The 144,179-nt window shown below is 43.8% G+C and overlaps 2 protein-coding genes, 1 long non-coding RNA gene and 1 other non-coding gene across 5 annotated transcripts in view; 2 read left to right on the top strand and 2 right to left on the bottom strand.

Moving 5' to 3' along the window:
- The first annotated feature begins 27,242 nt into the window (after nt 1–27,242).
- LOC134342220 (uncharacterized) lies at nt 27,243–85,426 on the top strand. Of its 2 annotated transcripts, none has more exons than XR_010016983.1 (6): nt 27,243–27,323; nt 29,040–29,190; nt 35,242–35,409; nt 59,197–59,893; nt 62,892–63,059; nt 82,801–85,426. It is a non-coding gene; the product is annotated as an uncharacterized LOC134342220 (long non-coding RNA). The 2 variants fall into 2 exon arrangements; XR_010016982.1 differs by lacking the exon at nt 82,801–85,426 and adding an exon at nt 80,106–80,613.
- On the bottom strand, nt 57,061–57,255 carry LOC134342224 (U2 spliceosomal RNA). Its single transcript, XR_010016985.1, has one exon. It is a non-coding gene; the product is annotated as a U2 spliceosomal RNA (small nuclear RNA).
- A 5,080-nt stretch (nt 85,427–90,506) lies between the features above and the next one.
- Nucleotides 90,507–104,057, bottom strand: LOC134342218 (oocyte zinc finger protein XlCOF6-like). The gene is made up of 3 exons (XM_063040190.1): nt 104,011–104,057; nt 93,159–95,514; nt 90,507–91,121 (listed from the first exon to the last, which is right to left on the bottom strand). The coding sequence occupies exons 2-3, from the start codon at nt 95,187–95,189 to the stop codon at nt 90,531–90,533; spliced, it is 2,622 nt and encodes an 873-aa protein (XP_062896260.1). The 5' UTR covers nt 95,190–95,514; nt 104,011–104,057; the 3' UTR covers nt 90,507–90,530.
- A 38,142-nt stretch (nt 104,058–142,199) lies between these two features.
- Nucleotides 142,200–144,179, top strand: part of LOC134342214 (probable G-protein coupled receptor 139) — a 4,238-nt gene continuing 2,258 nt past the window's right edge. Inside the window, exon 1 of the mRNA XM_063040185.1 lies at nt 142,200–142,314. Coding sequence (XP_062896255.1) covers nt 142,200–142,314 — 115 coding nt within the window. The remainder of the gene's footprint in view (nt 142,315–144,179) is intronic.

A 144,179-nucleotide genomic window follows, 5' to 3' on the forward strand; every position in this document is an offset into this window, starting at 1 on the left:
GTTGGTCTCAAGAGGAGGAATTCCTAGAATGCCTACAAGATGCTTTTTTAGAGCAGCTTGTGGTTGAGACCACTAAATAATTAAATGTCAATAAATAACGAGAGCAACGGTTGTAACTCTGGGGAACCCCTACTGGGCCGGGCCTTGAGTCCAATAAACAGCCTCCCACCATCACTCTCTGCTTCCTACCATCAAGACAACTGTGCATCCAGTTAGCCAGCTCTCCCTGGATCCCATGTGATCTAACTTTCCACAGCAACTTACCATGCTGAACCTTGTCAAAGGCCTCACTGATGCCCATATTGGCCCCGATCCTGGGACAGAGGTGTCACTGATCAGAGGGCATAGATCTAAACAGAGGACGAAGAGGTTTAGAAGGATCTGAGGAAGAGATTTTTCACTCAGAGGGTAGCTGAAATCTGGAACACACTGTCCGAGGTGGTGGTGGAGGCAGGTTCCCTCACAACATTTACGAAGTGCGTGAGCATTGAAACTGCCGAGATACAGTTGGCTATGAACCGAGTGCTGATAAGTGGGACCAGTGTAGACAGTGAGTGGATGGTCAGAACAGGTACGGCTGGCCAAAGGCCTGTTTCCGTGCTGTGTGATCCACCACTCCGGACATGACACATTAACGATGGTGGCACCACAAGGCATGGATTTCAAAACTCCACACCCCTCTCCAACCTGAAATAACCCAGACTGATCACCTTTGTCACCACTGTGAATATGTTTCTGTCAAGGTAATATACAAATTGGTCACTTCTGCTAAACAACTGGCAATTGATGAAGTTCCTGTGTCGTCTTCCATTAATGTTGCTTCCTTACTGCAAAAGTAACCCTCTCACTGTGTCAGAATCAGTGATAAAATCAGGCCCCAAACACTGTGCTTTCATCGCTGCACATTGTAACTTGAACCATCTCACTGAGGGTCTGATGGAGACACAACCCCTGCCCTCTGCACATGTGATCACATCTCCCCTGCTTCTGACATTTCAAATACCCTCAGAATGGTTTTCTGATTCAGTCTGAAGGTTATGGTACATTCAGCCCATCGTCAGACCTGACAAACCATGTCTTCCCACAGCTGGTTCCACCTGTTGGTGTGCCCTCTTTCCTCCACCTCCAGGGAAGCTGCATCTCCACACAAACTCCTCACTTGAGACGACTGTCTGTACCCGTGACACAGGAAATCACATCACTGTCACTCTCCTGATACCATCCGGGAAGCGGTACCACAACATAAAAGCCAGGACCAACAGGCTCCGGGACAGCTTCTTCCACCAGGCCGTCAGACTGATGAACTCACGCTGATCTGAGTGTGCTCTATATTACATTGTCTGTTTTATTTATTATAAACTATTATAAATTACTATGATTGCACGTTGCACATTTAGTTGGAGATGTAACATAACGATTTTTACTCCTGATGGATGTAAGAAATAAAGTCAGTTCAATTCAATTCCTGATTCCGTGTCTGAGCTGCTCGCCTCCGGGTATCCTCCGTCAACAAGCTTCTTCCTCAGTCACCATCTGTCAGATTATAAAAAACAATTAAAACGATCTATCAGACAGCTCCTGTACCCCTCCACCCCTGAACAGGTTCCCCTGTTAAAACTCTCTGCTCAGCCCCTTCCCTATTCCCTTTCCCTTTCAGACTCCCGATGTGCCAGCAGATCTGAATTCACCATGTGGACATTTCTACCCCACAGGAGGCTGTACAAACCCGTGTCCTTCTCTGATGCACAGCTCAGTGACCCCAATCCCTGTCTGCACTCGCAGCCCATGACGGTGACAGCTGTCCTACTTTATTGAAGGCTTGAAGTTTTTGGACGGACTCAAGAGTTGGCTGTGGTCGGGTGCTTCCAGGGTGCTGCATCGGCAAGTTTGCGGTGCTGGAGGTTCATGGCAGGGAGAGTTTCTCCCGTCTACCTTCTGCGTGAGGTGATGGGCTATCGGGACTTTGAGACTTTTTTTTACCGTGCCCATGGTCTGCTCTTTATCAAATTAGGGTATTGCTTTGCACTGTTGTAAAATGTTATAATTATGTGGGTTTTGTCAGTTTTAGTCTTGGTTTGTCCTGTATTTCTGTGGTATCTTTCTGGAGGTACATTGTATCATTTCTTAATGCATGCATTTCTAAATGACAATAACCGAGGACTGAGTGTCCTCATAATCTAATCTAATCTAATCTAATCTAATCCTAGACCCTGGGGCTCTGTAATTCACAATCTTGTAACACATAATCTTGTTCTCAGCAAGTTTAGACAGTCATTAATATGAAGAGAGAATTGTTGTTTCCTGAAAGGACACGCGAGCAAAGCTGTCTGATCCAATTCACCAGATGGTCCCGTGTTTACAAGTTAATTTGTCCCGGGACCCACACCCACACCCACTCATAACCCCGACCCACACAGACAGACAGACTGTCCCTTCGCCCCAAACCCCCTGCAAAACCACAAGGAATTGATCCACGGCCTGGGCTCGGTCGCAAAGTGAAAGCCGGGGCTGAGGAGAGCCCGGAACCTCCAGTCGAGACAAAAACCCCGCTGCCCACTCCACCAACAATACGGCACAGCCGGACACATCTCACAACACCGGATCCGGTCCCGATGAAACCCATATCGTTGTGGCAAATAGAGTCCGCAGAAGGCTTCGGCACAGTAGCGACAATCAGAAAGACGCCGGGGTGGAAAACCGCAGAAAATCGATGATTTTGTTGTTTTCTATATCAGCTAATTTCATATTATTTTGGATGCCCTATGTAGTCCATTCCCTGAAATGGCAAGTGCAAAACTATTTTTACCAGGACAGATATTTGAGTTCCCCGGTATTTGTCCTCCAACAATGTGAGCGCATGTTGCAATCTCTCAGCATGTGCACCACTGACACAATTGAAATTCAGAGAAAAGCTGAGGGATGGAATAACGTATGTGTTTACATTAAATGGCCATCTGTGTAGATAACGCCCGCGTCTAATGACAATACAGCGGAGTTTTCAAATAAAGCCGTTTTACATTGAACAGGGTGGACAAATACGTCTTGATTTCAAACAATCATATGCCTGGTCATCCGGAAAATGCAGAATTGGCGGAAGATTGCTGACTTCATACTGTTCAGGTAGGTAGCAATGCAAACGCTCAATGCTACTGGCGTGATTGTTACATTGTTTGAAGTATGTTCCAAACTATCACAGACACTAGACTGTCACAAGGGCAGGAATGGCTTCAGGACTCCCCATGCTTTAGATGTTGAGAAATGGACAGGGTCCGGTAACAGAGTGTAAAGGGAGTGCGATGGCAAATCAGGGATAGTATCGCAGATGCAGAACGGGAGGAAAACGTGGAGCGTTCGTTTAGTAATCGACCGTGAGGCGAACACAGAAACATAAAGGGCGTGTTGACACCACTTGGAGTATTATGTACAGACGCCCACCAGATTAACGAACAAAGCGGCAACGGGAATAGAGAGAAACCGATCGGGAAGTGGATTTTGGACATGTACCATGTTATTGGCACGGGTAACTGAAATTTCCACAATATTATTTGGCACCTCCCCAGGGTAAAAGGTTCAGCTATGGCATATTTTTTCTGTTGTGTCCGGAAAGGATTCATGTCACTTTAAGAAGAAATGCGGACTAGCAAACAGTCCGTACCGGATCTAATATTAGAAAAGGAAACAGGTCAGGTGACAGATCTCTCCGCGGGTCAGCATTTCAGATCTCCCCTCCATTTACCTTGCACAGAGGTTGGACCAGGGATCGTGGGACCTATTTAATTAGTGGACAGCGACTTATGGTGCCACCTGGCTGGAACTTGGGAAGGTAAATTGGGAAATAGTGTACTCAGGGAAATGCGCAACAGATATGTGGAGATTGTTTAGGGTGCACATACCTGGGGTTCAGTATTGGCCTGTATCAGTGAGGCAGGGAAAGGAAGATGGCGTAAAGTAACCCTGGGAGACAAGAAAGTTGGAACAACTCGTCAAGAGGAAGAAAGAATGATACTTAAAGATCAGGAAGAAAGGATCAGGCAAGGCTGTAGCGCGTCACAATGTGAACAGGAAATAATTTAACAATAGACTTAGAAGAGTTAGAAAGAGACTTGAGAAGGCCTTGGCGAGTTGCACTGTGAAGAACAGGAGGAAATTGGAGAGAGTGTGGGCAGATCAGAGGGAAAAGATGAAAACTTGTGTCTGAAGTCTAAGGAGGCGGTGAAGCTCCTTACTAAATACATTGATGAACGTGAACACAGCGTAAAAAGGTAGATACGCCACAACATGCTAACGGTCAGACAGAGGATTCACGGGAAACTTGGAAAACATTTTGATAGACGATTCCCCGGTGCCGGAAGGGATATAGTCCAGGTAATTTGGGAAAGCGAGCAAAGATATTGCTGAGATTTTGGACAGGATATTTCTGTCTTTTCTGGCCATGGAAGTAAAACTAGATGGCTGGGGGTGGAAAATATTATTCATTTGTTGACGAAAGATAATAGGGATACTTCTTGGAATAATAGACCCGGGAGTCTTACATCAGTAGTGGGTAAACTACTGGAGAAAATTATTGAGGAAGGAATTAATGAGTATTTGGGGAAACGTAGTCTGACTACGGAGAAACAACATGGCATGCTGTCCTTTATGAGTTGAATTATTTGAAAAAGTGAAAATAAAACAAACAGAAGAATCATAAGAGTCCATGGTGGGTACATTAATTTTGGTCAGGCGCTTGATCAGTTACCCACATGTAGACTCATTCAGAAAGTCAGGAGGCATGGGATCCAGGGAACCCTGGCTGCGTTGATTCAGAATTGGCTTCCTAACAGAAGGCAGATTATATAGTTGATAGAGTGAATTCTGGCTGGAAGACAGCGGGCAGCCCTGTTCTGCAAGGAGGGTTGAACTTCTGGTACACTTTACAACTCTATTTGGACCCTGCAGTTACAGTGCTTCAAGAAATAGGGCTGAGGGAAATGACCGATTTAATCCGACCACCCAGCAGCAGCTGAATAATTTATAGAATTAGGTCTGATGACGTAACAAATCGCTGAGCTATTGGCTGCACCGCCACGTTATCTAAACTGACCTTCCGTTTACATATTACAGGGCAGATGCTACAATGACTCCAAAGCAATCTTTTCAAATGCAGAACTAGAACTTAAAACCAGTATTTCAAAGTGTTCAGCAGCAGCTTTTGCTGCTCATTAAAATAACCAGCCTTCCAAAATGCCAATTCCAAATTCCCAATTCAAGTACGCACCAATTAATGTTAATGCCAATTTACCTCTGAATCGTGGTTTTATCGTGTCGGGTGTAGATACGCTCATATTTCGATCCCTTTAACCCTGAATCCACATGACCGATGCGGAATCCGTGTCTCCCTCTGAAATCAATAATAAATGAAACATACAGAACTACACAAGCTAAAAATGCAGCGAGGGCAAAGCAAATATCTGGGCTCACACTTGTCTTCCTTCAAAACCACCGCAGGCAATTGGAGAATACAGAATAAATAATTTCCAAAGCTCTCATCTTCTCATGCTATAACCATCCATTTTACTCAGTCTCCATGCTTCAGTGTGTACAAGGACAGAGGGATAGAATAGTATCAACGACTTTCTAGATTGGTCGGTCAGGTGAGACACTAAACTTCTAAACCAGACATACAGTCAGACCGCCATCGGAAACTACGGCACAAAAGCAGCGACTTCAGCCCGTCGGGTCAGTGAGGAAATATTTAAACTGCCTACTCGCATCGACTGCACCCGGACCCGGACCATGGCCATCCATCTCCCAGTACTTCTCCAATCATCTCTTAAACGTTGAAATCGGAATCTCAATTACCATTTGCGTTGGCACATCTTTCCCTCCCCACCTCTCTCTGCTTTCCGCAGGGATCGCTCCCTACGCGGCTCCCTTGTCCATTCGCCACCCCCCCCCCATCCTTCCCCACTGATCTCCCTCCTGCCACTTATCATTGTAAGCGGAACAAGTGCTACACATGCCCTTACACTTCCTCCCTTACCACCATTCAGGGCCCCAGACAGTCCTTCCAGGTGAGGCGACACTTCACCTGTGAGTTGACTAGGATGATATACGGCGTCCGGTGCTCCCGATGTGGCCTTCTATATATTGGTGAAACCCGACGCAGACCGGGAGACCGCTTTGCTGAACACCTACGCTCTGTCCGCCAGAGAAAGCAGGATCTCCCAGTGGCCACACATTTTAATTCCACATCCCATTCCCATTCTGACATGTCTATCCACGGCCTCCTCTACTGTAAAGATGAAGCCACACTCAGGTTGGAGGAACAACATCTTATATTCCGTCTGGGTAGCCTCCAACCTGATGGCATGAACATCGACTTCTCTAACTTCCGCTAGGCCCCACCTCCCCCTCGTACCCCATCCATTATTTATTTTTATACACACATTCTTTCTCTCACTATCCTTTTTCTCCCTCTGTCCCTCCGACTATACCCCTTGCCCATTCTCTGGGTCCCCCCCCCCCCCTTGTCTTTCTCCCCGGACCTCCTGTCCCATGATCCTCTCATATCCCCTTTGCCAATCACCTGTCCAGTTCTTGGCTCCATCCCTCCCCCTCCTGTCTTCTCCTATTATTTCGGATCTCCCCCTCCCCCTCCCACTTTCAAATCTCTTACTAGCTCTTCCTTCAGTTAGTCCTGATGAAGGGTCTCGGCCTGAAACGTCGACTGTACCTCTTCCTAGAGATGCTGTCTGGCCTGCTGCGTTCACCAGCAACTTTGATGTGTGTCGCCCGTATTGTATCGGGGTGTTTTGCTAATAATATTCGTGCAACACTATACTGAGTGAACCTGAGACTGTAGACTGCAGTTCCAACACTGTATTTCATCTGGCACTTCATTATCCGTTCTTCAAACCTGTCCGAGTCCTTCATTAGACACCCGCTTTACTCTCATCCACCTGCACGGCACCTACCTTCGTATCAACTACAAAGTTTGTTCACAAGGCCATCAATTCTGTCATCCAGATCATTGATATCTAACATGAAAAGAAACGGTCTCAATACTGACCCCAGCGGAATGCCATTATTTACTGGCAGCAAACAGAATATGCTCGCATTGTTCTGACTCTTTGTCTGCTGCCAGTAAACCAGTCTTCGATCGATGGTCGTATCTTTCCTGTAATACCATGAGCTGTGATCTTGTTAAGCATGCTCATGGGTGCAAGACCTTGTTAAAGACCATCTGGAAAGCCAAGCAAACAACATCCACTGTTTCTCCTCTGCCAGTTATTTCATCAAAGAATTCCAACAGATTTCCGAGACAAGATTTTCCCTCCAGGAAACCATGATGACTTTGGCCTATTGTATCATATGCCAAGTACCCCGAAAAATCATCCTTAATGGACTCCACCCTCTGAGGTCAGAAACTGCCGTATAATTTCCTTTCTTCTGCTTCCCTCCCTTCTTAAAGAATGGAGTGACCGCCAGAACCATTCCCAAGTCTGGTGATGCTTGAATGGTCATGATCCATTCTTTAAGATAAAGACGAGGGGGATCTCTTCCCTCAGAGGTGGTGATAATATGGAATGGGCTGCCAGAGTAAGGGGCAGGGGCGATTTCAACATTTAAGCGAAGTTTGGATGGGTGCATGGATGGAAGGGAATGGAGGTTGCTGGAACTAGGCAGATGAATAACTTGGCACAGACTAGATTGTAGTGTTCAATGATTTTAATGCCTTTGCAATCTGTTCAGTTGCAATTTTCTGAACCCTGGGGTGTACACTATCTGGTCAAGGAGTTTTACCTACCTTCAGACCTTTCAGCTTCCAAAGCAAATTTTCTCCTTAGTTATAGTATCTATACCCACTTCTACCCCGATACTCTTGAAGTATTGACATTTTTGGGGGAAAAAGATGAGATATGAGAGAAAGAAATGTAAGCGTGGGGGGGGGGGGGTTGAATGAAGTAAAGTATCTCCTAAGAATATGTTTTCCTTAACAAAACGGATTCTTTCAGAAAAATATCTTGGTTCCATTCCGAAATGGAACTTTACAAAGAAAAATAACAACTGAAATAACAAATTTAGAAAACAGTATCTACACTGAAACAGAGTTAGAGCAACACTACCTAGGACAGAAGGAGGACGAGGAATTACAGACATTAAAGACTTACACAACAGTCAGATAAAACTCCTAAATATATACTTGCTTCAAAAATAAGCAGGATTCATCACTCCATGCAAGCATATGCAATTGTGATATGAAGTACACACCAGAAAACTTAAACGAGCAGCCAACTCAGAAAAATGAATAATCTGTATTGAAGAAAATGTTAACCAGTGGAATGATTATGACCCTCCATGGAAGACACCCCAATGATCTGAGCAGACTAGCTGCTCGTCAAGGAAGCATCGAACGCCCAACTCAAAGTGGGAGATGTCTTCGCAGAAACAAAGGTTCCTTACAGGAATACAGGACAAGGTGGTGAACATAAAAATTAACAAAAATACATAAAAGACTAACAAACAAGGTGATGAATGCAGAAAATGCCAAGAGAAATCAGACAATATCCGACACTTTCCGGGATCCTGCAGCAGTTTAACTCAATCTGATCATTTACAAAGGTACAATCAAGTGGCAAATATCATTCACCAAACTCTTGCTTTAAGCTCATGAACTACAACCATAACTTCATAAAGGCACCATAAATTGAAGCTGCTGATTCCCTTCTCCTCATCATACGTTCTTACCCTGAACATCGTCTAGAACCTCAAACTCTGCCCTGTGCAGACCCGCCTCTGATTTCTGACCCTGCTTCGTTCAACATCCAACTGGTGGTTTCCCATTCTGCCTTCAGTCTTTAAAGGACAGTAGTGTTTTCTAACAACCCTTTAGAAGCAGGAAAAATGACCCATAACGTGGAAATAAGTAGTGATTAAGGAAGTTAACTACCAATGTCATTCTTCCTCAGCCCAGAGATTTGACGGAGGATGAAAATGTCAGACAAAACTGCAGTCAGCTCGACTTCTTCAGTCTGCAGGAAATTTAAGGGAAACCTCTTCACCCACAGAGTGGTGACTGTTTGGAACCCATCACCACAGGGAGAGCGAGAGATGAACAACAGGGGAGGATTGAAAAGGACTGTCATGGAACAGAATCACTGGCAGGGTCCAGCCGGCCTGAGTTGACTCTCTACTGCACACTAGGTGTATTACAAATTCACTAAGTACCGGAAACAGAGTTTAAAATAAACTGATTTATTTGTCTCAGATCCAGAATATTATTAACTCCAGTCCCATTAAAGGTGAATATGTAGCTGATGAAACTCCTCTCATGCCAAGTGACCAGGGTGCAGAACTGGGTGTGGTGAGCAGCAGCAATAATTGCAGAGTTCAGCACCAACAGTCACTCTCGAAATTGCATCAGCAACGGGATGAACAAATATCCAGCATGCAGCTCATTGAAACTTTCTCCCCAGTGTGAACCCGGTAGTGTGTCATAAGTGTAACATACTGTAAGGTTCACTGCTCATGTAATGGCCTCTGTGCAGTGTTTCACTGCTGAGGTAATGGTTTCTCTGAGGCAGCAATGTTTAGGTTACGACTAGAGATAACAGGGTTTTGGAGTGCGGTGCTATCCAAAGACAGAAATGTTCTTCCTTGTGAGTCTGGATGAGAGATTTTCATAGTCTTTTGCTGGGGAGAACTGAGAAGACGCAAATAAAGAGAGTGGGCCCTTTTTCTTCTTTATTCTTTTTGTTGAATTCACTAATCACATAGTCAAAGTAAGAATTATAAATCTCAATTGTTTAATCGCATATTGTGTACTGTTTCTTATTCTGGGGTACTGATTTGTAACAGGAGACACATCACCAAGCATCCACCCAAACGGGATTTCTTAAGTTTGGCGGGCTGGGCGGCTATCACCCCCTATATTAAGCCTCCAGCCGAAGCGAGAGTTATATAGGGTTAGATGACTGAGTGAATCGTTTCCCACATTCAGAGCACATGAACACTCACTCCCCGGTGTGAACCTGGTAGTGTGTCACAAGGATAGATAACTGAATGAATCTTTCACCACATTCACAACAGAGGAACAGCCTCTCCCCAGTGTAAACTCAATGATGCACATTTGATTGATTTGGCTGAGAGAATTTCTTCCCAAAGTCTGAGCAGGTCATCGGCCTCTCCCCTGTGTGAACGCGCTGATGTACCTTAAGTTGAGATGACGAAGTGAATCCCTTCCCACAGTCTGAGCAGGTGAATGGCCTCTCCCCTGTGTGAACTGACTGGTGTCTCCGTAGTTGAGATGACAATGTAAATCCCTTCCCACAGTCTGAGCAGGTAAACGGCCTCTCCCCTGTGTGAATTCGCTGATGTACCTTCAGATCGGATGACTGAGTGAATCCCTTCCCACATTCTGAGCAGGTGAACGGCCTCTCCCCAGTGTGAACTGACTGGTGTCTCCGTAGTTGAGATGACAAAGTGAATCCCTTCCCACAGACTGAGCAGGTTAATGGCCACTCCCCGGTATGAACTGACTGGTGTCTCAGTAGTTGAGATGACAAACTGAATCCCTTCCCACAGTCTGAGCAGGTGAATGGCCTCTCCCCAGTGTGAACTCGGTGATGTACCTTAAGATGAGATGACGAAGTGAATCTTTTCCCACAGTCTGAGCAGGTGAACGGCCTTTCCCCTGTGTGAACTCGCTGATGTACCTTCAGTTGAGATGATGAACTGAATCCCTTCCCACAGTCTGAGCAGGTGAATGGCCATTCCCCTGTGTGAACTGACTGGTGTCTCAGTAGTTGAGATGACAAAGTGAATCTCTTCCCACAGTCTGAGCAGGTGAATGGCCTCTCCCCTGTGTGAACTTGCTGATGTACCTTCAGAACGGATGACTGAGTGAATCCCTTCCCACAGTCTGAGCAGGTGAACGGCCTCTCCCCAGTGTGAACTCGCTGATGTATCTTCAGTTGAGATGACAATGTGAATCCCTTCCCACATTCTGAGCAGGTGAACGGCCTCTCCCCAGTGTGAACTCGCTGATGTACCTTCAGATCGGATGACTGAGTGAATCCTTTCCCACATTCTGAGCAGGTGAACGGCCTCTCCCCAGTGTGAACTCGCTGATGTACCTTCAGATCGGATGACTGAGTGAATCCTTTCCCACAGTCTGAGCAGGTGAATGGCCTCTCTCCCGTGTGAACTCGCTGATGTACCTTAAGATGAGATGACAATGTGAATCCCTTCCCACAGTCTGAGCAGGTGAACGGTCTCTCCTCTGTGTGAATTCGCTGATGTACCTTCAGATCGGATGACTGAATGAATCCCTTCCCACAGTCTGAGCAGGTGAACGGCCTCTCCCTAGTGTGAACTCGCTGATGTATCTTCAGTTGAGATGACAAAGTGAATCCCTTCCCACATTCTGAGCAGGTGAACGGCCTCTCCCCAGTGTGAACTCGCTGATGTACCTTCAGATCGGATGACTGAGTGAATCCTTTCCCACAGTCTGAGCAGGTGAACGGCCTCTCCCCAGTGTGAACTCGCTGATGTACCTTCACTTGAGATGACAATGTGAATCCCTTCCCACAGTCCCAGCAGGTGAACGGCCACTCCCTGGTGTGAACTCGCTGGTGAGCCATTAGGTCAGATGACTGAATGAATCCTTCCCCACAAATTCAACAGATGACCAGCCTCTGCCCAGTGTGAACAGACTGGTGTGTCCACAGGTGGGAAGACCGACTGAATCCCTTCTCACCCACAGAACAGGTGAATGACCTTGTCCCAGTGTGAACTTGCTGATGTACCTGCATAAGACGACCTTCAATCCCCACAGTCTGAAAAGGTGAACGGCCTCTCCCCTGCGTAAACTGACAGGCCTGCCAGTCGGTCAGATGATCGAGTGAATCCCTCCTCACAGTCTGAGCAGGAAGGATGATCGAGTGAATCCCTTGCTCCACTTCTTATACAAGTGGACAGAGACAGAAAACTAGCGTGCTGTGCTCGAGATTCTCGCAGATAAATTCCTTGTCATTTTTAACCTGAAAAAAGGAGTTATAAAATCCATCAATGCATGAAGGACAACATTTCAGATGAGATCACTTGATTTGCCAAGATGTGATCTGGCCTCACACTGTTACAGTGAGGTTCAACACAAGGTGGAGAGAAAAATTATTTTCTAAATGGGCACAGCACTAGTATCTGGAATGACCATCAAACTGTCTGATGCGCTTCCTGTCTCTATGAGAATGGGGCATTTCTGCCGTCTCCAATCTGTGACCTGGCTCAGTTTGACTCTCTCCATTGGTATTATCCCCTGCTCCCACTGAGCTGCATGGGTTTCTGGCCCCACAGTAACCGAAACACTCTCACGCAAATAGCCTTTGTTGACATTTTTTTTTATCTACTGTCAACTTAAAGTGCCACAGTTTTAAAGCCATGTAAACATTTCCTGCCCAGATGAATGGTTGGCCCGCACAGCTGTTAAAAGGAATTAAATGTATTAGTTCAGGTTCTTGTCACAGAGTCATAGTAAAGTACAAAACAGAAACATCTAGTTTGTGTTGAACTATTTAACCTGTCTACTCCCGTACCCCTACCATCCAGGTACCTATACAAACCTCTTCAATGTTGAACTGGAGCTCGCATGCACTAGTTGGGCTCTCTGCTCATTCCACACCTGGATGACCGTTTGTGTGAAGAAGTTTCCCCTCATGTTCTCCTTAATGTTTCATCTTTCACCCTTAATCCAGGGCCTCTGGTTGTATTCCTACCAAATCTCAGTGGAAAAAGCCAGCCTGCATTTACCCCATCTACGTATACCCCTCATAATTTTGGTACCCCTCAATCTTCTACATTCCAAGGAAGGAAGCCCAGACCTGTTCAATCTCTTCTTATAACCCAAGTCCTCCAGACCTGGCAACATCCTTGCGAATTTTCTCTGAACTCTTTCAACTTTCCTTTCCAGTCTTTTTATTAATTTTCAAAAGTTTAAACATAAAAATAATATTGATAAACAGAGAATGGGATTACCTATATTGATAGCTAACATTTGCAAATATAAAATTGCTGATAGTACAAGTATGTTAGATCTCCCCAACTCTAAATATAATTGAACATGGTAAAAGATGAATGGAAAAAAAACTAAAAAAAAACAAACTGGAAAAGAAATAAAAAACACACTAAATTAACCTAAGCAAATCTAGACTAAACTAAACAAAGCTAAAACAAAGTCGGGCGAACATATTACATTAGGTACAACCATTAATGTCGTTAACTCCACTCTTCTATCTTTATATTTTTACTTAAAAAAGGGATTCGAAAAAGGTGAAACTACATCATATAAAATGTTGAATAAATGATCTCCAAGTTTCTTCAAATTTAACCAAGTCAATTTAGTAATAATAGTTTATTACTAACATCCTCAATTGAAAATCAATTAATTAAAACTAGGAGTCAGTTCTATATACATGGTGATAAATCTGGTAAATTGCTGGCCAATCGATTGGTCAAACTGCTTTGGTCAAACGTCAGGTTCTTGAGATTTGTAAATGAGATGGTACCTTGACCGTTGACCATGATGAGATAAATAAATCCTTTCAAGAATTTTACACTTCACTATACCAATCAGAATTTTCTGATGATTCTACTAAAATGCATGAATTTTTAAGGAAACTGAATTTCCCAAAATTATCATTCAATGAATGTTTAGTATTAGAAGCTCCCATTACTGAAGATGAAATTAGAAATGCTATTTCTTCGATGAATTCAGGTAAAGCACCTGGTTCGGATGGTTATAGAAACATAGAAACATAGAAACATAGAAACATAGAAAATAGGTGCAGGAGTAGGCCATTCGGCCCTTCGAGCCTGCACCGCCATTTATTATGATCATGGCTGATCATCCAACTCAGAACCCAGCCTTCCCTCCATACCCCCTGACCCCTGTAGCCACAAGGGCCATATATAACTTCCTTTTAAACATAGCTAATGAACTGGCCTCAACAGTTTGCTGTGGCAGAGAATTCCACAGATTCACCACTCTCTGTGTGAAGAAGTTTTTCCTAACCTCGGTCCTAAAAGGCTTCCCCTCTATCCTCAAACTGTGACCCCTCGTTCTAGACCTCCCCAACATCGGGAACAATCTTCCCGCATCTAGCCTGTCCAATCCCTTTAGGATCTTATACGTTTCAATCAGATCCCCCCTCAATCTTCTAAATTCCAACGAGTACAAGCCCAGTTCATCCAGTCTTTCTTCATATGAAAGACCTGCCATCCCAGGAATCAATCTGGTGAACCTTCTTTGTACTCCCTCTATGGCAAAGATGTCTTTCCTCAGATTAGGGGACCAAAACTGCACACAATACTCCAGGTGTGGTCTCACCAAGGCCTTGTACAACTGCAGTAGTACCTCCCTGCTCCTGTACTCGAATCCTCTCGCTATAAATGCCAGCATACCGTTCGCCTTTTTCACCGCCTGCTGTACCTGCATGCCCACTTTCAATGACTGGTGTATAATGACACCCAGGTCTCGTTGCACCTCCCCTTTTCCTAATCGGCCACCATTCAGATAATAATCTGTTTTCCTATTTTTGCCACCAAAGTGGATAACTTCACATTTATCCACATTAAATTGCATCTGCCATGAGTTTGCCCACTCACCCAACCTATCCAAGTCACCCTGCATCCTCTTAGCATCCTCCTCACTGCTAACACTGCCACCCAGCTTTGTGTCATCTGCAAACTTGGAGATGCTGCATTTAATTCCCTCATCCAAGTCATTAATATATATTGTAAACAACTGGGGTCCCAGCACTGAGCCTTGCGGTACCCCACTAGTCACCGCCTGCCATTCTGAAAAGGTCCCGTTTATTCCCACTCTTTGCTTCCTGTCTGCTAACCAATTCTCCACCCACACCAATACCTTACCCCCAATACCGTGTGCTTTAAGTTTGCACACTAATCTCCTGTGTGGGACCTTGTCAAAAGCCTTTTGAAAATCCAAATATACCACATCCACTGGTTCTCCCCTATCCACTCTACTATAGAAAATTTTAAATCCTTTTCTAATATTCTCTCACCTTGACTATATAGAATTTTTAAGGATGCATTATCTAAAGGTAAATTACAACAATCCTCTTATGGCGCTACTATTTCTTTAATTCTTGAAAAAGATAAAGACCTTACTGAGTGTTTATCATATAGACCTATATCCCTGTTGAATGTGGATTCCAAGATTTTTTCTAAAATCTTAGCAATTAGATTGGAGAAGGTATTGCCTCGAATTATTTCTGTTGATCAGACTGGATTCATTAAAAATCGTTATTCATTTTTTAATATGAGGAGATTAATGAATATTGCTTATACCCCTTCATCTAGAATTCCAGAATGTGTCATTTCACCAGAAGCTGTGAAAGCATTTGACAGAGTTGAATGGACATATTGATTTACTACGCTTGAGAAATTTAATTTAGTCCGATATTTATATCTTGGATTAAATTAATATGTCTTACCCCTTTGGCATCGGTATTTACCAATAATCAAAGATCTCCCCTTTCTCAGTTGTTTCGCGGCACCAGGCAAGGTTGTCCTCTTAGTCCACTGGTATTTGATATTGCTTTGGAAACTTTGGCCACTGCTGTTCGTGAATCATCTAATGTATTTGGTATCACTTGGGGAATGAAACACATGTTATTTATACATATTTTATAATACATATTATACATATGCTGATGATTTATTACTATATATCTCTAACCCCGAAAATTCTATTCCGGCAGTAATATCCTTGCTTGATCAGTTTAGTAATTTTTCTGGCTACAAATTGAACCTGAATAAAAGTGAACTCTTCCCTTTAAATATGCAGGTTCCAATTTATAGATGTTCACCATTCAGACTTGTTACTGATTATTTTACTCATCTGGATGTTAAAATTACTAAGAAACATAACGATTTATTTAAGCTTTTTTTTATCTTTAATCCAACAGGTTAAACAATTCTTTATTAAATTATCCCCATTGTTTCTATGAATGCTTGGTCGAATTAACGCTATTAAGATGATTGTCCTACCTAAATTTTTATACTTGTTTCAAGCATTACCAATTTTCATTTCTAAATCCTTTTTTTGATACTTTAGATTCTAAAATTTCTTCATATATATGGCAAAATAAAAATCCTAGATTAAGTAAAAAATATTTAGAGAAGTCTAAAAAGCATGGTGGGTTAGCATTGCCGAATTTTAGATTTTACTACTGGGCAATTAATATTCGATATTTAATATTTTGGACACAAGATTTGGATATCACTTTGACCCCACAATGGGTAAACCTGGAATGTAAATCCGTACAAGGGTTTTCTCTGACTTCCATTTTAGGGACTTCTCTTCCATTTGTTCTTTCCAAATTAAATAAACAAATAGTTAATCCAATAATTAAGCATACGCCACGAATATGGTTTCAATTTCGTAATTTTTTTGGTTTGAACCAATTAATTTTATCAAACCCTATTATATTTAAATTTTTCTTTCAACCATCTGTTATAGATCAAGCTTTTTTGGTGTGGAAAATGAAGGGTAGATTAAGCTTCGTGATTTATTTTTGAATAGCTGTTTCATGTCTTTTGAACAGTTATCTAATAAATATAATTTGCCTAGATCTCATTTTTTCAGATATTTACAAATTAGAAACTTTTAAAATACCAAGCTACCTACATTTCCAACTTCATATCTATTTGATATCACGGAAAAATAGATTTATATCCTTATCAGAAGGCTTTAATAGCAAGCATTTATGATTTGATTATGAAAATAAATTCAGGTATATCTGATAAAATTAAGACAGAATGGGACAGGGAACTTCAACTTGATTTACATAGAGAAAAATAGGAAAAAATTTCAATTAGTTAACCTGTCCTCTCTATGTGCTAAACATACATTGATACAATTTCAGGTGGTACATAGGACTCATATGTCTAAAGATAAATTAGCTCGTTTTTATTCTCATATAAGCCCTATTTGTGATACATGTCATTCTGAAGTTGCTTCCTGGATTCATATGTTCTGGTCTTGCCCTTTTTTGGATGAATATTGGAAAGATATCTTTGATATTATTTCCACAGTTTTGTGTATTGATTTACAACCTCACCCCATTACTGCAATTTTTATGTTACTTATCCCCTTCAGCCTGTCGGATGATTGCATTCCTTACATTAATGGCTAGAAGATATATCTTATTGAATTGGAAAGAGGTCAATCTTCCTACTACATTTCAATGGTTTTCTCAAACTATATGTTATTTAAATTTTGAGAAAATCAGAAGTAGCACCTCTGATCCTTCGGTTAAAATTTCTTCTACATCTTCCTGTATGTTGGTGACCAAAACTGCACACAATACTCCAATTTAGGCCTCACAAATGTCTTCTACAAGGTCAACATAACATCCATCTTCAGTACTTGGTACTTCAGTTTATGAAGACCAATGTGCCAAAATCTTTCTTTCCATCCCTATCGAACTGTGACACCACTTTCAGTGAAATATAAAACTGTATACCTGATAGAGGTATACAAGATATTAAGAGGAATAGATAGAGTGGACAGCCAGCGCCTCTTCCCCAGGGCACCACTGCTCAATACAAGAGGAGATGGCTTTAAGGTAAGGGGTGGGAAGTTCAAGGGGGATATTAGAGGAAGGTTTTTTACTCAGAGAGTGGTTGGTGCGTGGAATGCACTGCCTGAGTCAGTGGTGGAGGCAGATACACTAGTGAAATTTAAGAGACTACTAGACAGGTATATGGAAGAATTTAAGATGGGGGGTTATATTGGAAGAAGGGTTTAAGAGTCGGCACAACATTGTGGGCTGAAGGGCCTGTACTGTGCTATACTATTCTACGTTCTATGTATTCCCAGATTCATTTCTTTTACAACACATCTCAGTGCCCTACCAGTCACTGTGTAAGACCTACCCTAGTAGGTTCTACCAATGCACAACACCTCGCACTTGTCTGCATTAACTTCCATTTTTCCATTCCTCAACCCATTTTTCCAGTGGGTCCAGATCGCATTGCAAGCCATGTAGTCTTCCTCGCTGTCCACTACACCACCAGTGTTGGTGTCCTCCACAACTTTGCTGATCCAGTTAACCACACTATCATCCAGATTACTGATATAGATGACAAACAACAACAGATCCAACACTGATCCCTATTGCACACCACTAGTCACAGGCCTCCAGTCAGAGAGGCAACCATCTGCTACCACAGTCTGGCTTCTCCCAAAGACAGTGTCTCATTCAATTTACTATCTCATCTTGAATGTTGAATGACTGAACCTTCTTGACCAACCTCCCATATGAGACTCTCTCAAGTGCCTTGATAAAGTCCATGTAGACAACATCCACTGCCATGCCTTCATCCACTTTCCTGATAACTTCCTCGAGAGACTCTCGTTGGTTAGACATTTGTTAGACATGAACTATCATGCACAAAGCCAAGTTGCCTATCCTTCATCAGTCAACATCTATCCAAATACTTACACATCCGGTTCCTGCATATAAACTTTCAATAACCTTTCCCCTACTGATGTCAAGCTCACCAACGTACAATTTCTTAGTTTACTTTCAGAGCCTTTCTTGAACAGCGGAACAACATTGGCTGTCCTACAATCCTCCAGTAGCTCACCTGTCACTAAGGATGATTTATATATCTGTGCTTGGGCCCTGACAATTTCTGCACTTGTGTTCCGCAGAGTCCCAGGGAACAACTTGTCAGGCCCTGGGGATTTATCCACGCTAATGTGCTTTAAGACAACAAACACCTCCACCTCTGTAATCTGTACAGGGTCTATGAAGATGATGCTGCTTTGCCTCACTTCTACAGACCCTGTGACCATCTCCTGAGTAAATACAGGTGCAAAAATAATATTTAAAATCTCCCCATATATTTTGTCTCCTCATATGGATTAACATCCTGATCTTGAAGAGGATTAATTTTTTCCCTTGCAATCTTTTTGCTCTTAACATATCTGCAGGATCCCTGAGGATTCTCCTTCACCTTGTCTGTTGGGGCAACCTCTGCCTTCTTTTATTTCTTTCATAAGTGTTGACTTGAATTTCCTGTATTTCAATTTGTTCCTATCTGCCTGTACCTGGTGTTGTTGCGTACCCCGTAACTGGGTTGCCAAACCAGCAGAAATGGATCACTCAGTTGGAGTCTGGAGTACTAGGACTAAGAAAGTTTTATTAAAGAAACAAGCAACACATTAATCGAAAGGATAATAAATGCAACAGTTCAGCGATGATAAACGCACATGTGCACAGCATTAAGATAACCGCATCAATCAAGCTCTATGTTGTCTAGGGGTAAATGACCAATTTCAAAATGACTCAAAGTTCAGTCCAGTTTGTAGTTCAGTTCGCAGTAATCGTTGTCATGGCGATGGACAAGGTGGGGAAGAGAGACAGAATAGGAACAACTCATCATTCAGCACAGCTTCACTCACAGACCAGCGAGATGGCTCACAGACCAGCGAGATGGCTCACAAACAGCATTTGGGCGGGTCCTTGGTGATGTCACCTGAGGTCACCGACTGTGACCCCTCCTCCAGATGCGGTCGACCCTCTGCAGTGAACCCGGCACCCAGGCAAGGGCGGACACACACCGGGTTCCCGCTGATCGTACCTTTCCACCCTGGTCGTTGTCTGGCACTTCTCACCCACTCGTGAGAAGCGCACCGCTTCCAGGGTCTCGTTACCTCGGGTGGCGTGTGTGTCTGTCTTAGCGAACCTGTCCCTTTCTATCCCCCTGCTGGGGTATCGCCCGTCCATCACTTCAAACAGTTCAGGGTTCAAAGGGGGGAGCCGCTCCAGACAGCTCTCCCTCCCACATCCCTTCATTACACATCTCCAGACGCTGCTCCATTGTTCCCCATCCCTCCCTCCCCTGAGGGCAGGCGGCAGACCAACCGCCGATGCCACTGATGCTAGCCCAGGCCAGCAAACATCTCAATTTCATGTGTATTCTCGTAACAGTGTGCACCTCCTTTTAATTGACCAGGGAGATGAAGCACAAAGGGGTGATAGAGCTGCATGCTGGGAGGTGGGGGAAGGGGGAGTTAAACTAAAGTTGCAGGGGGAATGAAGGCGTGAATAACAGAACAGATAGTGGAGGTGTTGTGGAGACAGATGTTTGTTCAGTCCTCAGACAAAGTCAGGAATGAAAAAGTTGAGCATGGTACAGTGAATATGCTCAATCCTGTATATTTCAATACAGGGAACACTGTAGGAAAGGCGGATGTGTTCACGGCATGGAACAACACTGGAATTATGACACTAGGATCTGGCAACTGTGGATTGGGACAGGCTGCTTTATGGCAAAGGTGTGCTTGGTTGATGGGAGGCCTTCAAAGCGAAATTTTGAGAGTACAATGCGGGTATGTGCTTGTCAGAATAAAAGGTAAAGTTAGAAACTGTATCTCTTGGTTTTCAAGAGATATTGAGACCCTGGTGAAGCACAAAATGGAGTTGCATAACAGAGATAGGCAGGTAGATTCTTATGGAGTATAAGAAATGCAAGAGAACAAGTAAGAAATAAATCAGGATGGCTAAAAGAAGGCATGAGTTGCCCTCGCAGAAAAGATGAAGGATAACCCTCAGGAATTCTACAAGTAGATTGAGAGCAAAAGGATTGCAAGGCACACAGTTGGTCCTCTGGAAGACCAGAATGGCAATCCACGTGTGGAAGCAAAGCAGATGGGGTAGATCTTAAATATTATTTTCATCTCCATTTACTCAGGAGATGGGTCTATGGGAGTGTGGAAAAGCGGCAATAAAATCGTGGACCATGTACAGATTAGATAAGAGGAGATGTTTGCCATCCTGAGGCAGATTAGGGTGGATAAATCTCCAGGGCACGACAAGGTGCTCCCTCGGACCCTAGGGAGGCAAGTGCAGAAAATATTGGGGCCCTAGCATAGATAATTAAATCATCCTTTGTGATGGGGGAGTTATCAGAGGATTGTAGAAGAGCCAAAGTTATTTCGCTGTTCAACATAAAACATAGAAACCTACAGCATATTCCAGGCCATTCAGCCCACAATGTTGTGCCAACCACATAACTTACTCGAGAAGCTGCCTAGAATTTCCCTAGCGCATAGCCCTCTATTTTTCTAAGCTCCATGTACCTATCAAAAAGACTGTTAAAAGACCCTATTGTATCTGCCTCGACAACCACTGCTGGCAGTGCATTCCGCACACCCACCACTCTCTGTAATAAAACATACCCATGACATCGCCTCGGTATCTATTTCCAAGCACCTTAAAACCGTGCCCTCTCCTGTTAGCCTTTGAACCCTGGGAAAAAAAACCTCTGGCTATCCACATGATCAATGCCCCTCATTATGTTATACACCTAAAAAAAGGCTGTAAACATAAACAATGAAATTATACATTGCTTTGAAGATTTGTCAGACGTACACAACAGTATGAGTGTATAGATAGGGTAAATGCAAGCAGCTTTCTCCACTGGGGTTGGGTGGGACTACAACCATAGGTCATGGGGAAGTGGGGATGGTGAAAATTTAAGGGAACATGTGGAGAAGCTCTTTACTGAACTGGTCCAGAGAGTATGCAATGAGATGTCAGCACAAGTGGTGAACATGAGCTCGATTTCACCATTAAAAGAAGTTTCATAGGTACCTGGATGCTAGGGGTATGGAGGGCGATGGTCCCAGTGCAAGTGGTTGCATTAGACAGCTTAAATGTTTTTTTGGCATTGACTAGATGGGTCAAATAGCCTGTTTCTGTACTGAACTTGCCCCATGTTTCCATGACAGAGAAGCTGGGCAAACTTGTTTGGAAGGGATACGGTAGGCGTGACAACGGAGCAGCAATGGTTGGAGTTTCTGGGAGCAATTCGGGAACTGAGTGATAGATACATCCCAAAGAAGTGGAAGCAGTGGAAAGGCAGGAGGACACAACCGTGGCTGAAATGAGAAGCCAAAGCCAACATCAAAGTAAAAGAGAGGGCAAATAATGAGCAAAAACTATTGGGAAGCTTTTAGAAACCAACAGAAGACGACCAAAAAAAAGTCAGATGAGCTCAGGGCGTGAAATGATGATATTATAGTCATTAATGAGTCTTGGTAGCACCTAACAGTGTGAGGCATTTAAAGGAAAAAAATAATTGGGGCCTCGACATCGCTTGAAAATCAAGTTTCCTTGCACCAGTAACCTTTCAACTTTTATTTTGACAGGCACATACAAACTGTACATCCTCAAAATTTCACTTCTGAAGGCCTCCCACTTACAAAGTACTCATTTGCCAGAAAACAGCCTGTCCCAATCCACACTTGTCAGATCCTTCCTGATACCATCAAAATTGACCTTTCTCCAATTTAGAAACTCAACCCGTGGTCCAGACCTATCTTCTCCCATATTTACTTTGATTCTCATGGCATTATGGTCACTAATTTCTGCCACCAGCCCTGGATCATTTCCTAACAGCTTACTGCACATTTCTACATCGGGAATTCTACAAACTGATTAAGGGCACATTTGACAAACTCAAACCCATCTCGTCCTTTTACAATATGGGAGTCCCAGTCAATATATGGAAAGTTAAATCACTTACTGAATCAACCTTTGTTTCTTGGCATTGTCTGCAATCTCTCTACAAATTTGTTCCTCTAAATCCCTCAGACTGTTGGATGCAACCAAGTCCCAATAATGGCTACAATATGATAATTCCCTGTCCTGACCTCATCTGGCTTTCCTACGATGCTTCTTGCATTGTGATATACACAGCTCAGCACTTTCATCGCACAATGCTCAACCATTTGATTGCTATCTGAGGTCTGAACAACATTTGACTGGTGTCAAGAAAATAAACTCTCCCTCATTGTTACAAAAACAAAGGAGCTGATTGTGGATGACAGGAGGAATGGAGACAGGCGGAACCCTATTGACATCAGTGGCTCTGGGGTTGAGAGGGTGAATAGCTTTAAATTCCTCGGCATAAACATCACCAAGGATCTCACATGGTCTCTACATACCGTCTGTGTTGTGAAAAGAGCACAACACCTCCTCTTTCACCTCCGATGGTTGAAGAAGTTTGGGATGGGGCCCCAAATCCTCAGAACTTTCTACAGGGACACAATTGAGAGCATCCTGACTGGCTGCATCACTGCGTGGAATAGGAACTGCAGATGTGAACTTCCCAATATTCAGGGCATTTACAGAGACAGGTGTGTAAAAGGGGCCCAAAGGATATTGGGGACCCGAATCACCACAACCACGAACGGTACCACAGCAAAAAGACCAACAGGTTCCGGGACATCATCCTCTACCAGGCCATCAGACTGATTAATTCATGCCAATACAATTGCATTTCTATGTTATATTGACCGTCCTATGTACAAACTATTTATTATAAATGACTATAAATTACACTTTGCACATTTAGACAGAGACATGATGTAAAGATTTCTACTCCTCATGTATAGGAAGGATGTATGTGATAAAGTCAATTCAATTCAATTCACCCTCTCCAATATCTGTTCTCTCATTCTGGCTCCCATTCCCCCAAGAACTTATTTTAACCACATCACCCCCTCCCCCCACGCGAGCACAAGCAAGCCTTACCACTGGGATATTAGTCCCCTCTTGTTCTGTTCCCCTAACTAACGAATCCCCTATCACCACCTTGACTTTCCTCTGCCAGGTAATCCCCCCCCCCGCCACAGTTTCTGAAGTGGTCCACTTGTTCTTGTGTGGGATAGCAACAAGAGTACTCTGCAATGGCTATTTAAACTCATTCCGCTTCCTGACTCTCACCCAGTTTCCTGTGCCCTGCACCTTGGATGTAACTCACCTCTCTTCATGTCATATCTATCACCCCCTCCAACTCCTGGATGATCCAGAATTCATCCATTTCAAGTTCCAACTCCTTAAAGTGCAGGGTTACAAGCTGCAGCTGGATGCACATCTTGTAGGTGAGGGCATCAGGGACACTGGAGGTCTCACCACCAATGTCCCCTCTAATTTGTAATTACCAGTGTGCACATAAAACTTATAATGTGTATTTTTTTACCCAGTGACAACATGTGCCCAGTGAATTTTATATAAAGAGGTATTCGTTTTAATAGCTAGCAAATCACTATCAATAAGAACTTTGATCTCCTCTGGGTTTGATCAAGTTCATCTGCACTCTCACACAAACCCTGTAACAGGCCTATAGAGGGTATTGAAGGATTTTCTCACCAGAACTTTTGCACATGTTCCATATGTGATTTGCTTGCCAAATGACGCTTAAAAAATCATATTTCCAAATATCACTCCACCTATTCCCACTTGCAAATTCTCCAGCAACTTTTGCATCACCACAATCAACACAGGTAACACCAGTTTCTGTATTGTACGAGTGGTGATTGATAAGTTCGTGGTCTAAGGTACAGCTCTCATTACATGCACAACTCTTTGAGTGATTATGCAGAAAGTTTGAAGTTAATAACTCATCTCCTGCTACCTTAGGCCACGAACTTATCACTCACCCCTGCTGTCGACTACTTCTGCAGGTCCAAGACGCCGATTTCTACAAAGAAGGGATCGTATCCTCCACGACTGCTGGACTAAGTGTGTAAATGTAGGATGGGACTATGTAGAAAAATATATGTGCTAGGTTTTCTAAGGTTGACTCCTTCTAGGTCACAAACATATCAATCACCCCTCGGATGTAAATATTTCCCCTGAACCCTCCCCCAAGTGCCTGACGGTGGTGAACTCATTGATCGTAATACCAAAGAATATGAAGGGAAGGGCACATTTGTGATATGAAAGCTATTTTTCCCCCACGGTAAAGATGTTTGATATCATTATCTTCCCAGAGAGAATGAGTCAAAACTTGTCACTTTGCCCGGACCATTGGCCCCGCTTGCAGGGCAACAGTCTGCCGGTGTTTGCCCCCCAATGTGGTGAATCGCCACCACCGTGGGCTCAGACATTTCCACAGATGAGCCCCTCCTGTCCCCACCGGGACAAACATCCTGTCCGCCCCCTCTCTCACCGTCTTCATCCTTTCAATAAAATCCCCCTCTCCCTCCCCGGGGAACCGGCATCAAACCGACGGGCCGAGCGGTCTCCTCCTACCTCTCAGCGACACATCAGACTCCGGCCGCAGGAGACGCTTCACAAACGCCCCAACTTCCCTCGGAGGGAAATGGAAATAAATCAGAAAGCGGACATTTACTTTGGGATTTGTTCCGCTCTGATGAGGAGTTTGTCTTTTGGGCGGCGAACGGAGTCAGCGGGGTAACGCCCTCTCTGCTGGTCCGCCTCTGCGATTGGTTGTAACCAGTGATTGACATCGCTTCGCACCAATGGGAGTAGCGCAGTGCCTGAATCCTCTGTTGACAGCGGTGGGGGAGGAGGCTGGTCACGTGATTAGTAGCCCAGCCGTTAAACCGATGAAGCTCGAGCTCACCAGCGCGTAGGTGACGTGAGACACAGCGCACGTGAGGTCAGATCCCGGAGTGGGGAACCCATGTGTGACGTCAGGCGCGTGGGTGCGCCTGTGTGACGTCACCTGTGGGGGAGCGCTGGTATTTAAAAACACCTTAATGGACATTTCTTCTGATTTCAGTGGGACAACAACATTAATCACGGGTTTCATCACTGAATCCAGTGTTGTGAGATGTAAAGTCCCCTGTTATGTGTCCGGCTGTGCCGTGTTGTTGGTGGAGTGGGCAGCGTGGTGTTTGTCTCGATTCGGGTCACAACAACAGAATTGCCAGCGGGGTCCACACACAGTGTATTAGTGAACAGAAAACCTCTCGTCCCTGCAGTCTCTGTCTCCTGGTAAACTCAACACCCTGACAATGTGGATCATAGATACCCCTTCCTCTCAGAGTCAGGGGATCACTCAGACAGCTGATCAAAGAGAGGAATTATATTTATTGGTCATTAAAGTTCACCCAGATTCGTTTGGACGGATTTGATGTGGAGTTCGGGGGTCACAGTGAAAGGGCCGGACGGCCGAACTCTCCCCGTTGTCCAAACATCCTTCCAGGTGAGGCGACCCTTCACCTGTGAATCTTCCGGGGTCGCCCGTTGTGTCCGCTGCTCCCGATGCGGCTCCTCTGCACCGGTGACACCGGCTCCTCCGCAGTTGTGCGGGGTCGGGTTGTTTTTTCGGGGGGATCGATGTTATTGTTCCCTTTTGTGGGAGGGGTGGGTTTTGGGGGCTGATGATCGAGATGCCGTTCTTTTTTATACGGGGTTGGGGTGGGAGTTTGATTTTTTTTTCTCTGAACGACTTTCATGTTCTTTGTTTCGTGGCTCACTGGAGAAGAAAAAAAAGTCAGAGTTGTTTATGGATATCTGCTTTGATAATAAATTAACCTTTGAACTATCTGCTCCGAGCGGGACTGCCCGGTGTGTAAACATTTTCATTCCGATTCCCATTCCGGTTGCGACGTGTCAACCCATCGCCTCCTCTTGTGCCAAGATGAGGCCACCCTCGGGGTCCAGGCTCAGCACCTCATATTCCGTCTGGGTACCCTCCAACCTGATGGCATGAATATCGATTTCTCCTTCTGATGAACAAATCTCCCCCTCACCTCTCCCTCCCACTCCCTCTCTTCCTCTTTGACTTTTCACGTCCTCTCACCTGCTGAACACTTCTCTCTGGATCCACTGCTCCATCCCTTTCTCCTATTCTCCACTCTCCTCTCCTATCAGATTCTATTTTCTTCTGCTCTTGAGTTTTCCCACCTACCTGGCTTCACCTATCACCTTCCAGCTCGGCATTTCCTCGCCCGCCCCGATTTTATTCAGATATTTCCCTCATTCCATCTCAGTCCTCAGTTCAACTGGAAACGTCGACTGTTGCTTCTTTCCGATAGATGCTGCCCGGCCTGCTGAGTTCCGCCAGCATTTTGTTTGTGTTGCTCTGGATTTCCAGCATCTGCAGACTTTGTCGTGTTTGTGATTTACCTCCCCGTTGTCACTCCCGCCTCCGGCCACTGGTGGCGCTGCATGGACCTCCGGCCACTGGTGGCGCTGCGTGGACCTCCGGCCGCTGGTGGCGCTGCGTGGACCTCCGGCCACTGGTGGCGCTGCGTGGACCTCCGCCCGCTGGTGGCGCTCGTGGACCTCCGGCCACCAACGGCGATGTGCAGACCTCCGGCCACCGGCGGCGATGTGCAGACCTCCGGCCACCGGCGGCGATGTGCAGACCTCCGGCCACCGGCGGCGATGTGCAGACCTCCTGCCACGGGCGGTGCTGCGGCGAATATCCTGCTGACCGTCGGCCCGGTGCCCATCACAGTTGTCGCCGGCGGTTCTGCTGTCGGGGAGGTGAGTAATGGGGGTTTGTGTAAATCGGGGGTTTGCTGCAGTTGGAAAGGGCCGGGACCGAGTTCTGCCGGACGGCTGCAGACTCCGGGCTCTCCGGTCCCGCAGCCCCGGTTTTAGCTTTGCGCCCGAGCCCGGGCTGTGGGATCAGTTAGTTGTGGTTCCCAGGCTGGGAGGGGGTTTGGGGTGAAGGGGATCTGTCTGTGTGTGTGGGTAGAGGTTACGGGTGGACTGTGGGTGTGGGGTGAGTGGTCGGAAAGATGTGGGACCCCAGGCCTGAAAGGGGACGGTTGTTAGAAAGTGGGATGTCCTTTCAGCAGGGGTGCAGTGCTAATGTTTTTAGGTGCCGGAGCTGACAAAATGCTTGTCATTTCCTATATCCCCTCTATCTATATATATGTCTCACCCAGTTTGTGTACCTGCTGATTTCATGTACTGGGCAACCTCCTTGCCCCATTCGAGTAATGAACAGGTAAACAAATTGAGTGTGGTGTATATATTATATAACAATAATTATTATTATTATTATTATACATTATATATATTATAGGGCTTCTTATAATGTCAGAATCAGGTTTATTATCACAGGCAATTGACGTGAAACAGCAGTTCAATGCAATACATATTCTGATAGATAATAAATTATAATAAATAAAAGGTAAATCATTATGCGTAATGAGTAGATTGTTAAAAATGTGTAAAAACAGAAATGATGTATATTAAAAAGTGAGGTACTGTCCAAAGCTTTCAAAGTCCATTCAGGAGTTGGATGGCAGAGGGGAAGAATCTGTTCCTGAATCGCTGAGTGTGTGCCTTCAGGCTTCTGTACCTCCTGCCTGATGGTAACAGTGAGAAAAGGGCATGCCCTGGGTGCTGAAGGTCCTTAATAATGGATGCTGCCTTTCTGAGACACCGCTCCCTAAAGATGTCCTGGATACTTTGTAGGCTAGTACCTAAGATGGAGCTGACTAGATTTACAACGTTCTGCAGCTTGTCACAGTCCTGTGCAGTAGCCCCTCCGTACCAGACAGTGATGCAGCCTGTCAGAATGCTCCCCACGGTGCAACTATAGAAGATTTTGAGCTTGTTTGTTGTCATGCCAAATCGCTTCAAACTCCTAGTAAAGTATAGCTGCTGTCTTACCTTCTTTATGACTACGTCAATATGCTGGGACCAGGTTAGATCCTCAGGGATCTTGATGCCTAGGAATTTAAAGCTACTCATTCTCTCTACTTATGATCACTCTATGATGATCGGTACGTGTTCCCCCGTCTTACTCTTCCTGAAGTCCACAATCAGCTCTTTCGTCTTACTGACATTGAGTGCCAGGTTGTTGCTGTGGCACCATTCCACTAGCTGGCATATCTCACTCCTGTACGCCCCCTCGTCACCACCTGAGATTCGACCAACAATGGTTGTATTGTCGGTAAATTTGTAAATGGTATTTGAGCTGTGTCTAGCCACACAGTCATGTGTATACAGAGAGTAGAGCAGTGGGCTAAGCACACACCCCTGAGGTGCGCCAGTGTTGATCGTCAGCGAAGAGGATATGTTATTACCAATCTGCACAGACTGTGTTCTTCTGGTTAGGAAGATGAGAAATCAATTACAGAGGCCCAGGTTCTGCAACTTCTCAATTAGGATAGTGGGAATGATGGTGTTAAATGCGGAGCTGTAGTCGATGAACAGCAGCCTGACATAGGTGCCTGTGTTGTCCAGGTGGTCTAAAGCCGTGTGAAGAGCCATGGAGATTGCGTCTGCCGTTGACCTATTGTGACGACAGGCAAATTGCAGTGGGTCCAGGTCCTTGCAGAGGCGGGAGTTCATTTCAGTCATAACCAACCTCCCAAAGCATTTCCTCACTGTCGATGTAAGTGCGACTGGGTAATCGTCCTTAAGGCAGCCCACATTCTTCTTCTTTAGCACTGGTATAATGGTAAACCAAGATGAAAGAAATATATCAATTCCAGAGCTCCACAGAAATATAGGGATAGTTAAAACATTCACAGGATTTTAGCCTATCAGTACATTTCAGTGTATAACTGGTACAATAAAACATATAATACTTAATTTAATAATATGACAAAGTATTACACACTTGCACTCACTAATTTATTGTAAAATATAATTATCAAGCGAGTAAAGAAAAGAACGGTAATCATGTATTTTACCAATTTAAAAGTAATTACCTACTTACCAAATGCCACCAATGAGAAGTTTCACAATAATTTCCACAAAGGGTCAGGCGTAATATGTGTTCGGGGGTCTGAAGCAACTCTTGTCCTGGTGTCATCTGCTGATCTGTGGTACTGCAGCCATGTTGTGACGTACGGCTCAGGATTCCACTGAACTAGAGGAGGTCTGTGTAGTTTAACAAACATAAGTGCTGATACATGATCTATGAGAATCCTTGAGCGTGTTGTTGTTATTATCAAGTTCATGTGACTGAATCCTCTCTCACACTCAGCAGTACTAATAGGAATAACTTGTGAACAGCTGAGTAATGGGCGTAAATCTTGGGGGATGCGGTGTCCATGATCCTCCACATAATCCCTGAAGGCATTTATTACAGAGGAAGAAGAAAGCTTAAACCTCTTACAGAGAGATGATATTGCAGCTTCTCCATAATTCTCCATCAGACAGAAGGTACCGAAGCATCCGAGCTCACACGACAAGACTGCGTAACAGTTTCTTCCCCCAAGCCATCAGACTCCTCAATACCCAGAGTCTAGACTGACATTCACATCATTTATTATTATATTGTAATTTGTCCGCTACTGTGCCTATTGTCTTGTTTATAAATTATTGTACTGCCCTGCACTGGTTTTGCACACTTTATGTAGTCCTGTGCAGGTCTGTAGTCAAGTGCAGTTTTTTAATGTTGTTTTTACGTAGTCTAGGGTAGCCTTGTGCTGTCTCACATAGTCTAGTGCAGTTTTGTGTTGTTTTATGTAGCACCAGGGTCCGGGAGAAACGTCGTCTTGTTTTTACTGTGTACTTTACCAGCAGTTTATGGTCGAAATGACAATAAAATACGACTTGACTTGAAAAAAAAATTAAGCAGTATTTCAGCCGGCCAGTTATCTTTATCAAGGACACACATTTCAATTAGCAGGGAATTAATACATACTTTGAGGTTTAGAAGTTTGAGAACCATTCAGGGATGTTGCCGTGAACATAAGATGCTGCAAGTCGTGTATAAGACGAGCAAGAAATTGTCGATAGTTAATGGAGACAATTTTGTTGTTGCTTGTTAAGGTAATTTCTCCAAATTTTCCCTTTTCAACTGCCTCTTGAGTTTCTAGAGTTTTTGTACCAGGTTGGTCTTTCAGTCCATGCAATGATCAGTTTGTCTGCATAAACAGTCGTAGTAGTGCGTTTCTGTAAACACTCTGACAGTAAACCAAGTTCATGCAACGTGTCATACGTTAGAGCTCAGTCCAATAGAAACTGTTCTGAAGAATCTTTTCAACAGTCCTTCATAGGTTTTTCTGTCACTCCCAGATCTTGTTTCATTCTTCATTGCTTTTTCAAAATGAAAACACAGTGCTTCATAATTTTGTCACACTGCTGAAACTGTTCAAAACAAGCTAGCCACACACCTGGTGCCCAGAACACGGCCTATTTTGCAAATTTGTTGTTCTAGTTGACAGGCACATTCAGACAATTCCTTTTGATTTAGAGGTGATCCACTGTAAACAGAGTACAATTTATCCATAAATGATTGAAAATGGTTTATTCTATGAACTTCTGTCACTGAATCACCTACTGCAAGTTCTAATCTGTGGCTAAGACCGTGCCAATTTGTCACATCAGGGTAATGTTCCTTGAGAATTGTAGCAACCCCAGATTTGACAGCAGGCATTATGTTCGCCCGATCACTAGCAAATGCTACAAGGTTCTGTTTCAAGTAAGAGTCATCAAACCCATGGTTCATGAGACAATTCAAAAGATGCTTAACAATAGTTGCAGCTTTCTGATCAGGCAGTTCAATTAGATCTAAAAACATAAAATGCGGATCACCTTCCTTATCACATTTCAAATAAACTATTTGGGCGGTCTTAATGCTCAGACTTGTGGATTCATCAATGAGAACAGAAAATTTGCCATTTTTTCTGCTTGATATGCTAGCAAATTTTCTTTTTCATATTAATGGCTACTGTTGCAGTCAGAAGTTTACAAACACCATAGCCAAATACTCAGTTTTACACAATTCCTGACATTTAATCCAAGAAAACATTCCCTGTCTTAGGTCAGTTAGGATCAGTACTTTATTTTAAGAATGTGAAATGTCAGAATAATAGTAGAGGGTGTAAAAGAGGTTTAGAAACATAGAAACATAGAAACATAGAAAATAGGTGCAGGAGTAGGCCATTCGGCCCTTCGAGCCTGCACCGCCATTTATTATGATCATGGCTGATCATCCAACTCAGAACCCAGCCTTCCCTCCATACCCCCTGACCCCTGTAGCCACAAGGGCCATATCTAACTTCCTTTTAAACATAGCTAATGAACTGGCCTCAACAGTTTGCTGTGGCAGAGAATTCCACAGATTCACCACTCTCTGTGTGAAGAAGTTTTTCCTAATCTCGGTCCTAAAAGGCTTCCCCTCTATCCTCAAACTGTGACCCCTCGTTCTGAACCTCCCCAACATCGGGAACAATCTTCCCGCATCTAGCCTGTCCAATCCCTTTAAGATCTTATACGTTTCAATCAGATCCCCCCTCAATCTTCTAAATTCCAACGAGTACAAGCCCAGTTCATCCAGTCTTTCTTCATATGAAAGACCTGCCATCCCAGGAATCAATCTGGTGAACCTTCTTTGTACTCCCTCTATGGCAAAGATGTCTTTCCTCAGATTAGGGGACCAAAACTGCACACAATACTCCAGGTGTGGTCTCACCAAGGCCTTGTACAACTGCAGTAGTACCTCCCTGCTCCTGTACTCGAATCCTCTCGCTATAAATGCCAGCATACCGTTCGCCTTTTTCACCGCCTGCTGTACCTGCATGCCCACGTTTACCAGGATATTGTCTACATTAGAGGACATGAGCTATAACGAGAGGTTGGACAAACTTGTGTTGTTTTCTCCAGAGCGGCGCAGGCTGAGGTGAGACTGGATGAATGTTTATAAGATTACGAGAGGAATAGATAGAGTGCACAGACGATATATTTCTCCTGGGCGTTGAACTGTCTAACACATTTAAGGTGAGAGGAGATGTGAGCGGCAAGTTTGTTTCTTTCTACATGAGTGGTGGGTAGCTGGAGTGCTCTGCGTGGGGTGATGGGAGACCCCACCAGTCACGTGATCCCATTTGCCCCTCGCACTCAACCGCAGATATAACAAGTTCTTCGCGCATGCTCACAGTCTCCGGATGGGTTGTGCTGAAGTGGATCTGATGTTGGCCGTGAGCCCTGAACTGAGGGTCATTTTGTACCAAGTTATCTGGGCTCGTCAAAAATGTGTAGACTTCACTGAACCTGCATTGAATGATCCAAACCAGGAGCCCAGGCTGTCTATTTCCGCAGAATTGAAATGGGAGTCCTGCCCACAGCTCACGTGAGGCTGTTTCCCGCAGATCTGCCCTGCCTTCCGCTTTGTGACGCAAGATCGTGTGGTGTGTGGTGTGTGATGTGTGCTATAGTCCCCGGATGGGTTGTAATGCTTCCTTCATGTTGTGTTGCGGAAATCTGATGTTGGCCCCGAGACCCATTAACTTCCCCCAACTTGCCTGGCTTCCTGAGGCTCCCCGCATTTGTCCTTGAGCTTTATGGCTGTTGTGCCTTCTCCCCGATTAGGGTGGGTGAGAAAGGAGAACGTCCCAGGTTTTGGGGTTCTTTGATTTCACTGTCGGCTTTACCGAGGGACTGGGAAGACTAGGGGGGAGAATGGTTTCTGTGATGTGCTGATCTGTAGCCAAAGTTCTCTGCCGTTCCTCGCAGTCACGAGCAAAGTAGTTACCATACAAAAGCGTGAAGTCTCCAGATGGGAAACTTTCTATGGTGTGTTGATAAAAATTTGGTGAGGGTCAAAGGGTATATGCCAAAGTTCTTATTGTTCTAACTTGGTCATTTTAGGAACTTTTATACAGTAGTATTTGAGATTAATTCAGTATTTGTGTATTGCTGGAGGACCAACAGTGATTGTCCTTGATCCCTTCTCCCACCTGGTTCCATCCGCTCATTCCTGTCCATCCTGTTCAACCTCTGTCCACTTTCCTAACCCCACTTCGGTGATGTATACCAACCATCTAGGTCAACCTCGGTCCACCCTGTATCCCACCACCTCAATGTTATATGTCAACAATCTTTCTTCTAACCTTGTCTTCATTGTGAAGTGTTCTTTTACACCTTTGGCCTCGCTGAGTTATTTCCAGAATCAGTTTTTGTTAGCTGGAATGCCAGAGGGTCATCAGGTACCAGTTCTGTTGTGCATTGGTGTGGACGTGTTAGTTTTTAAGCTGCGACTGTCTGACACACTGCAGCATTTTACTGGCAGCAAAGAGTACTGGGAGAGTTGGTGCTTGGGCTACAATCCTGTGATCTACATTCCAGGCATATGGAACTGTTGGTGTTTTGGCTTTGACTTTGGTTAGTGCTTCTACAGATGGGGCTGGATGGTCGTCCTTTTACAATGAAGCAGAAATTTCGAGCAGCTGGACATTGGTTGTGGGAAAATCCCAGATTGCACTACCCAGTGTGAGATGCGGGGACAATGTGTGAGACTGTCAGGGTCGGTGAGTGGCAGATTCAGCTGTGTGACTCTGTGAGGTTGGGTCCTGGGATATCACAGTTTTTGATCCAGGTAAAATGGACCCGGGGAATGAGCTGCTTGGGCTTATGAGGTGTTGAGCGAGTATTTCTGGTCTGGGATCAGATGTTTGTTTCTAGAGTTCTTTTGGAAGCAATGACTGCTAATCTGAGGAGAGGATGAGTTCCCATTCCATCCTCACAGGGAGAGGCTATGAGTAAATGGGCTGGTCCGTGTTTACAACAGTGGAAATAGACCCGTGAGTCTGGTGTTCAAACTGTGCTTGGAAACCCCCCCTCACTGTCACCTGTCTGTCACTCGGTGAAAATCAAGCAGAATCTCAAGTTGCTGGAGATCTGCACTAAAAACAGAAAATGTTTGACGTCATTCTGACAAAAAGGTTTTAACCTGAATTGTAAAATTTGTTCTTCTCTCAATAGCTGTTCCTTACTTGCTGAGCATTTCTGGAAATTCCGGTTTCTTTTTATTACATTCACCCTGGACTGGTTTATATTTCCTGAAATGGACCTGTTTTAACCCAGGAAAGGAAATGGCTCGTTCTGTGACAGTGGAACAGTAAAGAAAGCACAACTTTTCCCTGTAAATTATCCTGGTACCAATCTGTCTGTTATTGGAAATGTGTTTCGTACAGTTGTTGCTAACGAGGTTTACAAGAATAATCTCAGGAATGATCGGCGTTATGTCTGAGGAGCATTTGATGGTTCTGGACCTGTGCTCAATGGAGTTCAGAGGGATGGTGGGGGTGGTGGAGGGATGTATGGTTAAGTTGGTTGAAGCTGCCATTTGGGTATATTTATGACAGAAATTAATATGTTCATGATTGCTAAGTAGCTTCAGGGTTACAGGAGGAAGGCAGGGATATGGTGTTGGAATAAAACTCAGCCATGGTTGAGTGATGGGGCAGACCAGATGGATCGAATCACCTAATTCTGTTCCTGTGTCCTATGTCTCACCATGACTGAATGATGGCTCCTTCTTATCCCATATCGTTTTGTGACGTGTGAGGGACAATAAAAGATTGTTGACAGAGATCATTATATTTGCCTTCAACGTTTAAATTTCAGTGAGTTTTGTTCTTTGTAACATTAAGCAGAAATATTTGGTTCTCCTTTTTATTGTTAATATGCTTCATTATCTTTCATGTTAAAGTTAGACCTGTGGTGAGAGATTTATTGGAAGAAAAACCCCAACTGGAAGCAAACCACGACTGAAGACGAGGGAACAGCAACAAGTGAACCAGCCCGAGGATTGAGAGCATCAACTGGAGAGGACCCATCTGACTCGGAGAATCCAGTGATTCCGTCAGGAGAAAGTTTGGTGAGTCTCATTTACTCAAACTCTGGTCCTTTAGACATTACATACCTGTACAAAGGAAGGTAGGAAATAGTTGGAGTGAGACTGAATGTGCCCAGAGGAACCAGTTATTCCTCTGTCAGACCCAGTCGCAATCATTCCAGGTCTGGTAATGTGCTTCCAGCAGCCCAGCCCTTTAAAACCACTCCCATTCTGTGGAAGTCGAATCCCGATAAAGTCACTCAGAGACCGTGCAAGTACAAACTCTTTATTCCAAGCACCCGGGGCTTACTCAGTCTCGGACTTTTCCTGCCCAAACCACTAACTGACTAACAATTCCCCTTACACCACAGGTATATCCATCCAGATACCCCCCACACAAGACAGGCTGGAGACAAAGTTATTTACTACAGGACAGCCCCTAAAGACAAATTACAAAATAGTCATCATGGCGTTCACACACAGAACAGACTGAAGCTGTCCTATCTCTACGCATGAGTGCACAAGGAGATAAGCATCCTGAAACCCCAGCTAGCGACCCTCAAGAAGAAATATGACTCAGCGTGGCTTAACACATCTGTTGATCATCAGCAGTTTCTTTCAGAAAAACAGGCTGCTATTGTTTAACAAAGTGTTAACCCTTTCACATACTTTATCATTCCCTCCTTTTGATCATTACATGATCACAAAGCAGTAATTTTTTTACAGAGAAAGCCACTGAGTACAGCATTGACTTATCAGTGGGTAAAAACAGCGTACAACAGTAATTATAACAATGATATGTACAACTATTAGGCCATAATGAAATATCATGCCCCACATATTACCGAACAGACTTTCGAAGACCACCATTTCGACCCTTCGGTGAACCCGTGTAAATCCTGCCCTACTCTCTTGATGCTGTCATTCTCCTTGGCAGTGTGCTCGGAGAGGGATGTAATGTTAGTAGACTCATCAGGGATGTAGGTGCAGCATTCTGTGTCAATAATAGCACAGGTTCGCCCTTTATCAACTGGGATAAAATCTAAAGCCATACGATTCTGTAGGGCTGTTTGCTGGATTGCAATCATTTCAGTGGATATTTCTGTTACTTGGGCCTGTGTTTCTGTCAGGGCCCCTGCAGTATTGTGGCCAGCTCCTCAAGTGTTGTAGCCAAATTGATTATCTCTCGTGAATTCCTGGCTACTCCATAGGAGAGAAAAGCGATCATCCAAAATTGCTCAGTCTCATCTCCGCTGCTGGGCACCTGCAAGTATGGCCAGGATGCATGTTTCCCAGCATAGGAAGTTCTGTTTGACAGATACCATCCCTCAAAACACTGACAGCCACAGTCATCTCTGCCTGGACCACAGTTTCTCACCTGACTTCCCTGGGTGTTATTTGAGAAAGCCCAGGCTGAGAGTTCCTCACTCTGGTTCAGTGGGATTACTGTTGCATAACCTGCAACAATGAATATTTACCGAGACAGGTTTTATAAAAACAACCAAACATTTATTAAACACATATAAACGATAAGGAAGAAAAAACAAAGGAAAACTTTAACTGGAGGTTAGCAGGTACGCAGTTGTTCACCAGCTCGCCACTCGGCTCTGGTTCTGAAAGTGTTAAATGCTGAAAACAGTTCTTAAAGCGATAACTTCGAAAGTCCAACAGTTTTACACATTCAATTGGGAGAGACTTCTCTGGAGAACGATTTCTTCACTGACGCACCTTTACTGCTGGTTCCATCCACAGGATTCCCGATGCCAAAAATAAACAGTTTAAATCGACTGACCTTAAATTCCTTTTAGAGAGAGAGAGAGCCTTTGTACATGAACTCATTGTGCTTTTACAAGAGTTATCTCGATGCAGCTTCTCTTCAACGAAGACTCAATTAGGTCGATCCTTTATTAAACTGCCAACCGATGCCGACTTCTCTCGATCCTTCACTTCGATGAATTCTTCACTCTCCCTTCAAAACTGTCCAAATTGAGTAAATTGGCACTTCCAGCCACAAATTCCCAGCTCAAATACAATATCTTGTAAGAGAATGCACCGTCCGTTTTAAAAATGAAACTACGTCACGAAAACAACCACGCAATGGAAGTGGAGGCACAACACGTCCTACCTGGAAATCTACAAACTCAAAAACCCACTGCATCACCTGAGTCAACCCTTATATAGTCACGGGTCACATGTCATCACGTGACCTCACAACGGCGGGAAAATCACATCAGGTGACCATTACATCATTCTCACAAAAACCACAGATCTCCTTGAGCATGTAATACCTCCCTCCAAAAAAAAAAATTTTGGTCTCTTGAAGAACAAAAATTTAACAATTTATACAAAAAAAATACTAAGGTATAAAATTTACAAAATGCACGATATACGATATATATAATCTTATCTTTCAGCCCTTTACAAACTAATGTACAGTAGGGGTGTTACAAATGATAAAATATCACTCCAAAAAAAAACAAATTTTCATTGTACATTTAACATCTAGACAAACAGTCAGCAATCACATTGTCTTTACCCTTGATATGAGTGATCAAAATATTGTACTCCTGTAACATTAAACTGGATTATTAAATTGGAGTTTAATTTCCTTAACAGTCACAGTGGCAAATTCTCTTTCATAATACGGCTCACCAGATACAGGAATTGGCTGCAGTGGAGCCACTGGAGGAACCTGATTAGGTTTACCAACAATTTGACATGTTTGACACGTTCTGCAAAATGTTGCCACATCTTGTCTTAAACTGGGCCAATAAAAATGTTTAGAAACTTTGTTCATAGTTTTCTTTACCCCTAAATGACCACCCAAAGGAATACTATGAGCCATAGTCCAAATCTCATTTCGGTAAATTTTAGGAACAACAACCTGATGATTAACTTCCCATTCCTTACTAGCGGGAATTGTAGGCGATCTCCACTTTCTCATTAATACCCCTTTTTCAAAATAATATCCAACTGGTACTTTTCCAATTTCACTATCTGGAAGAGCTTGTTCTTTTAATTTAACTATCTCAGGATCCCTACCCTGCTCTGCTATCATCTCCTTCCGAGATAGAGACAAATCTTCCTGATCAGACTTACCACCAAAATCCTGATCAAATAAGGTAGGTAAGGAAGTTTCTGATACATCCTCAAAATTCAAATCTTGATTTGAACTGTCATGGGTAACAACCACATCCTTTACATCAGTCTTTTTAGCCATAGCTCTTGTTACAACACAGGAAGAATCTGTGTTAGAATCCCTCTGTGGTTCCTCAGACTTTGAATTTATTGTCAAATGCACTTCAGGAAAAACTTGTCCACCTGCTAAATCATTCCCTAACAAAAAAGAAACATCATTCACAGGTAAACTGGATTGTAGTCCTACTTTAACAACCCCTGTAACTAATCCTGACCTTAAATTTACTCTATGTAAATGTACTGGCATAAGGGCACTCCCTACTCCTCTTAGATAATTTTCCTCACCAGTGTCAGACTCATCATTAAACCTTAACACACTGTGTAATATTAGTGATTGTGAAGCTCCAGTATCTCTAAGTATCCTTATCGGTTCTGCATTGGAACCTTCTTTCAAAGATACGAATCCTTCTGTTATAAAAGCCTCATATCCCTTCTTAACTTTGTCAGACTCTGACGCATCTTCATTAATATTTTCTAAACCCTGTGGTTTTGCATGTTTTACAATATGCTGCACACAAGCATCTGGGGCCACTTCTTTCTCTTTCCGTTTCAATCAGAAGCAGTTAGCCACTACATGTCCAGGTTTCTTACAATAATTACAAATAATACCAAAATGTCTTTCCTTCACGTCTCCCTTCATCCTTATTTTTCTCACCAACTTCAAATTTAAATTCTGATTTACCTTGACTCTCTGTACTAGTTTTCTTTTTAAAAAATTTACCTGGAGAAAATTTATTCTTGGGAATTAAAACATACTCATCAGCCAATTTAGCAATCTCCTGCAATATAGCAGTGTCCTGTTCATTTAAGTATGTTCTCACTTCAACAGGAATGCTTCTTTTAAATTCCTCCTGCAAAATCAGCTCTTTCAATTTATTATACTCCCCATTCACATTTTTAGAGGAAACCCATCTCTCAAAACACACAGATTTCTCATAGGCAAATTCCACATCAAGTTTTTTCCACCGATTTCTTTAAACTTCTAAATCTTTCTCTATACGCTTCCAGAACCATCTCGTATGCTTTTAATATATTCTCTTTAACAATATCATAATCCAGTGCTTGCTCAGCATTTAAAGCTGTATAAACTTGTTGTGCCTTCCCTTTAATTACACTTTGTAACATCACTGGCCATTGGTCTTTCGGCCACTTTAAACTCAGAGCAACAGTTTCGAAATGCTGAAAATATGCATCCACATCAGCTTCATTCAATGGAGGAGCCAAAACAACCTCACGACTAGCAATAAATTGATTTGTAGAACCAGAAGACTGATTCCCAGACCTTATTTTCTCCATCTCTAGCTCAAATTTCCTCTGGTTTTCAGCTTCTTTCATTTCCATTTTAAATCTTACTCATTGGAAACTTATCTAACACCTCCTCCTCAAAACATTTCAAATTAATATAATGTTCAGCAATTTTTCTTTGTATGAAAGCCTTGGTAGAATTTCTCGTAATCCCTTTAATATCCAACTTCTTAGCAATCTCCAATACCACAGGTTTTCTCGCAGTCTCAAAAAATCCTGAGTCAGGCGTCTTCAAAAACTCGTCAATATCCATTGTTGCCGAATACAACACACACACACACACACACCAATCAAACCCCCCAAAAAAAAAAGTCGGGTATTCCCTTTCCAAATCAAAATGGCAATTACCAGCACTTAAACTCAAAATCGGAACATATCCCGGATGAGCCCCCACAAAATTATGTTACGTAACCGGCAACAATGAATATTAACCGAGACAAGTTTTATAAAAACAACCGAACATTTATTAAACATGTATAAATGATAAGGAAGAGAAAACAAAGGAAAACTTTAACTGGAGGTTAACAGGTACACAGTTGTTCACCAACTCGCCACTCGGCTCTGGTTCTTAAAGTGTTAAATGCTGAAAACAGTTCTGAAAGCGATACAGTCAGATACAGTTCTTAAAGCGATAACTTCGAAAGTCCAACAGTTTTACACATTCAATTGGGAGAGACTTCTCTGGAGAACGATTTCTTCACCGACGCACCTTTACTGCCGGTTCTGTCCACAGGATTCCCGATGCCAAAAATAAACAGTTTAAATCGACTGACCTTAAATTCCTATTAGAGAGAGAGAGAGCCTTTGTGCATGAACTCATTGCGCTATTGCAAGAGTTATCTCAATGCAGCTTCTCTTCAACGAAGACTCAATAAGGTCGATCCTTTATTAAACTGCCAAACGATGCCGACTTCTCTCGCTCCTTCACTTCGATGAATTCTTCACTCTCCCTTCAAAACTGTCCGAATTGAGTAAATTGGCCCTTCCAGCCACAAATTCCCAGCTCAAATACAATATCTTGTAAGAGAACGCACCTTCCATTTTAAAAATGAGACTGCGTCACGAAAACAACCACGCAACAGAAACGGAGGCACAACACGTTCTACCTGGAAATCTACAAACTCAAAAACCCACTGCATCACCTGAGTCGACCTTTATATAGTCACGGGGCACATGTCATCACGTGACCTCACATCGGCGGGAAAATCACATCATGTGACCTCCAAAAGACCATTACAGCATTCTCACAAAAACCACAGATCTCCTTGAGCATGTAACATTACTGACATTGGAACCATAGTTTTACCATGCTGCGGAATTTCGGCACAAACCCAGCAGGCCCCTAGTTCTACCTGTGTGACAGAAAGGTGTTAACATGGGGCCCCCGGATGCTGGGGTGAGCCCTCTCAAAGACAGAATCACAAACACCACTACCAACCAAAACATTTTCCTTTAGTCTGAGAGAGTCCTTCTTCTCAGTTCCTTCAGTAACACGTTTGCAGTCTGTTCGATGTATCCACCGAGATTGCCCCTTCAGTTTCACAGCTGTGGGAGTGGTCAGTAATACCTGATATGGTCCTCTCCACCGAGGTCTGAGATTCCCTCGATCCCAGTTCTTGATCAGGACAAAATTTCCAGGTTCTGTGGTGGGATAGTCACTCCTCTCTGCTGGGTAGTTCTCTTCCTTGTAAGCCTGTCATACCTGTGAATGTAATGCTTGGAGAATTTTGGTTAGTTGGCATATATAATTCCCCATTTCTTCCCTTAGGGTATGCATATCAAATTTTGTTGGTAGACTTTCTGGGAGCAATGGTACACAAGGTCTTGGTCCCCAGGGTGTCCTCATGGGCCGTCCATAAATGATTTAGGCTGGTGACAACCCTGTTTTCCCCTGTGGGGTAACCCTCATGTGGATTAGGGTCAGCTTCAACCAAGTGAGTTCAGTCTCCACTGTTACTTTGGCCAATTTACTCTTCAGAGTGCCATTGGCTCTCTCCACTATGCCAGCAGCCCGTGGGTGGTGTACACAGTGGAACTGGTGCTTGATAGCTAGTTCGTTACATACTCCTTTGTTTACTTTTCCCACAAAGTGTGGTCCATTGTCAGAGCTCAGCATCTCTGGCAGGCCGTACCTTGGAATTATTTCCCGTAATATACCTTCACAACAGTCATAGCAATACAATGGTAGTTGGAACAGCTTCAATCCATCTACTAAACACATCTATAATAACTATGCAGTATCTATAGCAATGCACTCTAGGCAATTCAATGAAATCAACCTGTAGACGTGAAAAAGATTCACCTGTCAAGGGAGTCGTACCCGGTATACAGGGTACAGGTTACCAACCATTCCCTCCTTTCCCAGGTGTGTACAATATTGGTAAAAACTGTGCAGGAACACAAACCGGTCCCACTGGGGTGATACAAAAACCTAGGTCGGGGTCTCTCTGGCACCCCGTCTGGGACCACAGTTTGTGCTCCTCCTCAGAGACGTCCCCCTGAAAAGTACGTACCTCCTGCATGTCTGGCAAACCCCTTCTGCTTCAGTCACAGAAGGTTGCTTGAAGGAAACCCGAGGGAACTACAACTACCAAGGGTTCGACCGCACTTTTCCCTGTCTTATCCGCTGAAGCATTGCCTGTAGTGACCCGGTCGGACATGCGGATGTGGGCCGCACATTTAATAATAGACAAAACTCGAGGTAGCTGTAGAACGGTGAGTAAGTTGTTTACAAAGGTGGCATTACTAATGGGGTGGCCAGAGGCAGTCAGGAATCCCCATGTGCCCAGAGAACCCCGTAGTCATAAAAACATAGAAACATAAAAAATAGATGCAGGAGTAGGCCATTCGGCCCTTCAAGCCTGCACCACCATTCAGTATGATCATAGCTGATCATCCATCTCAGAAAAGGGAATGGAAGGAAAAGGAAGATGTAAAGTGGAACAGTATATCATTAGCATGTTGGAGGAATAATGCATCTGACAAAGGGATCGTGGTTGCAGAAGGAACACCAAAGGTTGGGAGACGCTAAAAGCGGAGCGTGAATGGGTGGATCGGCACCGAAAACGAGAGCAGGAAAAACAACGTAAGCAAACCAAGGCCGGCCTAGATAGGAGAGAAGGGCAGGAATGTCACACTAAACTTCGAACTGATAGGGAAACGAGAGATCCCGAACCCATGTCTGGCAGACTGACCCTGTTTAAGGGCAGTCACCATGATGAGGAGTGGGCACCCATCTTACACCCCCACCTTACCAGGGGCCAAGTGCACCCTGTGCCCCTGAACCCCTGAACCCCAATCCTCAGGGTACTCAGATATAGTGGCCACTCAGGTAAAACAGCAGTGGCAGGGAAGGGGAGACTCTCGATACCCTGAGATCCAGAAAGGAAATACCAAGGATTATTCTGAGACAGGGAGGGAAGAATCCAATAAAACCCCAGAGTTAATGGCTCCACAAGGACAATTGCCCACCCAAATGCTGCCCAATCCACGAGCAGGAGGAGGAACCTCAGTGATTCCTGTGTCTGCACCCTAGAAGCCTCAGGAAATGATAATGATCATGAATCAGGCCCCAGATAGAAAAGAAAAACCAGCACAGTTTGCTCAGTATGTCCGCAGTACTACACAAATGTTCAATGCAACCCGGGAAGATTTATTCTGTCTCTGCTGCATGATTCTCTCAGCTGATGAGGGGCTGAAATGGAAGGCAGAATTGAGATACCAAACCTATCAGGAGTTACAGGGAGGAAACAATAATGAGAATGAACAGACAGACCAGATTATTCAAGCCTTGGAAAGGGCTCTCCAGCAATCTGTAAACATCACTAAAATACTTGAATGTAAACCTAAGCCTGAGGAATCGGGACCAGACTATTGGGAGCGATTTGTGGCCTGCTACGGCACTTTCGCAGGAGACAAAGCCTTTAATGATGGGAATCAGTCCCCCAGTTTAATGCCTTACTGTTCCAATGCTTACCAACTAAGTTAGCCAACACGATTAAAACAAATAATATGAATTGGCCTGACAGTGAACGAAATCGAATGCGACGAGCTTTGACATACTATTGCGAGCCGACTTTCGAATCCTGATCAGCCCCGAAGGGCACTAATATTAAAGGTAAATATGTTCACTGGGAAGGATGCGAGCGGACTATAGCTGGGGATCAGAAATTGGAACAAAAACCTACCAAAGGACAGGTGGGACAACCATCCGTTTAAAAATTGACAAGCAAGGATGCTTCCTACCGTGAGTACCACCCCTCGGGAAGAGCCCAACGTAATATTGCAATTTGCTGGAATTCCAATTCTGTTCATGATTGATATGGGGGCAACCACAACCACTCTCGATCAGGAAATAGAATCAGAAAATGGATTCCAGCTATCAGACGCTACAATCACTCTGTCTGGGTTCGAAGGCACAGAACGTACGTATTCACGTACCCAGCCACTGCAGGTGGAATTCCAGGGGAACCAGTGTGAGGTTTCATTTACACTCACCACCAGTCCAGGGTGTAATCTAGCAGGGAGAGACTTGCTCTGTCCGTTGGAAGTCGAGATTCTATGCACAGACAAGGGTATCACCCTGGGACTAGCCAACAACCGAAAGATTCCTCAGTTTCCAACCCCCCAGTGGTGGGCAATTAATCTGGACTCCACTGCCTTTGAACCCCTTCTGCCAGTGGTTGACCCCCATGTGACTCTGTGCTATGTCCCTACGGGGTGCTCAGCTGAGGAAAGCCAACATTATGCATCCCTCGAGGGACAGAAGTTCCCAGTCACGGTGATTGGAGAGGCTATAGGAAGAGAGGGCAGTGCATTACTGGCCGAAGTTCTGGATTTCCTTTGGCGACAGACAGGACTGGTGGTTCCCCATATCACCATTAGGGTTTACCCTGGGTCAAGCCAAAAAGCCTGGGTTCCTTGCCTACACCTTAATGAAACAAGCCTCCAGCACCAAGGGAGACTGGCAAGAATTGGTCGTGGGCCAACTCCGATACTGGAAGGAGTCGGAGGTGAAGGCGTGACATCTAGTAAGACACTCTTTTAATATTGACCAAACCCAAGACGTTCTACCCCATCTCTGGGCAATTTCAGGCCATGAAGTCGGCAGCATCAACTGCCCCCCTGTCCAGATCACCGTGAAAGAAGGACAGACTCTCCCATCCCTTCCGCGATACCCCCTCAGGCCCGAGGCAACATTTTATGAGGATGAAAGCTCTTCTGTGGATCCAGCAGGAAAACGATATTCTGGCTATGTGATAGTGACGGACAGTGAAATAGTTGAGCAGGCCTCTTTTGAGGCAGCTGTCTCCGCCCAGAAGGCTGAGCTCTTTGCTCTGACTTGTGCCTGTATCCTAGCAACAGACAAAAGTGCGAATGTTTACACAGATTCCCGTTATGCATTTGGAGTTGTACATAAATAATCTTCCGGAAATAGTAGGGGACAGAGGGTCCAGTGAGATGGAGGAACCGAGGGAAATACATGTTAGTAGGGAAGTGGTGTTAGGTCAATTGAAGGGATTAAAGGCAGATAAATTCCCAGGGCCAGATGGTCTGCATCCCAGAATGCTAAAGGAAGTAACCCAAGAAATAGTGGATGAAATAGTGATAATTTTTCAAAACTCTTTAGATTCTGGACTAGTTCCTGAGGATTGGAGAGTGGCTAATGTAACCCTGCTTTTTAAAAAAGGAGGAAGAGAGAAACCGGGGAATTATAGACCGGTTAGCCTGACATCAGTGGTGGGGAAAATGCTAGAGTCAGTTATCAAAGATGTGATAACAGCACATTTGGAAAGCGGAGAAATCATCGGACAAAGTCAGCATGGATTTGTGAAAGGAAAATCATGTCTGACGAATCTCATAGAATTTTTTGAGGATGTAACTGGTAGAGTGGATAGGGGAGAACCAGTGGATGTGGTATATTTGGATTTTCAAAAGGCTTTTGACAAGGTCCCACACAGGAGATTAGTGTGCAAACTTAAAGTACACGGTATTGGGGGTAAGGTATTGATGTGGATAGAGAATTGGTTGGCAGACAGGAAGCAAAGAGTGGGAATAAACGGGACCTTTTCAGAATGGCAGGCAGTGACTAGTGGGGTACCACAAGTCTCTGTGCTGGGACCCCAGTTGTTTACAATATATATTAATGACTTAGATGAGGGAATTAAATGCAGCATCTCCAAGTTCGCGGATGACACGAAGCTGGGTGGCAGTGTTAGCTGTGAGGAGGATGCTAAGAGGATGCAGGGTGACTTGGATAGGTTAGATGAGTGGGCAAATTCATGGCAGATACAATTTAATGTGGATAAATGTGAGGATATCCAGTTTGGTGGCAAAAACAGGAAAACAGATTATTATCTGAATGGTGGCCGATTAGGAAAAGGGGAGGTGCAACGAGACCTGGGTGTCATTATACACCAGTCATTGAAAGTGGGCATGCAGGTACAGCAGGCAGTGAAAAAGGCGAATGGTATGCTGGCATTTATAGCGAGATGATTCGAGTACAGGAGCAGGCAGGTACTACTGCAGTTGTACAAGGCCTTGGTGAGACCACACCTGGAGTATTGTGTGCAGTTTTGGTCCCCTAATCTGAGGAAAGACATTCTTGCCATACTGGGAGTACAAAGAAGGTTCACCAGATTGATTCCTGGGATGGCAGGACTTTCATATGATATAAGACTGGATCGGCTAGGCTTATGCTCGTTGGAATTTAGAAGATTGAGGGGGGATCTTATTGAAACGTATAAAATCTTAAAGGGATTGGACAGGCTAGATGCAGGACGATTGTTCCCGATGTTGGGGAAGTCCAGAACGAGGGGTCACAGTTTGAGGATAAAGGGGAAGCCTTTTAGGACCGAGATTAGGAAAAACTTCTTCACACAGAGAGTGGTGAATCTGTGGAATTCTCTGTCACAGGAAACAGTTGAGGCCGGTTCGTTGGCTATATTTAAGAGGAAGTTAGATATGGCCCTTGTGGCTAAAGGGATCAGCGAGTATGGAGGGAAGGCTGGGGCGGGGTTCTGAGTTGGATGATCAGCCATGATCATACTGAATGGCGGTGCAGGCTCGAAGGGCCGAATGGCCTACTCCTGCACCTATTTTCTATGTTTCTATGTATCGCTGAGAGGTAGGAGGAGACCGCTCGGCCCGTCGGTTTGATGCCGGTTCCCCTGGGAGGGAGAGGGGGATTTTATTGAAAGGATGAAGACGGTGAGAGAGGGGGTGGACAGGATGTTTGTCCCGGTGGGGACAGGAGGGGCTCATCTGTGGAAATGTCTGAGCCCACGGTAGTGGCGATTCACCACATTGGGGGGCAAACACCGGCAGACTGTTGCCCTGCAAGCGGGGCCAATGGTCCGGACAAAGTGACAATTATTTGTGTTTTGTTGAGATTGCACCGGGAATATGGTGTAAAATCCCACTCCCCACACTAACACGGGTTATACAGACCAAAGAACAAACTGCCGGAGGAACTCAGTGGGTCGGGCAGCATCTGTGGTGGGAAATGGACCGTCAACATTTTGGGCCGAGACCCTCCCTCTGGACTGAGAGTGGACGGGAAATAGTCAGAGAAAAGAGGTGAGGGGTGGGGATGGGGCAAGAGCTGGGGAGTGAGAGGTGGATCCAGGTGAGGGGGAGGTGGGAAGGTGGAAATAGTGACGGGTGGGAGGTGAGTGGTTGGGGCAACACGGGGCTGCAGAAGATGGAAATTAATTCCATAGAGGGTTAACAAAGAGGTTAGAGAGTATTTGTTACAGAGAGTGCAATGAAGATTCACCAGACTGATCCCTGGAGTGGTGGGGTCATCATATGAAGGAAGATCAAATGTGATAACCCTTTCATTTAGAGCAGGGGTAACCTTTTTAGCAGCGCAGACCGGCAGACCGGTTTATTATTGACAATATTCTTGCGGACCGGCCAACCGGAGGGGTGGGGGGGGGGAGTAGGGTTGCCAACGGACAAGAGTAGCAGTCAAATACATGGTGTTTACCCTGAGAAAGACTACAATGACCTTGAAGCCTTGAGCAGGCACCAGTGCGCATGCGTGCACGTGCCGATTTTTTTTCTACAAATCGTTTTTGGCAATTCTGCTCCGGGGGGGGGGCGGGAGGTGTTAATCACGACCGGAATATAGGTGATAAGCGGCTAATACACTCAATTTCGTTTCTAAAAGGGTTTATCTAATGAATTTAATATTAAACACACAGCACATATTTTCCTTGCATGAATATAGAAACATAGAAACATAGAAAATAGGTGCAGGAGTAGGCCATTCGGCCCCTCGAGCCTGCACCGCCATTTATTATGATCATGGCTGATCATCCAACTCAGAACCCAGCCTTCCCTCCATACCCCCTGACCCCTGTAGCCACAAGGGCCATATCTAACTCCCTCTTAAATATAACAAATGAACTGGCCTCAACAGTTTGCTGTGGCAGAGAATTCCACAGATTCACCACTCTCTGTGTGAAGAAGTTTTTCCTAATCTCGGTCCTAAAAGGCTTCCCCTCTATCCTCAAACTGTGACCCCTCGTTCTGGACCTCCCCAACATCGGGAACAATCTTCCTGCATCTAGCCTGTCCAATCCCTTTAGGATCTTATACGTTTCAATCAGATCCCCCCTCAATCTTCTAAATTCCAACGAGTACAAGCCCAGTTCATCCAGTCTTTCTTCATATGAAAGACCTGCCATCCCAGGAATCAATCTGGTGAACCTTCTTTGTACTCCCTCTATGGCAAAGATGTCTTTCCTCAGATTAGGGGACCAAAACTGCACACAATACTCCAGGTGTGCTCTCACCAAGGCCTTGTACAACTGCAGTAGTACCTCCCTGCTCCTGTACTCGAATCCTCTCGCTATAAATGCCAGCATACCGTTCGCCTTTTTCACCGCCTGCTGTACCTGCATGCCCACTTTCAATGACTGGTGTATAATGACACCCAGGTCTCGTTGCACCTCCCCTTTTCCTAATCGGCCACCATTCAGATAATAATCTGTTTTCCTATTTTTGCCACCAAAGTGGATAACTTCACATTTATCCACATTAAATTGCATCTGCCATGAGTTTGCCCACTCACCCAACCTATCCAAGTCACCCTGCATCCTCTTAGCATCCTCCTCACTGCTAACACTGCCACCCAGCTTCGTGTCATCCGCAAACTTGGAGATGCTTCATTTAATTCCCTCATCCAAGTCATTAATATAGTGATAAGTCAATTATCAGGGGAGTACAGGGGAGCTTGAAGTAAGTGTTGAACGAACTTTCAGTAGAAGTGGTAGAGGCAGGTTTGATAATTATCATTTAAAGAACAATTGGATAGGTAAATGGACAGGAAAGGAATGGAGGGTTATGGGCTGAGTGCAGGTCGGTGGGACAAGGTGAGAGTAGCATTCGGCACGGACTATAAGGGCAGAGATCACCTGTTTCTGTGCTGTAATTGTTATATGGTTATATAAGTCACTTATAACTCAATAGCATCATAACATTTTAAGTAACGTTTGGATATTAAGCACACCCCGCATATTAGTCAGAGTCATACTTTATTAATTCCGGGGGAAATTGGTTTTCGTTACAGTTGCTCCATAAATAATAAATAGTAATAGAACCATAAATAGTTAAATAGTAATATGTAAATTATGCCAGTAAATTATGAAATAAGTCCAGGACCAGCCTATCGGCTCAGGGTGTCTGACCTTCCAAGGGAGGAGTTGTAAAGTTTGATGGCCACAGGCAGGAATGACTTCCTATGACGCTCTGTGTTGCATCTCGGTGGAATGAGTCTCTGGCGGAATGTACTCCTGTGCCCAACCAGTACATTATGTAGTGGATGGGAGACATTGACCAAGATGGCATGCAACTTAGACAGCATCCCCTTTTCAGACACCACCGTCAGAGAGTCCAGTTCCATTCCCACAACATCACTGGCCTTACGAATGAGTTTGTTGATTCTGTTGGTGTCTGCTACCCTCAGCCTGCTGCCCCAGCACACAACAGCAACCATGATAGCACTGGCCACCACAGACTCATAGAACATCCTCAGTATTGTCCGGCAGATGTTAAAGGACCTCAGTCTCCTCAGGAAATAGAGACGGCTCTGACCCTTCTTGTAGACAGCCTCAGTGTTCTTTGACCAGTCCAGTTTATTGTTAGTTCGTATCCCCAGGTATTTGTAATCCTCCACCATGTCCACACTGACCCCCTGGATGGAAACAGGGGTCGCTGGTACCTTAGTTCTCCTCAGGTCTACCACCAGCTCCTTAGTCTTTTTCACATCAAGCTGCAGATAATTCTGCTCACACCATGTGACAAAGTTTCCTGCCATAGCCCTGTACTCAGCCTCATCTCCCTTGCTGATGCATCCAACTATGGCAGAGTCATCCAAAAACTTCTGAAGATGACAAGACTCTGTGCAGTAGTTGAAGTCCGAGGTGTAAGTGTTGAAGAGAAAAGGAGACAAGACAGTCCCCCGTGGAGCCCCAGTGCTGCTGATCACTCTGTTGGACACACGGTGTTGTAAGCACACTTACTGTGGTCTGCCAGTCAGGTAATCAAGAATCCATGACACCAGGAAAGCATCCACCTGCATCGCTGTCAGCTTCTCCCCCAGCAGAGCAGGGCGGATGGTGTTGAACGCACTGGAGAAGTCAAAAAACATGACCCTCACAGTGCTCGCTGGCTTGTCCAGGTGGGCGCAGACATGGTTCAGCAGGAAGACGATGGCATCCTCAACTCCTAGTCGGGGCTGGTAGGCGAACTGGAGGGGATCTAAGTGTGGCCTGACCATAGGCTGGAGCAGCTCCAGAACAAGTCTCTCCAGGGTCTTCATGATGTGGGAGGTCAATACCACCGGTCTGTAGTCATTGAGACCGCTGGGGTGCGGCGTCTTCGGCACAGGGACGAGGCAAGACGTCCTCCACAGTACAGGAACCCTCCAGAGCCTCAGGCTCATGTTGAATACATGACGAAGTACTCCACATAGCTGAGGGGCACAGGCTTTGAGCACCCTGGTACTGACACCATCAGGTCCTGCAGCCTTGCTTGGGTTGAGACGTTTCAGCTGTCTTCTCACCTGTTCAGCTGTGAAGCCCACCGTAGTGGTTTTGTGTGGGGAAGGGGTATAGTCATGAGAACAGGGTGGGGGACTGTGAGGAGGGGTAGGAGGGGAGAGTGGAATATGTGTTGGTTGGGGGCCGACAACAGATGGCTCATGTTGGGGATGGGCAGGGGTCACAATGTCAAATCTGTTAAAGAACAGGTTAAGTTCGTTGGCCCTGTCCACACTGCCTTCCGCTCCTCTGTTGCTGGTTTGCCGGAACCCAGTGATGGTCCTCATCCCCCTCCAGACCTCTCTCATGTTGTTCCTCTTATGAATATATAAAATCATTGCAACACACCAATATTACTGAATCAGTGGGAGCCCTGGGCTTGTTTCCCTGCAACAAGACGGTGCCATCGAGGGGTGATGGGAGACAGTGATACTCAAAGGAGGTTCCTTATGTCCAGTCTATTCTGCAATTTAGTTTTCATTGCATTCATTGCAGAGATATGTTGCAAATGGAATCAATGTTTTCAGTGCTTTCTTGGCTATTAGGATATTCAGCCTTGACTTTGATCCAGAATGCTGGCAGAGGTGTTATGTCAAACATACTTTTCAGCTCGCCGTCATTTGCAAGCTCGAAGAGTTGATCTCCTTCCCGCGCTGACATGGTTGACGTGAGGGTAATATCCTCACGTGCATTCAAGTTCAACAGTGGGCGTGACAGGGAATGCAGCTGACTCATATTTCCAAATCATGTTGTTTCCTCGCAGCCCGGTAGCGCATGCTTTGCGGCCCAGTACTGGTCCGCGGCCCGGTGGTTGGGGACCGCTGATTAGAGAATGGAGGACTGAGAGGTGAACACATTGAAATGCACAGCATCATTACAGACATCCCACCTCTCCTGGAAGTTCCGGGAGTCTCCCGCATATTGATCGTGGCTCCTTGACGCCCAGAAATTATATACAATATCCCGGAAATTGATTTTATTGAGAGGGGGAGCGAGCATCCTGATTGGTCTCTCTTCATGCTAAGAGTGGTGGAAACAATATGATTAGGCGGTATGAGTCCGCTGCACCTTTCCTCATTTCCTGTCACGCCCACTGTTGAACTCGAACGCACGCGAGGTCATTACCCGCGCGTCATCCATGTCAGCGGGGGAAGATCAACTCCTCGAGCTTGCAAATGATGGCGGGCTGAAAAGTATGTTTGATGTAACATCTTTGCTGGCATTCTGGATCAAAGTCAGGGCTGAATATCCTGAGATAGTCACGAAAGCACTGAAAACATTGCTTCCATTTCCAAAATATATCTCTGTGAAGCAGGGTTTTCTGTAATGAAAACTAAATTGTGGAATACACTGGACATAAGGAACCCCCTTCGAGTATCACGCTCTCCCATCACCCCTCCATGGGACCGTCTTGTTGCAGGGAAACAAGCCCAGGGCTCCCACTGATTCAGCGATATTGGTGTGTTGCAATGATTTTATATGTTCACACGAGGAAAATAAGCGCTGTTTAATATCCAAACGTTACTTAAAATGTTATGATGCTATTGACTTATAATTGATTTATCACTCTATTAATGCGAGGAAAATATGCTCTGTGTATTTAATATTAAATTCGTTAGATAACCCCTTTTAGTAACGAAATTGAGTGTATTAGCCACTTATAAGTGACTTATGGTTGACTTATCACCTATATTCTGGTGGTGATTAACACCACATCCCCTCCCCAGTCGGCCGGTCCACAAGAATATTGTCAATATTAAACCAGTCCGTGGTACAGAAAAGGTTGGGGACCCCTGCTAAGTCGACCTATCAGTTTTCTCCGTGGGTGGGCTTCACAGTCGACCTCAAAAATAATGACAATGTTGCTCACTGCACTGTTTGCAACAGTGACTTTTCTATTGCCCATGGTGGGCCAAAATGTGAAAGACATGTTGAGGTGAGTTTAACAGGTGTCATTTGTTCATTAGCATAGCCAACGTTATTTAAACTACACAAACACGAGGAAATCTGCAGATGCTGGAATTTCAAGCAACACACACAGGCTGGCTCCTGAGGAGCTACACTATTGATGTCCTACGTGATGAGGCCGAACTCCTTGTAGACTTGCTTAAAGTTGTAATAGAATAAACATAATAATATAATATAAGTACATATTTTAATGTCACATTTTCTGCATATACCCAACTTGGTTTACAGATTAGACAAGATGATTAAACAAAGTATTACATACACCCTTGGAGATCGACAGGGGGCAGGGGGGGGGGACGGAGTAGATATTGGGTTGCAGGGGGCGGGGATGCTACCTCCCTGAAATGAGTTTTGCAGGGTGGGATGTCTGCCGTTATCGGTTGAACCAGGGATCCTAGTCTCTGAGAAAGGGGGTGGACTGTCCGGGACTGAGATGAGGGGAAATGTCTCCACTCTGAGGGTGGTGAATGTCTGTAAATCCCCACCACAGAGGGCGGTGAAGACTCAGTGATCATCCTCACATAAAACAGAGGCCGGCAGATGTGTGGAGACCGGAGGGATCGAGGAAATGAGGATCGGGCAGAAACATGTGGCTGAGAGGGGAGAGCAGTCACCATCTTGTTGATAGTTAGAGGGGCTGAATGAGCTGTTTCTCACTTGGTGTTTCAGTGTTCCAGTCCAGTGAGGCCGGAGGAATGTAAATAGAAATGAGTGTTTATAAACACAGACTGATTTGAATGAAACCTGCACATTTCCTGTTTGGGTCTGAATTGAGTGATTAGATCAGACGAGACGCAACTTTATTGTCATTGTGCCGACTCCAGATACAAAGCCAATGAAACGCAGTTGGCGTCTGTCCTGGGGTCAGGACTGTCACGTGACGGCTCTGCCCATTTACCTGGTCGGAAGACACGTCACCTGCCAATCAAGATCTGACCCCACCCCGCCCATCAATGCTCACCTCACCATTGGCCCCTTTAATTAGCCTTGTACTTGGCCTCGGGCAATTGGTCTTTGTAATCAGCTTAACCCTGCTGGCACCGAGCCATTGGCTTCCCTGTGAATCACCTGGGCTGGACCTTCCAGTCCTATAAAGGAGCCCACGGGTGCGTGACCCTCTCTCTTTTTTGCTACCTCCGAGGGACCACCCTGCTGTCTGTGAGTTGTGCTTTCAATAGGGTTGGGAGTGTGGATATTGTCCATAAGCAGAAGAGGTGTGCCTGCATAGAGTGAAGGGGGGTTGTATATGTCTGTGTGTACTTTGTCCCCACGCGATTTAATGTGATTTATTGCTGATCCGACTACTGTAAATGGTGCGCGTGTTGCTTCTGTTGCCATTTTCCCCTGTTTGCCTCCTGTAAATAAAATCCTTCACTACCCAGACTGTGAGCCCAGAGCCCTTGACTTTGAGACCTGCAGAATCTGTTTCCTGACTTACAATAATTGGCGCTAGTGGGGAAAGTGTTCTGGAACAGGGACAGAAAAGCCAGTACAGGCACCGAGCATAGGATTCCCGGGTGGACCGACGAGAGAGGGATTTGAGCGCTGGCGGACCACGGTAAACCGGTGGTCTGGTCCGAGCAGTTGGACCCACGTGGCGAGCACCTGGCCGCGGGGCTGCTCCGGCTGTGGGATGAGCGGCCCCCAACATGAACCTCTCTCTTCAAGACGCGAGCGCCCCGGGGAGCCTCTCTGACCAACAAAGCATCAACAACGCCCCACGGGCGCCGGAGCCGGAGATTAGGGAAGGCTCTACCCTGTGGGATCGGTTGGTGACCGCCGTGAGGGTCCGGTACCCCACCCTCCTGGAGTGGGATCTACACCGGCGCCCGCAATGGGGTACGGTCAGTGAGGGCCCCCGGACTGTTAGAGAGTGGGCGCTGGTCAGCGGCATCTACCAGGGAGCCTGCGACCGTAATTTTTTAGCAAACACCCGGGTGACCGGTGCCCTAACAGGATACCCGGTCACCACCGCGCACCCCGATCCTGCCTCTCATGGCACCAGCTAACGGGAGGACCGTGCGGGATGCCATCACCGTCCTGGAAGGGCTTGAATAGATGCAGCGGGGGGCACCCACCCTGATCCGTAGGGCAGAGGCAAGGGCTGGAGACGCAACCCCTGCCCGTTTTACGCGCAGGCAGCTGTACATGGACATGGATCCCCAACCCTGACCTCTACACCCTGTGGAAGGAGCTTTGTAGCGGTGGGGTGGTGGGCAACTGGTCGATTGCACCCATTCGTTATCATCGCTGTGTGTGTTATGTTGTGTCTGCCCAATTATTAAGAGCACGTCTGCCTATCTTTAGTCACAAAAAGCGTTAACCTTAGAAATAGTTAGTGTAAGACTTCCATTAAGATGTATTCCTTTCCTTTTCACTGTTAACGCTTGGCGAGTGGCGTGGCTACCGAGGGTGGACTGTACTGGAGGGGTCGTGACTGTCACGTGACAACATTGCCCACTCCTGGTCAGAAGACACGCCCCCTGCCAATCAAGGATTGACCCCTCCTCGCCCATCACTGCACACCGAACCACTGGCCTCTTTAATTAGCCTTGGATATGGCCTCGGGTAATTGGCCTTTGTAATCAGCTTTACGGTACGTCCACACTACGCCGGATAATTTTGAAAACGAAGCTTTTTCTCTTCGTTTTTTCCCCCGTCCACACTGAGCCGGCGTTTTCAGCCCCCGAAAACGGAGATTTTCGAAAACACTCTCCAGAGTGAATAAATCTGATAAACGCTTAATATCCGGCGTAGTGTGTACGGGGTAAACGGAGAGATTTAAAAACGTTGTCGTGACAACACCACAACAACAATGTTTTTTTCTGCTTCTGCTTGGTACTGCGCAAGCTGTTATAACGCGCAGCCGGTGTGAACGGCGTGGGAGCTAAATTGTAAAGTGAGCGTTTTTGACTATTTAAAAACGCTGTCATGACGAGCCGGAACAGATGTTCGTTGTTTTCTTGAACGCCACCACCTAACAATTTCAGAACAGACGGACGAGACTGAAGCCATACGGGTTAGAAATGTACTCACCAAATACTTTGACCCATAGCTTACTGAATAAATAAGTATTCTCACTTCGCCCTGTTTTCTGTCCTTGCTTGTATGAAGGTAGTTTACCTATTTATGCAAGTACTTCTCTGACAATAAATGTGTAACATTGTATGGAAATAACGCTGATGCAGACGTTTTATACATTTAACAAGGTGCTTTATTAATGCAACAGCGTTAGTCAGTTTTTCAATGTTCGTCGTCAGCTGGGTCATACTGTCCGTGAACTCCCCGTTGGTTGTCTTCATACGCTCCAGTATTTGTTTTTTTTATACAAGTTTTAAGTCCTGCGCGAGAGCCAAGAGCAATTCCTTTCAAGTTTCTCTAGTCTGTAACTGGACAAACGCGCACAAAGTTCACCGTTTCCTCTTCGCTTGTTTTCTGTGTGTCCTGCGCATGCCCAGTAGGAGGAGATTCACCCAAATATCCGTCTCATGTGGACGGAGATATTTTGAAAAACGCTTAGTGTGGACGCCTGTTGTTTTTACTCGAAACCGGCGTTTTCAAAATTATCCGGCGTAGTGTAGACGTAGCCTCAGTCTGCCGGCACCGAGCCGTTAGCGTTCCTGTGAATTACCTGGGCCGGGCACTTCAGCTTTCCTGCATTAAAAGGGCGCTCCGTGTGCTGAACGCTCTCTTTGCCATTTCTGAGGGACCACTCTGCTTCATTTTAGGCTGAGAACCGTGGAACATCGCTGGAGAAAATTGTTGGTAAGGTGTGCATTGAATAGGGTGTTAGTGATTGTCCCTGATAGCATTGAGCCGTGCCTGTACAGTGAAGGGGCTCGAGCATCGTATTGACTTTTCCCTTGGATGTGTGTGTACTTTATTCCCACGTTCGTTATTAATTGTCTGCGTGTGATTTACTGCCGATCCGACTGCTGTAAATTGTGTGCGTGTTGTTTCTGTTGCCTTTGAGACCTGAAGAATCCGTTTCCTCGCTTGTTTCTTCCATGTGGTGGTCAAGAGGCTCCTAAATATTCTGTAAATAAACTGCTTTACCCACGCAAGCCTATGTGTGTAGCCTGCAAAAAGTACGAGGCAGAAACAGGAAATACGCCCGATAGACCGCATGCGGATAACACAATTCTACTGTTTATTTGTTGTTAGTCTCCCCGAGGGGAGGTGCACCGTTCCCGGAGGCACTGCAATACCGGGTCGATGCGCGGAGTGGACGGAGCAAGCCCCTATTCCATCTCCCTGTTCCAAAAATCAATTTAATATATGGTCCCCAGATAGGGGACGTATCAGATATTAAACTGATAAGAACAGATTTTTTTTTTTATTTCAAAATATACTTTATTCAAAAATAAATATATACAATAAACCATTCAATAACTTTTCATCCTTTACATACGTTTGCATTATACACAGTACATATCCGTATTTATACCACATCATTTCATTGTTGAGGGGTATACTCCCCGCCCTCCGACCCCTCCCACTCCCACGGGTGGAGAAACCTATACTGTGGTCCTTCCCCACCGGGCCCTTGCGGTGGCTGCACCAAGTTTCAGTGCATCCCTCAGCACGTACTCCTGCAGTCGAGAATGTGCCAGTCGGCAGCATTCTCCCACGGACATCTCCATGTGCTGGTAGATCATCAAGTTACGGGCCGACCAAATAGCATCTTTCACCGAGTTGATGATCTGCCAGCAGCACCGGACGTTGGTCTCCGTGTGTGTCCCCGGGAACAGCCCGTAGATCAGAGAGTCCTCTGTTACGCAGCTGCTGGGGATAAACCGTGACACTAGCCCATCCATCCTCCTCCACACCCTCTTTGCGAACTGGCAGTGTGCAAAGAGGTGGGTCACAGACTCCTCCTCACTGCAGTCCTCCCGTGGGCAGTGAGGTGCGGAGACGACGTTCCGGGCGTACAGGAGGGCTCTGACTGGGAGGGCCCCTCTCACCGCCAGCCAGGCGAGGTCTTGGTAAGAACAGATTTTTTTTTTTTTTATTTCAAAATATACTTTATTCAAAAATAAATATATACAATAAACCATTCAATAACTTTTCATCCTTTACATACGTTTGCATTATACACAGTACATATCCGTATTTATACCACATCATTTCATTGTTGAGGGGTATACTCCCCGCCCTCCGACCCCTCCCACTCTGATCTTAGCCAAAAGGCCGAGAAGCGATACCCACAATTGTCCGGACCCTTTCGGATCCTGCTGGTCTTCCCTCTATTAAGTTGGACCGACTGTCTACAGGACACCGATTTATCCTACTTCTCTCCAACGTTTGAAGTAGGTTTGGTGTAATTTCTCTCAATCTTTGACATACATCGTATTTTACCCCCTTGTCGCGAAATCCCTCTCGGAATACAGCTGATTATGTAAAATAGCTGATATTGCACCAACCAAATGAGAGAGGCGGCCCCGGTTTGTATGCAAACTCCTCTCGGCTGATAGTCCTGTCGAACTGTTCCGCCCGCCCTCTCTAGCGTCTGATGTCATTGCAAGCGTGATGACGTTTACGGAAGTGTTGCAGCGAGAGAAGCAAAGTTTGGGCCGGGTCGTTCGGCGGGCCTGACGGGGCAGGTGATTGGGGAGGGGGGACCTCTGGAAACGGGAGGAGTGTGGCTAGGAACATCGGATGGAAGCGATGGCTGGGGACTGCGAAGAAGGGGAGGGTTGTAAATAGGGGGAGTGAGGCCGTGTGATGAGGGATGATGGGTGGGTGGAGAGGGACGGGGTAGAGTCGGACGAAAGGGAGGGGGTAGGGTTGCAACTCGCACAATATTTAAATGTGAGCTGGCATGTGGCAAATAACGGCACAGCAGTCAATGGATTATTTCCACAGAGAAAGCGTCCGGCTGGACTTCAGCTTTTTGACCAGAGCTGGTTCCGTTAAGAAATCGGTGATAATCGGGGGAGAATGTGGGTACACTGCAGTGACCTCTACTTCCCTGACCTCCCGAGGCTTTTCTGCCAAATGTCACTAGCCAAATACTGGAAGTAATTATGAATATTCCGTATTTGCCTAAATTTGTGCGGCTCCATACAGCATTTAACAGCATACCCCAACCTATGGCTTGTATCACTTACTGCATCTCCAGGGAGAAAAAAAAGATGGAAATCTGGGGAAAAGAGGCATAAAATACCGAAAAGGATTCGGTGGTAATGCAGCATTCTGTAGAGAATGAAGCAGTTAATGATTCAGATGTGATGTGATTCTTAATCAGAGATCTTTCATCAATTCTAAGGAAGAGCCATTAACCTGACACATTTGCTCTGTTTCTCTGCAGAATGCTGAATGAAGTGACAAGTATCCCCGGCACTTATTTTCATTGAAAAGTTATTGCCATTCCGTCGTTGTGGTGGCTGGGTCGAAATCCTGGAACGCCAACGCCATCCCCATCAGGAGTGCAGAGATCCTTAACCAGAAGAAGTGCAGTTGTTCCGGATGCATTCACTGTCACTTCCTTTGCGGCAATGGTGGATGTGCCGTAAAATCTGGCATTGGTAATGAAGTGTGGATTCTGAAAAGTCAATAACTGAAGACAGCATTATAGACTGCTACAGCACAGTGCAGGTCGTTCGGGCTAACCACTCCCTCCTAAATCACCCTCTACTTTTCTAAAATCTATGTGCCTATCTAAAAATCCCTTTCATGTCCCCAATGTATCTGCCTTTACCACCACCCTGGCAGTCAGTGTGTTCCACGCACCACTCTCTGTGCTTAAAAACAATCTTACACCTGATGTCCCCCTGTACTTTTCTCCGGTCACCTTAAAGTGATGCCCTCTCGTATCAGCCATTTCTGCACTGGGAGGAAAGGTCTCTGGCTGTCCTTCTTGCGAGCCTTCAAGTGTAACTGAAGATGACTTCAGCTTGTGATGATGCGTTCCCCTTTTCAGCATCATGCGTGATTGTGCAGGATGATGGCAGTTCCATTTATGCAAGATTGGGATCTGCTGCAGACTTTGGGTGAAGGAGCATATGGTGAGTAAGTCATGCACTTCAAAAAATAATTCTTAAAAACTAATTTGGTAGATTAGCAATAGCACTCATTTAAGGAGGTATTTCTTAACTGGCAACCAAAGTCTGGAGAAAGAAATGCCCCACGAGAAGGGTGCACCATCTGTGGAGAATTCCCAAGGAAGTTAGGGTGATATAACTTTGAAATAACATGCGTTATAATGAGGATTAATTAATTGATGGTAGGCAAGAGGACTGGGAAAGTTTAAAACTACAAGGTATGCCACAAAAATTGTAAAGAATGTGGGACATAATGCTTTATGTATTATGAACCAGCAGCAATAGATATGAAAATGAGTCAGGCTTTATAAACAAACAACAAAATTTATGAATCTCTGCTCAAAAACATAGAAAAGTAAACAAACGATGAACATAACTGGAAGTTAACAGTTAGGTGGCAATATCTAACAAACAGTCAAACTTAGAAACAGTCCTCATTCAAGCACAGTCTTAAAGCGGTAAATTCAAAAGTCCAAGTGATTTATATTACCATTAAGGACAGACTACCCCGAAACAACAATTCCTTCGAAGAAATGACAAATCTGTCAATCACAGCGGAGAGATGCCTTGTCAGATGAAATCACAAAGAAATAAAGTCTCCTAAAGTAACTGACCTTTTGGCTGGAGGGTGGTCACTGCACAAACCTTCCCGACCTTGCAGGGGTTTAACTCGAACGTGCATGCCACAATTTCCCGAAAGAAGATACAAAAAGTTCGATCACTCCCAAATCGCTGAACAACATTAACTTTACCCAATCCTTTGGGTTCGGATAACACTGGTAATGTCTTCACTCTCCGATACCAGACTGTGAGGGAAAATAAACATGTAACAAACAAAACCGGTGACGTCCAGCACAACAGCCGACCGGCAACAGTGTGGTTGAACCATTAAATAACAACAAGAACTGTGTCACAGTGACGGCTTTTCTTTTATACCATGCCATCACGTGACATTACATCACTCCACTGTCACAAGACCATTCCGTCATCCCACTCACAAGACCATTCCGTCATCCCACTCACAAGACCATTCCGTCCTCCCACTCACAAGACCATTCCATCATCCCACTCACAAGACCATTCCGTCATCCCACTCACAAGACCATTCCATCCTCCCACTCACAAGACCATTCCATCCTCCCACTGTCACAAGACCATTCCATCCTCCCACTGTCACAAGACCATTCCGTCATCCCACTCACAAGACCATTCCGTCATCCCACTCACAAGACCATTCCGTCATCCCACTCACAAGACCATTCCGTCATCCCACTCACAAGACCATTCCGTCATCCCACTCACAAGACCATTCCGTCATCCCACTCACAAGACCATTCCGTCCTCCCACTCACAAGACCATTCCATCCTCCCACTGTCACAAGACCATTCCATCATCCCACTCACAAGACCATTCCGTCATCCCACTGTCACAAGACCATTCCGTCCTCCCACTCACAAGACCATTCCGTCCTCCCACTCACAAGACCATTCCATCATCCCACTCACAAGACCATTCCATCATCCCACTGTCACAAGACCATTCCGTCCTCCCACTGTCACAAGACCATTCCGTCCTCCCACTCACAAGACCATTCCGTCCTCCCACTCACAAGACCATTCCATCATCCCACTGTCACAAGACCATTCCGTCCTCCCACTGTCACAAGACCATTCCGTCCTCCCACTCACAAGACCATTCCGTCCTCCCACTCACAAGACCATTCCATCATCCCACTCACAAGACCATTCCATCATCCCACTGTCACAAGACCATTCCGTCCTCCCACTGTCACAAGACCATTCCGTCCTCCCACTCACAAGACCATTCCGTCCTCCCACTCACAAGACCATTCCGTCATCCCACTCACAAGACCATTCCATCATCCCACTGTCACAAGACCATTCCGTCCTCCCACTGTCACAAGACCATTCCGTCCTCCCACTCACAAGACCATTCCGTCCTCCCACTCACAAGACCATTCCATCATCCCACTGTCACAAGACCATTCCGTCCTCCCACTGTCACAAGACCATTCCGTCCTCCCACTCACAAGACCATTCCGTCCTCCCACTCACAAGACCATTCCATCATCCCACTCACAAGACCATTCCATCATCCCACTGTCACAAGACCATTCCGTCCTCCCACTGTCACAAGACCATTCCGTCCTCCCACTGTCACAAGACCATTCCGTCCTCCCACTGTCACAAGACCATTCCATCATCCCACTGTCACAAGACCATTCCGTCCTCCCACTGTCACAAGACCATTCCGTCATCCCACTGTCACAAGACCATTCCATCATCCCACTCACAAGACCTTACTGTGGCGTGTAACAGTAGGAGTATTTGATGGGTCTGGAGCTGTGCTCAGTGGAGTTCAGGGGGACGGTGGGGGTGGTGGGGGGATGTATGGTTAAGTAAACCTACCGAATGCTGAAAAGCCTGGATACAGAGGACGTGGAGAGGATGTTTCCATTAGATGGAAAGTCTGTGATCTGACAGCACAGTCTCAGAATGAAGATGCTTACCTTTGAACCTGAGAAAATTATTTTGGGTGGAATTTGTTGCCGCAGAGGTTGGTTGAGGCTGCCATTTTGGTAATTTTATGCCAGCGATAAATATAATCATGATTGCTAAGTAGCTTCAGGGTTACAAGAGGAAGGCAGGAATATGGTGTTGGAATAAAAATCAGTCATGCTTGAGTGGTGGGGCAGACCAGATGGATCGAATCACCTAATTCTGTTCCTGTGTCTTATGTCTTACCATGACTGAATGATGGCTCCTTCTTATCCCATATCGTTTTGTGACGTGTGAGGGACAATAAAAGATTGTTCACTGAAATCATTATATTTGCGTTCAATGTTTAAATTTCAGTGAGTTTTGTTCTTAGTAACATTAAGCAGAAATGTTTGGTTCTCAATTTTATTGTTAATGTGCTTCATTATCTTTCATGTTAAAGTTAGACCTGCGGTGAGAGATTTATTGGAAGAAAAACCCCAACTGGAAGCAAACCACGACTGAAGACGAGGGAACAGCAACAAGTGAACCAGCCCGAGGATTGAGAGCATCAACTGGAGAGAACCCATCTGACTCGGAGAATCCAGTGATTCAGTCAGGAGAAAGTTTGGTGAGTCTCATTTACTCAAACACTGGTCCTTTAGACATTACATACCTGTACAAAGGAAGGTAGGAAATAGTTGGAGTGAGACTGAATGTGCCCAGAAGAAGTTATGCCTCTGTCAGACCCAGTTGCAATCATTCCAGGTCTGATATTGTGCTTCCAGCAGCCCAGCCCTTTAAAACCACTCCCATTCTGTGGAAGTGGAATCTGGATAAAGTCACTCAGAGACCGTATAAGTACAAACTCTTTATTCCAAGCACCCAGGGCTTACTCAGTTAGTCGCTCAAACAGGAACAGTCTATGACTGTTCCGACCCAATCCACTAACTGACTAACAATTCCCCTTACACCACAGATATATCCGTCCAGATACCCCCCACACAAGACAGGCTGGAGCCAAAGTTATTTACTACATGACAGCCCCGAAAGACAAATTACAAAATAGTCATAATAGCTTTCACACACAAAACAGACTGAAGTTGTCCTATCTCTACGCATGAGTGCACAAGGAGATAAGCATCCTGAAACCCCAGCTAGTGACCCTCAAGAAGAAATATGGCTCAGCTTTGTGCAGTTTTGGTCCCCTAATCTGAGGAAAGACATCCTTGCCATAGAGGGAGTACAAAGAAGGTTCACCAGATTGATTCCTGGGATGGCAGGACTTTCATATGAAGAAAGACTGGATGAACTGGGCTTGTACTCATTGGAATTTAGAAGATTGAGGGGGGATCTGATTGAAACGTATAAGATCCTAAAGGGATTGGACAGGCTAGATGCAGGAAGATTGTTCCCGATGTTGGGGAAGTCCAGAACGAGGGGTCACAGTTTGAGGATAGAGGGGAAGCCTTTTAGAACCGAGATTAGGAAAAACTTCTTCACACAGAGAGTGGTGAATCTGTGGAATTTTCTGCCACAGCAAACTGTTGAGGCCAGTTCATTGGCTATATTTAAGAGGGAGTTAGATATGGCCCTTGTGGCTACGGGGGTCAGGGGGTATGGAGGGAAGGCTGGGGCGGGGTTCTGAGTTGGATGATCAGCCATGATCATACTGAATGGCAGTGCAGGCATGAAGGGCCGAATGGCCTACTCCTGCACCTATTTTCTATGTTTCTATGTTTCTAGCATGTCTCAGCACATCTAGAAACACAGAAACATAGAAAATAGGTGCAGGTGTAGGCCATTCGGCCCTTCATGCCTGCACTGCCATTCAGTATGATCATGGCTGATCATCCAACTCAGAACCCTGCCCCAGCCTTCCCTCCATACCCCCTGACCCCTGTAGCCACAAGGGCCATATCTAACTCCCTCTTAAATATAGCCAATGAACTGGCCTCAACTGTTTCCTGTGGCAGAGAATTCCACAGGTTCACCACTCTCTGTGTGAAGAAGTTTTTCCTAATCTCGGTCCTAAAAGGCTTCCCCTCTATCCTCAAACTGTGACCCCCTCGTTCTGGACTTCCCCAACATCGGGAACAATCTTCCTGCATCTAGCCTGTCCAATCCCTTTAGGATCTTATACGTTTCAATCAGATCCCCCCTCAATCTTCTAAATTCCAACCAGTACAAGCCCAGTTCATCCAGTCTTTCTTCATATGAAAGTCCTGCCATCCCAGGAATCAATCTGGTGAACCTTCTTTGTACTCCTTCAATGGCAAGGATGTCTTTCCTCAGATTAGGGGACCAAAACTGCACAAAATACTCCAGGTGTGGTCTCACCAAGGCCTTGTACAACTGCAGTAGTACCTCCCTGCTCCTGTAATCGAATCTTCTTGCTATAAATGCCAGCATACCATTCGCCTTTTTCACCGCCTGCTGTACCTGCATGCCCACTTTCAATGACTGGTGTATAATGACACCCAGGTCTCGTTGGACCTCCCCTTTTCCTAATCAGCCACCATTCAGATAATAATCTGTTTTCCTGTTCTTGCCACCAAACTGGATAACCTCACATTTATCCACATTAAATTGCATCTGCCATGAATTTGCCCACTCACCTAACCTATCGAAGTCACCCTGCATCCTCTTAGCATCCTCCTCACAGCTAACACTGCCGCCCAGCTTCGTGTCATCTGCAAACTTGGAGATGCTGCATTTAATTCCCTCAGCCAAGTCATTAATATATATTGTAAAGAACTGGGGTCCCAGCATTGAGCCTTGCGGTACCCCACTAGTCACTGCCTGCCATTCTGAAAAAGTCCCGTTTATTCCCACTCTTTGCTTCCTGTCTGTCAACTAATTCTCTATCCACATCAATACCGTACCCCCAATACCGTGTGCTTTAAGTTTGCACACTAATCTTCTGTGTGGGACCTTGTCAAAAGCCTTTTGAAAATCCAAATATACCACATCCACTGGTTCTCTCCTATCCACTCTACTAGTTACATCCTCAAAAAAATTATGAGATTCATCAGACATGATTTTCCTTTCACAAATCCATGCTGACTTTGTCCGATGATTTCACCACTTTCCAAATGTGCTGTTATCACATCTTTGATTACTGACTCCAGCAGTTTTCCCACCACTGATTTCAGGCTAACCGGTCTATAATTCCCTGGTTTCTCTCTCGCTCCTTTTTTAAAAAGCAGAGTTACATTAGACACCCTTCAATCCTCAGGAACTAGTCCAGAAACTAAAGAGTTTTGAAAAATTATCACTATTTCTTCCAGTATTTCTTGGGCTACTTCCTTTAGCACTCTGGGATGCAGACCATCTGGCCCTGGGGATTTATCTGCCTTTAATCCCTTCAATTTACCTAACACCTCTTCCCTACTAACCTGTATTTCCCTCAGATCCTCCATCTCCCTGGACCCTCGGTCCCCTACTATTTCCGGAAGATTATTTATGTCCTCCTTAGTGAAGACAGAACCAAAGTAGTTATTCAATTGGTCTGTCATGTTCATCATCAGCAGTTTCTTTCATGAAAACAGGCTGCTATTGTTAACCCTTTTACATACTTTATCATTCCCTCCGTTTGATCATTACATGATTGACTCATCAGTGGGTAAAAACAGCATACATCAGTAACTATAACAATGATATGTACAACTATTAGGCCATAATGCAATATCATGCCCCACATATTACCGAACAGGCCTTCGAAGACCACCATTTTGACCCTTCGTTGAACCCATGTAAATCCTGCCCTACTTTCTTGATGCTGTCAATCTCCTTGGCAGTGTGATCGGAGAGGGATGTAATGTTAGTAGACTCATCAGGGATATAGGTGCAGCATTCTGTGTCAATAATAGCACAGGTTCACCCTTTATCAGCTGGAATAAAATCTAAAGCCATACGATTCTGTAGGGCTGTTTGCCGGATTGCAATCATTTCAGTGGATATTTCTGTTACTTGGGCCTGTGTTTCTGTCAGGGCCCCTGCAGTATTGTGACCAGCTTCTCAAGTGCTGTAGCCAAATTGATTATCTCTCGTGAATTCCTGGCTACTCCATAGGAGAGAAAAGTGATCATCCAAAATCGCTCAGTCTCAGTTATTCCTCTCCGCTGCTGGGCACCTGCAAGTATGGCCAGGATGCATGTTTCCCAGTATAGGAAGTTCTGTTTGGTGGGGGCCTGAGATACCGTCCCTCAAAACACTGACAGCCACAGTCATCTCTGACTGGACACAGTTCCTCACCTCACTTCCCTGGGTGTTATTTGAGAAAGCCCAGGCTGAGAGTTCCTCACTCTGGTTCAGCGGGATTACTGACATTGGAATCATAGTTTTACCATGCTGGGGAATTTCGGTACAAACCCAGCCGGCCCGCAGTTTAATCCCTTACTCACTCTTCCTTCAGTTAGTCCTGACAAAGGGTCTCGGCCTGAAACGTCGACTGCACCTCTTCCTAGAGATGCTGCCTGGCCTGCTGCGTTCACCAGCAACTTTTGTGTGTGTTGCTTGAATTTCCAGCATCTGCAGAATTCCTGTTGTAGGCCCCCAGTTCTACCTGTTTGGCATAGGTGTGACAGAGAGACAGAAAGGTGTTAACATGGGATCCCCCGGATGCTGGAGTGAGCCCTCTCAAAGTCATAAACATAAACACCACTATCAACCAATACATTTTCCTTTAGTCCGAGAGAGTCCTTCTACTCAGTTCCTTCAGTAACATGTTTGTTGTCTGTTTGATGTATCCACCGAGATTGCCCCTTCAGTTTCACAGCCGTGGGAGTGGTCAGTAACACCTGATATGGTCCTCTCCACCGAGGTCTGAGTTTCCCTCAATCCCAGTTCTTGATCAGGACAAAATTCCCAGGTTCTATGGTGGGATAGTCACTCCTCTCTGTGGGGTAGTTCTCTTCCTTGTAAGCCTGTTGTACCTGTGAATGTAATGCTTGGAGAATTTTGGTTAGTTGGCATATATATTTCCCCATCTCTTCTCCTGGCGTATGCATATCCAATTTTGTTGGTAGACTTTCTGAGAGCAATGGTACACAAAGTCTTGCTCCCCAGGGTGTCCTCATGGGCCGTCCATAAATGATTTCAGCTGGTGACAACCCTGTTTTCCCCCTGTGGGGTAACCCTCATGTGGAATAGGGCTAACGGTAGGATCTTCAACCAAGTGAGTCCAGTCTTTGCTGTTAATTCGGCCAATTTCCTTGCCTTTGGTTCTCTCCACTATGCCAGCAGCCTGTGGGTGGTGTACACACTGGAACTGGTGCTTGATAACTAGTTCATTACATACCTCTTTGTTTATTTTCACCACAAAGTGTGGTCCATTGTCAGAACGCAGCATCTCTGGCAGGCCATACCTGGGAATTATTTCCTGTAATATACCTTCACAACAGTCATAGCAGCATTACTGGTAGTTGGAATAGCTTCAATCCATCCACTAAACACCTCGATAATAACTAAGCAGTATCTATAGCAATGTACTCTGGGCAATTCAATAAAATCAACTTGTAGACATGAAAAATGTTCACCTGGCAAGGGAGTAGTACCCAGTGTCCAGGGTGAAATCCTGGCCACTGGGAGATCCTGCTTTCTCTGGCGGACAGAGCGTAGGTGTTCAGCAAAACGATCACACTTTCAGCCACACATTTTAATTCCACATTCCATTCCCATTCTGATATGTCTATCCACGGTCTCCTCTACTGTAAAGATGAAGCCGCACTCAGGTTAGAGGAACAAGACCTTATATTCCGTCTGGGTAGCCTCCAACCTGATGGCATGAATATTGACTTCTCAAACTTACGCTAATGCCCCACCTCCCCCTCGTACCCCATCCGTTATTTATTTATATACACACATTCTTTCTCTCACTCTCCTTTTTCTCCCTCTGTCCCTCTGACTATACCCCTTGTCCATCCTCTGGGTTTCCCCCCCCCACCTTGTCTTTCTCCCTGTGCCTCCTGTTCCATGATCGTCTCACATCCCTTTTGCCAAACACCTGTCCAGCTCTTGGCTCCATCCCTCCCCCTCCTGTCTTCTCCTGTCATTTTGTATCTCCCCCTCCCCCTCCCACTTTCAAATCTCTTACTAACTCTTCCTTCAGTTAGTCCTGACGAAGGGTCTCGGCCTGAAACGTCGACTGTACCTCTTCCTTGAGATGCTGCCTGGCCTGCTGCGTTCACCAGCAACTTTGATGTGTGTTGCTTGAATTTCCAGCATCTATAGAATTCCTCATGTTTACAATATATAATGTTATCGTCTAACAAGGGTACAATGTATAATGTTATCAGCTCTCAGTGTATCTGTCTACAAGCCGCAGAGAAATGCTAATGAGCCTGCCTTAGCTAACCGCTGAAGACAGAGATTACTTCAATTCAAAAAATCCTATTCAGTCCCAATTATTCTTTTAGCCAGTGGTTAAAACATAGGTTCAAAATTAATTTTTTATATATCCTCAATTCCTCTGGAGGGTTCAGGGGAAATATTTACGTCTAATATAGAAACTGGTGTTACCTGTGTGTATTGTGGCGATGCAAAAGTTGCTGGAGAATTTATAAGTGGGAAGAAGTGGAGTGATATTTGGAAATCTGACTTGTTAAAGCATAATTTAGCAAGCAAACCACATATGGACAATGTGCAAAAGGTCTGGTGAGAAAATCCTTCATTACTCATTACAGGCCTGCTGCATAGGTTGTGTGAGAGTGCAGCTGAACTTGATCGAATACAGAGATCAAAGTTCTTATCGACAGTGATTTGCCAGCTGTTCAAATGAATACCTCTCTATATAAAATTCACTGTGTACATGTCGTCACTGGGTTAAAAAATGCACAGTACAAGATTTATGTGCACACTGGTAATTACAAATTAGAGGGGACATTGGTGGGAAGGTGGGGAGACCTCCAGTGTCCCTGTCGCCCCCACCTACAAGATGTGCATCCAACTGCAGCTTGTAACCCTGCACTTTAAGGAGTTGAACTTGAAATGGATGAATTCCTGATCATCCAGGAGTTGGAGGGTGTGATAGATATGACATGACGAGAGGTGAGTTACACCCAAGGTGCAGGACACAGGAAACTGGGTGAGAGTCAGGAAGGGGAATGAGGTTAAATAGCCATCGCAGAGTACTCTTGATGCTATCCTGCACAACAACAGGTGGACCACTTTAGAAAATGTTGGGGGGGATTACCTGGCAGAGGAAAGTCAAAGGGGTAACAGGGGATTCATTAGTTAGGGGAACAGAACAAGAGGGGACTAATATCCTAGTGCAGGGGTAAGACTTGCTCGTGCTATTTTGGGGGGAGAGGTGACGTGGTTGAAATAAGTTGTAGGGGGAATGGGAGCCCAAATGACTGAACAGATACTGGAGAAGGTGATTTGAATTGAATTGACATTATTACATACATCCTTCATATACATGAGGAGTAGAAATCTTTACGTCACGTCTCTGTCTAAATGTGCAATGTGTAATTTATAGTCATTTATAATGAATAGTTTGTACATAGGGCAGTCAATATAACACAGAAATGCAATTGTATCAGCATGAATTAATCAGTCTGATGGCCTGGTGGAAGATGATGTCCCCGGAGCCTGTTGGTCCTTTTGCTGTGGTACCGTTTCCTGGATGGGAGCAGCAGGAACAGTTTGTGTTTGTGGTGAATTGGGTCCCCAATATCCTTTGGGCCCTTTTTACACAACTCTCTCTGTAAATGTGCTGAATAGTGGGAAGTTCACATCTACAGATGTGCTGGGCTGTCCGCACCACTCTCTGCAGGGTCTTGTGATTAAGGGAAGTACAGTTCCCATACCAGGCAGTGATGCAGCCAGTCAGGATGCTCTCAGTTGTGTCTCTGTAGAAAGTTCTGAGGATTTGGGGCCCCATCTCAAACTTCTTCAACCATCTGAGGTGAAAGAGGTACTGTTGTGCTTTCTTCACAACACAGCCAGTATGTACAGAGCATGTGAGATCCTTGGTGATATTTATGCCTAGTAGCTTAAAGCTGTTCACCCTCTCAACCCCAGATCGATTGACGTCAATAGGGGTTAGCCTGTCTCCATTCCTCCTGTGGCCACAATCAGCTCCTTTGTTTTTGTGACAATGAGGGAGAGGTTGTTTTCTTGACACCAGTCAGATGTTGTTCAGACCTCAGATGGAGTCAGCAATCAAATGATTGAGCATGGTGCGATGAATGTGCTGAGCTGAGTATATCACAATGCAAGAAGCTTCGTAGAAAAGCCAGATGAGCTCAGGACAGGGAATTTTGATATTGTAGCCATTATTGGGACTTGGTTGCACCCAACAGTCTGACGGATTTAGAGGAACAAATTTGTAGAGAGATCGCAGACCATGCCATGAACCAAAAGTTGATTCAGTAACTGATTTTAACTTTCCATATATTGACTGGGACTCATGTTCTGTAAAAGGACTAGATGGGGTAGAGTTTGTCAAGTGTGCCCTTAATCAGTACATAGAATTCCCGACGTAGAAGTGTACAATAAGCTGTTAGGAAATGATCCAGGGCTGGAGACAAAAATCAGTGATCATAATGCCATAAGATTCAAAGTAAATATGGAAAAAGAGAGGTCTGGACCATGGGTTGAGATTCTAAATTGGACAAAGGTCAATTTTGATGGTATCAGAAAGGATCTGACAAGTGTGGTTTGGGACAGGCTGTTTTCTGGCAAAGGAGTACTTGGTAAGTGGGAGGCCTTCAGAAGTGAAAGTTTGAGGGTGTAGAGTTTGTATGAGCCTACAAAAATAAAAGTTGAAAGGTAACTGGTGCAGGGAACCTTGGTTTTCAAGAGATATTGAGACTCCGGATATTTTGTTCCTCTAAATGCCTCAGACTGTTGGGTGCTACCAAGACTCATTAATGACTACAATATCATAATTCCACCCCTGAGCTCATCTGACTTTTTTTTAGTTGTCTTCAGTAGGTTTCTGAAAGTTTCCCAATAGTTTTTGTTCTTTTGTTTGCCCTCTCTTTGGCTTTTATGTTGGCTTTGGTTTCCTCATTTCAGACACGGTTGTGTCCTCCTGCCTTTCCAATGCTTCCACTTCTTTGGGATGTATCAATCATTCAGCTCCTGAATTGCTCCCAGAAACTCCAGCCATTGCTGCTCCGTTGTCACTCCTACCTTTTCCCTTCCGAACAAGTTTGGCCAACTTCTCTGTCATAGAACCATGGAGAAGTTCAGTAAGGAAACAGGCTATTTGGCCCATCTAGTCAATGCCAAAAAAAAAAACCATTTAAGCTGTCTAATGCACCAATCTGCACCGGGACCATCACCCTCCATACTCCTACCATCCAGACCCCCATCTGAACTTCTTTGAAATGGTGAAGCTGAGCTCATATTCACTACTTGTGCTGGCATCTCATTCCACACTCTCATGACCATTTCAGTAAACAGCTTTTCCACATGTTCCCGTTAAATTTTCACCTTCCCCACTTACCCATGACCTCTGGTTGTCATCCCACCCAACCTCCGTGGAAAAAGCTGCTTGCATTTACCCTATCTATACCCTCATAATTTTGTATACTTCGAACAAATCCTCAAAGCCATGTATAATTTCATTGTTTATGTTTGGAGCCTTTTTTAGGTGTATAAGATGATGAGGGGCATTGATCATGTGGATAGTCAGAGTTTTTTTTCCCAGGACTGAAATGGCTAACACGAGGGGGCATGGTTTTAAGGTGCTTGGAAACAGATACCGAGGGGATGTCAGGGGTAAGTTTTTTACACAGAGAGTGGTGGGTGTGTGGAATGCATTGCCGGCTATTTGTGTGAGAGTGTTTCAGTTACTGTGGGGCCAGGAACCCATGCAGCTCAGTGAAAACAGGGAATGATACCAATGGAGAGAGTCAGACTGAGCCAGGTCACAGATTGGAGATGGCAGAAATGCCCCATTCATTCAGGAAGAGCATCAGAATTTGATGGTCATTCCAGATGACCAGCACTGTGCCCATTTAGAAGATGATTTCTCTCCCTAACTTGGGTTGAACCTCTCAGTAACAGTGTGATGTCAGTTCACACCTTGACAAATCAAGTGATCTCATCTGAAATGTTGTCCTATACCCATTGATTGGTTTTGTAAATCTTTTTTGCAGGTTAAAAATGATAAGGGATTTGTTTCTGGGAATCTCGAACACAACACACCAGTTTTGCTGTCTCTGTCCAGATATTTAATAAGTGGAGCAAGGGATTCACTTGATCATCCTTCCTGCTCAGACTGTGGGGAGGGATTCACTCGATCATCTGACCTGCTGGCACGCCTGTCATTTTACACAGGGGGGAGCCCATTCATCTGCTCAGACAGTAGGAATGGATCAGTCGGTCATCTCAACTGAAGGTACATCAGCAAGTTCACACTGGGACAAGGACATTCACCTGTTTTGTGTGTGAGAAGGGATTCAGTCGGTCTTCCCACCTGTGGACACACCAGTCAGTTCACACTGGGCAGACGCTGGTTATATGCTGAATTTTTGGGGAAGGATTCACTCAGTCGTCTGACCTAATGGCACACCAGCGAGTCCAAACTGGGGAGCGGCCGTTCACCTGCTCGAACTGTGGGAAGGGATTCACTTGCTTATCTAAACTGAAGGAACACCAGTCAGTTCACACTGGGGAGAGGACATTCACCTGCTCAGACTGTGGGAAGGGATTCACTCAGTCATCCCACCTACTGAGACACCGACCGGTCAGTTCACACAGGGGAGAGGACGTTCACCTGCTCTGACTGCGGGAAGGGATTCACGGAATCATCTCAACTGAAGGTACATCAGCGAGCTCATACTGGGGAGAGGCCATTCACCTGCTCAGACTGTGGGAAGAGATTCTCTTTGTCATCTCAGTTACTGAGACACCAGTCAGTTCACACCGGAGAGTGGCCATTCACCTGCTCGGACTGTGGGAAGAGATTCACTGAATCTTCTCGCCTACTGAGACGCTGGTCAGTTCACACTGGGGAGAGGCCATTCACCTGCCCAGACTGTGTTAAGGGATTCACTGAATCATCTCAACTGAAGGTACATCAGCGAGTTCACACTGAGGAGAGGCCATTCACCTGCTCAGAGTGTGGGAAGGGGTTCACACCAGGGAGAAGCCGTTCACTTGCTCAGACTGTGGGAAGGGATTCACTCGGTCATCTCGCCTACTGACACACCAGTCAGTTCACACAGGGGAGAGGCCATTCGCCTGCTCAGTGTGTGGGAAGAGATTCACTCGATCATCAGTTCACACTGGGTAGAGGCCGATCACTTGCTGTGTGATGTGTCCTCTGTTACAAATCAGTACCCCGAAATAACAAACAGTACACAATATGTGATTAAATGAATGAGATTTAAAATTCTAACTTTGACTGTAGGGTTAGTAAAGAAAACAAAAAAACAGAAGATGGGCCCACTCTCTCCATTCACGTCTTCTCATCTCTCCCCAGCAAAAGACCATGAAATCTCTCTTCCAGACTCACAAGAAAGAACATTTCTGTCATTGGATAGCCCCGCACTCCAAAACCCTGTTATCTCTAGTCGTAACCTAAACATCGCTGCTTCAGAGAAACCATTACCTCAGCAGTGAAACATTGCTGAGTGGCCGTTACATTAGCAGTGAAACCTACAGCATGTTACACTTGTGACACACTGCCGGGTTCACACTGGGGAGAACGTTTCAATAAGCTGCTTGCTGGATATTTGTCCATCACCATTGCTGAATATAATTTTGAGAGTGACTGTCAGTGCTGGACTCTGCAATTATTGCTGCTGCTCACCACACACAGTTCTGCACCCTGGACACTGGGCATGGGAGGAGTTTCTTCTGCTGCATATTCACTTTTAATGGGACTGGAGTTTAAAATTCTGGATCTGAGACAAATAAGTCATTTCTATTTTAAACTCTGTCTCTGGTACTTAGTGAATTTATAACACACCTAGTGTACAGTAGAGAATCAGCTCAGGCCTGCTGGACCCTGCCAGTGATTCTGTTCCACAACAGTCCTTTTAAATCCTCCCCTGTTGTTCATCTCTCGCTCTTCCTGCGATGATGGGTTCCAAACAGTCACCACTCTGTGGGTGAAGAGGTTTCCCTTGAATTTTCTGCAGGCTGAAGAAGTGGAGCTGACTGCAGTTCTGTCTGAGATGTTCTTCGCCCCTCTAATTTCTGGGCTGAGGAAGAATAACATTGGTAGTTAACCTCCTTATTCAGGGCTCATTTTCACGTTATGGGTCATTTTCCCTGCTTCTGAAGGGTTGTAAGGAAACACCACTGTCCTCTAAAGACTGAAATCAGAATGGGAAACCACCAGTTGGATGTTCAGTGGAGCAGGGTCAGAAACCAGAGGCGGGTCTGCACGGGGCAGAGTTTGGGGCTCTGGACGATGGTCGGGGTAAGAACGTATGATGAGGAGAAGGGAATCAGCAGCGGGGTGTGGCAACGAATGACAGAGTAGCAACATCTGGAAGCTGATTGACAGGGAAAATAATTCGGTTAATACCCGTGGTGAGGGTGTGTTGGGAATGGTTTTATCTATTGAGGGAGTTGTTCCTGCTTGTTTATCCTGTAATATTATATCCGGATGGTTATTATGGATTGTCCTATATGTAATAATGTATTGATTATCATATCATTCGTCAGATTTTCTGGGTCTGGCTTGAATTTATGGTACCTTTACAAATTGATGGAGGGCATTCATGAGTTTGTATTTTAAAGCAAGATTTTGATGAATGATATTTGCCACTTGATTGTACCTTTGTAAGTAATCAGATTGAGTTAAACTGCTGCAGGATCCCGAAATGTGTTGGATTGTGTCTGGTTTCTCTTGGCATTTTCTGCACTTGCTGCCTTGTTTGTTTATTTTTCATGTGTTTTTGATTTTTTTTTTTCCCTTTTTTTGAACCACCTTGTCCTGTATTTCTGGAAGGACCCCCTCTGTTTCTGGGAAGAGTTCTCCAACTCTCAGTCAGGTGCTCGATGCTTCCTTGTCACCATCCCGTCTGCTCAGATCGTTGGGATGTCTCCCATGGAAGGTCATACTCATTCCACTGGTTAATGTTTTCTTCCATAGTGATGATTCATTTTTCTGATTTGACCTCTCATTTATGTTTTCTGGTCTGTATTTCTTACCACGATTGCATATACACACAGGGAGTGCTGAATCCTGTTCATTTTTGATGAAAATATATACGAGGGGTGATTGATATGTTCGTGGCCTCGGGTAGGAGTCAGTTTTAGAAAACCTAGCACATTTATTTTTCAACATAGTCCTCTCCTACATTTACACACTTAGTCCAGCAGTCGTGGAGCATACGGATCTTGGACCTCCAGAAAGTGTCCACAGATGGGCGATTGATAAGTTCATGGCCTAAGTTAGAAGGAGATGAGTTATAAAGCTCTCGTTATATGCACATGCAGGTCAGCTCTTTGAGTGATTATGCGGAAAGTTTGAAGTTAATAACTCATTTCCTTCTACCTTAGGCCACAAACCTATCAATTACCCCTGATGAGTTCTTAACTTCAGACTTTCTGCATAATCACTCAGAGTTGAACTGCATGTGCATGTAACGAGGGCTGTATAACTCATCTCCTCCTACCTTAGGCCGTGAATTTATCAATCACCCCTCGTACTTAGAAGTTTTATCTGACTGTTGTGTGATTTTGTTTTAATGTGTGTTATTTCACTTCCTCCTTCTGTCCAAGGTAGTGTTAATCTAAGTGGGTTTGAGTATAAATAGTCTTTTCTAAAGTTTTCCAAAGTTCTTATTTATCTTTATAAATTTTACTGATTGAAATGGGACCAAGATACTTTCATTTTAAAAATGCCAATGTTGGTATTGATGAAAGTGTTTATTGCCTTTGTTGTGTTTGTTAACTATTGAGCTCTGTTTGGCAGGTTTTTTTAAGCCTTGAACTAAATATTGTCAAAGGTTTTCCCTATTTCACACTACTTTCTATTTTCTTTCCTTGTTGTTATTCTAGATACATTGGGATCAAGAGCCCCGATGAAGGGTCTTGGCCTGAAATGTTGATTCCCATCTATAGATGCTGCCTGACATGCTGAGATCCTCCAGCACTTAGTGTGTCGTTCTCTAGATTTCTAGCATCTGCAGGTCCACTTGTTTCCCAGATACTTATATGTTTCTTGAAAGAACAAGCCAAGAACAAGCTGGTATTGGGGTTGTGTGGCTGTGTTTGTAAAATATTAAATAAAATCATTAGAAAGACCTGGCATAGGATTGGAAGGTGTAGAATCTGTGAGTCGAATTAAGGAACAGCAAATGTAAAAAAAAAATCCCTGATGGGAATTGTATAGAGACCCCCAAACAGTAGTAAGTATCTGGTCCACAAATTACAATGGGAGATAGAAAATGTGTGCGAAAAGGGCAATATTACAATAGTCATGGGGGATTGTCATGCAGGTGACTAGGAAAATTAGCATGGTGTTGGTCTCAAGAGAAGGAATTCCTGGAATGCCAACAAGATGCTTTTTTAGTGCAGCTCGTGGTTGAGACCACTTGGGGATCAGCTATTCTGGATTGGGTGTTGTAATGAAGCAGAATTAATTAGGTCACTTAAATTCAAAGAACCCTTAGGGGCAAGGGATCTTTATATGATCAAATTCACCCTGATATTAGAGAAGGAGAAGCTAAAGTCAGATGTGGAATAAACATAGAAACATAGAAAATAGGTGCAGGAGTTGGCCATTCGACCCTTCATTTATTATGATCATGGCTGATCATTCAACTCAGAACCCCGCCCCAGCCTTCCCTCCATACCCCCTGATCCCCGTAGCCACAAGGGCCATATCTAACTCCCTCTTAAATATAGCCAATGAACTGGCCTCAACAGTTTCCTGTGGCAGAGAATTCCACAGATTCACCACTCTCTGTGTGAAGAAGTTTTTCCTAATCTCGGTCCTAAAAGGCTTCCCCTCTATCCTCAAACTGTGACCCCCTCGTTCTGGACTTCCCCAACATCGGGAACAATCTTCCTGCATCTAGCCTGTCCAATCCCTTTAGGATCTTATACGTTTCAATCAGATCCCCCTCAATCTTCTAAATTCCAACGAGTACAAGCCCAATTCATCCAGTCTTTCTTCATATGAAAGTCCTGCCATCCCAGGAATCAATCTGGTGAGCCTTCTTTGAACTCCCTCTATGGCAAAGATGTCTTTCCTCAGATTAGGGGACCAAAACTGCACACAATACTCCAGGTGTGGTCTCACCAAGGCCTTGTACAACTGCAGTAGTACCTCCCTGCTCCTGTACTCGAATCCTCTCGCTATAAATGCCAGCATACCATTCGCCTTTTTCACCGCCTGCTGTACCTGCATGCCCACTTTCAATGACTGGTGTATAATGACACCTAGGTCTCGTTGCACCTCCCCTTTTCCTAATCGGCCACCATTCAGATAATAATCTGGTTTCCTATTTTTGTCACTAAAGTGGATAACTTCACATTTATCCACATTAAATTGCATCTGCCATGAATTTGCCCACTCACCCAACCTATCCAAGTCACCCTGCATCCTCTTAGCATCCTCCTCACTGCTAACACTGCCACCCAGCTTTGTGTCATCCGCAAACTTGGAGATGCTGCATTTAATTCCCTCATCCAAGTCATTAATATATATTGTAAACAACTGGGGTCTCAGCACTGAGCTTTGCGGTACCCCACTAGTCACCGCCTGCCATTCTGAAAGATCCCGTTTATTCCCACTCTTTGCTTCCTGTCTGCTAACCAATTCTCCACCCACACCAGTACCTTACCCCCAATACCGTGTGCTTTAAGTTTGCACACTAATCTCCTGTGTGGGACCTTGTCAAAAGCCTTTTGAAAATCCAAATATACCACATTCACTGGTTCTCCCCTATCCACTCTACTAGTTACATCCTCAAAAAATTCTGTGAGATTCGTCAGACATGATTTTCCTTTCACAAATCCATGCTGACTTTGTCCGATGATATCACCGCTTTCCAAATGTGCTGTTATCACATCTTTGACAACTGACTCCAGCAGTTTCCCCACCACCGATGTTAGGCTAACCGGTCTATCATTCCCTGGTTTCTCTCTCCCTCCTTTTTTAAAAAGTGGGGTTACACTAGCCACCCTCCAATCCTCAGGAACTAGTCCAGAATCTAAAGAGTTTTGAAAAATTATCACTAATGCATCCACTATTTCTTGGGCCACTTCCTTAAGCACTCTGGGATGCAGACCATCTGGCCCTGGGGATTTATCTGCCTTCAATCCCTTCAATTTACCTAACACAACTTCCCTACTAACATGTATTTCGCTCAGTTCCTCCATCTCACTGGACCCTCTGTCCCTTACTATTTCTGGAAGATTATTTATGTCCTCCTTAGTGAAGACAGAACCAAAGTAATTATTCAATTGGTCTGCCATGTCCTTGCTCCCCATAATCAATTCACCTGTTTCTGTTTGCAGGGGACCTACGTCTCATACCTTCAAAGTTACCCCTCTTTAATTTCAGAACCTTTGTTTCTGAATTAACTATGTCACTCTCCATCTTAATGAAGAATTCCACCATATTATGGTCACTCTTACCCAAAGAGAATTAGAGAGGCATAAGAGATAAACTGGTCAAAATTGATTTGCAAAGAACACGGGCAAGGATAAAAACAGAGCAGCAATGGCAGGAATTTCTGGAAGCAATTCGGAAGGCACAGGATATATACAGTGACATGCAAATGTTTGGGCACCCCTGGTTAAATTTCTGTTACTGTGAATAGCTAAGTGAGTAAAAGATGACCTGATTTCCAAAAGGGACAAAGTTAAATATGGCACATTTCTTTAATATTTTAAGCAGGATTACATTTTTATTTCCATCTTCTGCAGTTTCAAAATAATGCAAAAGGAAAAGGGCCCGAAGCAAAAGTTTGGGCAAGCTGCATGGTCAGTACTTAGTAACACCCCCTTGGCAAGTATCACAGCTTGTAAACGCTTTCTGTAGTCTTTCAATTCTACGAGTCTTTCAGTTCTTGTTTGGGTAAATTTCTGGGTTCAGTCATTAGCAGCAAAGCACTGACTGTGGAAATTACAGATCAGAATATTATTAGAGTCACAGAGCCCAGCAGCACTGAAACAGGCCCTTCGGCCCTTCTAGTCTATGCTGACCTGTTTGTTTTTACTGCCCAGTTCCAACTACCTGCACTATAGCCTCCATACACCTCCCATCCACGTCATCACCAAAATTTCTCCTTAGTGTACAAATCGAACCCACATCCACCACTTCCACTGGCAGCTCATTCCACACTCCCACCAACCTCTGAGTGAAGAATTCCCCTTCAGACTCCCCAAAAAGAATTCACTTTCACCCTGAACTTATGTCCAATGTGGGGGTGAGAGGGAGGATGGGGCAGAGAGGGAAGACAGTAAAGGGTAGTAATGTTACCTCCTTACAACAAAACTAACCCTCTCACTGTGTCAGAATCAATGATTAAATCCAGCACCAACCACTGTGTTTTCATTCCTGCACGTTGTAACTTGAACCATCTCACTGAGGGTCTGATGGAGACACAACCCCTGCCCTCTGCACATGTGATCACATCTCCCTTGCTTCTGACATTTCAAATACCCTCAGAATGGTTTTCTGATTCAGTCTGAAGGTTATGGTACATTCAGCTCATCGTCAGACCTGACAAACCATGTCTTCCCACAGCTGGTTCCACCTGTTGGTGTGTCCTCTTTCCTCCACCTCCAGGGAAGCTGCATCTCCACACAAACCCCTCACTTGAGATGACTGTCTGTACCCGTGACACAGGAAATCACATCACTGTCACTCTCCTGATACCATCCGGGAAGCGGTACCGCAACATAAAAGCCAGGACCAACAGGCTCCGGGACAGCTTCTTCCACCAGGCCATCAGACTGATCAACTCACGCTGATCTGAGTGTACTCTATATTACATTGTCTGTTTTATTTATTATAAACTATTATAAATTACTATGATTGCACGTTGCACATTTAGATGGAGACGTAACGTAAAGATTTTTACTCCTGATGGATGTAAGAAATAAAGTCAATTCAATTCAGTTCCTGATTCCGTGTCTGAGCTGCTCGCCTCCGGGTATCCTCCGGCAACAAGCTTCTTCCTCAGTCACCATCTGTCAGATTATAAAAAACAATTAAAACGATCTATCAGACAGCTCCTGTACCCCTCCACCCCTGAACAGGTTCCGCTGTTAAAACTCTCTGCTCAGCCCCTTCCCTATTCCCTTTCCCTTTCAGACTCCCGATGTGCCAGCAGATCCGAATTCACCGTGTGGACATTTCTACCCCACAGGAGGCTGTACAAACCCGTGTCCTTCTCTGATGCACAGCTCAGTGACCCCAATCCCTGTCTGCACTCGCAGCACATGACGGTGACAGCTGTCCCAGACTCTAACTCACAATCTTGTAACACATAATCTTGTTCACAGCAAGTTTAGACAGTCATTAATATGAAGAGACAATTGTTGTTTCCTGAAAGGACAGGCGAGCGAAGCTGTCTGATCCAATTCACCAGATGGTCCGGTGTTTACAAGTTAATTTGTCCCGGGACCCACACCCACACCCACTCATAACCCCGACCCACACAGACAGACAGACTGTCCCTTCGCCCCAAACCCCCTGCAGAACCACAAGGAATTGATCCACGGCCCGGGCTCGGTCGCAAAGTGAAAACCGGGGCTGAGGAGAGCCCGGAGACAAACACCCCGCTGCCCACTCCACCAACAACATGGCACAGCCGGACACATCTCACAACACCGGATCCGGTCCCGATGAAACCCGAATTTAATTTTGTTGTTCCAGATCGGACCCAACAAAAGGTGTTTTAAAACTGAAGCGCTCCCCCTCACGTGACGTCACACAGCTCCCCCCCCCCCCGCACGCGCCTGACGTCACCCATGGTCTCCCCGTATCTGCATCTGCTGTCAGAGGATTCAGGAGTTGCGCTATTCCCATTGGTGCGAAGCGATGTCAATCACCGGTTACAACCAGTCGCGGAGACGGACCGGCCGAGAGGGCGTTACCCTCGCTGACTCCGTTCGCCGCCCAAAAGACAAACTCCTCATCAGAGCAGAACAAATCCCAAAGTAAATGTCCGCTTTCTGATTTATTTCCATTTCCCTCCGAGGGAAGTTGGGGCGTTTGTGAAGCGTCTCCTGCGGCCGGAGTCTGATGTATCGCTGAGAGGTAGGAGGAGACCGCTCGGCCCGTCGGTTTGATGCCGGTTCCCCGGGGAGGGAGAGGGGGATTTTATTGAAAGGATGAAGACGGTGAGAGGGGGCGAACAGGGTGTTTGTCCCGGTGGGGACAGGAGGGGCTCATCTGTGGAAATGTCTGAGCCCATGGTGGTGGCGATTCACCACATTGGGGACAAACACCGACAGACTGTTGCCCTGCAAGCGGGGCCAATGGTCCGGGAAAAGTGACAATTATTTGTGTTTTGTTGAGATTGTACCGGCAATATGGTGTAAAATCCCGCTCCCCACACTAACACGGGTTATACAGACCAAAGAACAAACTGCCGGAGGAACTCCGTGGGTCGGGCAGCATCTGTGGAGGGAAATGGACCGTCACCATTTCAGGCCGAGACCCTCCCTCTGGACTGAGAGTGGACGGGAAATAGAGAAAAGAGGTGAGGGGTGGGGATGGGGCAAGAGCTGGGGAGTGAGAGGTGGATCCAGGTGAGGGGGAGGTGGGAAGGTGGAAATAGTGACAGGGGTGGGAGGTGAGTGGTTGGGGCAACACGGGGCAACAAATGCAGAAGATGGAAATTAATTCAATAGAGGATTAACAAAGAGGTTAGAGAGTATTTGTTATTGAGAGTGCAATGAAGATTCACCAGACTGATCCCTGGAGTGGTGGGGTCATCATATGAAGAAAGATCAAATGTGATAACCCTTTCATTTCGAGAATGCGGATCGGGCAGAAACATGTGGCTGAGATGGGAGAGCAGCCGTCATCTTGTTGATGGTTAGAGGGGCTGAATGGCCACCTCCTGCTGTTTTTCACTTGATGTTTCAGTGTTCCTGTCCAGTGAGGCTGGAGGAATGTGAATGTGAATGAGTGTTTATAAACATGGACTGATTTAAATGAAACCTGCACATTTCCGGTTTGGGTCTGAATTGTGTGTTGGACCGGGATGGGAATCGAGCCCGTGACTCTCTGACCTGGAGGTGGAGGGAAAGGGACAGAGAAGGTATGGCGAGAAAAGGTGACTATGTATTTGTTGTAAATATGTAATAATGTGGGAAATTCAGTGGATGGGTTGGGCAGCGTGTGAGGGGCGAGGAGCAGAGTCACCGGTTCAGGTGGGAGACCATCCACCCATCACCTGATCTCGTTTCCTGTTCACATTTTCCCGCAGAACTGCGGCGTCTGCCGGTCACTGCTCTACGTGTCCGTGTAGCTTCATCTTTCGCCCATTCAGACAAGGCAGTGAGATCCGGATCTGTCACGTCCTCTCGTTGTGGGTGAACAATATGTTTTTATCTGCAATATTTTCATCATGTTTCATTCCACTGGTTTTACCTGCGGAAGTGCAGCCAATGTTTCTGGGTGTATGACCCATTTATGTGAGAATTTTGCCTTTTCTATTTATCTGAGCTTCTCATAAATGTGTACAGTTTAGTTAAGCTTCACTCCAGAATTTCCAAGGCAACAACCCAGTCAGTCAAATAGTTCCACACAATTAAAATAGTTTATTACGTCTTTTATTTTTTAAAATTTTGTATTATAAAGTTTGTACTTACGTAATTTAACTATTTAATATGTATATTCTTATTTTATATCACAAATGTTAAAATCTATTGTTATGAATTAGGTTCTACTGCTGCCGCAGAGACAACAAATTTCATGACATATGCCGGTGCTATTAAACCTGATTCTGATAATCGGTGTGGGGGACCCACTACTGGTCACCTGATCCCAGTTACTGCAGATCGTAAAGCGAGATTGAAGCCTTTTCTATTTGTTTGCATTCTTCAGAAATGACAATAGTTCAGTTAAGTTTCCTTCCGAGGTTCAAAAGCAGAAGCTCAGTCTGACTAATATTTGCACACAATTAAAATGGAGAATTTGTTTGTTATCATCACGTACTGAGCTACAATGAAAATCTTGCCTGACGTACCATCCACACAGATCTACACGTTACAACAGTACATTGAGCTGATATACGACAAAACAATAACTGTAACAAAGCATTATGGCTGCAGAGAAAGTGCAGTGCAGATAGACATATGGTGCAGGGTCACGTCGAGTTACATTGTGAGGTCGAGTCCATTTTATCGAACTGGAGACCATTCATTTGGCTTATAGCCACAGACAGGAAGCCGTCCTTAAGCCCGGTGTTACGTGCTCTAAGGCTTTTGTATCTCTTCCCCGATGGGGGAGCGGGTTTGCAGCAAGAATGTCCGGGTTGTGAGGATCTTTGTGTACATGGCCTGCTTTTCCGACGCAGGGGGAGTGTAGGAAGAGTCCATGGAGGGGAGGCTCGTTTCTCTGATGTTCTCTGCTCTCCAAAGCTCTCTGCAGTTCCTTGCAGTCATGGGCAGAGCAGTAGCCCTACGAAGGCGTGAAGTATCGACAAGAAGCTCAGAGACCTCGGCCTTCACCCTGCCGTGTGTAGCTGGATCCTGGACTTCCTGTCAGATCGCCGGCAGGTGGTAAGAGTGGGCTCCCTCACCTCTGTCTCTCTGACCCTCAGCACACATACTCCACAGGGTTGTCTCCTTGGCCCCCTCCTTTACTCTCTTTATACCCATGACTTGTGTCATCACCCATAGCTCCAATCTACTAATTAAATTTGCTAACGACATTACATTGATTGGCCTCATCTCAAATAACAACTTTCAATCGATCAAATGCCTCCTGACAAGGCTCAGTCCAAACAAGGCTCAGTCTTTCACCCTTCTTCGGGAGATTAGTCAGAGGAAGAGCAATTTCAGCAAAGTTCTTACAGAACTTACGATAATATCCAACCATTCCCAGAAACCTTCTAAGAGCCTTCTTACCAGTCAGAATAGGAACTTCAGAAATTGCCTGGACTTTCGCCTGAACAAGAGCCAACTTGCCTTGACCTACAACACAGCCAAGGTAGATCACAGTGGTATGGACAAGTTCACTCTTAGCCAAGGCTATATCCACACTAGACCGGATAAATCCGTAACAGAAGCTTTTTCTCTTTGTTTTGACCCTCCGTCCACATTGAAACGGCACTTTCCTCCCCCGGAAATGCAGCTTTTCAGAAACGCACTCCAGAGTGAATAAATCTGAAAACACCTAATATCCACTGTACTGTGTACGGGGTAACCGGCTATTTTGAAAACCTCTGTCATGACATGCCCGAACAAATGGTGGCATCAGTGCTGTATTTCATTGTTTTCTTGAACGCAACCTCCAACTCCACCACAATATCTGACAATAGATGTGTAACAGCCTAATGTAACATTGTATGGAAAAACAAGGTAACACTGATGCAGACATGTTTTACACATTTAACAAGGTGCTTTATTAATGTATTGCTTGTGCAAACATTCAATAGGTGCACTTGTCACTTGTGCCCAGTAACTTGTTTTATTGCACATGTTAAACACAGCAAAATAATACACAAAGACATGGCAAAAGTAAAGGCAAACAAATGAGGTAACAGCAAATTTCACTTTTGCCCAGTAACAAGCCTTATTGCATTTAGTTGTAGCTGTCGTCCCTTTCAGTGGTGAAGAAACTATGGCTGTAGGATATATTGCTGGACAAACTTGCACCAAGTCTTTCATTTGGCAACTTCCTTTTAAGTTTTTCTGGTCTGTAACTGGACAAATGCGCACCAAGTATACCATTTCCTCTTCGCTTGTTTTCTGTACATGTGTCCTGCGCATGTCCAGTAGGAAGAGATTTGCCCAAATATCCATTTTAATGTGGACTGAGATAGTTTCAAAAACGCCTGGTGTGGATGCCTATCGTTTTTATGCAAAACCGGTGTTTTCAAAATTATCCGGTTTAGTGTGGATACACTAAACTAATGTTTAGTGTAGCCCAAGTTAACTGTAAGGTTGGCCTGGGAAAGCCTGTCAAACAGCTTTTCTACTGCAGAGATATGCTCTTCCCAAATGTCACTCCCTGTGACTAAGTCATCAATATAGGCATCTGTGTGTTCTAACCCTCGAATTACAGAATCAATCATTCTCTGGAATGTTCCTGGAGCATTTTTCATTCCAAACGGCAAGACATTGTATTCATACAACCCAGAAGGTGTCACAAATGCAGAAAATTCTCTACCTCTGTCCGTCAATGGAACACACCAATACCCTTTCAACAGATCAATCTTTGTCAGAAATTTAGCTTTTCCAACCTTATCGATGCAATTATCCACCCTAGGGATAAGATAGGCATCTGTTTTTGTTGCTGCATTTACCTTCCTATAATCAGTGCAAAATTTAACACTACCATCAGGTTTGAGCACAATAATGCAGGGTGAGCTCCAATCTGATGTTGAAGGCCTAATAATACCATTTTCAGCATATATCCAACTTCTTGCTCAGCCAATTTACACTTTTCTATGTTCATGCAATATGGGTGTTGTTTAATCAGTTTGGCTTGAGCAATATCTACGTCATGTACTGTGACCGTGGTTTGCTTGGGAACATCGGGAAATAAATCTTTAAATTTCATAATTAATTCCTCAGCTGTTGCTGTTGCTTTGGCTGCAGATGAGCCGACTTGTTATCAATGTTTTCGAGAACAACCGAGTTCATTACCCTAACTGGGACCATGTTTGGCTTGTGAAAAGTCTCAGCTGAGTCAATTGTTTCATTCTCAGGGTTGTCAGATTCATATGTTTGACAACAACACTCACAGATGGTGTCTGCTTGTCAAAATAAGGCTTTATCATATTTATGTGTGCCACCTGTGTTGGTTTATGTCAGTCGGGTGTTTTAATAACATAATTCACATCAATAATTTGAGAGACTATTTCATATGGTCCATTGAATTTCGCCTGAAGTGGATTTGTCAACATTGGAAATAAGGCAAGTACCTTATCCCCCACCTGGTATTTTCTTTCGCAAGCCTGCTTATCAAATTAACACTCCATTTTGTTTTGAGAAATCTTTAAGCTTTGTCTCGCTAGGCTACAGGCCTGGTATAGTTTATTTTTGAACTTCAAAACATAGTCTAACAAGTTAACATGTACATCCCCATCAATCCACTGTTCCTTTAACAAGGGCAAAGATCCCCTCACTCTATGACAAAATACAAGTTCAAAAGGACTAAAGCCCAGTGATTCCTGTACCGACTCTTACTGCCACTCTTCCTTCATCCCAGTCTTTTCCATTTTCAACACGGTATGTCTTAATCATTGTTTCGAGGGTAGAATGAAATCTTTCTAAAGCCCCTTTTGATTCCGGATGGTACTCAGACAATGTAATTTGTTTAGCTCCCAGTTCATAAACTACCTGTTGGAATAATCCAGATGTAAAATTACTTCCTTGTTCAGACTGGATTTCTTTAGGCAAACCAAATAAAGTAAAAAAAAAAGAAACTTGGTAAAGGCCTTCACCACAGTTTTAGCTTTAACATTTCTGAGAGGTCTTGCCTCTGGGAATCTGAATACAGTACACATAATAGTTAGCAAATACTGATGGCCAGCTTTAGTCTTTGGCAATGGGCCAACACAATCCACTATAACTTTGGAAAAAGGTCACCAAATGCAGGTATATGCCGGAGTGAGGCCACTGGGGTGACCTGATTAGGTTTACAAACAAATTGATAAGTGTGACAGGTTCTGTGAAAGGTCACAATATCTGTCCTCAAATTAGGACAGTAAAATTCTTTCATAATCCTGTTTACAGTTTTATTCACTCCAAAATGGCCACCTAAGGGCATACTGTGGGCCAAAGTTAAAATTTCAGTCCTATAAACTTTAGGGACTACAACTTGGTGAACAATTGCCCATTCCTCACTCACAGGTATAGCAGGTGGCCTCCACTTCCTCATTAACACTCCATCCTTGAAATAATAGCCAACTGGCACTTTCTTAATCTCATTGTCTGAGAGAGCTGTTTCTTTTAAAGCTTCAATCTCAGGGTCTCTGTTCTGTTCTGCTATAAACTCCTTCCTAGACAGGGATAAATCTTACTCACCAGACTTACTACCTGAATCCTGTTGAAACAACGAAGGTAGAACAGTCCCTGACAAGTCATCACAACCTGAATCCCGATTTTGGCCATCATGGGTATCAGAATCATGCTACACAGAACTGTCTGCATTGGCAGACTTTTTAGCCATACTTCGAGTTACTGCGCAGGAAGGATAAATGTTAAAATCCATCTGTGGGTCGTCAGTGGTTGGCTTAGTTGTCAACTGCACTGCAGGAACAACTTTACCATCTGCCAGGTCATTCTGTAACAGCAAAGTAACAACTTCCACCGGTAAACTGGAGCATAATCTGAATTTAACAGGTCCTGAAACCAACCCTGACTGTAAAGTTACCTTGTGCAATGGCACAGAAACCATGCTGCCCCAATGCCTTTAATAAGATTTACCTCACTGGTGTTAAGTCTCATCACCAAACTTTAGAACATTGTCTAATATAAGTGACTGAGAAGCCTCAGTATCTCGATGAATTTTCACTGGTAATGGGGTTGACCTTCCTTTACTAATACAAGCCCATCTGACATAAAATGATCGAATCCCTTCTTCACTCGGTCAGACCTCTTAGTCCTTAACTGAGCCTCAACAGAATGTTCAGAACCCTGTGGGTTTATAGGTGCTTCAACATACTGATCACAGGCACTTGGGACTGCCTCCTTTTCCTTTTTCTTCTTCAGGACGGAACAATTAGCCATCATATGACCAGCTTTCTTACAACAGTAAGAAGTAATACCAGAATATTTCTCCTTCAACTGCTCCCCTTCATCATTACTTTTGTTATTAGTTCCAGCATTAACTTCTGGTTTACCCTGGTTATCCCTGCTACTCTTTTGGAAGCTCTTATTGGGGGTAAACTCACGAGTTATGAGTTAAAGCAAACTCATCTGTGAATCTAGCAGACTCCTGCAAACTGGCAGAATCCTTTTCATCTAAAGATATCTTTATGTCATCAGGGACGCACCTTTTGAATTCTTCAATTAAAACCAACTCTTTCAAGCTGTTAAAATCATCATTTACATTTTTATACGTGCACCAGCGGTCAAAACACACAAACATCTCATAAGCAAATTCCATACAAGTCTGGTTCAGAGATCTCCTCAAATTTCTAAACTTTTGCCTGTATGCTTCTGGGACCAACTCGTAAGCTTTGAGCACAGCCTGTTTCACAATGTCAAAATCAGCTGCTTTATCAACTGTCAAAGCAGAATAGGCTTGCTGAGTCTCCCCTTTAATTACAGTTTGTCAGAGAATTGGCCAACCCTCTTTTGGCCACTTTAAACTCTGAGCAAACTTCTCAAATGCAAAGTAATTATCAACCTCTGCTTAATCAAATGATGGTACCAATTTAACTTCCTGACTGGCCTCAAACATCACCAAAGTCTAAGGCTAGACTCCTTTTCTGTGATCGCTCTATCATTTCTAACTCGAACAGCCTCTGTCTTTCTGTTTCATCTCTCTGTCTTTCTGCTTCCGCCTCTTCAGCCTCAAACTGCCTTTGTCTTTCCGCAGCCTCCATCTTTAATTTTTCTAACTTGTACGGGAGCTCAAGCTCACTCACCTCCAACTCTTCCACTTTAAACACATCCTCAGATACATAATGCTCAGCTGTTATCCTCTGCATCTGTGACCTCCTTAATGTCGATTTCACCTTAGTAAGTTTTAACGTTTTAGCAATACTCAACAACCCAATCCTTCTGGCGTCCTCTCATGCCTCAGAGGTTGGTGCTTGCAAAAATCTATCAACGTCCATTGCAGCTGATTTTCCACACACAAATAAATCAAAAGGGATTTCCTCAATCAAATCAACAAGTAATCAATCAATAAGCCCCCAAATTTGTTCATATCCCAGATGCAGGCCCCAAATCTGTTACGAACTGTAACACTTTCGAAAAGAGCCAGCACCAAAGACTACACCTGGAGTCTGGTTTTGACGTTAAAACACTATCTCCATTAGTATCTACTTATAATACATTAACTTAAGCAAGATAAACGGAAGTTAAAAGTATTATGTGTATATATCTATGTAAATATAACTCCCAAACTATTGAGCTTGGGGGAAATCAAGGCTTAGGGTCTTGAGATGGTAAAGTATGAAAGTTCAGTTCATCCACGGAATAGGTGATGAGAGAGAGATATTTGTAATCCAGGGTAAATGTTGAGAGAAGGTAATACGTTGAATACCACAGGTTCCATGATGGTAAAACGAGAGAACAGTCGCTGTAGATTTTATCCATAGTTGCTCCAAATCCACATACGAATTATAACCGAAAGTGACTTATCACAAGGGGTATCATCTTCAAGTGAATAACCACACCCACACCCAGGCAAGGGTTAACATATAAGTGGTCTTCACAGGATACCCCAAATCCGATCCACTCCTATGGATCAAACGAGGTGACAACCACACATTCGATGTTCACTGAATCGATAATCAACCCATCCTTGTGGAGTTCCAAACAGTGACCCTTGGCCACTAGCTTCCTTGCCTCAGTCCTTTCGTTCTCCTTGTTTGTCGCCTTCTGAGTGTGAGTGTCTGTATCCTCGCTTAAAGCTAAACAAGCTGTGAGCAAAACAGACAGATCTGTCTCCTTAATCTCTCTCTCTCTCTCTCTTAAAATGACAGTCCACAGCAAACAAAACCTAGGGATTCATAACACCACGTTCTGAGCAGGAGAATGGCTTCTTCCCAGTGTGCATTCGCTGATGACTCTGTAGGTTGGATAAATGAGTGAATCCCTTCCCACAGACTGAGCAGGTGAAAGGCCTCTCTCCAGTGTGAACTCGCTGATGTACCTTCAGTTGAGATGACTGAGTGAATCCCTTCCCACAGACTGAGCAAGTGAATGGCCTCTCCCCAGTGAGAACTCGCTGATGTACCTTCAGTTTAGAGGAGCAAGTGAATCTCTTCCCACAGTCTGAGCAGGTGAACAGCTTCACCGCAGTGTGAACTCACTGATGATCCTGTCGGTTGGATGACTGAGTGAATCCCTTCCCACAGTCTGGGCAGGTGAATGGGTTCTCCCCAGTGTGAGCTCGCTGATGACTTAGTAGGTTGGATAACTGAGTGAATTTCTTCCCACAGACTGAGCAGGTGAACGGCTTCTCCCCGGTGTGAATTCGCTGATGACTCTGTAGGTTGGATGACTGAGTGAATCTCTTCCCACAAACTGAGCAGCTGAATGGCTTCTCCCCAGTGTGAACTCGCTGGTGTTTCTGAAGGTTGGATGACCGACTGAATCTCTTCTCACAGACTGAGCAGGTGAATGGCCTCTCACCTGTGTGAACTGACATATGTACCAGTAGGTCAGATGACCGAGTGAATCTCTTCCCACAGTCTGAGCAGGTGAACCCCTTCTCCCTAGTGTGAACTTGCTGGTGTCTCTGTAGGGTAGATGACTGAGTGAATCCCTTCCCACAGACTGAGCAGGTGAACGGCTTCTCCCCAGTGTGAACTCGCTGATGACTCTGTAGGGTAGATGACTGAGTGAATCCCTTCCCACAGACTGAGCAGGTGAACGGCCGCTCCCCAGTGTGAACTCGCTGGTGAGCCATTAGGCCTGATGACCGAGTGAATCCTTCCCCAAAAATTCAGCAGATAATACAAGGAATAGATAGAGTGGATAGCCAGTGCCTCTTCCCCAAGGCACCACTGCTCAATACAAGAGGACATGGCTTTAAAGTAAGGGGTGGGAAGTTCAAGGGAGATATTAGAGGAAGTGTTTTTACTCAGAGAATAGTTAGTGCGTGGAATGCACTGACTGAGTCAGTGGTGGAGGCAGATACACTAGTGAAATTTAAGAGACTACTCGACAAGTGTATGGAGGAATTTAAGGTGGGGGGTTATATGGGAGGCAGGGTTGAAGGGTCGGCACAACATTGTGGGCCGAAGGGCCTGTACTGTGCTGTACTGTTCTATGTTCTAAATGGCCACCTAAGGGCATACTGTGGGGCAAAGTTAAAATTTCAGTCCTATAAACTTTAGGGACTACAACTTGGTGAACAATTGCCCATTCCTCACTTGCAGGTAAAGCAGGTGGCCTCCACTTCTTCACTAACACTTCATCCTTGAAATAATACCCTACTGACACTTTCTTATTCGCATCATCTGAAAGAGCTGTTTATTTTAAAGCTTCAATCTCAGGGTCTTGGTTCTGTTCTGCTATAAACTCCTTTCTAGACAGGGATAAATCTTTCTTATCAGACTTACTACCTGAATCCTGTTGAAACAATGAAGGCAGAAAATTCCCTTACAAGTCATCATAACCAGAATCCTGATTTTGGTTATCATGGGTATCAGAATCATGCTGCACAGAACCATCTGCATTGGCAGACTTTTTAAGCCATACTTCGAGTTACTGCGCAGGAAGGATAAATGTTAAAATTCATCTGTGGGTCGTCAGTGGTTGACTTAGTTGTCAACTGCACTGCAGGAACAACTTTACCATCTGCCAGGTCGTTCCCTAACAGCAAAGTAACATCTTCCACCGGTAAACTGGAACATAATCTGATTTTAACAGGTCCTGAAACCAACCCTGACTGTAAAGCTACCTGGTGCAAAGGCACAGAAACCATGCCACCCACAATGCCTTTCATAAGATTTACCTCACTAGTGTTAAGTCTCATCACCATACTTTAGAACGCTGTCTAACGTAAGTGACTGAGAAGCCCCAGTACATCAAAGAAATTTTCATAGGTATCGGGGTTGACCCTTCCTTTACTAGTACAAACCCATCTGACATAAAATGATCAAATCCCTTCTTCACTTGGTCAGACCTCTCAGTCCTTAACTGAGCCTCAACAGAATGTTCAGAACCCTGTGGGTTTATAGGTGCTTCAACATACTGATCACAGGCACTTGGGACTGCCTCCTTTTCCTTTTTCTTCTTCAGGATGGAACAATTAGGCATCATATGACCAGCCTTCTTACAATAGTAACAAGTAAGACCAGAATATTTCTCCTTCAACTGCTTCCCTTCATCCTCGCTCTTGTTACTAATCTCAGCTTTAATTTCTGGTTTACCCTGGTTAACTGTGCTACTCTTTTGGAGAAGGCAATTATGTCGAATTCCACAGGTTCCACAGTGGTAAAACGAGAGAACAGTCGCTGTAGATTTTATCCGTCATCGTTCCAAATCCACATACGAATTATCACCGAAAGTGACTTTTCACAAGGGGTATCATGGTCAAGTGAATTACCAGACCACACCCAGGTACATAAGACATAAGTGGTCTTCAAAGGATACCCCAAATCCGATCCACTCCTATGGATCAAACAAGGTGACAACCACACATTCAATGTTCGCTGAATCAATAATTAATCCACCCCTGTGGGCATAGGAAAGTTCTGAACAGTGACCCTTGGCCACTAGTTCCCTTCTTTCGATCCTTCCATTTTTTCTCCTTCGTCTCTGTCTGACTCTGAGTGTCTGTGTCCTCGGTTAAAACTAAACAAGTTGCAAATGATGTAAAAAAGCTGTAGGTCGGACTGATTTTCCTTCTTAATCTCTCTCTTAAAATGACAGTCCACAGCAAACAAAACCTCGGGATTCATAAGAAAGGCCACTCTCCATTGTGAACTGACTGGTGTTCTAGTAGTCGGGATGACTGAGTGAATCCTTTCCCACATTCTGAGCAGGTGAACGGCTTCTCCTCAGTGTGAACTCGCTGGTGACTCTGCAGGGTGGATGATCGAGTAAATCTTTTCCCACATTCTGAGCAGGTGAATGGCTTCTCTCCAGTGTGAACTCGCTGGTGACTCTGTAGGTCGGATGATCCAGTGAATCTCTTCCCACATTCTGAGCAGGTGAACGGCTTCTTCCCAGTGTGAACTCGCTGGTGTCTCTGTAGGGTGGATGAATGAGTGAATCTCTTCCCACAGTCTGAGCAGGTGAAAGGCTTCTCCCTGGTGTGAACTCGCTGATGACTCTGTAGGTTGGATGACCGAGTGAATTTTTTCCCACAGTCTGTGCAGGTGAAAGGCCTCTCCCCTGTGTGAACTGACTGGTGTACCAGTAGGTTGGATGACTGAGTGAATCCCTTCCCACATTCTGAGCAGATGAACGGCTTCTCCCCAGTGTGAACTCGCTGATGACTCTGTATGTGGGATGACCGAGTGAATCTCTTCCCACAGACCGAGCAGGTGAATGGCTTCTCCCCAGTGTGAACTCGCTGATGACTCTGTAGGTCAGATGACTGAGTGAATCCATTCCCACATACTGAGCAGGTGAACGGCATCTCCCCAGTGTGAACTCGCTGATGACTCTGTAGGTAGGATGACCGAGTGAATCTCTTCCCACAGACTGAGCAGGTGAATGGCTTCTCCCCAGTGTGAACTCGCTGATGACTCTGTAGGTTGGATGACCGAGTGAATCTCTTCCCACAGACTGAGCAGGTGAATGGCTTCTCCCCAGTGTGAACTCGCTGATGACTCTGTAGGTTGGATGACCGAGTGAATTTTTTCCCACAGACTGAGCAGGTGAACGGCTTCTCCCCAGTGTGAACTGACTGGTGTGCCAGTAGCTTGGATGAATGACTGAATCCTTTCCCACATTCTGAGCAGGTGAACGGCCTCTCCCCTGTGTGAACTGACTGGTGTGTCAGTAGGCTGGATGACTGAGTGAATAGCTTCCCACATTCTAAGCAGGTGAATGGCTTCTCCCCAGTGTGAACTCGCTGATGACTCTTTAGGTGGGATGAGCGAGTGAATCTCTTCCCACAGACTGAGCAGGTGAATGGCTTCTCCCCAGTGTGAACTCGCTGATGACTCTGTAGGTCAGATGACTGAGTGAATCCCTTCCCACATTCTGAGCAGGTGAATGGCTTCTCCCCAGTGTGAACGCGCTGATGACTCTGTAAGTAGGATGACCTAGTGAATCTCTTCCCACAGACTGAGCAGGTGAACAGCTTCTCCCCAGTGTGAACTGTCTGGTGTGCCAGTAATTGGGATGACCAACTGAATCCCTTCCCGCATTCTGAGCAGGTGAACGGCCACTCCCCACTGTGAACTGACTGGTGTGCTAGTAGTTGGGATGACTGAGTGAATCCCTTCCCACATTCTGAGCAGGTGAATGGCCTCTCCCCTGTGTGAACTGACTGGTGTGCCAGTAGGTTGGATGACTGAGTGAATCCCTTCCCACATTCTGAGCAGATGAATGGCTTCTCTCCAGTGTGAACTCGCTGATGACTCTGTAGGTCGGGTAACCGAGTGAATCCCTTCCCACAAACTGAGCAGGTAAACGGCCTCTCTCCAGTGTGAACTCGCTGGTGCACCTGCAGGTCGGGTGACCGAGTGAATCCCTTCCCACAGTCTGAACAGGTGAATGGCCACTCCCTGGTGTGAACTGACTGATGTCTCAGTAGCTGAGATGACAAAGTGAATCCCTTCCCACAGACTGAGCAGGTAAACGGCCTCTCCCCTGTGTGAACTCGCTGGTGACTCTGTAGGGTGGATGACCGAGTGAATCCCTTCCCACATTCTGAGCAGGTGAATGGCTTCTCCCCAGTGTGGACTCGCTGGTGTCTCTGAAGGTCTGAAAAGTGAGTGAATCTCTTCTCACAGACTGAGCAGGTGAACGGCCTCTCCCCAGTGTGAACTCGGTGGTGAACCATGAGGCCAGATGACCAAGTGAATCCGTCCCCACAAATTCAGCAGATGACCAGCCTCTGCCCAGTGTGAACTTATTGATGTACCTTCAGATGAGATGACCGAGGGAATCCATTCCAACAGTCTGAGCAAGTGAATGGCCTCTCCCCATGTGTAAAGTGACAGGCATGCCAGTCAGTCAGGTGATCGAGTAAACCCCTCCCCACAGTCTGAGCAGGAAGGATGATCGAGTGGTTCCCTTGCTCCACTTCTTAAATATCTGGACAGAGACAGCAAAACTGGTGTGCTGTGTCCAAGATTTCCAAAGACAAATTCCTTGTCATTTTTAACCTGTAAAAAGATTTACAAAATCCATCAATGGGTTAAGGACAACATTTCAGATGAGATCCCTTTAGTTGCCAAGGTGTGATCTGACATCACACTGTTACAGTGAGGGTCAACCCAAGTTGGAGATAGAAACCATCTTCTAACTGGGCATAGTGCTGGTACCTGGAATGAAATGGTATCTGGTATCTGGAATTAAACTCTCTGATGCTCTTCCTGTCTCTATAAGAATGGGGCATTTCTGCCATCTCCAATCTGTGACCTGGCTCAGTTTGACTCTCTCCACTGGTATTTTTCCCTGTTCCCACCAAGCTACATGGGTGTCTGGCTTCACAGTAACTCAAACACTCTCACACAAATAGCCTTTCATGACCTGCAGCTGGGATTTTCTTTTCTGCACTGTTAATTTAAAGTGCCACAGTTTTAACACCATGGAAACATTTGCTGCTGACATGAATGGTTGGTCTGTTAAAAGGAATTAGAGTGAATATTAGTATTATTTCAGGTTCTTGTCACAGTCATAGAAAAGTACAACACAAAGTGAGACCCTTTGGCCCATCTTGTTTGTGCTGAACTATTTAAACTTGCTACTCCCATATCCCTACATAGAACATACATAGAATAGTACAGCGCAGTACAGGTCCTTTGGCCCACAATGTTGTGCCAACCCTCAAACCCTGCCTCCCATATAAGCCCTCACCTTAAATTCCTCCATATACCTGTCTTGTAGTCCCTTAAACTTCACCAATGTATCTGCCTCCACCACTGACTCAGGCAGTACATTCCATGCACCACTCTGAGTAAAAAAACCTTCGTCTAATATCCCCCTTGAACTTCCCACCCCTTACCTTAAAGCCACGTCCTCTTGTATTGAGCAGTGGTGCCTTGGGGAAGAGGCACTGGCTATCCACTCTATCTATTCCTCGTATTATCTGGTACACCTCTATCATGTCTCCTCTCATCCTCCTTCTCTCCAAAGAGTAAAGCCCTCACTCCCTTAATCTCTGATCATAATGGATACTCTCTAAACCAGGCAGCTTCCTGGTAAATCTCCTCTGTACCCTTTCCAATGCTTCCACATCCTTCCTATAGTGAGGTGACCAGAACTGGACACAGTACTCCAAGTGTGGCCGAACCAGAGATTTATAAAGCTGCATCATTACATCGTGACTCTCAAACTCTATCCCTCGACTTATGAAAGCTAAAACCCCATAAGCTTTCTTAACTACCCTATCCACCTGTGAGGCAACTTTCAGGGATCTGTGGACATGTACCCCGAGATCCCTCTGCTCCTCCACACTACCAAGTATCCTGCCATTTACTTTGTACTCTGCCTTGGAGTTTGTCCTTCCAAAGTGTACCACCTCACACTTCTACGGGTTGAACTCCATCTGCCACTTCTCAGCCCACTTCTGCATCCTATCAATGTCTCTCTGCAATCTTCGACAATCCTCTACACTATCTACAACACCACCAACCTTTGTGTCATCTGCAAACTTGCCAACCCACCCTTCTACCCCCACATCCAGGTTGTTAATAAAAATCACGAAAAGTAGAGGTCCCAGAACAGATCCTTGTGGGACACCACTAGTCACAATCCTCCAATCTGAATGTACTCGCTCCACCACCACCCTCTGCCTTCTGCAGGCAAGCCAATTCTGAATCCACCTGGCCAAACTTCCCTGGCCTTCTAACTTTCGGAATAAGCCTACCGTGTGGAACCTTGTCAAATACCTTACTAAAATCCATATAGATCACATCCACTGCACTACCCTTATCTATATGCCTGGTCACCTCCTCAAAGAACTCTATCAGGCTTGTTAGACATGATCTGCCCTTCACAGAGCTATGCTGACTGTCCCTGATCAGACCATGATTCTATAAATGCCTATAGATGCTATCTCTAAGAATCTTCTCCAACAGCTTTTCCACCACAGACGTAAGGCTCACTGGTCTATAATTATCCGGACTATCCCTACTACCTTTTTTGAACAAGGGGACAACGTTCGCCTCCCTCCAATCATCCGGTACCATTCCCGTGGACAACGAGGACATAAAGATCCGAGCCAGAAGGTCAGCAATCTCTTCTCTCGCCTCGTGGAGCAGCCTGGGGCATATTCCGTCAGGCCCCGGGGACTTATCTGTCCTAATGTATTTTAACAACTCCAACACCTCCTCTCCTTTAATATCAACATGCTCCAGAACATCAACCTCACTCATATAAAGGCCTGACCTTTTCAATCTTTCCTTATAATCAAAGTCCTCCAGATGTGGCAACATCCTTCTGTACTTTCTCTGAACTCTTGCAACCTCTTTTACATCTTTTCTGTAGGTAAGTGACCAAAACTGCACACAATAGTCCAAGCAACACACATATAAAAGTTGCTGGTGAATGCAGCAGGCCAGGCAGCATCTCTAAGAAGAAGTACAGTCGACGCAATAGTCCAAATTAGGCCTCAATGTCTGACACAATGTCAATATAACATCCATCTCCTGTACTCAGTACTTCGGTTTATGAAGGCCAACGTGCCAAAATCTTTCTTTCTGTCCCTATCTAACTGTGACACTACTTTCAGTGAATTATGGACCTGTATTCCCAGTTCCCTTCGTTCTACAGCATTCCTCAGAGCCCTACCAGTCACTGTGTAAGACCTTGGTCCTACCAATGTGCAACACTTCACACATGTCTGAATTAAATTCCTTTTTCTGTTTCTCAACGCATTTTTTCCAGTGGGTCCAGATCGCTCCATGATAGTCATCCTCGCTGTCCACTACACCCCCAATCTCGGTGTCATCCACATCTGTGCTGATCCAGTTAACCATGTTGTCATCCAGATATCTGACAGAGATGACAAACAGCAACAGATCCAGCACCGATCCCTGTGGCACACCACCAGTCACAGGTCTCCAGCCAGAGAGGCAACCATCGACTTCTCCCAAAACCTGTGACTCATCGAATTTACTATCTCATCTTGAACGCTGAGTGACTGAACCTTCTTGACCTCCCATATGAGACTTTGTCAAGTGCCTTGCTAAAGTCCATGTAGACAACAGCCTTGCCTTCATCCACTTTCCTGATAACATTCTCGTGAGACTCGATAAGTTTGGTTAGACATGACCTACCATGCACAAACCCATGCTGCCTATACTTAATCAGTCAACATCTATCTAAGGAATTATATATCCAGTTCCTGCACATATATTCCAATAACTTTCCCCCTACTGATATCGCGCTCACCAACGTACAATTTCTTAGTTTATTTTTAGAACCTTTCTTGAATAGCGGAACAACATTGGCTGTCCTCCAATCCTCCAGTACCTCACTGGTCACTGAGAATGATTTAAATACCTGTGCTTGGGCCCCGACAATTTCTGCACTTGTCTTCTGCAGCGTCAGTGGGGACAACTTGTCAGGCCCTGGGGATTTATCCACACTAATTTGCCTTAAGACAGCAAACACCTCCACCTCTGTAATCTGTACAGGGTCCATGAAGTTGATGCTGCTTTCCCTTATTTCTATAGACTCTGTGTCCAACTCCTGAGTAAATACAGGCTGCAAAAAAATCTCCCCCATATATTTTGTCTCTTCAAATGGATTACCATTCTGATCTTCCAGAGGATTATTTTTTTGCTCTAACATATCTGCATAATCCCTTCATTCTCCTTCACCTTGTCCGCTGGGGCAAATTCATAACTTCTTTTATTTCTTTCATAAGTGTTCACTTGAAATTCCTCTACTTCATAAGTACCCCATTTGTTCTTATTTACCTGTACCTGGTATGCACCTCCTCTTTATTGATCTGGGAGATGAAAGCCAAAGGGGTGATAGAGCTGCATGGTGGGAGGTGGGCATGGGGGGGGTTAAAATAAAGTTGCTCAAGTTTTTCATTCCTGACTTTGTCTGAAGTCTGAACAACATCTGTCTCCACAACTCTGCACTATATGTTCTGTTATTCAGGCTCCTCATGTTAGCCATTTCAGCCCTGGGAAAAGCCTCTGACTATCCACATGATCAATGCCCCTCATCATCTTAGACACCTAAAAAGGCTTTAAACATCAACAACAAAATTATACATGATTTCAGGATTTGTTAGAAGTATACAAAATTATGAGGGTTTAGATAGGATAAATGCAAGCAGGCTTTTACCACTGAGTTTGGGTGGGATGACAACCAGAGGTCATGGGTAAGTGGGGAAGGTGAAAATTTAAAGGGAACATGTGGAAAACCTCTCAGTGAAATGGTTGTGAGAGTGTGGAATGAGATGTCAGCACAAGTGATGCATGTGAGCTCGATTCCACCATTGATGAGAAGTTTGAATGGGTATCTGTCTCCTGAGTAAATACAGATGCAAAAATGTAAAATCTCCCCTATCTATTTTGCCTCCTCGTATAGTCATACTTTATTGATCCCAGGGGAAGTTGTTTTTTGTTACAGTTGCACCATAAATAATAAATAGTAATAGAACCATAAATAGTTAAATAGTAATATGTAACTTATGCCAGTAAATTATGAAATAAGTCCAGGACCAGCCTATTAGCTCAGGGTGTCTGACCCTCCAAGGGAGGAGTTGTAAAGTTTGATGGCCACAGGCAGGAATGACTTCCTATGATGCTCTCTGCTGCATCTTGGTGGAATGAGTCTCTGGCTGAATGTACTCCTGTGCCCACCCAGTACATTATGTAGTGGATGGGAGACATGGTCCAAGATGGCATGCAACCTAGACAGTATCCTCTTTTCAGACACCACCGTGAGAGAGTCCAGTTCCATCCCCACAACATCACCGGCCTTACGAATGAGCTGTTGATTCTGTTGGTGTTTGCTACCCCCAGCACACAACTGCAAACATGATGGCACTGGCCACCACAGACTCGTAGAACATGCTCAGCATTGTCCGGTAGATGTTAAAGGACCTCAGTCTCCTCAGGAAATAGAGACGGCTCTGACCCTTCTTGTACACAGCCTCAGTGTTCTTTGACCAGTCCAGTTTATTCTCAATTCGTACCCCCAGGTATTTGTAATCCTCCACCATGTCCACACTGACCCCCTGGATGGAAACAGGGGTCACCGGTACCTTAGCTCTCCTCAGGTCTACCACCAGCTCCTTAGCCTTTTTCACATTATAGATACCATTCACAGTATAGATTACCATTCACTGATCGTCCAGAGTGGGCATGTTTCTGGACTGACCTTTTCCATGTTTCTATGACAGAGAAGCTGGCCAAACTTGACTGGAAGGGGAAACTGGTAGGAATGACAATGGAGCAGCAATGGCTGGTGTTTCTGGGAGCAATTCGGGAGGTGAGTGATAGATACATCCCAAAGAACTGGAAGCATTGTAAAGTCTGGAGGGCATAACCATGGCTGCAATGAGACACCAAAGCCAATGTAAAAGCCAAAGAGAGGGCAAACAAAAGAGCAAAAACCATTGGGAAGCTTTTAGAAATCAACAGAAGACAGCTAAAAAAAAGATGTCAGATGAGCTCAGGGCATGGAATTATGATTATTGTAGTCTTGGTAGCACCCAACAGCCTGAGGCGTTTCGAGAAACAAAATATCCGGGGCCTCAATATCTCTGGAAAACCACGGTTCCCTGCACCAGTTACCAAACTTTTATTTTGACAGGCACATACAACCCTCGAAACTTCACTTCTGAAGAACTCTCACTTACCAAGTACTCCTTTGCCGGAAACATCCTGTCCCAATTCACACTTGTCAGATCCTTTCTGATACCATCAAAATTGACCTTTCTCTAATTTAGAATCTCAACCTGTGGTCCAGACCTCTCTTTTTCCATATTTACTTGGAATCTCATGGCATTATGATTACCAGGTGCAAAGTCTTCCCATACAATAATTTCTGTCACTAGCACTGGATCATTTCCTGATAGCTTATTGCACACTTCTATGTCGGGAATTCTACTGATTGAGGACACATTTTGACAAACTCTGCCCCACCTACTCCTTTTACAGTATGGGACTGCCAGTCAATATATGGAAAATTAAAATCACTTACTATATCAATCTTTGTTTCTGTGATCTCTCTGTAAATTTGTTCCTCTCAATCCCTCAGACTTTTGGTTTCAACCAAGTCTCAGTAATGGTAACAATATCACCATTCAATGCACTGAGCTCATCTGGCTTTCCTATGATGTTTCTGGCATTTGATAAACACAGCTCAGCACATTCATCGCACCATGCTCAACCTTTTGATTGCTGACTTTGTCTGAAGTCTGAACAACATCTGACTGGTGTCAAGAAAACAACCACTTCCTCAATGTCACAGAAACAAAGGCGCTGGTTGTGGATTACAGAAGGAATGAAGACAGGCTAACCCCTATTGACCACAATGGACCTGGAGTTGAGAGGGTAAACAGATTTAAGTTCCTCATCATAAACATCATCGAGGATCTCACGTGGTCTGTACATCCCGGCTGTGTGGTGAAAAAGGCACAACAGTGCCACTTTCACCTCAGACGGCTGAAGAAGTTTGGAATGTGCCCCCAGATGTGAAGAACTTTCTACAGGGGCAAAACTGAGAGCATCCTGACTGGCTGCATCACTGCCTGGTATGGGACCTGTGCCTCCCTCAATCGCAGGACTCTGCGGAGAGTGGTGCGGACAGCCCAGTGCATACGTACACCTGAACTTTCCACCATTCAGGACATTTACAGTGACGGGTGTGTAAAATGGGCCTGAAGGACCACTGGGGACCTGAGTCACCCCAACCACAAACTGTTGCAGCTGCTACCATCTGGGAAATGGTACCACAGCATGAAAGCCAGAACCAACAGGTTCTGGGACAGCTCCTTCCACCAGGTCATCAGACTGATATATTTATGCTGAAACAATTGTATTTCTATATTATATTGACCATTCTGATGTACATACTGTTTATTATAAATTACTATAAATTGCACATTTAGATGGAGATGGAACATAAAGATTTCTACTCCACATGTACATGAAGGATGTAAGTAATAAAGTCAATTCAATTCAATGACTCCACTATCTGTTCTGGTATTCTGGCTCCCATCTGCCCTGCAACTTTAGTTTAACATCCACCAGCACTAGCAAGCATTACCACTAGGATATTAGTCCCCTTCCAGTTCTGATCCCCTAACTAACGAATCCCCTATCATCCCTTTGACTTTCCTGTGCTAGCTAATTCCCTGCCAACAGTTTCTAATGTGGTCTACCTGTTGTCATGGGGGATGGCCACAAGAGTACTCAGCGACGGCTATTTCACCTCATTCCCCTTCCTGACTCTCACCCAGTTTCCTGTGTCCTGCACCTTTGGTGTAACTCACCTCTCTTCATGTCATATCTATCATCCCCTCTGACTCCCAAATGATCTGGAATTCATCTATTTCCAGCTCCAACTCCCTAATGTGCAGGGTTACAGGGAGTCAGGTATGTGAGGGTATCAGGGACACTGGAGGTCTCCCCTCCTTCCCACCAATGTCCCCTCTAATTTATAATGACCAGTGTGTGCAAAAATCTTGTGCTGCACAATTCTTGCCCAGTGACAACAACATGTGTAAACTGAATTTTATATAGAGAGGTATTCTTTTCAACAGCAAGCAAATCACCGGCAATAAGAACTTTGATCTCCTCTGGGTTTGATTGAGTTCATCTGCACTCTCACACAACCTATGTAGCAGGCCTATAGCAGGTAATGAAGGATTTTTTAACCAGAGCTTTTGCACACCACCTGTATGTGATTTGCCTGCTAAATGATGCTTTAAAAAGTCAGATTTCCAAATATCACTCCACTTCTTGCCACTTGTAAATTCTCTTGCAACTTTTACATGGTCACAATACACACAGGTAACACCAGTTTCTGTATTGTACATAAATATTTCCCCTGAACCCTCCCCCAGGTGACTGACGGTGGTGAACTCATTGATGGCAATGCCAGTGAATATGAAGGGAAGGGCAGTAGTCTGTCTCATTGGAGTCTGGCACATTTGTGATGTGAAAGCTACTTGTTGCCCAGGGCAAAGGTGTTTGATACCATTATGTACCCAGAGAGAATGGGTCAAAACATGTCCTCGCGAGTAGAAAGGTCCAGAAACAAGCAACACACACAAAATGCTGGAGGAACTCAGCAGGCCAGGCAGCATTTATGGAACAGAGTACTAATGCTGAGTTCCTCCAGCATTTTCTGCGTGTTACTTGGACTTCTGCAGATTTTCTCTTGTTTGTCATTGGAAGTAGAACAAAGGTGATTTTCTCAACTGCTGATGTAAAAGATTTTGTTCCCTCTCTCCGAGATCCTAATCCTTGCATTTAGATAGCTGGAGCTCAGCTCTGTCTGAGAGATCCATCGGTTCCCATTCCCTCATCAGCCGGAAGCTCCCCAGGGCCCGTGTACGGATGGTGGGGCTGAGAGAGAGGGAAGAGAGCAGGACTGTCCCGGGATTGTGGGCCACGGCGCCCGCAGATCACAACAATTGTCCCTCAGTCGGTGTTGAAAATAATCGCCCCGAGATACTCGCTTACCTGCGTCCGATCCCGCAGCCGTGATCCTGAGGGCGATCGTGTACTGCGCGCATGCGTGATATTGCAAATGTTATCAACCTTTACGCCTGCGCATTTGAGCGGTGCTTCAGCGCCGGCGAAATTTTTAACGCAGGTCTATCTGCGTAATCAAGGTGCCATTAATAGTTTCTGCAACCACCGGTTCCATGTCCATACCTCAGATTTTTTTGTGTATATAGAAACCTCAGCAGCTGTTTTAGCGCAGAAAGCGGCTCCCATAAACAATACACTCAATATCAAACTGTATGTAATGCCAAAGTATAATCCTCTTACAAAGGCAGATATAAAACACAGCTGCAGTTGCTGGAAATACAGAGCCGCACACACACAAAACGCAGGAGGAACTCTGCAGTTCAGGCAGTAACTAAGCAGAGTATACAGTCTATGCATGCTGAAGGGCCTCGGCCTAAACGTTGTCTACATATTCCTCTCCACATTTGCTGCCTGATCTGATTTCCTCCAGTGTTTTGCATTTTTTTCCAATCAGTTTCCAAATGTTTCTGATCTTTCATCTGCAGGAACATCCTGCGGGCCTGATTCCTCTTCCTCCTCCTCCTCGTAAACTCTCGACCCCATATCTCTCTGGAGTCCCAAAGCCCTGACTCAGGCTGGTAATTCTTTGGTTTCTGACTCTGCTCCATCGAAGATTCACTCACTAGTCTGCTGTCAGACTTTAGAGGCGCATTGCAACAACCCAGCTGTCTGAAGCACAGTCCTTTGAAATCAGTGAAAATGACACAAAACGTTCAAAAGAGCAGGGAAGAAGGAGATTAACCACCCTAGTCCGGAGCCCTGGGGAATGTCAAAACCACACTGAGCTCATCGTCATATTCAAGCTAGAGAAAATCATGCAGGAAATCCATACAGGTGATGATGAGAGATATTGGTCGTGGAATAGCCAGAGGCTTTTTTCCCACGACTGAAATGGCTAACACAAGGGGGCAGAGCGTTAAGGTGTTTGGAAGTATTTGCAAGAGAGTTGTCAAAAGTAATGCTTTTACATAAAGAGTGGTGGGTGGATGCAATGCACGGCCAGTGACGGTGGTGGAGACGGATACGACTGAGTCTTTTAAGAGCTTAGATAGGTACATGGAGCTTAGAAGAATAGAGGGCTATCTGTGAGGGTAATTCTAGGCGGTTTCCAGAGCAGGTTACATGGTCGGCACAACATTGTGGGCTGAACAGCCTGTAATGTGCTGCAGATTTCTATGATTCTATAAAATTCAAGGGAAATCTCTTCTCCCACGGAGCGGTGACTAGTTCCAACTCATCATCACAGGGAGAGAGAGAGAGGAACGTCAGAGATGGATTTTAAAATATGGAACAGAAACATGGGCAGGGACCAGATGGACTGAGTGGCCTCTCTAGTTTACATAGTGAGTTTGGTAGCGAGAGTAAGTACCTGTGACATGGGATTTGATACAGAACTGATTTATCTTTCACAGATCCACGATGTTAATCACTGGTCTAGTTTAAAGCTTATAACAGCAGAACAGACTCCTCCAATGCTCAGTGACCAGGGTTCTGTCCTGGGTGCGATGAACAGCCGCAAGAACTGCAGAATCTGGCAGCAACAGTCCCTCATGAACCTGATAGAGTTAGATAGGTTTTTACAGAGTAAGGGAATCAAGGGTTATGGGGAGAAGGCAAGTAGATGGAGCAACTTGCTGGATGATCTTGCATCCAGCATCATTTTTCAGTGGTCCGATATCCACGTCCACCTCTCTTTTACACTACATGTACCCGAAGGAAAATGTGGTATCCTCTTTAATATTACTGGCTAGCTCACCTATGTGTTCCATCTTTTCCTTCTTAATTATTTTAGTTCCATCCTGTTGGTTTTTAAAAGCTTCCCAATCTTGGAGGAGGAGAAGATGGCAGCAATCCAGTGAATGATATCTGTAATCTGTCAAGTAGGATGCCGTGCACAATTCTGATTTGATGGAGACAGACGTGAGAGAATGGAGGAACATCTGGAGAAACTTCTCAGATTCCTTTTTTGCTGCCGCTGTTACTGTGTGGTCCTGAATCTCCGGAGGGGAAGGCCCCGAGTCCTCGGCTTTGCTTGCTGCTCGGCGGCCGGGATGGGGTCGAGGCGCTGAGCAGAGATGGTGCTCGATGCTCGGTGTCGAAGGGCTCGTTGGAGGCTCGAATTTTTCGGACGGACTCAGAGTCGGCTCGGCTGGGGTCGGGTGCTTCCAATGCATCAACAGTTGTCGGTGCCTGGAGGTTGATGACAGAGAGAGTTCCTCACTTCTGCCGCCTGCTATCAGGACTATTGGGAGCCGATGGGAACTTACATCTGTTTTTTTTTTACCATTCCCATGGTCTGTTCTTTATCAAATTATGGTATTGCTTTGCACTGCTGTAACTCTATGTTATAATTATGTGGTCTTGTCAGTGTTAGTCTTTGGTTTGTTCTGTTTTATTTTGTGGTATCACTCTGGAGGAACATTGTATCATTTCTTAATGCATGGATGCAGTTCTAAATGACAATAAACGAGGACTAAGCGTCCTCATAATCTAATCTAATCCTCTAACTTCCTAGTAATTTTTGCTCTATGCCCTCTCTTTGGTCTTTATGTTGCCTTTGATTTCTTTTATTAGCCACGGTTTTGTCACCTTACCTTTAGAATACAACTTCCTCTTTGTGATGTGTATATCCTGTGCCTTTGGAATTCCTTCCAGAAATTCCAGCCATCGCTGCTCTGTTTTCATCCCTGCCCATGTTCTTTTCAAATTAAATTTTGACCAATTCTTCTCTCTTGCTCTCAAATTCTCTTTATTCCACATCTAACTTCAGACTCTCCTTCTCTAATGTCTGGGTGAATTGGATTAAATTAAGATCACTTGCCCCGAAGGGATCTTTGATCTTAAGTGACCTAATTAATTCCGGTTCATTACAACACCCAGTCCAGAATAGGTGATTCCCAAGTGGGCTCAACCATGAGGTGCTCTAAAAAAAAACTTCTTGTAAGCATTCTAGGAATTCCTCCTCGAGACCAACACCATCCTAATTTTCCTAATCACCTGCATGAAAATCCCCCATGACTACTGTAACACTGCCCTTTTGGCACGCATTTTCTATCTCCCATTGTAATTTGTAATTTGTGGACCACATACTTACTACTGTTTGGGGTTCTCTACACAATTCCCATCAAGGATTTTTTTTTTATTTTTACATTTGCTCTTCCTTAATTGTACCCACAGAGATTCTACACCTTCCAGCCCTTTGCCACCCCTTTCTAATGATTTTATTTAATATTTTACCAACAGAGCCACGCAACCCAACTACCGGCTTGCTATTTCAAGAAACATACAAGTATCTGTGAAACAAGAGGATCTGCAGATGCTAGAAATCTAGAGTGCAAAGTGACTGAAATTTTCTATTTCCCATTGTAATTTGTGGACCACATACTTTCTACTGTTTGTAGGTCTCCATACAATTCCCATCAGGGATTTTGTTTTACATTTGCTGTTCCTTAATTCTACCCACAGATTCTACACCTTGCAACCCTATGCCACCTCTTTCCATTTTATCGAACAGAGCCACACAACCCCACTACCTGCTTGTTCCTTCAAGAAACATATAAGTATCTGGGAAACAAGAGGACCTGCAAATGCTAGAAGTCTAGAGAACGACACACAAAGTGCTGGAGGAGCTCAGCATGTCAGGCAGCATCTATGGATGGGAATCAACATTTCGGGCCGAGACCCTTCTTTGGGACTCCTGATACCCACGTATCTGGAATATCCACAAGCAAATACAATAGAAAGTCGTGCAAAATCGAGAAAACCTTTGACAAAATTTAGTTCAAGGCTGAAAAAAAAAACCTGACAAACAGAGCTAAATAGTTGACAAATACAACAATGGCAATAAACAGTTCCACCAATACTGACATTGACTTTTTTTTAATGAAAATATGTTGGTCCCATTTCAATCAGTATAATTTACAAAGATAAAGAACTGAAATGACAACTTTAGAAAAGACTATTTAAACTCAACCCACTTAGATTAACACTACCTTGGACAGAGGGAGGAAGAGAAAAAACACACATGAAAAAAAAATCACACAACAGTCAGATAAAACTTTTAGGTATATATTTCCATCAAAAATGAACAGGATTCAACGCTCCATGTGTGTATATGCAATCGTGATAAGAAATTCAGACCAGAAAACTTCAATGAGAGGACAACTCAGAAAAATGAATCATCACTATGGAAGAAAACATTAACCAGTGGAATGAGTATGACCCTCCATGGGAGACATCCCAATGATCTGAACAGACGAGACAGTGACAAGGAAGCATCGAGCACCTGACTGAGAGTTGGAGACCTCTTCCCAGAAACAGAGGGGGTCCTTGCAGAAATACAGGACAAGGTGGTTAACAAAAGGAAGAAAAATTGAAAATACATGAAATACAAACAAGCAAGACAGTAAGTGCAGAAAATGCTAAGAGAAACCAGACACAATCCAACACATTGCGGGATCCTGCAGCAGTTTAACTCAATCTGATTACTTACAAAGGTACAATCAAGTGGCAAATATCACTCACCAAATTCTTGCTTTAAAGTACCTACTCATGAATGACCACCATAACTTCATAAAGGCACCATAAATTCAAGCCTGATCCAGTTTGACAGTCAAAATCTTACAAATTATATGATAATCAACACATTATTTCAGATAGGACAATCCATAATAACCATCTGGATATAATATTACAGGATAAACAAGCAGGAACAACTCCCTCAGTAGATAAAACCATTCCCAACACACACATGTTCCTTGACCAGTGGAGCACCTCACCACAGGTATTATTTGTGTCATCCGTCAGACAAACAAAAGGTTTTCTCTGTTAATCAGCTTCCAAATGTTGCTACTCTGTCATTCGTTGCCATGCCCCGCTGCTGATTCCCTTCTCCTCATCATACGTTCTTATCCCGACCATTGTCCAGAGCCCCAAACTCTGCCCTGTGCAGACCTGCCTCTGGTTTCTGACCCTGCTCCGTTGAATGTCCAACTGATGGTTTCCCATTCTGCTTTCAGTCTTTAGAGGACAGTGGTGTTTTCTAACAACCCTTTAGAAGCAGGGAAAATGACCCATAATGTGGAAATGAGTCGTAATTAAGGAGGTTAACTACCAGTGTTATTCTTCCTCAGTCCAGAGATTTCAGCAGGAAGAACATCTCAGACAAAACTGTAGTCAGCTCGACTTCTTCAGTCCGCAGAAAATTCAAGGGAAAACTCTTCACCCACAGAGTGGTGACTGTTTGGAACCCATCACCACAGGGAGAGCGAGAGATGAACAACAGGGCAAGATGTAAAAGGATTGTCGTGGAACAGAATCACTGGCAGGGTCCAGCCGGCCTGAGCTGACTCTCTACTGTACACTAGGTATGTTATAAATTTACTAAGTACCGGAGACAGAGTTCAAAATAGAACTGATTTATTTGTCTCAGATCCGGATTATTAAACTCCAGTCCCATTAAAGGTGAATATGCAGCAGAAGAAACTCCTCCCATGCCCAGTGACCAGGGTACAGAACTGGGTGTGGTGACCAGCAGCAGTAATTGCAGAGTTCAGCACCGACAGTCACTCTCAAAATTGCATTCAGCAACGGTGATGGGCAAATATCCAGCATGCAGCTTATTGAAACTTTCTCCCCAGTGTGAACCCAGTAATGTGTCACAAGGATAGATGACTGAGTGAATCCCTTCCCACATTCACAGCAGGTGAACCACCTCTCCCCGGTGTGAACTGAATGATGCACGTTTGGTGAAGATGGCTAAGAGAATCTCTTCCCAAAGTCTGAGCCGGTGATTAGCGTCTACCCAGGGTGAACTCGCTGGTGTCTCAGTAGATGAGATGATCGTGTGAATGCTTTCCCACATTCACAGCAGGTGAATGGCCTCTCCCCGGTGTGAACTCGCTGGTGTATCTGTAGATCAGATGGTTGTGCAAATTCCTTCTCACATTCACAGCAGGTGAACGGCCTCTCCCCAGTGTGAACTCGCTGGTGTGCCAGTAGTTTGGAAGACTGACTGAATCCTTTCCCACATTCTGAGCAGGGGAACCGCCACTCCCCAGTGTGAAGTGACTGGTGTGCCAATAGGGTGGATGATTCAGTGAATCGCTTTCCACAGTCTGAGCAGGTGAACGGCTTCTCCCCAGTGTGAACTCGCTGATGACTCTGTAGGTGGGATGACCGAGAGAATCTCTTCCCACAGACTGAGCAGATGAACAGCCTCTCCCCAGTGTGAACTTGCTGGTGTCTCTGTAGGTTGGATGATCGAGTGAATCCCTTCCCACAGTCTGAGCAGGTGAACGGCTTCTCCCCAGTGTGAACTCGCTGATGACTCTGTAGGTGGGATGACCGAGAGAATCTCTTCCCACAGACTGAGCAGATGAACAGCCTCTCCCCAGTGTGAACTCGCTGATGTCTCTGTAGGGTGGAAGAGTGAGGGAATCTCTTCCCACAGTCTGAGCAGGTGAAATCCCTCTCTGCAGTGTGAACTGACAGATGTATCAGTAGCTGAGATGACTGAGTGAATCCCTTCCCACAGTCCGAGCAGGTGAATGGCCCCTCCCCAGTGTGGACTCACTTGTGAGCCATTAGGTCAGATGACCGAGTGAATCCTTCCCCACAAATTCAGCAGATGAACAGCCTCTGCCCAGTGTGAACTGACTGGTGTGTCCACAGGTGGGAAGACCAACTGAATCCCTTCTCACACACAGAACAGATGAATGGTCTTGTCCCAGTGTGAACCTGCTGATGTACCCTCAGTTGAGATGACTGAGTGAATCCCTCCCCACAGTCTGAGCAGGAAGGATGGTCAGTTGAATGCCTTGCTCCACTTCTTAAATATCTAGACAGAGACAGCAAAACTGGCGTGCTGTGTTCGAGATTCCCACATTCCGTCATGTTTAACCTGTAAAAAGATTTACAAAATCCATCAATGGGTGAAGGATTTCAGATGAGATCACTTGATTTGCCAAGGAATGATCTGACAACACACTGTTACAGTGAGGTTCAACCCAAGTTGGAGAGAGAAATCATCTTCTAACTGGGCACAGTGCTGGTATCTGGAATGACCATCAAACTCTCTGATGCTCTTCCTGTCTCTATAAGAATGGGGCATTTCTGCCATCTCCAATCTGTGACCTGGCTCAGTTTGACTCTCTCCATTGGTATTATTCCCTGTTCACACTGAGCTGCATGGGTGCCTGGCCCCAAAGCAACTGAAACACTCTCACGCAAATAGCCTTTGTTGACGTGCAGCTGGGATTTTCTTCTATGTACTGTTAATATAAAGTGCCGCAGTTTTAACGCCATGTAAATATTTCCTACTCAGATGTATGGTTGGTCTGCACAGCCGTTAAAAGGAATTAGAGTGAATATTGGTATAATTTAAGGTTCTTAAGCTGGCCCTTAACCCATGGCCTCTGGTTGTAGTCCCACCCAATCTCAGTGGTAAAAACCAGCTTGCATTTACCCTATCTATACCCCTCTTAATTGTGGTATACCTCCATCAAATCTCCCCTCAATCTTCAATGTTCCAAGGAATAAAGTCCTGACCTGTTCAATCTTTCTTTATGACCCAAGTTCTCCAGACCTGGCAACATCCTTGTGAATTTTCTCTGAACTCTTTCAACCTCTTTTACATCTTTCCTGTAGGGAGGTGACCTCAAGTGCAAACAAGACTCCACATTAGGCCTCACCAATATCTTCTACAAGTCAACATCCATAAGACCAAAAGAAGCTGCAGAAGATCGTGAACACGGCGCAGCACATCACACAAACCAATCTTCCGTCCGTGGACTCACTTTACACCGCACACTGTCGGAGCAGTGCTGCCAGGATAATCAAGGACACGACCCACCCAGCCAACGCACTTTTTGTCCCTCTTCCCTCCGGGAGAAGGTTCAGGAGCTTGAAGACTTGTACGGCCAGATTTGGGAACAGCTCTTTTCCAACTGTGAGAAGACTGCTGAACGGATCCTGACCCGGATCTGGACCGTACCCTCCAAATATCCGGACCTGCCTCTCGTTTTTTTTGTACTACCTTACTTCCCATTTTTCTATTTTCCATTTATGATTTATAATTTAAATTGTTAATATTTACTAATTTTAACTATTTTTAATATTTAATATTTGTAATCCAGGGAGTGTGAAGCGCAGAATCAAATATCGCTGTGATGATTTTCGTTCCAGTTCCAATTCTTTGGCAACAATGAAGGATAAAGTATAAAGTATAAAGATCTATCGTTGTCACTACTTTGGTTCATGAAGGCCAATGGGCTGAAATCTTTCTTTCCGTCCGTATCTAACTGTGACACCACTTTCAGTGAATTAAGGACATGTATTCCCAGATCCCTTTCTTCTACAACACTCCTCACTGCCTGAACAGTCACTGTGAAAGTCCTCCCTTGGTAGGTCCTACCAAAGTGCAACACCTCACACTTGTCTCCATTAAATTCCATTTTCCATTTCCCAAACCATTTTCCCAGCTGGTCCAGATCGCACTGCAAGCCATGATAGTCTTCCTCACTGTCCACTGCACCACCAATCTCGGTGTCAGCCACAACTTTGCTGATCCAGCTGACCATGTTATCATCCAGATTACTGATATAGATGACAAACAACAACAGATCCAACACTGATCCCTGAGGCACACCACTAGTCACAGGCCTCCGGTCAGAGAGGCAACCATCTGCTACCACAGTCTGGCTTCTCCCAAAGACAGTGTCTCATTCAATTTACTATCTCATCTTGGATGCTGAATGACTGAACCTTCTTGATCCACCTCCCATATGAGACTCTGTCAAGTGCCTTGATAAAGTCCATGTAGACAACATCCACTGTCTTGCCTTCATCCACTTTCCTGATAACTTCCTCGAGAGACTCTATTAGATTGGTGAGACATGAACTACCATGCACAAAGCCATGCTGTCTATCCTTAATCAGTCGACATCTATCCAAATACTTATATATCTGGTTCCTGCACATATGTTCCAATAACTTTTACACTACTGACGTCAAGCTCACAAACATAGAATTTCCTCGTTTATTTTCAGAGCCTTTCTTGAACAGTGGAACAACATTGGCTGTCCTCCAATCCTCCAGTACCTCACCTGTCACTGAGGATGATCTAAATATCTGTGCCTGGGCTCCAAAAATTTCTGCACTTGTCTTCCGCAGGGTCCCAGGCGCTGGGGATTTATCCATGGTAATTTGCCTTGAGACAGCAAACACCTCTACCTCTGTAATCTGTACAGGGTCCATGAAGTTGATGCTGCTTTGCCTCACTTCCATAAACCCTGTGACCATCTGAGTAAATACGGCTGCAAAAAAAACTCCCCCATCTATTTTGTCTCCTCATATGGGTTACCATTTTGATCTTCCAGAGGATTAATTTTGTCCCTTGCAATATTTTTGCTCTTAACATATCTGCAGAGTCCCTGAGGATTCTCCTTCACCTTGTCTGCTGGGGCAACCTCATGCCTTCTTTTATTTCTTTCATAAATGTTCACTTGAATTTCCTGTATTTCTATTTGTTCCTATCTGCCTGTAGCTGGTATGCACCTCCTTTTTATTGATCTGGGAGATGAAAGCCAAAGGGGTGATCGAGCTGCATGCTGGGAGGTGGGGGAAGGGGGAGTTAAACTAAAGTTGCAGGGGGAATGGGAGCCTGAATAACAGAACAGATAGTGGAGGGGTTGTGGAAACAGATGTTGTTCAGTCCTCAGACAAAGTCAGGAATGGAAAAGGTGAGCATGGTGCAGTGAATATGCTCAATCCTGTATATTTCAATACAGGGAGCAGTGTAGGAAAGGCCGATGTGTTCACGGCATGGATCAACACCTGGAATTATGACACTAGGATCTGGCAATTGTGGACTGGGACAGGCTGCTTTGTGCCAAAGGTGTGCTTGGTAAATGGGAGGCCTTCAAAGCGAAATTTTGAGAGTACAATGCGGGTATGTGCTTGTCAGAATAAAACGTAAAGTTAGAAACTGCATCTCTTGGTTTTCAAGAGATATTGAGACCCTGGTGAAGCACAAAATGGAGTTGCATAACAGGGATAGGCAGGTAGATTCTTATGGAGTATAAGAAATGCAAGAGAACAAGATATAAATTAGGATGGCTAAAAGAAGGCATGAGATTGCCCTTGCAGAAAAGATGAAGGATAACCCTCAGGGATTCTACAGATAGATTGAAAGCAAAAGGATTACAAGGCACACAGTTGGTCCTCTGGAAGACCGGAATGGCAATCCACGTGTGGAAGCAAAGCAGGTGGGGGAGATCTTAAACAGTTTTTTTCTTCTCTGTTTACTTAGGAGATGGACAAAGGGTCTGTGGGAGTGTGGAAGAGCAGCATTAAAATTGTGGACCCAGCACAGATTAAAGAAGAGGAAATGCTTGCTATGTTGAGGCAGATTAGGGTGGATAAATCTCAGGGCATGACAGGGACCTTGGACCCTATGGGAGACAAGTGTAGAAATTGACAGGGCCCGAGAAGAAATAATTAAATCATCCTTAGTGACGAGGGAGTTATCAGAGGATTGTAGGAGAGCCAAAGTGATTTCGCTGTTCAACATAGAACATAGAAATCTACAGCATATTCCAGGCCATTCAGCCCACAATGTTGTGCCAACCATGTAACCACTCTAGAAACTGCCTAGAGTTTCCCTAGCGCATAGCCCTCTATTTTCCTAAGCTCCATGTACCTATCTAAGAGACTGTTAAAAGACCCTATTGTATCTGCCTCGACAACCACTGCTGGCAGTGCATTCCACGCACCCACCACTCTCTGTGTAATAAAACATACCCATGACATCACCTCGGTATCTATTTCCAAGCACCTTAAAACTATGCCCTCTCGTGTTAGCCATTTTACCCCTGGGAGAAAAACCTCTGGCTATCCCCACGATCAATGCCCCTCATCATCTTATACACCTAAAAAAGGCTCTAGGCATAAATAAGGAAATTATACATTGCTTTGAGGATTTTTTGGAAGTATATAAAATTAGGAAGGTATCGATAGGGTACAAGCAAGCAGCTTTTTCCACTGATGTTGGGTGGGATGACAACCAGAGGTCAGGGGTAAGTGGCCCATCTAACGAAAATTTAATGGGTACATGTGGAAAACCTCTTCCCTGAATTGAATGTGAGAGTATGTGAAAGTATGGAATGAGGTGCCAGCACAAGTGGTGCACGTGAGGTCGATTTCACCATTTAAGAGAAGTTTGGATAGGTACCTGGATGGTTGCGTTATGGACGGCTATGGTCCCAGTGCAGGTCATTGCATGAGACAGCTTAAATGTTTTCAGCATTGTCTATATGGGACAAATGGCCTGTTTATGTACTGAACTTCCCCATGATTCTTTGACAGAGAAGCTGGCCAAACTTGATTGGAAGGGGAAACTGGTATTAATTAATGCTGATACAATTGCATTTCCATGTTATATTGACTGTCCTATCTACAAACGACTTAGTATAAATTACTACAAATTGTACATTGCACATTCAGACGGAGACAAAACGTAAAGATTTTTACTCCTCAGGTATATGAAAGATATAAATAATAAAGTCAATTCAATTCAACTCACCCTCTCCACTCTCTGTTCTGTCATTCTGGCTCCCATTCCCCGAGCAACTTTAGTTCAACCAGCCACCCACCACCGCCCCCCGAAACACGAGCAAAAGCAAGCCTTACCACTAGGATATTAGTCATAGTCATACTTTATTGATCCCGGGGTAAATTGGTTTTCGTTACAATTGCACCATACATAATTAAATAGTAATAGAATCATAACTAGTTAAATAGTAATATGTAAACTATGTCAGGAAACAAGTCCAGGACCAGCCTATTGGCTCAGGGTGTCTGACCCTCCAAGGGAGGAGTTGTAAAGTTTGATGGCCACAGGCAGGAATGACTTCCTATGACGCTCTGTGCTGCATCTCGGTGGAATGAGTCTCTGGCTGAATGTACTCCTGTGCCCAACCAGTACATTATGTAGTGGATGGAAGACATTGATCAAGCGGGCATGCAACTTGGACAGCATCCACTTTTCAGACACCACCGTGAGAGAGTCCAGTTCCATCCCCGCAACATCACTGGCCTTACGAATGAGTTTGTTGATTCTGTTGGTGTCTGCTACCCTCAGCCTGCTGCCCCAGCACACAACAGCAAACATGATCGCACTGGCCACCACAGACTCATAGAACATCCTCAGCATTGTCTGGCAGATGTTAAATGACCTCAGTCTGCTCAGGAAATAGAGACGGCTCTGACCCTTCTTGCAGACAGTCTCAGTGTTCTTTGACCAGTCAAGTTTATTGTCAATTCGTACCCCCAGGTATTTGTAATCCTCCACCATGTCCACACTGACTCCCTGGATGGAAACAGGAGTCACCGGTACCTTAGCTCTCCTCAGGTCTACCACCAGCTCCTTAGACTTTTTTCACATTATACTACCATTTTCCACTATCAGCCCTTTGAATTCCCTCTGCCAGGTAGTGCCCCCCGACAGTTTCTAAAGTGGTCCACCTGTTGTTGTGCGGGACAGCAACAAGAGTACTCTGCAATGGCTATTTAACCTCATTCCCCTTCCTGACTCTCACCCAGTTTCCTGTGTCCTGCACTCTGGGTGTAACTCACCTCTCTTCATGTCATATCTATCACCCCCTTCAACTCCCAAATGATCTGCAATTCATCCATTTCGAGTTCCAACTCCCTAACGTGCAGGGTTACAAGCTGCAGCTGGATGCCCATCTTGTAGGTGAGGGTGTCAAGGACACTGGAGGTCTCTCCACCTTCCCACCAATGTCCCCTCAAATTTGTAATGACTGGTGTGCCGAAAAATCTTGTGCTGTGCAATTTTTACCCAGTGATAGCAACATGTGCACACTGAATTTTAAATAGACGGGTATTTATTTTAACAGCCAGCAAATCACTGTTAATAAGATTTCCTCTGGGTTTGATCATTCATCTGCACTCTCACACAACCTATGTAGCAGGCCTGTAGAGGGTGATGAAGGATTTTCTCACCAGACCTTTTGCACACCATACATATCTGATTTGCTTGCTAAATGATGTTTTAAAAAGTCAGATTTCCAAATATCACTCCAGTTCCACCCACTTGCAAATTCGCCAGCAACTTTTGCATTCCCACAAGACACACAGGTAATACCAGTTTCTGTATTGTACATAAATATTTCCCCTGAACCCTTCCCCAGGTGACTGACGGCCAATGAATATGAAGGGAAGGGCAGTAGTCTGTTTCATTTAGTGATGTGAAAGCTACTTGTTGCTCAGGATAAAGGTGTGATATCATTATGTACCCAGAGAGAATGGGTCAAAACATGTTCTCACGGTTAGAAAGGTCCAGAACAAGAGGAGGTAGAACAAGCAACACACACGAAATGCTGCAGGAACTCAGCAGGTCAGGCAGTATTTATGGAAAAGAGTACAAATGCTGAGTTCCTCCAGCATTTTGTGTGTGTTGCTTAGATTTTCAGTATCTGCAGGTTTTCTCTTGTTTTTGATTGGAGGCAGAACAAAGGTGATTTTCTCACCTGCTGATGAAAAAGATTTTGTTCCCTTTCTCCGAGTTCCCAATCCTTGCATTTGGACAGCTGGAGCTCAGCTCTGTCTGAGAGATCCATCGGTTCCCATTCCCTCATCAGCCGGAAGCTCCCCGGGGCCCGGTGTACGGATCGTGGGGCTGAGAGAGAGGGAAGAGAGCAGGACTGTCCCGGGATCCCGGGATTGCGGGCCACGGTGTCCGGAGCTCACAGCAATTGTCCCGAATTCGGTGTTGAAAATTCCCACCCGCAGCCGGGGAATATCTCTTACCTGAAGCTGATTTCGTGAGATGCCGTTTATGTACTGCGCGCATGCGCGATATTCGGGAACAGCCGCAACCCTGACGCCTGCGCATTCGATCGGTGCTTCTGCGAACATGACTATGACTATAGGAGGCGGCGAAATAGATAGGGTAGATTTTACATAGTATTTTCGCATCTGTATTTACTCAGGAGACAGATACCCATTCAAACTTCTCATCAATGGTGGAATCGAGCTCACATGCATCACTTGTGCTGACATCTCATTCCACATAAAGTAAAGTATGACTATGACTATGAACCTTGTTACAATTGCAGATATATAGCACAAGAGATTCTGCAGTTTCTGGAAATGTAGACACATGCACACAAGATGCTGGAAAAACTCTGCAGTTCAGGCAGCAACTAAGCAGAGGGGTACACAGTCTATGCATGCTGAAGGGACTCGGGCCAAACATTGTCTATTTATTCCTCTCCACATTTGCGGCCTGATCTGTTGATCTCCTCCAGTATTTTGCAGAAATTAACCACCTTTTTTTAAATCAAACAGTTACAGAATGTTTCTGATCTTTCATTTGAGCCACATCCTGCTTGTCTGATTCCTCTTCCTCCTCTTCCTTGTAAACTCTAGTTCCCATCTCTTTCTGGAGCCCCAAAGCCCTGACTCAGGCTGGTAACTCTTTGGTTTTTGACTCTACAGCATTGAAGATTCACTTGCTCGTCTGCTGTCAGACTTTAGAGACGCATTGCAGCTGTCTGAGGCACAGTCTTTTGAATGAGTGAAAATGACACAAAACGTTGAAAAGAGCAGGGAAGAAGGAGCTTAATCACCTTAGACCAGAGCCCTGAAGAACGTTAAAACCACAGTGAACTCATCATTTTATTCAACCTGGAGAGATGCCTGCAAGAAATTCTTTATTTTCAAATCTTTTCATTGTTATATTATACAAAAGAAATAACACGAGCACATTGAAGTAACACCTACAATGTCTCAAAAAAGACATTATCTTAAAGATTGAAAAAAATCGTAATAACAAAAAAGCCTTCTAAGCAGAAAAAGTGAGGAAAAAAAAGAACCCATTAGGTGTACAACCCCGGAGTCATACGTCATACAAAAAGCTTCTAAAAATAAACATCAAACCGCCAGCAAGAAAAGAAAATATACTAAAAAAGTTACAATTAGATCCTGGAAAAAACCTATCAATTAGCTCAAATGATAATATCTAGCAAACGAGCCCCACCTTTTCTCAAAATCAAATAAAGGTTCAAAGGTTCGACTTCTAATTTTCTCCAAACTAAGACAGAGCATCACTTGAGAGAACCATTGTGACAAAGTGGGAGCTGATGTATCCTTCCACTTCAACAAAATGGACCCCTAGCTATCGATGTAACAAATGCAATAACATGTTGGTCAGCACAGAAATACCATGAATATTTTGAGGAATTATTCCAAAAAGCACAGTTAATTTATTAGGTTGTAGATTGATTTTAAGTGCTTTAGAAATTGTTGAAAAAACCAACTTTCAGAACTGTTCCAATATAGAACAAGACCAAAATATATGTGCCAGTGTAGCTATCTCAGTTTCATGTCTATCTCAATGACTATCATCATTAGAAAAGATTTTAGAAAGTCTCTGCTTTGTCAAATGATAACGCTGTACAGTTTTAAATTGAATTAATGAATGGCTAGCACAAATTGAAGAAGAGTTAACCAACTTCAAAATCCGCACCCAATCCTCCATCATAAAAGTCAAATTAAGTTCCTTTTCCCAATCCTGTTTAATCTTAGATAAAGGACGCTTATCCCATTGTAGTAATAAATTATAAATTCTTCCAATAGAAATCTTGATCGACGGGATCATACTCATAATAGTATCTAACAGGTCAGCCTCCAATATGTAAGGAAAATTACTTAAATATTTTTGTAAAAAATGTCTCACTTGAAGGTATTGCAGAAAGTGTGAGTATGAAAGAGAATATTTATCAATTAATTGTTCAAAAGACATCAATATATCTTCTTTAAATAAATCCAAAAAAGAATTAATACCTTTATTTTCCCAAAGTAAAAAAAAATGGATCACTCAAAGAAGGCTTATAAAAGTAATTTCGATAAATTAATCTACAAAGTTTACATTATTTAAGATTAAAAAAAATGCAGAACTGGAGCCAAATTTGTAAAGAATACTTAATCACAGGATATAGGTTTAAATTAACAACTTTAGCTAATTTCATAGGTAAAGCAGCTCCCAATAACGAGGTTAAATAAAACTGTTTTACAACTTTCAGTTCCAGATCTACCCAAATTGGCCGATCACTCTTATCAACCCAATATAACCAAAAAGACATATATCGCACATTAACAGTCCAATAATACATTCTTAGATTAGGCAAAGCAAGACCTCCATCCTTTTTCAATTTTTGTATGTGACATTTACTAATTCTTGGTCTTTTATTATTCCAAATAAAAGATGAAATAATAGAATCAATCCGATCAAAAAACTTCCTAGTAAAAAAAACAGGAATATTCTGAAAGAAATATATATATTTTTGTAAAATCATCATTTTAACTATATGAATACGACAAACAAGTGAAGATGTAAGTGGACTCCATCTACTAAATAAATACTTCATAGAGTCTACTAAAGGAACAAAATTGTCTTCATAAAGATCCTTATAATTTTTAGTAATTATAATACTTAAATATCTAAAAGAATCTGTGATTTTAAAAGGAGTACTATCATATATAGAGACGGAATCATTTAAAGGAAACAATTCACTTTTACCAAAATTTATTTTATATCCTGAAAAACCTCCAAATTCATTAAATAATTTTAGCAAGGCAGGAATAGATTCGTTAGGATTAGACATATAAACCAATAAAGCATCAACGTAAAGAGAGATCTTATGCATGGTCTCATTCACAAAAATTCCATGGATATTTTTAGCCTCACGAAGAGCAATAGCAAGGGGTTCTAATATTAAATTAAACAAAAAAGGACTTAATGGACAGCCTTGCCTTGTCCCCCGTGAAAGCTGAAAAAAAAGGAGACCTACAATTGTTAGTGACAATGGTAACAATAGAGGCTTTATATATAATTTTAATCCAATTATTAAAATTAACACCAAAACCAAATTTCTCTAAAACATTGAATAAATATTTCCATTCGACTCGATCGAACGCTTTTTCAGCATCCAAAGATATAACACGTTGTGGAGTTTTAAAAGAGGACGAATATATAATGTTAAATAGTCTCCGAACATTTGAAAAAGAATAGCGACCCTTTATAAAGCCTGTTTGATCTTTAAAAATAATTTTACTCAAAATATTCTCCAACCGATTGGCCATTATCTTTGACAAAATCTTAGCATCAACATTCAGTAATGAAATAGGTCTATATGAAGCACAGCCAGTGGGATCTTTATCTTTTTTAAGAATTAAAGAAATAGAGGCCTCATAAAAAGTAGCGGGTAAGACACCTTTCACAAAAGAATCCTTAAACATTTCCAACATATACGGGGAGAGCAACGTTCCAGTTTTTTTTTTATAAATTCTGCAGGATAGCCATCAAGTCCTGGGGACTTAACAGATTTCATTGAAAAAATAGCTTTATGAATTTCGGCTTCAGTAATTTGAGCATCGAGAGTCTTTTGATCCTCAGCCGAGATTTTAGGAAAAACAACATTTTGTTAAAAAAAACATTCATTTTAGAGGAATCTAACGGACATTGAGATTTATATAGCTCAGCATAAAAATCTTAAGAAAAATTTTATTAATTTCTTCATATTCCTGAGCTAAGGTACCATCTTTCCTACGAATTTTCATGATTTGCCTTTTGGCTGCAGCCAGTTTAAATTGAGATGCAAGCAGTTTATTATTTTTTTTAATCTCCAGACATGTAAAATTGGCTCTTTAGCTTAAGCAAATAACCTTCAATGGGATGAGTTAATAACAGGTTATATTGTGATTGAAGTTCCACCCTTTGTTTAAAAAAAATCAGTATTGGAGGAAATTGCATAAATATTATCTAAATATTTAATTTGTTTTGAAATTCTATCTAATTCAGCTTTAGTTTGTTTTTTTTTCAAGTTTAGCTGAATAAGAAATAATCTGACCACGTAAAATTCTTTAAGTGTATCCCATATAAGTATTTTAGACATACCTCCTATATCATTAAAAAGAAAAAAAAATCTTTTATTTGGGTTTCAGTGGAACTGACAAAGTCAGAGTTTTGCAATAATGTCTGAGATATGCACCAAGGCGGGCGGGCAAGAATGACATCATCAAATTCAAAAGACAAACTCAGAGGCGAATGATCAGATAGAGCAATAACGTCATATTCGCAAGTTTTAACACTAGGCAAGAAGCTGGGATCGATTATAATATAATCGATCCTCGATTTTTTTTTATAAACGTGTGAGAAGAAAGAATATTCTCTATTATCGGGATGAAGATACCTCCACAAATCAATCGACCCAAAATCAATCAAAAAGGAATTAATAAATGATGCGGATCGATTTGGAAGTCGCTGATTGGTTGAGCTCTTATCAATCATAGGGTTTAAACAACAATTACAATCCCCACCCATTATGAGCATATATTCATTTAAGTCACGCAGTAAGGCAAATACCTTTTTTTTAAAAAAAAAGAGGATCGTCCAAGTTAGGACCATACAAATTAATCAAAACAACTTTTCTGTTACAGATTGTTTCTTTAACATTTAAAAATCTACCATTAAAATCTGATTCAATATGCTCTTGAATAAATATATTAGGTTTAATGAAAATAGATACGCCCTTTGTTTTACTCTGAGAAGTAGAGTGGAATTGCAAACCATTCCACCATCTAAAAATCTATTTTGATCTCCCGCCCTGATATGTGTCTCTTGAGCAAAAATTATATCAAGTTGGAATTGTTTAATACTTTTAAAAGACTTCTTTCGTTTAATAGGATGTTTCCAACCACGTACATTCCAACTTATTATATTAATCCGTTTTAACAGCATACTGTAATTTCATTCTACTTTATATGCACAACGCACATACCAAAGCAGGATGATCAAAGGTGGCGCTGATGAATAATACAACCAAATGAAAAAAAAACACGCATGCTCCGGAACCACCCAATGGGAAAAAAAAACTCCTAACTCTAAACCCACCCACCCACACCCGGAAAAGACAAGCGATCCACAATGGAATTCAAAGCTAATGACTGCTCTGTCTGTGTTTTCTTTCCCTCCCCCCAGTTAGAAAAAAGTAGAGTGTCCTTGTGAAAAAGACAATAAAGTCTCAGGGAAAAGGTATTTACACTCCATCGACTAATAAACAAGAACCAAAATAATGTTACCTCTTCGAGAGGAAAAATAGCGCCATGTTTAAGTTTAATATTATTTTCCTAAAACGCTTTAAATTCAATTATAAAATGTTATAATAAAACAGAAAAAAAATATATAAAAAGCCCCAGTAGTAGGAAAAAAGCTACCAATTAGCTGCCAATTATTAAAGGAACAAATCGCCTTATCTTCTTCCCTCAGTCATAAAATGTCCAGAGATCATTTGAGCAGAGATACTTAAACCATAAATCTTTTCAAAGGAAAACCAATAATATGCAATAAAGAACAACTCTCCGTGTTCTTTAATTAGTCTCTCGATGAAATATACAAGTGACCTTCATAAATCTTCTTTCCAAAATGCGAATAATATACAAATAGCCAAACAGCCTTTCAGATGGATCATTCAACAGCGGCGTCGGTGCCAGCGGCAGGTAAAGCCTGAACAAAATCCAGTGGATCTTTTGGATGAAAAAAAGTACGAGGAGGAGAATCAGCAGGGAAAATTTTAATTCTTGTCGGGTACCTCAAAGACAGGAAAAGATTCTTATCATATGTTTGTTTCATTACCAGGGCAAATTTTGATCTTTGTTCCATTATCTCTCTTGGATAATCTTCTGAAAATGATAACTTCGGAAGTCCAACAGTTTTACACATTCAATTGGGAGAGACTTCTCTGGTGAACGATTTCTTCACCGACGCACCTTTACTGCTGGTTCTGTCCACAGGATTCCCGATGCCGAAAATAAACAGTTTAAATCAACTGACCTTAAATTCCTTTATAGAGAGAGAGAGAGAGAGAGAGAGAGAGAGAGAGCACCATTTTGGATGAACTCATTGCCCTATTGCAAGAGTTATCTCAATGCAGGTTCTCTTCAACGAAGACTCAATAGGGTCGATTCTTTATTAAACTGCCAAACGATGCCGACTTCTCTCGCTCCTTCACTTCGACGAATTCTTCACTCTCCCTTCAAAACTGTCGGAATTGAGTAAATTGGCACTTCCAGCCACATATTTCCAGTGCAATAATACAACATCTTGTAAGAGAACGCACCTTCCATTTTAAAAATGAAACTGCGTCACAAAAAAACAAACACGCAATAGAAACGGAGACACAACACGTTCTACCTGGAAATCCACAAACGCAAAAACTAACTGCGTCACCTGAGTCGACCTTTATATAGTCACGGGGGAGGGCGGGGGGGGCGCGCACAAGTCATCACGTGACCTCACATCGGCGGGAAAATCACATCAGGTGACCTCCAAAAGACCATTACATCATTCTCTCAAAAAAAAACAGATCTCCTTGAGCATGTAACACCTCCCTCCAAAAAAAAGGTCTCTTGAAGAACAAGATTTTAACAATTTATACAAAAACTACAAAGGTATAAAATACACAAAATACACAATATATTCAATCTTATCTTTCAGCCCTTTACAAACTAATGTACAGTCGGAGTGTTACAAATGATAGAATATCACTCCGAAAAAAAACAAATTTTCATTGTACATTTAACATCTAGACGGACAATCAGTGATCACATTGTCTTTACCCTTAATATGAGTGATCAAAATATTGTACTCCTGTAACATTAAACTCCAATTTAATAATCTTCTATTTTTGTTTTTCATCTTACTTAAAAACACTAATGGATTGTGATCGGTATGAACTGTGAGTGGTTTATGCGTAGAATAAACATACACTTCAAAATGTTGCAAAGCTAAAACAAGAGATAACAATTCCTTTTTTTTATTGTTGAACAATTCATTTGATTTGCATTAAATTTCTTAGAAAAGATAAGCTACCGGACGATCAACTTCATCACCATCATCTTTTTGAAGCAACACTGCTCCTGCAGCTTCATCACTAGCATCTACAGCTAACGAAAATGTTTTTTCAAAGTCAGGAGATTTAAGTACAGGTTGACGACATATTATAGCTTTCAATTTATCAAATACCTCCTGACAAAACTCTGCCCAAAGAAACTTCTCATTTTCTTCAAGAGATTAGTTAATGGGAGAGCAATGTTTGCAAGATCCTTACAAAACGTTCTGTAATATCCCACCATACGCAAGAATCTTCTGAGGGATTTTCTACCAGTGGGAGTGGGCACTTCCAAAATTGCCTGAACTTTTGCTTGAAAAGGTGCTAATTTTCCCTGCCCGACAACATAACCAAGGTAAGTCACTGTGGCATGCCCAAATTCACTTTTAGATAAGTTAATAGTTAAGTTAACTTCTGGAAGTCTCTCAAATAATTTCTCCACCGCCGCAATATGTGCTTTCACATATTATTCCCTGTAACCAGATCATCAATATAGGCATGGGTATCTTTTAATCCCTGAATCACGCTATTAATCATCCCCTGAAAAGTACTTGGTGCATTCTTCATCCCAAACGGAAGAACAAAATATTCGTATAACCCAGAGGGGGTTACAAATGCTGAAATCTCTCTGCCTCTATCCGTCAATAGAACACACCAATAACCTTTTAACAAATCAATTTTTGTAAGGAATTTGGCCTGTTCAACTTTATCCACACAATCTTCTACTCTAGGCATTGGATATGCATCGATCTTTGTCACAGCATTCACTTTTCTGTAATCCATACAAAACCTAATACTATTGTCTGGCTTAGGCACCATAACACACGATGAACTCCAATTCTAATTAAAATGTCGTATAATATTATTTTCTAACATGTACTTAATTTCCTGTTCAGCAAGTTCACATTTCCCCCTGTTCATTCGATATGGATGTTGTTTTATAGGTTTTGCATCTCCCACATCTACATCATGAGTAGCTACGGTGGTTCTTCTAGGGACGTCTGGAAATAAATCTCTGTACTTAAAAAAAAAATGACTGTTTCATCTGTTCTCTCTGCTCCGGCTGTAAATGAGCTAATTTTTCATCAATGTTTTCTAGAAGTTTTGAATTTGGTAACCTGGCTGGAATAATGTTGGGATTAAAATGAGTTTCAGATGAATCCTCCATTAAGTTTTTATCAAGATCAGACTCATTATTAATCACAACAGTCATAGTAGCAGCTTCTCTCTCATAATTTGGTTTTATCATATTTATATGACACAGCTGTGTTGCCTTTCTCTGATCTGGGGTTTTTAGCACGTAATCTACATCATCTACCTTAGATTTAATCTCATAAGGACCATGAAATTTGGCTTGTAATGGGTTCGTTTGCACTGCAAAAAGAAACAACACGTTATCTTCAGACTTAAATGACCTCATCCTAGCTTCCTTATCATACCAAGTCTTCATCTTCTCTTGAGCCAATTTTAAATTTTCCTTGGCCAAGCTACAAACGTTATACAATCTTTCTTTAAATTTTGAAACATAATCTAGCAAATTAGTGTGTACTTATTTATTAATCCACTGTTCCTTCAACAAGGCCAAAGGTCCTCGAACTCTATGTCCAAACACGTTCAAAAGGATTAAAACCTAATGATTCCTGTACTGCCTCCCTTACTGCAAAGAGTAGTAAATGTATACCTTCATCCCAGTCCTTTTCATTTTCCACACAATATGTCCTAATCATAGTTTTTAGTGTAGAATGAAATCTCTCCAAGGCTCCTTGTGATTCTGGAAGACAGGCTGAGGAAATAACCTGTTTTACTCCCAGTTTATAAACTACCTGCTGAAACAATCCCGACATAAAATTACTACCTTGATCCGATTGTATTTCCTTACGCAACCCAAAATAAGTAAATAATTTTATGAGAGCCTTTGTCACAGAGTTGGCTGTTATATCCCTAAGAGGTTCTGCCTGTGGAAACCTAGACGCTGTGCACATAATGGTTAATAAATATTGATGTCCAGTTTTAGTTTTTGGCAAAGGACTTACACAGTCTACAAAGATTTTTGAGAACGGCTCACCGAATACTGGAATTGGTTGCAGTTGGGCCACTGGAGTAACCTGATTAGGTTTACCCACAATTTGACACGTATGACACGTTCTACAAAATGACACACATATTGTCTTAAACTAGGCCAATAAAAATGTTTACAAACTTTGTTCATAGTTTTCTTCACACCTGAATGACCACCCAAAGGAATACTATGAGCCATTGTCTTTAATATCATTTCGGTAAATTTTAGGAACTACTACCTAATGAATAACTTCCCATTCCTCACTAGCAGGAATTGTAGGGGATCTCCACTTTCTCATTAATACCTCCTTTTCTAAATAATATCCTACTGGTACTTTTTTAATTTCACTATCTGGAAGAGCTTGTTCTTTTAATTTAACTATCTCAGGATCTCTACCCTGCTCTGCTATCATTTCCTTTCGCGATAAAGACTAATCATCCTGATCAGACTTACCACCAAAATCCTGATCAAATAATGTGGGTAAGAAAGTTTCTGATACATCCTCGAAATTCGAATCTTGATTTGAATGATCATGGGTAACAACTTCATTCTTTACATCAGTCTTGTTAGCCATAGCTCTTGTTACAACACAGGAAGAATCTGTGTTAGAATCCCTCTGTGGTTCCTCAAAGTTTGAATTTATTGGCAAATCCATTTCAGGAAAAACCTGTCCACCCGCTAAATCATTCCCTAACAAAAGAGAAACATCGTTCACAGATAAACTGGACTGTATTCCTACTTTAACAACCCTTGTAACTAATCCTGACCTTAAATTTATTCCATGTAAATATACTGGCATAAGGGCACTCCCAACTCCTCTTATATAATTCACCTCACTAGTGTCAGACTCACCACTAACCTTTAGCTACTGTCTAATATTAGTGATTGAGAAGCTCCAGTAATTCTAAGCATCCTTATTGGTACTGAATTGGATTCCTTGTTCAAGGATACAACTCCTTCTGTTATAAAAGTTTCATATCCCTTCTTAACTTGGTCAGACTCTGACACATCTTCATTAGTATTTTCTGAACCCTGTTGCTTTACAGGTTTTTCAATATGCTGCACACAAGCATCGGGGACCACTTCTTTCTCTTCCTTTTCAATCGGAAGCAATTAGCTACTGCATGTCCAGGTGTCCTACAATAATTACTAATAATACCAGAATGTTTTTCCCTCCCATGTCTCCCTTCATCCTTACTTTTCTCACTAACTTCAGGTTTAATTTCTGGTTTACCTTGACTCTATGTGCTATTTTTCCTTTTAAGAATTTTACCTGGAGAAAATTTATTCTTGTGAATTCAAAAATACTCATCAGTTAATTTAGCAATCTCCTGCAATGTAGCAGTGTCCCTTTCATTTAAATATGTTCTCGCTTCAACGGGAATGCTTCTTTTAAATTCTTCCAGTAAAATCAACACTTTTTAATTGATAATGCTCCCCATTCACATTTCTAGAGGAAACCCATCTCTCAAAACACATTGATTTCTCATAGGCAAATTCCCAATAAGTTTTTTCCACCGATTTCTTTAAACTTCTGAATCTTTCTCTATACGCTTCCGGAGCCATATCATATGTCTTTAATATATGCTGCTTAACAATATCATAATCCAGTGCTTGCTCAGCATGTAAAGCTGTATAAACTTGCTGTGCCTTCCCTTTAATTACACTTTGTAACATCACTGGCCATTGGTCTTTCGGCCACTTTAAACTCAGAGCAACAGTTTCGAAATGCTAGAACTATTTCTCCACTTCAGCTTCATTAAATGGAGGAGTCAAAATAACCTCACGACTAGCAATAAACTGTTTCGTAGAACCAGAAGACTGATTCCCGGACTTTAATTTCTGCATCTCCAGCTCAAATTTCCTCTGTTTTTCAGCTTCTTTTTCTTCAAATTCCCTTATTTTAATAGCCTCCCTAGCCTCGAATTCCTTCTGTTTATTTACAGCTTCTGACCGACACTTTTCCAAATCAGCTTCTAATTGTTTTAAATTTATTTGTTCAAGATGTAACTGCATTTCCAGCTTACTCATTGGAAACTTATCTAACACCTCCTCATCAAACAATTTCAAATTAATATAACGCTCAGCGATTTGTCTTTGTATGAAATACTTCGTGGAATTCTTGCTAATTCCTTTAATAACAAACTTCCTAGCAATCTCCAATACCTCAGGTTTCCTCGCATTCTCTAAAGACCCCGAGTCAGATGTTTCCATAAACCCGTCAATATCAATTGTTGCTGAATACCAGTCACACACCAATCAAACCAAAAAAAAAAAAAAAAAATCGCATATTTCCCTTTGCCAAATCAAAATGGCAATTACCAGCACTTTAACTCAAAATCGGAACATCTCCCGCGAGCCCCCACAGATTTTGTTACGTAACCGGCAAGAATGAAAATCAATCGAGACAGGTTATATAAAAACAACCAAACATTTATTAAACACGGATCAACGGTTAAAAAAAGAAAGAAAACTTTAACTGGAAGTTAACCGCTATGCAGCTGTTCAACAAATCGTCACTCGGTCCTGGCTCTTAAAGCATTAAGTGCGAAAACAGTTCTTAAAGCGATAAAGTCAGATATAGTTCTTAAAATGGTATGTTCGAAAGTACAACAGATTTATACGTTGAATTGCGAGAGACTTCTCTGGAGAAGGATTTCTTCATAGACGCGGCTTTCCTGTTGGTTCTGTCCACAGCATTCACGATGCAGTAAATAAACAGTTTAAAACAACTGACTTCAATTTCTTTTAGAGAGAGCAAACCTTTGCATGAACTCTTTGCTCTTTTGACAAGAGTTACCCTGGATGCAGGTCTCTACTCCTTCACCGAAGACTCAATAAGGTCGATCCTTTGTTAAACTGCCGAACGATGCCGACTCCTCTCAATCTTCGGTCCTGTACTTCGATAAAGTGTTCACTCTCCCTTCTACTGCTGGAATAGGGTAAATCAATAGATCTAGCCAAAAATTTCCAGTCCAGTATTATTGAATCTTGTAACAGAACGTACAACCGTTTTAAAAAGTGAAACTGCGTCATAAAAACACATACACAACAGAAACGGAGTCACAGTACGTTCTACCTGGAAATCTAAAAACTAAAAACTAACTGCGTCATCTGGGGTCGACCCTTATATACTCATGGTGCACATGTCATCACGTGACCTCACATCGGCGGGAAAATTACATCAGGAGAAAATTACTTGTCGTTGTTTGTTTTGTCGTTACATGTCCGAGTCCCGGTTCTGCATCCAAGTTTGAGTCCAGGCTCCGTGTTCGATTCCGAGTTCAGGCTTCGTGTCCAAGTCCAGGTCCAGGGTCCGAGTCCAAGTCCAGGCTCCGTGAACATGACGAAGTCCAGGCTCCGTGTTCAAGTCCAGGCTTCGTGTTGAAGTCCAGGCTCCATGACCAAGTTCCGGGTCCAGGCTCCTCCGGTTTGTTGTCCAACGTTCACGTCCGCGTAAGCATCTAATCCTCGCTCTCCGGCCTTCCTTGCAACTATTAATAAACATACTTCTGCTAATGCTACCTACGTGTCTATGTCCTGCACTTGGGTCCGCTTCCAGTCGCTGATTGTAACAGAATCATTCAGAAATAATTCACGCGGAACATGTTTTCGGAGAAAACGTGGAAAAAAAAAATAAAATCATCCCTACTCATAATTTCAGCAGGAATAAAATTCAGCAGAAAAATAAACAAAAGTGTATCACTTCTTGTGGTCTGCTCCATATAATGATGGATTTTACACGAACGAGAAACACCCTGTAATAACGCAATACCTCACAACGGTGGTGCACCTCAAAATAACACAGAAGCTGTCACACTTTACCAATCAGGCTATTTCAGCTTCTGGAGTGGTAGTAACGTATCAGCAAATTTCCAGAAATTTATAATCAGTGTCCCACAGAGCAGGGTATCAGATCCTAATGCAAATAGCAATGCAGTGCGACAAAGCAATGGCGACCAGACGGAGCAATGCCGAAAACGCTTTTAGTATCTTCAGCTAAAAATATGCCTCCAGCACCGCGGACCGATAAAGCGTATCTGATTATGAATTATTTCAGTCTGGCTTTCAACACGAAAATAATAAAACATCACGGAACAACAAACAAAAATGTGTTATGTTGAAGAGCCAACATATCCCCTTGCCACTGAGAACTTGGATCAAACTTCCCAAATGTCGAATGGTTCTTTTCCTGCCACCCACTGTCGAAAGTAGCGCTGCATTCAATTCGAATGGCCCATTTAGAAAACAAATCATATCTGGAGTGATACCTAGAATATGAGGGAGTGTTTTTCACAACTAGAAATTTCAGCCAATTTTCTAGCTAGCGTGCAGGGAAGTATTTTGCAACAGCAACTGTAAATTATGGGCAAATCACCCTGAGTTTCTCATGTACAAGTTAACATAATTTGCATTCGAGGTAAAACTTGCAAATGACTGGATTGCAGATTGAGCAGAGAACCAATCTGGATTGTAAATGGCATAATCCGTGTCGCGAATACAGTTGTCCGTGTCCCACTTCCGCTGTAACGACGTGGGATACATGAAACAGGGGGCAAATGAATGGGGTGCATTGGAGCCAGATGGATACGAACATAATACCACAATGTTCAAACCAAGGGAGCAGTGTTTTCATTATATTTAATAGTCAATCAGATATAGGTTTGAGGGGGAATCTCTTCACTGTGACGCAGTAACGGGAACCCCATGTTTCACACAGTAAGCTTCACTAGGGGACCAGAAATTTCTGTTTTGGCCCGATTAGTTCCGAGGGTGGAATTGTCCGCAATCCAGACACCCATCGCACTAGTTTCATCACGTGATGCCCGAACTCAGGTGCCTGATTCACGCTCCATGCAGAAAAGCACGGAGAGAGTTGGTCGGTAAAGTAAAGTCGGTGCATCATACCAACTTCCCCCCATGTCTACACGTTACAGACAGTCGATTATTCCTCTGTGGCTTTTCTTTACTTTCACATTCTACAATGCCGTCTCCGAAAGTGACAGGATTTCCTGAACTATTGGTATTGTAGGTCGATTCTTTGTTTTCCCGGTCACAGCCTGTAATTCAGAGAGTATCCTGGTGAAGCACTCTTACAAAAGCTGCCGCATACTCGTTTGCCATAGGAGTAGTACCAGACGACTGGAGGGTGACAAATGGTATTCCTCTGTTCAGGAAATGTGGAGAAGATAACACTGAGAATTACAGACCAGAGTCTTACTTCAGCGGAGGCTGCATTACTGGACAGACAGGATTTGCCAGTATTTGGATAAATATAGTCTGATTAAGGATAGTCTACATGGATTTCTAAGGATCAAGTCACGAAACACGAGCCTGACAAATTCTGTGATGATGTGACGAAGCACAATGATGAAGGTAGAGCAGTGGATGTGGTGTATATGGACTTTAGTAAGGCGTTTGATAGGGTTCCCATTGTAGAGTCATCATAAGCTCTGGGGGCACGCGAGCCGAATGTCTGGCTGTGTGCATACAGAATTAGCCTTCACAGAGAAGTCCGAGGATAGTGGTATTTGGAGAGTATTCCGCTTGGAGGTCTAAGACCATTGGTGTCTTCAGGGGAATCTGTTCTGAAACCACTGTACTTTGCAACTTTTAAAAATGGCTTGGTTGGGGTAGTCGGGGCGAGACTGGAAGTTTGCAGACGATACGAATGTTGACTGAGTCATCGTTGGGGTGGAGTATTATTTTAGTTGGAGCGGAACATTGCTGATCGTTTAGAGCATCAACGGATATGGCGAGAAGACAGGTGAATGGGGTTTAGTGGGATCTGGGATCAGCTATTATGGAATGGCAGAAATCACTCAGTGAGTTGAATGACTTGATTCTGTTCCCATGTCTTATGGTCTTTTGGTCTATACAGGTCTGTTGGAGGCACGTTCGTTGCACAGAGAATAGTGGGAGCGTGGAACGTTCTGCTGGGCTTGTTTGTAGAAGCAGATATTTTAGGGGTATTTAAAAAAAACTCTTAGTTAGGCACATTGGTTATATAAATGTTAGGCAAAAGACGGCAACTTAATTATGAGCACAGAGTAAATCCTAAACAGATGGACAGAATACATAAAAGAGCATTTTGAAGACCGAAGAGGAGAAACACCGAACATAAAGAAGAATCTTGAAGGACCTAACAACCTAAAATCAGAAATTCGAACAGCCATAAATAAAACAAAACATAACAGAGTAACTGGTCCAGAAAACATCGCTGTTGAAATGATACAGGCTTTAGAAGATTTTGGAATAGAGAAAATAACAGAAATAGCAAATGAAATCTATGATAATGGGGAGATGCCTGGTGATTTAAGTAAATCAGTGTTCATCACACTTCCAAAGAATAAGTTTGTATAAACGCGGGGAAAAAGACGTAATATAGCTCACGGGTAACGGAAGGCACTGTGTAGCGATCCTGCAGGTGCCTGAAACCCAGACATGTTCATGAATTCCTGCTACCCTTATTATGTGTTTGTAAAGAGAATGTGATGTCCCCAATCACACCTTACACCCCACCAAGAATATATGTTGATGTCACAACACAGAGGATTAACGAGTGACAAAGACATCATTGATGCCTGCACATGCATAAGAGACCATGACGTACAGCACACATTTTGGATTCAGCCGATTTTTTTTTTTTACATACAACAAAAAGATAAGCAAGTCAGACACCATCTATGGAGAGGAATTTGCAGTTGTGACTCCCGATCTCATTTGAAATGGAAAAGAAGTTAACAGAGGTCAGACTAATGCAATGTGGTTGGATTCGAGACCACATATTGCAAGGTTGTATTGCAAGTACATGCATAAAAGTTCCCCCAGATTTGGCAGTTAAACTTTTACAAACTTCTACAGGACACAGTGGTTTGTACATTTTGTCTGCTTTTGCATGTTCATTGTCGTATCTCGTGTCATCGGCGTACCTATTTTATAAAATTACTTTCATATTTAAACTTTATCATTCTAAGTTCTGAGTTTCAGTTCCTCATCTACCACACAGGAGTTTAATCTAATGTTATACGTATGAATAGCCACGTGGTGCGCAAAGATAATAATCGCATTGTTGCTGCTGGTAAAGTTTCTGTGCAAAGCAGTAGGTTGTAGAGTGAAAACTGAAATCGGTGTGGCACTAAACAGAGATACAAAACAAAATTCTACATATTTATGGCAAAACACAATTAGGGATAATTGCATTTGTATTTTATTTACAGAGCTTCCCATTTAGTGTAAACAGGTACGTCGCCCCATTCTTCAGCTCCTCCCTGAATTTCCTCTGTGTCAGTCCATAGATACACGTGTTGGTGCAGGAACTGAGCAACATCAACATATACCCAGACTCTTGTAGGATAAATGTAGGTGTGTTGTAATATTTGTCAGTGAAAAACACGTTTACCGCTGCCCAGGTCATGGACTGCACAATATTGGTTATCCACAATAATACGAAATTAGCAGATAGAGCGAACAACAAAACCATTGACTTTCTGCGGTTCTTAACCTCTGGATCACTTTGGCTGTCAGTATTTCTCCGAAGTCCACGGCGAACCATATTCGCTGCTATAATATATCTGGTGGTTAAAACATTGAACAGCAGAATTAAACCAAGTGGTAATAATGGGTTCATGATGGTGTCAAATTACTCGTAACCTCTCCACAGGGATGATGTATAGTACTCGGGTTTTGGAATGCACGTCCCTGGTTGAGCTGCAAAGTAAAATGGAAATGTCTGAACACAGCTGCCTATGACCACTGCCACGATCACCACGGTCGCTGTTCTCTCCGGACAATATCGCGTCCGCAGCTTCTGAAGGCAGATCGCGACATAGCGATCGAAAGTGAAAGCGACGGTCAGCCAAACGGAACAGTCCATGGCGGCAATAGTCAGAATAGGTCCCACACCACACAGCGGGGGTTTCACCAAAAAATCAGCATACAGATAGAGAGCATTGATTTTATCCAATACAACACCAAAGACAACGACCATCAGATCTGCTGCCGCCATGGCCATGAGGTAGCGAGTGATACATTTGGACAGCCCACAGTTTCTGCGAGACAGGATCACAATTGCCGCTAAATTAACTGAGAAAAGACAGAAAAAAAAAGAAACATTTATTTCTTAATGTGTCTGGAATAATCAGTGTGACTTTTGCTTGCAATGGGAAGGCTGGCAGTCCATATCGTGCCGTTTAGATAACAGTCCGCACTATTGTTCGTTTTACCAAAATGCATTATCGTACATTTCCCAATACAGTATTCCATCTGTCACCTGTATTTCCATTATTCCAATATGTCTAAGTCCTGCTGCAATCGCATTGCTTCCTCAGCACAACCTACCCCTCCACCTGTCTTTGTATCATCAGCAAATTTTGCCACAAAACCTTCAGTTAAATAATGGTAATCCTTGATGGTAGGAAGAAGGAAACCATGGCGCAAATTTGTTTCTTGGATGGCAAGTCAGCTAATAGTGATTTGTTCAGTGATCTTTGCTGGGCCAATTGTTGTGTGTCATATATGTCGAAGATTTGGATAACAAAGTGCAAGACCCGGGGAATAAATTTACAGACAACAATATATGCCTAGTGGAGAGCGAGATCAGCTATCAAAAAGTAGATTGTTATCTTCATCAGTTCCGTAAGTTGGTCAAAGAATGGAATGGTAGAGTTTAATTAGGACACATGGAGGGTTATTTTTTCTGAAGGTTAAGCAAGGTAGGAGTTTCTCAGCGAACACTGGGGCTCCGTGGAGTCTTTAGTATAGAGGGATCTTGTATTTCAAGAACTTGGTTCACTGGAAGTGGAATATAAGGTAGACAGGGTGGTTATGAAGCTCGGATCGATAGGTTTCATCAGTGACGGAACTGAGTAGAAAAGTTTGGATGGAGATGCAAATGCGCACGTCTCTGTTACGCTTGTTTCCCAGAACTGTGAGTGTTCTGGACGCCTTGTAGTAGGAAAGGCTCACACTGAATTAATCCAGAAACAATTTACCAGAATGTTTCCAGGATTTTAGAAACTGATATGCAGAGAGAGATTGATCAGATCCGGACCATATTCGCTGCAGCACAGGTAGATGGGAGTTAATCACACAGAAGCACAGAAAACCACCAGGGTCAGAGACAGCATGAATTCCCCCAGTCTATTTTTTTACAGGGTTCAGGAATCCTGATCCTGACAGCGCGGGTATAAATTGAGTTGGAAAGGTTCAATAGGTATCTGAGGGGTAACATTTAACCAAATGGGGCAATTAGGTGAAATATGCTGCGCGATGATGTGGCTGCGGCAGGCCCAATAATAAAAGGCAGTTGGACGGGCAAACGGTTATGAAGCGTTTGTAAGGTTGGGAGGCGAACGCTGAAACATTGTGCAGCATCTTATTTGGCATGGAATCTTTGGATCAGATATCTCTTTTCCGTGCTGCATAACTCTATCCCTCCAAAATAAATTATTATTCTTATTAATCCTAAATTCAGGGTATTTCCATAGAATACTTTTCCCTCTGGGTTGTTTTTACTTTTCCCCTGTATCCCCGATGACCCTTCAGATAACAAACTCCAGTAGCTTGATAACCAAGGCAGCACATACCCTTTGGCTGAATACATAGGACAGCCACCATAACTATTCCAGGCAGAGGACATCATGAATCAAACGCAATCACTTTGCATTAGAGTCTGAACCAGACTCAGGTTTATTATCAGCGGCAAATGTCGTGAGGGTCATTACAACCGAAACATAAACGTGTAAGGTTATGATAAAGTACATTAAAGCAAACAAGAATAAAACAATAAAGGCGTCAAAGTCACGTAAATCATATTTTAAACAAATCCATGAAACGCGCTTCTATTTTCATTATTTCCTTATTATGAGTTTATACTAAAAGACGCGAATAGCAACGTCCGCTCTAAATTGCAGCGCATAATTTAAAGACTACAGCATGTCACACATCTCGGCATTTCCACGACCTTACCTGGAATAGCAACGGCTGCCAGTATGGGATAGTAAATAGAGACAATATAATAAATTGCTGAATATCCCATTTTCTGCCAGTAGCGGCGATCAGTCGTACGAAATGTGCCAACTGTCCAGAAGCGCTGGTTCAATGAGCTCTTATACACCAGGAGCAATGTCCCTTTAGTTGCATTAGTTACAGGAGAGTGAACAAACAACCACTGTTTGTTTTGGTCTATTTGTACTCATTGTGACAATGGGTAACACAATTAACTCTTCGCGGGGAACGACGAACAATGGATTCGATGTTCATTCAATGTAATTTAGAGGAGTCAGGGAAATAGTGTACCACAGCAAAAAAAAAAACTGGACCCATCAAATTCGTGTCAAATTCTGCCTGGACTTCCATACCGTTACATTCACGTACTTACCCAAATTTGTCTTAAATGTTACATCAAACCCATGTCCACCACTTTCGCTGGCAGCTAGTTGCACACTCTCCCCACTCTTAGAATAGAGCTTCCCATCAGTTTTCCCTTAAACATTTCACTTTTCACCCTTAACCTATAAACAATAGTTTTACTCTCACCCAAACAGTGACGAAAGCCTGCTTTTCTATACCCCTCATAATTTGTATGCCTCTCTGTAATCTCCCCACATTCTCCTACGCTCAAAATAACCTATTCAACCATTCCCTGTAAATCAGGTCTCCAAGTTTCGACCAAGACCTTCTAAACTTTCTCTGTATTTGTTCACTCTCAGTGATTTATTTGTGCAGGTAGTTGATTAGAACTCCACACAATACTCCAAATTGATCCTCACCAAGGTACAGAGCAATTTCAGAATTACATCCTCAACTGAACAGTCTGATTTATCAATGCCTAACTGCCCAAAATCTGCTTTACGACCCAATCTACCTACGGCGCCACCATCAATGAATAATGGATCTGTGTTCACAGTCCCTTTTGTTCCACTGCACAACTTAGTGCCGTACTATTCCATGTTTACGTCCTCCGCTGGTCAGTCCTCCCAGTGTGAAACATCCCACACGTCTGCACTAACAACAGAGCCAGCAGTGATCAGTGCAGTACTCAACTACTTTGAGGCCTCCATTCAGAGCAGCAACCATATAACTTCACTCTCTGGCTTCTACCGTAGTCATGTTGAATCCGGTTCACTACATCCCACTGACAGAAAGGGACTGAACCGTTTGGACTAACCTCCCATGTGTGGTTTGTCAAAAGCCTTGTTAATGTCCAAGTCAACGAGATCCATTGACACGTCTTAGACCATAAGATCATAAGACAAAGGTGCAGAAGTCGGCCTTTCGGCCCATCGAGTCTCCTCCGTCATTTTATCATGAGATGATCCATTCTCCCATTTAGCCCCACTCTCCCGCCTCCTCTCCATAACCTTTGAAGCCCTGGCTACTCAGATACCTATCAATCTTTGCCTTAAATACACCCAATGATTTGGCCTCCACTGCCGCTGGTGGCAACAAATTCCACAGATTCACCACCCTCTGGCTAAAAGAAAACTTCGCATCGCTGTTCTGAATGGGCACCCTTCAATCCTTAAGAAATGCCCTCTCGTACACTCCCACACCATGGGAAACAACTTTGTCACATCCACTCTGTCCATGCCTTTCAACATTCGAAATGTTTCTATGAGGTCTCCCCTCATTCTTCTAAACTCCAAGGAATACAGTCCAAGAGCGTTCCTCAAACGTTCCTTATATGTTAACCCTATCATTCCCGGAATCATTCTAGTGAATCTTCTCTGAACCCACTCCAACGTCAGTGCAACCTTTCTTAAATAAGGAGCCCAAAACTGCACACAGTACTCCAAGTGAGGTCTTACCAGTGTCTTATAGAGCATTAGCATCACATCCTTGATCCTATACTCTATTCCTCTAGAAATGAATGCCAACATTTTATTCGCCTTCTTCACCACCGACTCAACCTGGAGGTTAACCTTAAATGTATCCTGCACGTGGACTCCCAAGTCCCGTTGCATCTCAGAATTTTGAATTCTCTCCCCATTTAAATAATAGTCTGCCTGTTTATTTCTTCTAGCAGAGTGCATAACCATACACTTTCCAACATTGTACTTCATTTGCCACTTCTTTTCTTATTCTCCCAATCTATCCAAGTCTCTCTGCAGACTCTCTGTTTTCTCAGCACCACCGGCCCCTCCACCAGTCGTTGTATCATCAGAAAACTTAGCCACAAAGCCATCGATTCCATAATCCAAATTGTTGATGTATAACGGAAAAAGAAGCGGCCCCAACACGGACCCCTGCGGAACACCACTGGTAACCGGCAGCCAACTAGAATGGGATCCCTTTATTCCCACTCTCTGTTTCCTGCCAATCAGCCAATGCTCTATCCACGTATGTAACTTTCCCGTAATTCCATGGGCTCTTATCTTGTTAAGCAGCCTCATGTGTGGCACCTTGTCAAAGGCCTTCTCAAAATCCAATACACAACATCTACTGCATTCCCCTTGTCTAGCCGACTTGTAATTTTGTCAGATAGGATTTTTCTTTAAGGAAACCATGCTGAGTTCTGCCTATCTTGCCATATGCCTCCAGGTCCTCCGTAACCTCATCCTTGACAATTGAATCCAACAACTTCTCAACCACCGATGTCAAGCTAATAGGACTATAATTTCCTTTTTGCTTCCTTGCCCCCTTCTTAAATAGCGGAGTGACATTTGCAATCTTCCAGTCCTCCGGAACCATGCCAGAATCTATTGACTTTTGAAAGATCATTGCTAATGCCTCCGCACTCTCCACAGCTACTTCCTTCAGAATACGAGGTTGCATTCCATCTGGTCCAGGAGATTTATCGACCTTTAGACTATTCAGCTTCCTGAGTACTTTCTCTGTCGTAATTGTGACTGCGCACACTATTCATTCCTTGGGCCCTTAAGTGTCCGGTGTACTGCTGATGTCTTCCTCAGTGAAGACTGAGGCAAAATACGCGTTCAATTCCTCCGCCATCTCCTTATCCCCTATTACAATTTCTCCAGCATCATTTTCTATCGGTCCTATATCTACTCTCACCTGTCTTTTACTCTTTATATATTTGAAGACGCTTTCAGTATCCTCTTTGATATTATTTGCTAGCTTCCTTTCATAGTTCATCTTTTCTATCTTAATGTCCTTTTTAGTTTATTTTTGTAAGCTTTTTAAAACTTCCCAATCCTCTGTCCTCCCACTAATTTTTTGCTTCCTTTTATGGCCCCTCCTTTGCTTTAACTTTGGCTTTGATTTCCCTTGTCAGCCACGGTTGCATCCTTATTCCATTCGAAAATGTCTTCTTTTTTGGAATATATCTTTATCAATTTTCTGGCTAACTCCTAGAAAAAGAGTTTGTAAGATTGGTTAGACACTCCGTAACACCCACAACAATAATTCCTTGTCTATCGAAATCCCGAACATTTATATGCTGTCCCTTCGAGTACCTTGAAATAATTAACCCACTGCAGGCGTCAGACTCACTGGTCTATAATTTCCCGACATAATCCAAGCCCTTTCCGAGCAGAAACAATGACAATACCTGTTCTCCAGTCACCTGGCCTCTTAACCGTGATTAAGGATATTTTAAACATTTCAGCGGATACCCCAAAAATTAATTCACTTTCCTCTCGCAAGATTCGCGTGGACAACTTTTCAAGGAACTGGAAATTAGCCACCATAATTTGACTGATTACAGATTTATCGGTCTATTTGTCTATATATCTGCCTATTTCTCTTTTTATTTATCTGTCAATCAATCAATCAATCTATCTGTCTATCTATCTATCTATCTGACTGACTGTCTATCTATCTATCTATCTATCTGACTGACTATCTATCTATCTGACTGTCTATCTATCTATCTATCTATCTATCTATCTATCTATCTATCCATCCATCCATCCATCTATCTATTTTACTATCTATCTATCTATCAATCAATCAATCTATCTATCTATCTATCTATCTATCTATCTATCTATCTATCTAACTATCTATCTATCTGACTGTCTATCTATCTATCTATCTATCTATCTATCTATCTATCTATCTATCTATCTAACTATCTATCTATCTGACTGTCTATCTATCTGACTACCTAATTCCCCTTCAGGATTTCTGCGGGAGCAACATCATGACAGGTTTTAAAACTGCTGATTTCCCTCTTGTGTTCTCTTGAATGTTGTATACTCCTCCCGTTTGTTATACATCTATCAATCTATCTGTCTATCTATCTATCTATCTATCTATCCATCCATCCATCCATCTATCTATTTTACTATCTATCTATCTATCTATCTATCTATCTATCTATCTATCTATCTGACTGACTATCTATCTATCTGACTGTCTATCTATCTATCTGACTGTCTATCTATCTGACTACCTAATTCCCCTTCAGGATTTCTGCGGGAGCAACATCATGACAGGTTTTAAAACTGCTGATTTCCCTCTTGTGTTCTCTTGAATGTTGTATACTCCTCCCGTTTGTTATACATCTATCAATCTATCTGTCTATCTATCTATCTATCTATCTATCCATCCATCCATCCATCTATCTATTTTACTATCTATCTATCTGTCTATATATATGCCTATTTCTCTTTTTATTTATCTGTCAATCTATCAATCAATCTATCTGTCTGTCTATCTATCTATCTATCTATCTGACTGTCTATCTATCTATCTGACTGTCTATCTATCTATCTGACTGTCTATCTATCTATCTGACTGTCTATCTATCTATCTGACTGTCTATCTATCTGACTACCTAATTCCCCTTCAGGATTTCTGCTGGAGCAACATCATGACAGGTTTTAAAACTGCTGATTTCCCTCTTGTGTTCTCTTGAATGTTGTATACTCCTCCCGTTTGTTATACAGCCCCGTCTGCCTAACCAAAGTAAATATACCCCTTGAAACGGAAAGTACCGTAACAATGGTGGCCGTTTGAGGTTCTGGTGACGTCATCGTCCAGAATCCACAGCTCCTTTGGAAAAATGCATCTTTTGCCCTGTTAATCCATCAAATATAAGGTCTTTCGAAAAGATCTTTCACAACGGAAGAAATATCGGGATTTATACTGTTCCCGAAGGAGCGGAGGAGTTGTTGATGATGGAGTTTGTAGAAAAGTTGCCGCGGAAAGCGCTGGAGATTTCCTCGACTATGGAGACTGAGATTGAGAGGGCGCATCGTGCGCTCGTCCCGAGGCTTCCCCAGGACGGAGAAAGTAAGTCGCGGTCCATGCTACTTAGATTCCTTCGATTCAAGAGAAAGGCGGAGATTCTGCGAAGGGCCTGGGGTAGGTAGAGGGCGTTTTGGAAAGAGAATTTAATACATTTCGATCAAGATTAGTCCCCTTAACCTGCTGATTTATTTTGAGTCCATAAAAGTGAATTACCCGCAATCCAATGTGCTTATCGGATTTTTTTTTACATTCCACCTGCACCACATTCATCAGTTCCCAATTTCCATCTGTTTATCCATTTCCGAACCCACGCGGACTCTGGCAATGCTGTTGTTGCTGTCCATCCAGTCCTGTGGGTAGGGATGTTGTGTCTAGGTCTGTGTGTTTCCCTGCAGGATCCTGTGTACAGAATACAATGGAAAGATTGACTGTTTGTGGTTCAGTGTAACAGTTCTATTGGAAATCTGTGTCTGCATCTCGGGCTTAGTGTGGGACTGAATGTCTCTGCTGTCTGAGAAGGTGGAACTAAAGAGCGGCTGGTCTCTTGGTGCTCTGTAACGCACCTTGTGTGTTCTGTACCTTGTCCCTGGACAGGAGTGAATAACGGATTTGAATGAAGCCTTTCCCTGTGGGTAGGAGAGGAAATAGGGTGAGTGAAGGACAGGGAAACGTTAGACGGCTGTGTGAAGCGGCCGGTGCAGCCACTGTTAGTATCTCTCTCTCTCTCTCTCTCTCTCTCTCTCTCTCTCTCTCTCAAACACATAACACAGCACACAGACACGCACACACACAAACAGATCTAACGTTGTCATTCACTTCCAGCCATCCTATATGTATTTATATCCAGGTTAGAGTAGATTGTTTTATCACTTAACCTGTCTGTCCATTCCATTGAAGTCTAAAACATTTCATCTCAATTTTCGTTTGAACTCTGGCAGATTTGAGACGTTCATCAAATTCTATGACATCAGCAACATCAGAAACTGCTGGAGGAACTCGGAAGAGATTTTCAGCACAGTTTGTCTGTTGACTTGCAATTCCAGCATCTGCACATTTTTAGTGTCTGTACACCAGCAACCGGTTTTATATCGTGACTAACACGTCCTTGTTCTGTCCATTGTATTTCTGTCCGTAGCTGTGTTTCCGTGTTGTGTCTGTGTGTCTCCGAGTGAGTCTGTGTGTGTGTGTCTGTGAAGGAGTTGAAGCAATGAAGGACAGTTCATACTGGGAAACCGCAGGGCAGATGTTGGAATCGGTCGGACTGTGTTGGCGATCTCCGTTTACAGATGTGTAATTAGCCAACAGAAACCTGAAATCTGTAAATGCGGCTGGTACGTGACAAAGCTCATTGGAAATGTATGTCTGGGTTTGGGCTCATTACGGGACTGACTGTCTCTGCTGTCTGAGTCTGCGGAAATGGTGACCTGCCAGTATCGCTGTGCTCTGTATCACACCCTGTGTGTGACAGAAGCGGCTACTCTGTCCCTTGGGCCTCACGGGAGGGAATATCGGAGTTGAAGGAAATCTTTGTCTGTGTGTAGGAGGAGGAAACTGGGTTAGTAGGGGAGAGGTAAATGTCAGACGGTTGTGCGAAACCAGTGCCAGTGCCAATCTATCTGTCTGTCTCTGTCTGTCTCTGTCTCTCTCTGTCACACACACACACACACACACACACAGACACACACACACACACACACACACACACACACGGACACACACACACACACACACACACACACACGGACCTAAAATTGTATCTGATGCTTGTCATTCACTATCAGCCATGCTGCATCTGTTCATCTCCCAACTGAGAGGACTATTTGTCTTATTTAAGCTGTCAGTCCATTCTTTTGCAGATGAAACATTTTTGGTTCAATTTTCATTTGGCTTCTGTCTGATTTCAGACG

Source organism: Mobula hypostoma, unplaced genomic scaffold, assembly GCF_963921235.1.
Source record: "Mobula hypostoma unplaced genomic scaffold, sMobHyp1.1 scaffold_95, whole genome shotgun sequence".
NCBI lineage: Eukaryota > Metazoa > Chordata > Chondrichthyes > Myliobatiformes > Myliobatidae > Mobula > Mobula hypostoma.

Coding starts and splice junctions, on each gene's coding strand:
- LOC134342218 (XM_063040190.1), bottom strand. CDS start 95,189: ATGGTTCACCACCGAGTTCACACTGGGGAGAGGCCGTTCACCTGCTCA. Junction 91,122..93,158: donor GACTACTAGAACACCAGTCA/GTTCACAATGGA, acceptor ATGGCTCACCAG/CGAGTTCACACTGGGGAGCG.